Source organism: Semicossyphus pulcher, unplaced genomic scaffold, assembly GCF_022749685.1.
Source record: "Semicossyphus pulcher isolate SPU_LCO1_2020_fin unplaced genomic scaffold, fSemPul1.0.p SCAF_5, whole genome shotgun sequence".
Taxonomy (NCBI): domain Eukaryota; kingdom Metazoa; phylum Chordata; class Actinopteri; order Labriformes; family Labridae; genus Semicossyphus; species Semicossyphus pulcher.
This window is the reverse complement of record NW_027211726.1, coordinates 30,416,184-30,560,362: the sequence shown is the minus strand read 5'-3', so window position 1 is coordinate 30,560,362 and position 144,179 is coordinate 30,416,184. Positions and strand designations below refer to the sequence as shown.

Sequence of the window (144,179 nt, the reverse complement as noted above, 5' to 3'; positions counted from 1 at the left end):
AACTCTTTGTTTGTTGCACTAATAGAAATTATTATTGTATCATGCTTTACATTTAAGACTAATGCAGTAAGCTCCTCAATGTATTGCATATATAAGTAAAGATCTATTGTCCCTCAAATCCATGCTTTGAAGTAGGGTAGGTCAGTGCAGGTTCTGGTCGTGCTGCAGCAAACTGTATACAATATTTATATAGAGTCTATATGCTGCAGCATGCAGCCACACTGCTTTTCAAGGTTTATCTGTATGTCAGGATGGGAAGGACAGTATGGCGAATATAAACATCTGTGTTTAGCTTCAAGGTTGTCTTCGAGGACAAGATTCAATAAGAATGAAGATAATCTTTTTTGCATCCATATCCTGACATCCAGCAGCATATTTTTCCCTTATTCTGGGGATCTCAGCCAATTTGCTCCACTTATTTTTGCTGTTTTTCCTCAGTGTTGGGTAACGTTACTTGCAGAGTAAAGAGATGTAGAGATGTGCTTTGGAGTTTTTTGTATGATTAAGAATCTGCTTGTTTTTACCTAAGAATGATTTGCATTGTAGTTCTTATTTATTAACCAAACAGTTAAAAAAAACAACACAAGGCCATTTTAGGCCATATTGGACTTTTTTCCTACTTTGATTGATCAATCACCTCTCAAGTGAGCACTGTTGGATAATATTACTTTTAAAAGTAACTCGTTACGTTACTGCGTTACCTCCTGAGAAAAGTATGGTGTTAGATTACTTTTGTGTTACCCAAAATGAAACCCACTTTGCGGCTCGATACACGTGTGTGTTACGAAGTGAGGTGCAGGGAAGCATAGGGAGACTTCAGGAAGACAAAAAAAAAACATCACTATGGCAGGGAGTTATGCTTTGAAAAATTAAGCAGACTTTTATTTTCAGTCTCTACAAAACTAATAGAGAAAAAAAACATGAACCAAAAAAAACTTAGCTTCAATGATTTACATTCATTATCCAGCTCAAACAGTTCTGGTGCAGCTCTTCTTAAAAACCAGCCTCCACTCTCTCATTGCACTCACATATATAGCATGTGAGCCCGCCTTGCCAGTTCAAACTGGCCTATTAGGTCAGGACTGTAGAAAATCAAATTGACGGTTGAACACAAATATACATTGTTTTTCTTAGGTTGCTCACACTAACAAACCTCATTTCATTCTTCACCATATAGTCATTTCAAAATCATTCAGTATATACCTTAATTGGCTCTCAATTTCACCACTCATCCATTGTCCTATCAAATCAGAGAACCCACCTACTCACCCATCACATAAAAGGGCTGTAGTTGAGGCATGCTTCCTCTTTAAGCACCAGCACGAGATGGCCTCCACAAAGGACTCAAACTCCAAAAGGTTATTGTTTTTCTACTGTATGTCTTCCTTATACTTGTAACAAAAACTTGCTTAAAATTATACTAATGCAGAGTACAGCTATTTGTATCAATTAAACCATTTCACATAAATTAAAGAAAACAAAGAAAATTCTGTGTGAGAATCTGTCCACTTTTCTTGTGAAAAAGGAGTTTTAGCAAACAGCTAATGATGAGTTGGTGCTTCCTCACAGTGTGTTATATTGTCAGGACAGCGTGTAGCCTGCTGTACGTCTACCTTTGAAAGTATCGACTCTACCGTCATTGCATCGCCTCGTTTACGGCCCATTATCTGTAATTCTGCAGCCTAATAACAGGAATGACAGACGCAGTATAACCTTTACAGCTCTTATGCTAACAGTCTGACAGTGAACTGGGCAGAGGGATACAGTATTAGGTACAGCTTCTTCCATAACAACAATACAACACAGGCTCTTAGTCCCACCAGTGTTGTGGAGCTGTGTTTAGCTGCAGATGCGTCTTCACATTTGAAGTCGAGCTCTTCACAGCTGATGAGCACTTATCCTCCAGACACAGCTTACATTTCACCACCATGTTGTTCTCGTCCCTTTCACCCAAACATTCAAAATAATGTGAATATTTACACAAAGTAAGCGCTGTCCTCTGTGACAGCTCGCTAGCTGAATAAGCTAGCTACAAACGTGCACTGACACAGCTGTAGGTTTGCCTACTGCTGGTATGCAGCTACCTGAAAGGGAAAGGGATTTATTTTTCACTAACAGATTACTGTTTATGAAGAGTAACTAAATAACAGATTACTTGCAGAATTAACACGTTACATTACTCTTTACAACAAAAAAAATAATCCAAGTGCTCTAACAGATTACTACACTGGATTTTCTGCATGTGAGACAGCAGTGATGTCCACTCTATATTGGTCTATTAGAATTCATACTGACTGTGGGTTCTTCCTGTCCAGGGGAAGAAGAAACCATATTCAAACGGCCTCTAAGTTCCAGTGACATCACGCTCATGGTGAGAAGTTTCAGTGCTACTCATCAAAGGATGATGTATTGCTGCTGTATTTCAGGTTGCAAGTCGTGTAAACAAAGGGAATCTGAAAAAATGTCATCATTTTAACGAATCCAGATTCAACAGCAACTTAGAAGGCAACATGTGCAGATCTGGTGGGACATTGTGCCGCATTTCAAGTTAAAAGTACGTACTGCTAGTATAGTATGGCATTTTGAACACAGTAATAGTGTCACCCTTAGACTGTATAAAAAGATGGACGACATGACAGCTCCCTAAAAGTGAAGCCAAACCCTCTCTATCGCCCCCTGCTGACTGGTTGCAGTATAGGTCATAAAGCCCGCCTCCTCCATGTTAACAGATGGGACATGAGTCAAACTATAAAATCAAAATACACGTCAAATACATTTTTCTCAAACATGGCTTCTGACATTATAGTTAGTTCTTATCATGCTGATTTATTTAAGTGTTCATTTTTCTGACAAGTTTACTTTTAATTAGTTAATGCTGTAAAAAGGGGGCGTGACCTCATGATTGACAGCTCTGTTGACAAATGGGGCTCCTGCAGCGTTCTGTTCCCGAGAAGCAGAGTAGAGAGGCGAGAGGAGACGTAACTAACACCAACATTACAGTCATTGAATTTTCCATAAATGTGCTTCAGACCAACACAAGAAGCTATTCTGTTGTTCAATACGCCGGCGTGCAGGATCTTTGCAGGGGTTTTTTCTGGTACTTTAAGTGTGTGTTTTGGTTAGTGGAAGTGGCTATGGTTGCTCCACCCGCCGATGATCTCTGATTCGCAGCTCTGGCTCCAAGTGACATCACTGGCGCAAGATGGCTGTCTACAGTCATTGGTGTCACCCAATGTGACAGAAAAGGTGTAAATTCCTAGCTGACGGTTATGTTTGTAACTGTACCTAATAGATTATCCAATATGTTGTTATGACTAAAATGGGAGACTAGCAGATGTTGCATCATGTTACATCAGCGGAGGTATAATGGATGGCCCATGGCTTATTGAGAGTCCATTGCTATGTGAGGTCATTACGCTCTTCCACACACTTGTATGACTTATAAGGGTCAGTGTGCTTGAGATCGACTCTACATCTTAGTGACAGATGTGAACAATCAAAGGCTTACGAGGCTGTCAAGAGCCAGAAAGCTGCTTGTATTCAATATTCATGTTTGCTTAGTTGCAGTGAAATTCAATAACAAGCAGAGGCAGCTGTCTCAATCAAATGAGCAGCCGTCACTGGAAAAAATAGACTGCAAACTTCTAAAAGAAAATGTGAAAAAGTTTTTCTTTGGGAGGATAACACAAAAATTATTCTTTCATTTCATTTCCATTTCTTACTTTCAGACTAGTCAGGGAGTCGCATGAAGATAAATCGATCCCAGAGGTACAGCAGGAAATGAGTAGTGACTGTTCTTGTGAAATATCCAGTTACTTCCTCGGCCTCCTATAAAATTATATTGTGAAGTGCAATTAAAAAAGATAGAAGAGCCTATTCTGTTTCCCCTGATGATGCAAAAGAAAATTAAAAACAGGTTACAATTTCTCCTGAGAGGCAAGTGCACGCTCTTATCTTGTTGGCTGAGGAGGGAAGTTTATGTGCTCAATTTCAGAGGAAAGTAGATGTTACGTGAGGAGTTGACATTGGGCACTCACTTTTATACTTTTTAAATTTAAAACTGCAGAAAAATCAGGTTGTACTTGTTATATGTAATGACACAACACACAGTTTAATGTGAGTGAAGGTTGCCATTTAAAACACCCAAATACCAAACTGAACACCCTTTGTTCCAGTGATTGAGCTTTTGTTTTGTTCTACAGCAATCTGAGGGCGAATTTTAGACATTCCTTTTCATTTTATTGGAGCGGTCTCTTTGGCTACAGGAATTTATTGTTTTTAAATTGGAGTCAAGTCATGGACAAAGAAGCATTGAATAAAAACCTCTTTTCTTCTGCCTTAATACCAGTTAAATTAAATAGCAGTTTGTTAAATAGCCTGTTATCCAAGAAGCCTCAAACTTTTTTCTTTATTAAACATTAGTTGATAACAACTTGACTGTTACATATATTACAAAAATCTATATAATCTATAAAAATATATATATATATAAGAATAGACGGTATATAAGAAGTGGATGAAGCCACAGTTTTGTCACCCGTTGGTTTGTGGACAGTCGTTTTGAATCCTTGAGTTTGGCCTTTTGGCTCTCACCATCTTGTTTTGGGGACCATACTACCACAAGAGGGTGGGGGCGGGGCTGAAGAGGAGCGAGGGGCTAGCAGATGCCAAGTTATCAGCCTATGCTACTGCTAGCTTATTTAGCAAGGTGGAGCCACAATTCATGGTAACTGTGGTATTAACTGGGATACTTATTTTGGCTAGTGAAAACCAGGTTTTAAAGAGAAACAGAACAACCGACTCCTCAGAGTGACTAACTTAAACTAAGTGCTGCTCAAAGATTTGTAGCAACTTATGGCAGCGGCCCTAAAACATACCCTGCTTCATTGTCAGATTTACTTGATAATTTACAAAATGAACATCATGCTATAATAAAGAAGACTTACAACTAGCAATTGAAACCATAAACTCATTAGGAAAATGTTTACTGAGACAATAAACTAAGGCTCATTTTCTCATAGACTTCTAAACAAACAAACAGAGTAGATCCCCCCTGCTTGCTGTTAGAAATAACACCACTTCTGAGAGACCCGGAGGTTACGTCCTTCTTTCGTACAGTCTGTGCTTTAAAACTATATTGTAATTTATTTTTGAATATTAGTTGTAAACATCCTATTAATCCAAATAGATGCAGTTTCTTTCATTCAGCTTGTCTGGGCTGTTGGATATAAAAAAAAAAGTGTTGTTCCTTACATCCTCATCGGTCAGTTTGATTACTTTGCATTTCTATGCCAAAAAACAATATCAAAAACGTAGTAAGTATTTTAAGTGATAATGGTATGGTAACTACTGTGGATATAGCTTTAAAAAAAATAAAGGAATCATGTCTAACTCGTTTCATGTCCTTGTGAACACTGAAACAAAAGTTTTCAAGGAAAAGGGATTCACAAAAGAATAGAAACATGATCTCTGAACAATTAATTATCATTACCAGTCAAATCTGAATAGATCTGGCTGCAGGTTAGACCGTCACATAAGGATCATCTTTGATAAGGGTCCTCTGTCTTCACACATTGTCTTTATTAAAGTGCAGCACGTTTTAGTGCTATCTCCATCATCACATTTTATTCATGATGTGAAACTTTACATGTGTGAAAAACAGTCTCATTACTCAAAGAAAAATATATGCCTACAAGGAAAATTAACATATATACATTAAATACATCTACATTATTGCCAGAGTGCTATGACAGTGGCTTCTATTTATGGATACAAGCATGTTTTCTTTCTCAACCACATCCTTTAACAGGGCTGGGCAGGTTAGCTTTCTGAGAATGGTGTTTCAAGAACTGCAAAGGGTTAACATCCACATGTTCCAAGATGTTGTACTTTTTGTCCTTGCTAGCCAAAAATATATAGATATTTACAACCTTTAAAAGTTTTGAAAATGTTGGCAGAATGGTAGGGACACCTGATGTAGAAGATGTTAGTATTCCACAATGGCATTATTCCAATGATAGTTGACCCCACTGCTAGTCCTGTTGTCAAAACATTTAAAGTCCAACTGATATCACATTTAATCACATTTTGTGGACATAAATAATGTCAAAGGGCTTTTGAATGTATTTAAATGTTGTTAAACACAAGCTGCCAATATTCAACCATCAGATCAGAAAACTAATCATTGTCTTGTCTGGGCTCATAACATCATCCAGAGACGGCTCGGTTAATTTCCCCTCCTTTTTCCAGGAACTGTCTGGATGAACTCACCTGCTGCTTCCAGCTACCTGAGGCTGACCAGTGCCCAGTGTGATGAGCTGTTAGCTTGGATCAGTACCAGGATCTCTCCGCCATATTAACCCTTGATTAAAACAATGTGATTTCATTGTAATAAATGACCTATGAAGCTGAAATATTTACTTAGTTACTATGATAAATAAAAATCTGTAAAACAGCTTTGCATGCAAACAAGAAGCATGCAAACTACACATTTCTGATGCAGCCTCAGAACATTCTGGAGAATCTGAAATCAAAGAGGCTTATGGAACAATGCGTCACAGACCTTTCTCGATTTAATTGAGACATTTCTAGTTGTGTCGGTTGGTGATGCAAAATCAGGTTTTCTCCTGATTTGTCTGAACACATAGTACATCGTTGGGACACAAGACACAAAGTAAGAGTGTTGGAGATATTGAATTGTAAGGATTACAACAGCATACAACTGTAGCCGAACGGTTTCGTGCTGCAGCTGAACAGCTAAGTAGCAGACATACTGATGTTGACAGTGCACTTTTCACCCCCCAGAAGTTCAGTGTATCCTTCATTAAAATAATGTGCAGGACAAGCTGTGTTCATGTTGGTAAGTTGGATGAGTGCTAATATGGTGTTTTGTTTAAGGCAGACTGTCTACACTTATTTACAGTAATCAGACCTAAAATGTTTGTCCAGACATAACTGATCTACCTGTATGGGTTACCTTGGAAAAAGAAGCCGGCGTCTGGGATACAATCAGAGACCCTTCATCTTACCCTCCCAACAATAGTTTGTGTAAATGGAGGAGTTTTGCGCCACAACTTGACAGTGCGATTGTTATGAGGGGAGAAGGTTGACTGGTAAACATGTCGCACCTCTGTCACTCTTGTTCTGGTTCATTGTTGTTGTGTGTCCCCTTGTGAGTGACACTTAAGGCACCTTAATGGTCACCAGAACCAGAGCAAGTTGAGCATGCAGCAGAACCCTGCTTAGAGTCACAGTGAGCGAGGAGCGTTACTCCTGGACTTACCTGCTAATCTATATTCTATCTCTCGGCATATAAATGCAGGATCTGTAGGTAATTCTAAGCTTAATCCAACAGGCAACTGGACTTGGTTGAAGTTCTTGAAGACGTTTCACCTCAGTTTTAACTGACTGGTGGACGGAGCTAGAAATATAAGCCTCTGTAGGTCATTAGTGTGCTAATAGATGTGTGCACATCTATTAGCACACTAATGACAACTACACCTTGAGGTGGACGGCCAGTCCATGCCTTTGCAGAAAAAAGTTAGTAAACCTTTCAAGTAAACAGCTCGTCAATCAGATCTATTTGTCTTTTTAATATAGTATATATGTATAGTATAGTATTATAATAGATGAGTGCACATCTATTATCATACTAATGACCTACAGAGGCTTATATTTCTAGCTCCGTCCACCAGTCAGTTAAAACTGCAGAAGCCTTTCAGATGAGAGGTGAAGCATCTTCAAGAACCTCACCCAAGTCCAGTTGTCTTTTGGACTAAGCTTAGAATAACCATGACCTGAATGAGTGAGAAGCTTCACAGACGATCTGTAGGTAAGTGACACGATTTCTGGTTTCCGCTTGCCGTCAGAGTAGTATGGTTCACAAGGGTTTCAGTAGGCTTTTGTTGCATGCAGGAAAACGAGCATGTTGAGCACAATCCTGCACCCAACAGCTTTCATCCGCAGCTAACAATCCACTCTTAGATGTCGACTCTCATCTCTAACTGTATCGTCGCTTCGCACTTTGCTAGTTGGACTGTAAACGATCATCATCGCACAGAAAGGGAAGTCATGGTCGTAAGTCCTTTACTCTCAGAGGCTATATCGTCATCAGATAGCCAGAAGGGTTCCCGGATCGCTTACCAGCCTACCCATTGAAGAGAGTTCATTTTATTGTACCTCCTGAAAGTTGAGCCTTGTCTTTAAACTAAAAGCACCTAAAAAATTCATCCCTTGAGAACAAAGGGGTTACAGACAGTTCATATCTCCTGCGAAAACATTGTGTGACACCGCTCATTCCAAAAAAGCTGCCACAGTACTGTAATGTACGACTCATTCATTGCCCAAAGCTGTGAATCAACAGAGAAAGCAAACTATACTATAAACCAATGCATACCTTCTTTATTTCAGTTTCTGTATGTCATGCCATTACAACACAACCACAATAGTCAGTGCCAACATTTTTCATTCTAAGCTGTGTGAGTTGCTCTATCACACCCTGTCTGTGCATGGAAAACTGTAGTACAGTATAATTCAGTTGAACAGCTCTTTACATCAGCATGATTGATATAGTTTTTTTTCCCTAACTTGCAAGAAAAAACCTAAATTGACATATCCACTAAACTAAGAGAGGCTTATGTGTTTGGAACAATGACCAGACGTGGAGAAAGAAGACATGAGTCAAAAAAATAAAGTGATGAGAGAAGTATTCAGGCACTTAGAAATACTCTCGGGTCCTTGGCTACACTGTGCTTCATTACATTGTACATGCATTTTATACCCTATCCTGATCCGGTGGTGAGGAGAATGAGGTTACCTTTACAAGACAAGGCTAAGGGGTGAAGCACATTTAGAAACTAATTAAAGGGATTTCAAGTATTTCACAAAACATCAACGTTCCTATTTACAAGATATCCTAGTGTTCTCTACCTAAATGTTCTCATTGCATATCCCCTAAGACGTTATTTTAACAACCATTATTGTACAAATTCTGTGACAAACAATTAAACATGATATTTCACAAGATATCAGCAAAACCCAGTATCTAACATATCTCCAATTATGTGCAGGATTCCTTCAGATTAATATGTGAAGTAGGTAGTAGTTATCAAAATGAGCTTTTTGGTGAAAATCTAATTTCCTGTACCTCATCATCTCGATCTTGTCTTTCATGTAGCTTTCTTTGGCTCTCCCTGGTCCTATGATTGAGTGAACTCCTGCGGCGATGATGTCAGGAAAGCCATTTGAGAAAATGACAGCATCAATTTTCTTTTCACCCGCTGCCGGGAACATTACTGTACACAGCGTTATTAAAGGGAAATGATGCATGCATTGGCAGCTTGATTTGAATAGGAATGTTTGTGTTGATTTGTCATGCCGTGTTGATACGATAGTGCAGTCTGCCATCACCATGTTTGAGAAATCTGTCCTCCCCTTGAAAGGGCTGGATTTGAATAAAATTGAGTGAAGGCAAAAGGTTCAATTTACCAGGAACAGCACTGACTCTGGAGGACTGGAGTGTCCACAAAACAACAACAACAACAAGAGTCTACCGAAACTGACATTAAGTCTTGTGCTTTCTTCTCATCAGTACAAATATACAAAGACTGACTGACAACAACAAACTAAAGACAACAGGAGCAAACGTAGACTTCACAAACTGAAGGAAGAAATGTACACAACAACACAACAACAACCTGTCCACAGATGTAAAACCTTTACCACAAACCTTAGGTTCCATAACATTATGTAAGACATTCATAGACACAAGTTCTTCCACAAAATAATCCCAACTCAAGGTCTGCTTACTAGCTTTTTTCCCAGAGCTTTCATCAACATCTCATGGTGGTCATCTGCAGAGGGAGTTTGCTCCACTGTCAGATAGTTCTGTCTGATAAACCTTGGAAAACGTTCAGGTACATGTTTGTTTTATGGGTTCTTCCTGCTTGTTAAAAGTGACATTCTTATGTTGGTGGTCATGGCAGATAAACTTCAGTGATGGTTACTAAAAACTTGTGATACACTTGGATACACAATCTGTGAGCCAGATTTTTGGTGTTGGAAGCATTCGTTTTTTTTGCTTGTAGTTTCAAGTACTGTTCAAAATGCATCTTTGCGCAGGCTTCTGTTGTATGCAGGACAACAGTCCTCATGGAGAGCAAAAGATGTGGAACGCATTGGCCAAAATGTTATATCAGAACTCATCTTTGAGGTACATTTCGTTCTTCCATTAGCCATCCATTAGCTATACCACTTATCCTTATAGGGTGAGATTTGGCAAGAGGCGGGGTTCCCCCATGACAAGTCTCCAGTCAATAACAGTGCTAACAAATTTCCATTGATACTTAGATTTATGATAAAGTTTAGAGTCACCAGTGAGCTTAAAAATGAACCTAAATTGGTTGTTTTGTCTGTGGGAGGTTGCTGTGCCTGGAGAAACCCCTTGCAGGTTGGCCCAAACCAAGGCCTTTTAGTCTAGGGTCCTTTCAGTTTCATTAATGTGGTCTTTCTTACAACTACTGCAATGTCTTAGTGCAATGTTCTCACATTCTACACTATTAGAGCATGGCAGTAACACAGGGTTAAGGTTTAGGAAGGTTTGCAGTTTGCAGAGTTTAGTGAAAGAGTTATTACTGCAACAACACGCTTTGCGACTTCTGACCTCTACAACATGAAGCTTTGTCTTGCTACCTAAAGCGCACACTACTTTGCACTTAACGTTGACAAAGGACGTTAAGCATAAGAGGCAAAATTGTCCAATTTGGGAATAATATGTAAGGTAACGGGATGTTTCAAAAATGTTTTTTGCTTTTGATGTGAATGTTCTCTTAGACCTTTCTTTGGCCATTTACTGACTTATGGTTTGCGTACTTTGACACCTCCCAAGTGAAGCCGGCTTGTTTCCTGGTAATTCCGTTTTTGGGCAGGGGTCCATGCTGTTTCACAACTGTAGTGTTCCTTACAACTGTTGCGTGGGATGTTGTACATGGTTGGTCCTGTTTTTATGGTGCATAAGCAGAGATCTCAAGGTGCTGAATGGTTTGTGAGAAGTGCTGCCACCCTGTAATTTGAATACTCTTGATGTTCTGGCAGCCCAGATGTTCCCATTAGAATGCTTCTGACTGTCCCTATAATTTATCAGTGTCCACCCTGGTCTTATCATTATACTCTCCCTGTAAGTACCAATACGACCCCCTGGTTCCACAGACTAGAAGATACTAGGTCGTGTGAGAACAACTAAGCTAACTCCATTGGCTTAAAGGGACTCGAGACTGTTCAAAAGCTCTGGAAAAAGCTAATAGGACCGTGAAATTACATTATTTGTAGAATTGCTACTTCCAAGGTCAAGAAGTAATTGTTCTGCTCATTGTTTAAATTTGGGAAGTGTGAAAACAATGCACAGCCTCCAACCAACCAGGATCACAAAATCAATTCCTGCAAAAGAAAAATACATATACTCATAGCAAGTTAAAAGTATGAGACAAGTTTTTCATCACGCATGTAATGGTGACATAGCTGCCTGACAAGCTAGCTAAACCTAGGTTAAATTGACTTTGTGTCTTCTAGTCTTAGCATCTCAATATTGTGACTGTATATTTCTTTTTTTTTTTCAAACTTTCAAGTGAAGAATTATTAGATACCAAATTTGGAGTGTGTATTTTTAATCATTCCTAAACCACCATTGATTTACTTTCTCAACAGAAATGGGCACCCCATGAATCCCATTGTTCTACACAGCCATAATGTGAAATATCTTACTAAATGTTTCAGTCAAATACTTCATACCCAACACTATCTGTCTCTTCATTGTGACAGCTCAAGGCTACCTTACCCAACATGTCTATATACCTAAACTCCAAAGCTTTACATTGGATCAAACAGACTCCATAAACAAGCCACGGATTCATGCATGCTTTGATTTTTTTTCGCATTAAATTTTAAGGGGTATAAAAGATGCAGTTTGTTTAGCAAGTGGTTGCAAAACTTAATGTGCATTTCATCGTGGGCTTGGGAAATTAATTTTAAGCTATTACAAATATATTAGTTTTTATAAGATATTCCAAATTTTCATCTAAAAAAAGCCATTGTTGTGTCAATATTTTAACCTGAGATTTAAATTTTCAAAACTTCATAGTTTATTTTTATACAAAGACAATGTAAGTGTTAAACTCTTGTCTCCCTTTTCATCTCATCTCAGACCCGCCATGAACAAACCCTGGTAAGGAACAACGACAACATTTCCAAAGTACAAAGACATCTCAGCAGATTTGATGCTCACATTACCTAAAGGTTTGTATTAGTAAACTATAAATATGGGTCCTGTTACATACACATTTTGGTGTTCATAACATTGTTTTTAGACTGTCACTTTGTCACTGCTGTCAGACAACAGTGCTGATGTCGTCAGCCTCGTCAGGTTTCTTGGGCTTGCTGGGGAGAGACTTGAGGTACTCCAGGTGGCGTCTGGCATCCTCCTGGTTCTGACGGACATAATACACCACATATGAAATGACCATGGCAAACCAACCAAACATGGTCACCAGCATAGCATAGTCTGTTGTCCTTTTAGCCAGGTTACAGAGGTCAGTGTCCACAGCCAAGAAAGGTCGTCCCTCCTGGTCACGGAGCTCTGAGCTCCTGCACAGGACCCGGGCAGCAGCCTCGTGGTTGTGCGCCATTCCACCGATGGCCTGCTGGAGAGCACAGTCACAGTGCCAGGGGTTATCGTCCACAATGACGCGGGCCTTTAGTCGAGCAAACGCATCCTTGTGTACGCTAGTGATGCGGTTGTGGGAGAGGTCCAGTACCTGTAACGTTGCCTCTATGCCACTGAAAGCACCTTCCCCTAAAGTCTCCACTGCATTGTAAGACAGGTTGAGCTCCCTCAAAAGCCTGAGTCCATGGAAGGCTTGATCGGGCACGGCGCCTATCTGGTTGTGGTCCAGCCTCAGCAGGACAGTATCGACCGGGAGGCTGGGGGGTATCTCTTTCAGGCGGGACTGACTGCAGGTAACATTCAGACCGTGGAGGTGGGGGTCGCGATGGCAGATGCAGCCCTTTGGACACATGCTGGCCGAGGGGAAGCACAGGGCCATGAGGACAAGGCTCTGAAGGAGCAGGCACATGGGGATGGAGCGCGACAGCCACAAGTCCAGCAGAGTCATACTGACCGGCCGTCAGCAGCATCCCGCCTGGGGCCGCAACACCCCCACTGGTCCCTTACACACATCGCATGGTGGCGACTTGTCCTCACGGTCTGCCCACTGGAGATAATGGAGTGTGAACAGGTGTTATCATGCTGCCTTTAAGCCTGAAACAAAAGAAAAAAGAAAGACCGGTTGAACAAATAATTCTGCATTTTATCCTTCCATCCATACACCCACCCACCCAGCCAGCCAGCCAGCCAGCCAGCCATCCATCCATCCATCCTCTTGCCCTTATCCAAGGTCTGACTTCAGTCCCAGCATTCTGAGCAAGGTATTCCAGACTTCGTATTTCTAGCACTGTATTCCATCTCCTCCTGGGGAATTTCAAGGCGTTCCCAGGCCAGATGAGATTCATAATCCCTTCAGTGAGTTGTGGGTCTACCCTAGTATCTCTGAGATCTCCTACCAGTTGGGAATCCCCTCGAGCCTCCCTATGAGGGAAAACATTCCCAGGGAGGTGGCCAGGTGCCCAAACCCTCTCAGCTGACTCTTTCGGACACTAAGGAGCTGTGGCTCTACTCTGAGTGCCATGTCACTTATACAGGCTGCTGATCATTTGTGAAAGCGTTTCTTTGACCCATTGACAAATAACAGTCAATAACATCTCATTTAATGATCCTATATTTATGTACAATGCATTAAATTGATACAGTTTGCAGCACAAATGTAGCATACAAAGACCTGCATTAAAAGCCACATAAATGTTAAACAGCTGAAGAGCTCTGCATGAAGCAATTATAACCTGCCTAACAGCTTTCCCAAGAGTTTTAGCGGCACACAGGTGGGGTTTCTTGTCACAAAATAAGTGACATCCAGCAGTTTCAGTTAATGAGTCTACCTGCAGAAACCTCTGAAAATAAGGTTTCTATTGCAGTTCTATTAGCTTTATTTAACAATGTACTGTGTGCACAGGCATCATGGGGACAGACCTTTAAAAACAGATCAGGTATTTGGAATTCATTCCTCACCTTTGGAGCCCCTCCAGCAGTTCTAACCCCAAGTGACCGTCTCACTGGCCCATGCTAAACACGTCGCTCTCCATGATTTATTCATACATTCTGCATACTAAATAAACACAATGGAAGCTGTCCATCTATGACACGTAAAAGAAAAAGCTGAGATTCAGTTTCATAACACCTGCAGATAGTATTTCAACACAAACATTCCTACACAGTTTCATTTGTAAGGCATGAAATGATTTATAAAGATTGTTAACGAAGGTGACTCATTCAGCTCACACTGATCTCAGACACATTGTATGAGTGAGTCACAGTCTTACAGCACATCACAAGACAGCATAGAGACACAACTCCACGAAAAGCTGTGGTGTTCACTTTCTCACATGTTCAACGCCACAAACAGAAGAATGTACTGTGTGTGTTAAACTATTCTTTTCTTGTATTACTGCAAACAACTTGCTCGATGATCTCTTTTCAGGGAAAAATGAAACGGTGCACCAAAACTGAGACAAACAGGTTTATCACCATGAAGGTTTCACATACAAGGAATTTTTCTTGGTGTTGTGGTACAGGCATCTTACAAACATTAAAGAAAGTAAGTGAAAAAAACAGGTACATTTACAATAACAATATGTCACGTACTGTATATAATCTAAAATGAGTTTTCACTGGTTGTGAAACAGACTGAAATTAATTCTGATTCCTCTATTTGACCTAAAAAAGCAAACCAATCAGCGACAAGACAGATTATTTCTATATTGTTATTTTTTATGCCTGTAACCGCTGGGGGTGTGGTGGTGGGGGGCTTTGTTTACATTTTCCAGGGCAAATATTTAAAGTGAGTGATACATATGACGCAGAAAGCAGGATGAGATTTTTTTGTTAAAACCAACAAACATGTACAAAACAAAATCAGCAAGGACATAAGAGGTACGGCTTTGTCCACAGGGGGCGCCAAAATCAACACAAACTAAAAGTTCCTCACAGCAGCTTTAAGTGTTTATCATAAAGAAAATTCATACAAATGTGCAAATGTTCACAGTGTAAAGAAAAAACTATTTAGTACTGAAAGGAAAAAACAATAGATTTGCAAGAATGTGCATTAAAATAACACATCTAATTGGATGTGGAGAATTTTGCTAACATGTTCTCAGTCTATTAAGTGGCTTCAAAATAAGATGTTCTAAGTACGCCTCTACAATCCTTTTTTCCAATGAAGAGTTCTGCATTGACGTTAGCAAAGTTAAAAATGCATTTGCTTAGACCTACAAAAATAAACCGGTCAATTTGGCAGAAATAAACAATGTATGGTTATAAAACTTGCATAGAAGCATTAAGCATTTTTTTGAGTTTTGAACGTCCAACAATATTAAATGTGTGGTTTAAGTTGCAAAAACAGTCACAGGCAACACAGGTTTAAGCAACAAAACAAGTTGGTTAGGTTTAGGAAAAAGATGATGAGTTTGGGTTTAAATAAGTACTTATGATGGTATCGGACATAAAGGAACATACTTTAGATAATCATTGTATGTTACATAACTAAATAAACAATCAAGTCAACATTGACTTTTGGTTTTACAACAAATCTCAGTCTCCTGGATTTAAATCCTGTGTTTGTTTAACCCATCCATCGCCTCTGACCATCCATCCCAACAGGACTTCAGTGCTCTTCATACAATGTGAAATGACTTCAACAGCACATCAAAGCATTAAGCTAGAGGACATGCAACCAGAAATTGCAGTAAAGGATGCCTCAAGTTTCATATTTTGAATCGTTAGGCCTCTGAACAAGTAACTGTATAAGATGAGTTCACATTAGGAGCGGGCTGTTGGATGATCTGTTTTTTTTAAGAACTGAGCTCAAGGCTTCACATAAATATCTCATCTTATAAACTGTAAGGCAGAAACAGGTTTGTTGAGACCTTGAAGAGAATAAAAAGACGTACATCACTGCTACATCCAGACTGCTGCTTCTTTCTCAACCACATCCCAGGAATGACACAGACTCTGAAAGCTGGTCTACCGCTCATACAGGCATCTTCCACTTCTCTGTCCTGGCACACGCCCGTGTGATTATGTCTAACAACAGAGAGGGATCATCTGTTTTCCCATATCAAGCTGTTTATCCAGCTGCTGCTCTGCCACGAGAGGCTAAACCTGTTGTAGTATGGAAACAGGCTTTGTGCTGGATCTGTTAAACCTGTCTTTATAGAAAACATATAGAATGGCCTGATCTTCTGACATAAGATCTTATTATTGCTGTTCATTAAAACCAACTCATAAATCACCTGGCAGCAGGTTTGTTCGTTCATCAACGAGAGATGCAGCACAATAGAAGAACAGACGCTGAAAGCAGATCCACAGGCCGTGACAGAAATATCTTTAATAATATCTAACAAAACAATTGAAATACAATAGTGAAGGTTATATAATGCTTTCTGCAAGCTAATTGAAGGCCATAGTTTGTTCTCTTCCCAGTTATGTCACTTATTGACTGACTTTGCTAAATACTGATGATTAAGAAGAATGATAAATAAAAGGATTAGTCTTGATAAAAGAATAAAAAGTGTTTAGAAATATTAAACCTACAGAGCAGATTCCTAATGTGACTGCAGAGGGAATGAACAATTTAGTTTTACAAGCAGGTAAAATATAACGACGTCCTGATGGCAACAGAGAAAATTCACTCACATAAACACGTTCAGAAGAAGCTAAAATACTTGCAGCTTTCTGGAGGATCAAACGTACTCACAGTACCGTGATGTTTAGCATATAACCGCTGACCTAAACCGGATGTATATATATATATATATATATATATATATATACAGTCCTGTGCAAAAGTTTCAGGCAGGTGTGAAAAAATGATGTAAACTAAGAATGCTTTAAAAAATGGAAGTGTTAATCGTTAATTTATATTTGTTTTATTTTGTTAGTTTATGTTTGTTTATATCAATTAACAAAATGCAGTGAATGAACATACTATAAGAATTGATGCTGGTTTGAAAGCAAAGGGTAGTAACACCAAATATTGATTTGATTTAGATTTTTTCTTTGGTTCGCTCACTTATCATTTTGTAAATTGATAAAAATGTTACAGTTTAGAGCATTTTTTCACACCTTCCTAAAACTTTTGCACAGTACTGTATATATAATGTATATACAGTATATATGTATATAATTCATACATATTTATTAGGGATGGGCATTTCAAGCAAACACCATTCACTGGGAAATATCCGACCATTATTCAAAAACAATTTTCTCCGGTTCTGAATCTCACCACGCCACACCCGTTGCACCTGGCACTGGCACTAATGCTTTCTTCTTCTGAAATTTAATCAAATCAAATCCCACCTTGGATGGTCTGCTTTGTCCACACGTAGACTAAAACACTGGCGTATTCTTATTTGCAAGTCTATCTTAGGTGTGCTTCCCTCATACCTTCTAAACATCAGTCAGAAGAGTACAGGAGCTTACAGTCTTCGGTCCCAGGACCTGTTCTTACTGTCTGTCCCAAAGGTCACAACTGACCTGGGGAAAAAGTAATTTAAGTTTGCTCCTCCCTATACTTGGAACGAATTACAAACAGACCTGGAACTTAAGGAATGTGTCTAATTGGATGCTTTTAAGGCACTTTTGAATAACTTGGAGGCAGACACACCTGGCTGTAGATGTTCTGCTTGAGATATTAATGATTGTGGTTGCTTTAGACAAACTTTGACTAGTTTCACTTGTTATTTCATGTCTTTTATTGTATTATAGTCAAGTATTCTGCATTATGTTTGTATGTATGGCTGCTCATTGTTTGTCTGAAACGTTGTTAATGTGCTGCTGCCAGTCTTGGCCAGCCCAGGACACTCTTGAAAAAGAGATTTTTTTCCCCTGGTTAAATAAAAAAAAAAATGGCGGCTAGCAAACAGCTTTAAGATGCTCTACAGCCGCTGTCTGGTGCTAGCACCACATTATAACATTACAACCAGGCGCCAGTAAAGACAATGGAATTTTTTTTAAATAGATAAAGTTGCATGAACTTTTCGATTTTCTATAAATTAATGACTAACATTCAAAATTCATGACCTTTCTAATATTTATATGTGTAGACCTGAAGTAGTAGTTTAATGTTTATGTTACCTGTGTCAAGCTAGTCATCCTGTGAGCGTACTATCTCTATTTCTGTGTTAACTGAGAGCAAAAAAAAAAAACACGGAATCATATTCCTAGTACATGTTAACATGGCTGATTAGTGAAGATGATTCTGGTTTAAATATTAGCCAGAAACACGTAATTCACAAACCAAACAACTGGACAAATTGAAATTTAACAGATGAAGGAGTTAATCAAAGTCAGAGAACACCTTATGTTATTACAATTTATGTTTGGAACATGAATGTTTGCACGTTTCATGACAATTAATCTGATATTCGTTGAGAAATGTCTTTCATACTACATGTCAACCGACTGGTGGAACCAGAAGAAAAACATACAAATAAATCCTCTCGAGTCGTGAATGTTGAAAGAAATTGTATCAATCCATCTGGGGAACATGTATGCCACTTCACAGAAAAAGTGAATATTTTGACCTCCTGGTGGCCCTACAGGAAGAGTCCGAGAGTCATTAGGTTTCATCTTCAGGTCACCATAGGTGTACAAGTTACAGGTAATCCATTCAGCAGTTATTGGACCGAAGTAATGGACTCCCCAGAGCCACACAAGCCGGCATGACCAAAAAAGGGGAGCTGTCAGGCTCAATTTGAAGCCATTAGCTTGAGGAGAAGAATATGTGTGGGAAGACTTATTTATGCTCACAGCGAGTGGATGGACCTTGTGCAAATATCTTTATTTTTTTGTTTGTTATTTTATTTTTTATCAGCTTGCATGTTGCAGAAATAGATTTGTTTAAAGGGAAAAACTACTCACAAGTATTATTTACCTATCACAGCCTGATATATCTTCCTCCTCTGTGCCAAAGAGCTCTGTTGTTTTCCAAAAACTATTAAACATCTTAATGAGCTAAACTGTTGCACTGTGTGACATGCTCCTCCATCACCGTGAACACACTCACACACACTGTAGTTTATTTTGAGTCAATCCCACACACACTCCTGCTGCAACACATATCTACCAGAGAAGCAAGTGCAATCAAAACAATTTATAAATTAAAATAGTCCCTAACCTATGATCTATTTCGTCCTGTTTGAGTAACATTTGAAAACTATCGTCCAGTGTCATTGCTATCTTCCACCTGGTGCAGTCGTCATTTTCACACCCAGCGCCCAAGTTTTGTAAATAGCAAGTGATCTTACGCCACCGTTAGCGCCCATGGGCGTGTTGGTTTTGAAATGAGGTGTGGTCAGGCAAACAGGTGGCGCGTTGCTATTTTAAGGGCGCAGTCTGTCTCTGCTATTTAGATGGCGCATTATGGACATACAGTACATTAGAGAGTTCACAGCACGAGTCACACACACAACGGCGCACAGCAGTGCTTTGACTCATAAGGAAAAAGCAGCGTGTTTGCAGATACAGTGTTAAAATATTGTTTAAGGGACAGACTGCCATCTCTTGCTTCCCTCGTCTCCTTAAATCATGATGCTGCTTTCGGTTTTTTACCGATCTGCTGAGAAGTGCAGGAAGACATGGACAAGCTCACCGCTGCCCCCACACACACCTGCTTCACCTCAGGGAGATTCCTGCTTGAGCCATGCACTGGCCAAAAACTACCAAGACCGACACAAAGCTCTCCCTACTGCGCGCTCATTCTGATGCAATACACACACAAAAACACACACACTCACACACACAACTGAGACGTAAATTTATTATAATCCTCAGACATAACTACCTGTGGCACCGACAATCATGCCCACAGATATTGAAACACTGTCCAGTCCAATTACGCACACAGGAGACAACACAGCCATGTGATCCAGCAGCAACAATAAGTAAATAAACATTTAAAGCGAATCTTTCTTTGATGGTCAGCACACAGAACTTTAATAAACATAAGATCCTGTCCGTCTGTGCGTCGGACACGTCCTAAATCACTTGCAAAACACTGTGCACCTTCTGCCGTGTAAATAGGGCCCAGGGTGTGGTGGGATGAGACAGACTAACAGTTTTCCTGTAACGACATTGATAACAGGAAAACTATAAGCATATTAATTATAGTTAATAGTTATAGTTCTAGTTCTAGTTATCTACAGCCAATTTTTAGTGGTGCTGTCTTGAGGTCTTTGTGACAAAATCTATTCAGAGGTTTTATTATTTAATCCTATATTATGCTCTGTTAGGGAATATTACTAAATAAAGAAGTGTAAATTGACACACTGAATACCTGGGGGCAGGTACTATTCCAACAAAGGAGTCCTGCTTGGTCTCTCAAATAATGACAATGCTGGCGGCACTGTACTTAATGGGAGCTTGCATGCGACAATAGACTGATTGCAGTATGAGGGATGGTGGTCAATTGGGCCCACCAGAATTGTTTAGCCCTGAGAACCCCCGAGTAGGTTAATCCAGTATATTAACCTGCAGTGTTCAGGGTAACGTGTTACAAAGTAATCGGTTAGAGTAATCTTTTGTTATTTTTTTGTTGTAAAGTGTAATGTAGTGTGTTGGTTCTGCAAGTCCAGTAATCTGTTATTTTGTTACTTTTTCATAAAAAGTTTTCTGTTACTGTGAAAAATGTGCTGCATTTCTCTTTTCCTTTTGTTGCCACAAAAACAAAAAATCCCAGAAGCACTGTTTCTGTTTCTCTTCTTCTTGGCAGGTAGCTGTGTGCCAGCAGAAGGTATACACAGCTGTGTCAGTGCGCGTGCGTAGCTAGCTAATTCAGCTAGCGATGTTGGCAGAGAGGACAGCATTTACGTAGAAATATTCACATTATTCTGAATGTTTGGGTGAAAGGGACGAGAACAACATGACGGTGAAATGTAAGCTGTGTCTGGAGGATAAGTGCTCGTCAGCTGTGAAGAGCTCAACTTCAAATATGAAGAAGCATCTGCAGCTAAACACAGCTCCACAGGACTGGTGGGACTAAGAGCCCGTGTTGTATTGTTATCATGGAAACAGCTGTGCCTACTACTGTATTGTACAGTATTGAGTGGTGTCATTCATGTTATGCCGAAAACACGCCTGAGTAATCCAGCCTTTTAAGCCAACCTCTTTGCGCCTCAGTTTTCACTCAGATCGTGCGCCGTCTAAATAGCAAAAGTGCGTCAGACACGTCCTAAATCACTTAGCACGCGATTTAGACTGTCCGCCCTCCGCCGTCTAAATAGTGCCCAATGTCTCTTATTAGCTCTCACCTTTACATGTAGATGGAGGTTCTTTTAAGCATGTGCTAACTAACAATAAAGACAATAAATATGAAGTATGAAATATGAGTTCTTCATTGAAAAATATATTTTAATAAACTTTGCTGCTGATTTGGCTGATAGAAAAGAGAAATAAAATTTCCAACATCAACTTTTCTTTGCAGAGTTGAGGGTGAAAAGCACCCAGACTTTACGACGTGATGGTGTTGCATCAGCTGCTGCCATTTTGCTATGATTTGTCTACCGGTCGCTTCCCATTCGTTGTTTTGCATGAACAACTCTCAGCAGAGATAGTAAGGATGTGAGATGGCTCACCCCTCAGCAACGAAATGTGGAGAACCAAGTTGATCTTCAAAATTGGTGTCAGGCATAAAACAAATTATTCAGAGTGGGAAGATTATTTTTTCTCAAGATGCAGGGAAATAAAAGTCTTCCTTTTCTGTTTTGGCTTTTGTTTTCATACCTGGCACAGATACAGAAAGTTTGACTTCATGCTCGACATTTGGACTTCATTCTTCAGATGCAAAATAAATCAAAAAACCTTCCTCCTCTCATTTCTTCCTCATGCTTGGCCCTAACACTCTTCAGTACAGGAGGGATTCAGCCGGGGAATCTTAAAATCCCAGCCCAGTGTGAAGGAGTGTGACCTCCACACCCCATTCCCTCGGTTCTCTCACTCTGCATTTGATATTAAACATTAAAAGGTAGCAGGGCTGTGCCTGCTGAGAAAGGTCTTTCTTAATTTGAGCGATAGAACGCTCTGTTCTCTTCTTTTCCTCCCAGAGAGACGCAAATCTACGCGACCTTCTGAACTTCAGTCTCACCGTGTCTTAGACTGTACTGTCTTAAAACTAAGCCATATTTCAGCGTCTGAAATCATCCATCCATTTGTTTAAACCCTTAATAAAATACAGGAGGGTTACCAGTGGATTCCTTGCACATAGGGATTTGTATTATACTCTCAAGTTTTCGGAAGGTAGGAAGAAAATGTTCCTACACAGAATATCAAGCAGTGTGTGCAGCAGAGATATCTCCGGTGTCAGGTCAGAGGTTCTCCAACAACGCCTTCTCAAGAGTTCAATTTTTCTTTCCACTATTTCGAGGATTCTCGAGCGAGGGTTATGAAGCCTGCAGCTATTATTCATTGATTATGTTCCAGTCAATTAAGGTGCCTAATGATTCAAAGCTGGCAGGGGAAAGGTAAGAAATGTCCCAATCACAGAGAGAGAGCAATTCTGCTGAGAGTAATTTAAAAAAGCAGCCAGAGCTCGTCTTCCTATTCAGGTAAAGATTTCCATTGTTTTTACTGAATAAGACGACTGCTAGAGATGGTACTGGCTGTTGGAGGTGTACAACATCCTGGGATTTCTATACACACTTACTATTTTTGAGGTAACAGCACTTTATGCATAGACAGGATGCAGATATTACATGCATGGTTGGAATAAAGACTCTTCGTTAGTTAGCGTAGTAATGGTCATTTGCAGGTAAAAAGATGACCTGACGTTTTGATTGAATAGTAATCAATAGGACTTTAAAACCTGAGCCCTATTTTTACATACGATATTTTGGGGTATAAACGACTAAAAGGTACACACAGCGAAAACAACCGTGAGGGAGAGATTGCACCCGACTTGGTCTAGAACATAAAGTTATTTATTTATTTTTACTGACACATATACTTATGGCCTGCAGGAGACTTGTGACTACGTTTTTCTTTCAAAGGAACTTAAGCAGGGACCGCAATAAGGAGCCTGTGAGTGACTTTATCGATCAAATCACCTCCTGGAAAAGTTCAAAATAAAGTAAAAAAAACAACAACAATGGCCCGGGAAACAGTTCAAAATAACATTTGTCCTGTCCAGAGAACCATCGGGCAGGGCTTTGAGGCTGAACTTGCCATTCAAAAGACCCTTTTCTTTATCCATTTCTGCTCACAGAGGTTTGTTTCTGCTCGTTATCGACAACATTACCGCTGCATCGCTTCCTGCACGTGTGCGTTAATCGCGCGTCATAATAAATAGTGGTGTTAAAGGGAATGTGCGTTAATTTGACAGCCCTAATAAAATCATATAAACATTCTTTAGAAATTCTAATGTGTTATTTATTGCTGCCTTTTGAAACAGAAATAACAGTAATCGAATAAATAAAATAAACAAACACAGTCCACAAATAATAAAGACAAACAAAAAGTCAAAAAAGCCCTTTAGACTTATAGTCCAGGTGAAATGAAAAATGTCATTTGAATCCTTTTAGACCACATCCCCGGTAATATTGTGCATCTATTTGACAATATAGGCCCAAAAAAATACAGAAAATCAATTTCTTCGTATTCTTATATCAAAATCCGATCATTTTTTCTTCCGGTAAAACTAAATTTCACGTGTGCTTACGCAAGTTAGCACCAAACGATTTCAACCAATTAATCTGCAACATTTAGCCGCAGAGCACCAAGAACGCTCCGTCAGTTAGCTAGCTACTGCGCTGTAGCGAACGTCTGTCTACGCCCACTTCTCACCAATCAAATCAAATCCCTCTAATGACATGTCCCGCCTGCACGTCCTGTTTCACTCGGAAATACGTCACGGTACGGAAGCTAGATACTCTAGAAATGCCGTTTCAGCTCAACTTTAAACTGTTGCTGCCCTTTGAAGAATAAATATTACTTAAACATTGATAATAAAAATGTGAACTTAAGTGTTATTGTAATCAAGTGTCACCCAGGCCTATCTTTAATAGTCTATTTAAAATGATAAAATAATCTAATGTTACATTTGGCCTGAGAAAATCCTGACAACAATTGTTGTTTGTTTGAAGTTTAACTTCAAATGAAAGAGAATATCCCTCATGTAGTTATTTTTATTAATAAATAAGTTGCAATGTATGAAATATCCCATGGTATAGAGCTGATGTTATGTCGTGTTAGTGTTTTACACCTGGGATATTAAGGGACTACAGATGCGAATTAGTTTAAGGCTATAATCTGGTACGGTGCATCATATGGTGACATTTATGTTTTAAGCTGTACATGGTCCCTTTTAAATAAAATATAAATTAACCTACAATGCCTCCCGTTTACTCCACACAGACGGTAAACGCTCACCGACTGAAGCCCTTGAGAGGATTATTTTTGTCTTCCGAGTACATGCCGCTTTACAGCTGTTTGTTTACGTTGCACTGAAGGCCCAACTTTCATCGCTACGCCATTGATTGTAAGTGACACTTTTGACACAACTTTTTTCCGGCAGGTTTTGCAGACGGGGGGATCCGTCGTCTTGAATAAGTTGATGAAATGCCCCCACACGGCCGACTTCATTCGTTACTTAGGTGGATACAAAGCTTCGCTGCTCAGTCCCTCTAACAGTAAAGCTAATGTAGCGTAGCCTCCACGTCTCTTCATATGCACGTTACATTGGGCTGGTGCGCCACAGGTGTCACTTTGTTTTCATTCTGTGCAGGTTGCGCCAAGAAAAACTTACCAGCCCTTTAACAGTGAGACCAGAAATAACCGGTGTAGCAGGGCCGTTACGATTAAATGAGCGTGACGTTTTTAAGCGAGGTTAATCGTGAAAACGATGAATCGCTGCATCCCTAATCGGAATTCATGCGACTTTTATGTCACTCTTGATGACCATCCGTCACAATTCTGCGTTGGCGGGAGTCAAACATATATAAACATGAATATAAACATGGAAGACGGCTACGATGGAGTTAGTCAGTGGAGGGATAGTGAGGTCTTAGAGCTCACGTCACGATCCCACCACTCTTGGCTCCGACTCCACGTCCACACACACACCTACATACTGAAGTAGCAGCTATTGCTCCAAAAATGTGTCTCTCTTTCTCCTCGTCCTCATTATCATCTGCTGTCAAATTTGCTGGCTTCCACGGCACATCAATTCATACATGAAACCGTAAAGGCTGACTTCCATGGCACCCATGTTTGTTTACATACAACAGCGTGCTCGGGTAGTCTTTGTTATTGTTCTTTTGCACATGCAGGTCAGTTCAGGACCTTGACCAGGACACACTACAGTCAGATATTAGCCACATTTAAAAAAAATAATGTGAACAGACAATGAAAACTGAGCACCAAGGCTTGCAGTGTGAACACAGACAAAGAGTCCTGTGTGTGAGGTCAAGTGCAAACTTTAACAGGTAAAACTAGCATATCATAAGTCTGCCCGATACCCCTTTCCCACTGATATTAGCATGTTGACGCAGGTTTTTCAGACACGGGAAGACCCGCTTATAGATGTCAATTGTCTCTGCTGTGTCACCGTCTGGCGTCACAAAGGCGCCCGAAACAGGGTTAGTAAACAGTGAAGATGTTATGGCGGTTAGATCTTTATTGTATCTATTACTCATTCAGTCTGTTTATTAATTACGCCGCTAACAAATCTGGAACGATGTTCAAGCGCTGCTCGGACAGAGACAGGTGGAATTTGTAGCTGAGATGAGAAGAAATCGCCGCAGTTACCAACGGACCGTAGCATCGCACCAGAAAGTGGGCGGAGATTAGCGTGTCGACAGGTTGTTTGTTCCCATCACTTGCCTATTTGTAGATTTGCCCCAAAGGATAAAGTTGCAGCCATTTCAGCCTGTTTTTTGGCCTGTGTGAAGCAAACCAAAACTTTTGGCGCTTGTTTGTCATTTAAACCCCAAAATATAAAAAAAATATGGGGCCCTGATTTAAATATATCAGAATTCCACTTAAACGTAGAAAGCTCTAAGTTAGCGAAAAAATAACAAAATAGATGAAAAAGAACAGTAGACTTGGGCCAAGACTACAACATTGATCTGACAATACTGTACCACAACATACTGATAAAATATGAACATTCTAAAAATGAGCCAATCTACAGGTCTGATTCATTTGTGCAATCTGTCTGGGTAATAACAGACTGGTACATCTCATCCTTATGGAGGGGGAATTCGAGGAAAATAGGATGTTTTCTTCTTGCATCTAAATTTCCTGCAATCAGACTGTTTGTTCTCTTCCTGAGAAGTGCAGAGCTCACAATCAGAGCATCATGAGCCTGCTGCTGAGAAGCACTCCCTGTCCCTCCGCTCTCAGCTGCATGAATAACAAGGCGAGGCTGGCTGGGCAGACATACTATAACCTGTAAAACCTCTTATCACAGGTTCATAATGAGAGGTCAGATCACCCTGCCTGTGAGAATGAGGGATTACATTGTGCTTAGCAGCTAACAGGCTACAATATGCAGGTGATATCTGTGAATCTACGTGGTTCAGACAAGCTTAGACCTCTGAACTCTGTAATTGTAATGTCGGGCAAGTACTCGCTGCTATTTTCTGTTATTGTCGTGTCATTTCTTGGAGTATCTTTAAATGCTTGATATCCCTCAAATCTCTATGAGCTACATTATATGTTATTTAAGTAATGCTGCAGCTATTGTGGTTTTATCATTTAACAGGATTGTGCAAACAACGATCCAGTTTACACCGCACATTACCCAAGGTAACACAATGACTTCATTAGCAAACATACATACAGTATGTGCTGACATGACACAAAGAAGTGTTAACTACCTGTTGTCAAAGATGAATGCTGTAGCTATTATGGCTTTAATTCAAGATGAATGTAGATAGGATTATGCACAGCCGTGTCCCAAGCCCTACACAGTAGATAACAGTATATGATGATGATATCATCAAACGTACAATGTGATAATGTAAAAGACTAAACTCTTAGTTTCCAGCTTAGGCCGGAGCTGTTAATGTTTTTATTTTTATTTTATGTCGATTGAGAAAGGATAGAACTGAGAAAATCCTAGAAAAATAAAAAAAAAATTTTTTTCAAATGTAATATAAATCATCACTTATGGGCCTCTATACATGTGTGTTGGTGAGTGTGTGTGCAGACCCTTGTGAGGCCCTTCCCTCTGCATCTGTTCTGTTGTTTTGCTTTGCACAGGACGTTTTCAGGAGGGGCGCTGTTGTGGTTCCCTGAGCCAATCGCAGCGTACAGGTGAGTGTGGGAGTGGTTCAAATTAGCAACAGGGCCCCATTCAGACCGGCGAACATGGCGAAAGAGTGACGCAGAGTTGGCCTTCTTTCTGTTGGACAGGTAGATACCTCAAACCGGGTAGGACAAGCTAACCGGTGGTAGGCATGCTCGCGCAAAGGTAATCGTGATGCTGTCGGTGTTAGCTCGGCGGGGTGGGCATGTTTTTGCATGATAAAGTGAGAGTGAGCTTCCGGTTACGAAGAGCCCAGGAGGAGGGGCCCAGTTTGAATGTGTTGTTGACAAAATGCAAGGAAAAATCCTACTTATTAAATCTTTAAATACTGCAGTTTTCTGAAGCACTACTGAGCTTATTAGCATCTTTTAGCATCCTGTTCTGGTTTTAAAACCATCTTTGTATCTGACCATAGAGCGTTTAAAAAAAATCTGCGCCGGTCCAATATTATCTGCATTTATTTAGCTTCAAAACAATTGATAGGCAGGCCTTAAAAATGAATATATGATACACCTAACTGTTGCACTTTCAACCTGCGGAGGAGTTGTGTGCATGAGACAGCAATCACTGTCACTGTAAACAAGGACTCCTGTCTACAGTTCAGTTCATGCACTTAACTTACTTTAACTGAAATTTATACAGCAGAACAACATGTTTCGTGCCTAAATAACCACTTTCTGCGCTACGTCCACGCAGGCCATATGCATGCGCACTCTCTCTCCCTGAAAGTATACCAATATTAGTTCATCTATATTAATCGGGATATATTTCACTGAAATTCCTGATGACGACCTCGCAGGCCGTGAAGAAATTCAAGCCTCCATAGCTGCAGAGAGCTGTCATCACAGCGATGGCATCTCGTGCACTTGTGACATCGATGAGAGGGGCTGGCTCAACGGTAATTTCTTTGCCAAAATTACCAATAATGGTTCAGATGTCTGGTTCAGCATATTCCTGAAGCACTGAGGGATTGAAAATGTTTTATTTTCAACGGACATTATGACCGGGGGATTTTAACCGTTTAACGGAAACCCCGATAAGAAGTGGACGTAGTTTTTAGGTCTGAAAATAAAGCCAGAGCAAAAGTGCCTTAAAACCTGCATTCTCTCTGATGTCCAGAAAGGGGCAACCCCACTGGTTGCAAAAAGAAGTGTGATTAGATAGAAGTCTATGAGAAAATTAATTTCTTCACAGTTTATTTATTACCTCAGTAAACATTTTCCTAATGAGTTTATGGTCTCAGTCTCCAGTTTCAAGTCTTCTTCAATACAGCATGATGTTCATTTAGTCAGTTATGCTTATGGTGTGCTTATGGTAATTAAGTCACTACCACCGTTTGGTTGTAAAAAACATTCTGAGAAGCTAGTTAAAGTTAAAACAGTTACAGTAAATTACACTAGTGCTAACCTAGCTAGCACTAGCGTTATGATGATTAGGCATTTGCTAACACCTCTCTTCTCTCCAGCTCTTCCCGATCAGTCAAAGATGGAGACTTCTGACACCAAAAAACAAAACTCCAGGCTTCTAAGCATTAGTCCACTATTTAATGGGTGATGTCACTTCGGCTACGTCAACTTCTTATATTCTTAAATGTCTATGGTTTAGTTTCTCCGGCAAGTGGCTGTTTTCTCTCATTAAACCCCTGCAAAGTGTCGGTTTAGCACCTAACTGTAGAGGGACAAAGTTAGCGTCTATCTGCTGAACATAGTGCAGCTTTTACAAGCTAAAGAGACACATTGTTTTCTCAGAGGACATTTGCCATAACAACTTTATCTGTGGATTATATCAGTGTTGTGTTTACAGTTTGTCTTTCTGACAAAAAGTGCAGAAAATCAATTACTACAGCTTTAAAATCAGCAGCACATCAGACGACAGGATTACTGGGTATAAATTGAGATCACTGAAAATAATCTGGAGAGATTCTGCTCTAATTAAAAGTATATTTCTGTCTCTCTTAAGATGTAAGATTTACCAAGGAAGAAGTGGATAAATTTGCCTCATCAGAAAAGCAGCAGGGGGTGGTCTGATTCGACAGAGTCACAGACCACAATATCTATAATTAGACCATTTTAGGCCTCTTTAAAGACATTCAGCCTGTAAATAGCCTCAGACTGCAGCTGACTGTGAAAGCGTTAATACAAGTAGGCTACTATCATTTTCAACAAGGAAAATGGGTTTCCTGTACAGGGGATCATATTGATCGACTTTTACATGAAGCAGCTTATAAAGAAGACTTTTGAATATGAATATGATCGTTTTCATGTGCGAACAGCAAGAATACCCACAGCACAAGGCATGGAGTCATCTAACACATGATGGGTATTTTACAGACTGATTCCAGCATGTTTATACTTGATTTACTTTCATATAAATACTTTTGGCATTTAAACAATACAAATGAATAAATACATTAAGGACCCAGGCTAGGGTATCAACAACAACAGCGACAATACGACATTTTATTTTGGGGAGTATAAATATACAAAGACCCTTTCTTTGTGCTGGTATGTAGCAAACCGCTTAATGAATCACTGTTGAATAAAATGCTCAGTTGAGATAAAACAATGGGAAAACTTTCAGAATCTAGAAATCTGATCAAAGAAAGAAAGCTGAATAAACGGACCAAGCCGAGTGATATCTGGCACATTAAAGCCCCCTTATTACAATCATTTCATGACAGTTCTGAAAAGGCTTTGAAATCTTTAAGCCCTTCATGTTGGGAAATTACATTAACAGAATATATATTTGAAGAATGAACTGATCAAATAAGAAGATAAATGTACATGAATCTTGGCTTTTGCTATATCTGCAAGCGGACACAAAATAATAAACATTTATGCATTTATGTGGAAGATTATCCATAATCAATTCAGCTGGAAATTGCAGCTATTTAAAGACCTGAATACCAATAGTTTCACGTCTGCAAGCAATCAATTTATCAATTCTGCACAAACTGGATAACACAGGTGTCCCACGTACAAACAGAAATCGCTGAAACTCTTTGGCCTTTGCATAAAATTAGTCCACAATACTTTGAGAATTGATCATTTTTCCCAGAAAGAACTAAACAAGCTCTAATTTCCAGCTTTTTCTCTAGATTGTACATACGGTGCATGTTAAACATATTTAAGTTTTGGACAGTATGTCAGAATAAACAGGACATCTGAAGACGTCAAATTGGACAGGAAATGTCTAAAGATCAAACAAGCAAATAATCAATTAGTACAAACACTTGGTAGTTGTCCGAGACCTAAGCTTCATAACCTGCAAATAAGCAATCATGTTACTGCACAAACTGTATAACTGAGCACCTGGGTCCATAAGAAAATCAAGCTATTTAAGAGTTATTGATGGTGTTTTTCGGTCTGAATACTCAGTGACTGTCTGCTAAACCAACCATCATTTCTGGGACGGATTTTTATTCAGTTTGTCTGTATGCAAATGAGCCAGGTCTCCATAACTGTGTCTGGGTTTTCCTCGTCTGTCAGGAGTCTGGTTGCATCCTTGAAATACCCGAAAATGAATAAACACAGCACCTTCTGACCGGCTGCACCTGAGCTCTGCGGGGACTCCAGCTGTTCCCCCATGTTTGGAAAATCCCTCCGTCTGTACACAGCTATTTAAATGCCGCATGCATTTGGTGCGTTCACAGCTCTGCTATCATATGACAGACATGCCTGTGCAAACACAGCCTGTCGTCTCTATGACCTGCGCAAACAACAGCAGATAACACAACAATCAGCTTCCCAAACAGACGTAATGTTATCAGCATTTCCAGACCATTAAACCAAACGCTGCCTCAACTGTGGCCCCGATACGCCTCGTAAATGAAGAACGTCACGCAAAACTCTATTTTAAAATCTGCTATTTAAAATGATCCATGACAAGTGGCAAGCAACAGTTGGAATTCTTTTTAAATAAGACTCCGAATCTGAATCTATATGAACGATTTGATATTTCGGCAAACACCAATCACTCACAGTGGCGACTATTGTTGTAGAAATATTACTTTTATAAACAGTTCGTACTGGTCGCTACCGCCCTCAGTGGCGCCTTTTCCTCGAAAATATAGTCAGAAACTGCAGCTGAATGAGGAATCAAGTTGGAATTTCGCATAAAATAAACAGCTGATTTTGTGATCTTTATAGGCCGAATTCAACTATGGTTCCAAACACTTTAAATGCATGTTTAGTTGGATTTAGTATGTTCTGTCATTTCGGTTAAAACCAGAGAAACATTAAATAGATTTTTTCAAAAGGCGTCTGGCAAGATTTTTCCGTGAAAACATCACGCATCTGCCTACCTGCTAATCAAAGCTTCATGGTGTCTGCTTGTGCGAAAAGCCAGAATACAAAAGGCAAAGCAGAAGTACACATTAAAAATCCTACAATATATATATCAAATAAATCACAAATAATTCCTCCGCGCAACACTTACTAAAGGCAGCGACCGTAGCAGACAGGCAGCGCAGACATATCACAGCAGAGACAGGCAGAGGCGCAACAGGCGACACAAGTCTCTCACCTGCACACAGTCATCCGCTGCTGAATGACACGTTCACATCACATGAAGCCGCTCAGACAGGCTGAGAGGGCAGAATGTCTGCCGGAGGATCCGCTCTGTGATGCACGAGGCGCACTGTGAATTCGCATCTTTACCTTTCAGTATAAAACACCGCACAGAAGTGAATGGGGATAAGGGAGGGGTTCTCTGTGTGAAGGCGCCGGGTTACAAAGACAACACCACTTCCGGTCTCTACTGCCAGAATAAAACCTTATTCATAACGTGTTTAGGTTTTGTTCTGGATGATGAATTGGACTGATTCTGGTCATATTTATCAAAACTATCAGTGATTTTTTGAAGTGTTTGTGTTTTTTTCCCCAGCTTTTATGGGACCAGAACTGAGACTCTTATTTTCGGAATTGAAAATATTACTGTACTAAAAACAAACTTTAAAATTAAACGTGGTATTGAAACACTTGGCACTGAAAAAGTTTAATCAAATTATAAACTTCCTAAAAAGTATTTTATTTAAGTATTTACACATTGTTGCATTTGGATTATCTGGATTTTCAATGTCTTTCTAACAGTTTTTTCTTGTGACAGTGAGGCTGAATCTAAATGTCTGGACTTCAGCACTCTTGCAGGCTGGCAGACTTTGTGGTCACGTCAGTAAGAAGGTTGTGAGTGCTGAGGGCCGTCAAAACCCCAAATTAACTTGTTCTAAAGCAGACTCACTGATTTAACTACCCATAATTCATTGCTTGACAGACGTAAGGTAGTATTTCTTTTAAATAACAACAATGAACAATTGCTTCATTTAAAAGATATTCCTCTCTTATCCTGAATTTGGATGGTCCCGGAGGCATGGTGATTTCATTCAAAATACAATCTATCGAACGCACTGAAAATGTTTTCAATTTCGAAACCACAGTACGTTGAAATCACGTAGGCCAGAAATGGTATTCAGCCAAGTCATGACACAGTATTATGTGGAAGTTCTAGGTTTAGCGATAATCAAATTTTAAGTTTTACATTATTTATTTTATTTTTATTTAATGTTTATTTGTACAGGGACAAGTATGAAGCAAGTAAACCGATGCCACACGCTACAGCATTTATAGCCTTGGCTAATTTGCAATGCCCATCCCAGATGGGCCTTTCAAATACTTAAAATCAATTACAAATGCACAAGAGACAAAACAGACTCAACCATAAAACAGATATAACAATACAGGATACAAAATATCCTACAATAAAACTAAAAACAGGAAGCACAAAATCATACATGACTACAAGACTGAGCTGTCTTTAAAAACTGGTTCAGTTTAAAGTGCTCCCAGTCCGGGTCCAGTTTGAGCTCTGCAGGCAAGGCATTCCACATATTGAGGCTCTCCGTCTTTTGGTTTCATTTGTACCCATTCCTTGACTTGAAATTGACAGCAACCTCAGCATGGCCGTCCTCCTCATCACTGGATTCCTCCTCATCAGTTTCTTGGTCTGGATTATATTCCGTGTCATCTTCAGTTTCTGACACTTCCACCTCAAATCCATCCTCACTGTCATTTTCCTGGCCTCTCCCCTCCTCACCAGTGTTGGGATCATCAAATATGAAATCAAGAACCTCACTTGCGGTATATCGACGACCTGCCATGGTGCGGCCACACAATGAACTGTGAGCAAAGCATCAAAAAGTCTTATATACCTAAGCTACGGGAAAAGTATAGTGTTATTGAAACAATGTTGCAATTTTCTTTGAGAACTGTCAACACAGGTGTTGTTCCCACGGCAGAGAGACTCTAGTGGGGAAGGTTCCCACAGTGGTTGCCGGGGGATCCAGGGTGTGTGTGTGTGCGCGTGTGCTCTCGTGTGTGCATGTATGCTTGTATGTATGTGCGTGTGTGCTTGTATGTGTGTGTGTGTGTGTGTGTCTGTGTGTGTCCATCTGACAAATAAGGATGTACCTGAGCTCAGTTTTTACACTAATTGTTGTCTCCCCCATTCATTTCTAATGACCGGTCATTTTTGACCTGGAACATTAAGAGTGTACAAAAGTTGAATAAAACTCACAAAATTGTATGCAAATCAATACAGTTTATTTTTTGTGTTGAATCCCTCTTTGTGGACAAAGTCATGGAATCTTAGGGCAATCTGAACAAATTAACTACAATTTTCAGAGATAAAACTTTTAAATCGGTCAAATTTGACCGGAACATAACACAAGGGATGACCGTATTCACTTTACTTACTTTGCGCTTTCTTTGTCTACAAAACTTTTTCGCTCCTGATGTGGACATTTTGCATCTCGGGAACATTTTGTTGTGAAAATGTTTGTCGACTTAATGATCAAACTTTTGTGTGCTACACTTAGTTCATACAGATCCGCATTGAAGAAATTAGTTCAGCTGCCCTGATATAGTCTCTCCTCAGAATGCCTCTCATGTTAAATTCCAGAACGACAACTTCGATGAAAGAATCGGAAATTTAACTCCATCAGAAGATTCCAAATGGTTTTATTCAACCTGGTTTCAAATGGAGGCTATAGGACACTATTAGAAAAGTGGATATTAGCGACATGTTTCTTACACTTCAGCTGTTTAAAGCAAGCTGCAACCTCAGAGGCCTGGGAAATGAATCCAGTTCTGAAATGCCAAAAGCTGCAGTTCCTCTCGTGTCCACTTGAGGCCGTCTCCAGCAGTGAGTCAGTCCCCATAGAGCCCCATGTTAAAACTTTACAGCAGAAATAAACATGTTTACAGCCTGGTACTAAAAACAGTTTGGGATTCTATAGCTCATTTCTCTCTTCATGACAAATGTACGGGAGAATCTTTATTTAACTCACTAAAAGTGAGTTAGTTAAGGCTTAAAGTGATGCATCATTAGGGTCGTGGTCTCTTTGAGTGACAGGTGGGAACTGCTAGCTGCCTGCTAGGTGTCAACTCAGCTAATTCAGTCACTGAACGTAACCTCTGTGTTGTGTTAGAGATAGTTTCATATAAATATCAAACAGATAGTCTGTCCTGCTGTGTGCTTTATTATTCTAACAGACTGTACAAAAGTAGTTTTAGTTTCAGGGAGTGAAAAGTTTTAAATTCCTTTGTATACTCTTGTGATTAGAATCCATACTAAAAGTGTACACAAGCACTAAACAAAAAAAAATGGCATGCACCAAAAAAGTCAGAGAGTAGAGAATGTTATCTTTATAAATAATATGTGCCCACCTGGATCAGTGTCCTATTCCGCCCTCTAGTTTAGCAGTCAATGCAAAGCACCTCACCTATCAACACCCTCATTGAGGCTCCTTTCTGCGTGTACACAGCAGTTGAACAGTAAATGAGACCCATGAGGCTTGTTAGCTCATTCAGTGTTTGTCATACATTGATTCTTTTTGTGGCAACTCATTTATTGGGAGTCAGGTTTTTGTTGGCCTTTTCGGTCCTTTACAGCAGAACGTAATGATGACAAGACCTGTTCTTTAAGTTACCTGGTTATCCACCTCCAAGGAGAAGTTTGCGACGTTCCTCATGCTCTCTTAGTTCCTTTAATTCTTATAAATAAACAACTCCTGTCAGCTTAAACCACAAATTGAACCCCATTCTGTGGGAAACACTGTGGTTAACTAGCTAGTTAGCCAACTAGTACATTCCCTATGGGCAAATACTGTTTAACTTGCTGTGTTTGCCGACCCCTCGCTCCTCTTCAGCTCCATCTCCTTGTCCAACCACAACGCCAAAAATGGTAAAACAGTTGTCAACAAACCAATGATAATGTCGCTGTGGCCGATCCACCCCTTAACAGTAGATAAGTTGATCTATAAGATAGCTAACCGTTCTGTCTGCCCCTCATAGTGGAACATTGTCTTCTTTTATTTTGAAAGGAGACTCACAGTGTTTCCTGTCATTGTTGAGGCTACCTGCAGTAGCTTGATGCAGCTGTGTTATTCACCATGGAGAAGGCAGATTACATGAATGAATGAAAAGTCATGATTTGGCAGACAGGTAAAAATGGCTCTTACAGTCGTGTGTGTGTGCGCGTGTGTGTGTCTGTCAGTGACGTGAAGTTACAAATTTATACCATTATGGTTGTTGTTGTTCTGCTGCTGTGTCCTGTGCCCTTTCACACACATACCAGGGATTACAGACACATATTTTATACCTATATCTTTACAGTCTCATAAACAGAATGTATCGTATATGTTTGCAGCTCTGCTCCTGTAGCTGAATGTGAAGCCCTGGTTGTGAAAGTAATGACAGGTATTTCCTCATAAAGTTGTCCCGGTGTTTCCACATGTCACAGCAACCAAAAGGGACCCAGGTCACACATTCCTACCAATCCAGGCCAGGGCCATCTGCCCGGCAGCCAATCATTGTTCACCCTCAGTCAGAACAAGAATGAAAGACACGCTCATACAGTAACTCAGATGAGTGTTACTCACCTCTGATATGATAAATGATACAGGACAGTTTGACTGCTGACATTTTTACCTCCGGCAGCAGCAGAGGTATGAGTCCGCTTCCATCTGGCCCTCCGTCTGTTTGTACATCTGTTCTCCCAACACGTCTTCAAAACTGAAATGAAGACTGCGCCGGCCTTCTCCCCTAATGTATTAAGCCTGATGTGATCCTGACAGAAACTCGTAATTTCCTTTTTTTAAAGGCTACAGATGCTGCAAAAAGTCTAAAATACTGGCCATGATCATCTTTAATTGAGTAAATAATCATTTTAAAAACATTTTCCCATGGCTGGTGTAAACAGCTCAGGGGGCCCGGGGGCCGGTTTCACAAAGATATAACCAATAATCAGACTTCAGATAGACGTCTAAATGCATCCGTTTCACAAAGCAGTTTAGTTCTTGATTGTTTTAAGCAGGACTATGATGCATTGAATTCTGGGTAAATTAAGACTTTTTTTCAATACAAAAAAAATGTCTGACCGAGTAACCGCATCTAACCGCTCAAGTCTGTTAGCCCCAGCAGAAAATGTCTGTCTATTGGAGGTTATAAGGGCATTTTACTTGGAAAATTCAGCCAAGAGTGTAACAACAACAACAACAAAAACAACAACAACAACAAAAAACCTGAAATTGAAAAAAAATTATAACAGTAAACAGTGTTAATCCGACCGCTGAAAGGACCATCAAAGATTTTCAAAATTTGGTGCTACTGGTCCGCAGGTGTCACTGATTGTTACCATGGTAACATGGGTCTTAGAGCTGAGTTAGACTGGCAGTAAGGCGTCACATTTTTTGGCTTAAAATTAGTCAGTCTTTAATTTTGTGAAACGGTCTAACTTGCATTAGACTAATCTTTGAACAAAATTAAGATTATAGACCGGTCTAAAACATCTTTGTGAAACCGGCCCCAGGGCAGAGATGAGCTGCTGGGTCTCCAAATGTTCCTGGGAATGGTATTCCTGTGCCTGAATACAGAATAGTTCCAGGTTTGTTAATGTAATTTAAATAAATATGACTTAAATCGCATCATATATACAGTATAATAAATGTACAGAACTGAAAAAAATATCTATTTCTAACCGGAACAAGCGAGCAAACATCACATAGTGATGTCCAAACCTCCTCTTTATGTCAGTGAACGGGCTGAGAGATGTGACTGAAGACCAGTCAGGGTGTCCATGCTGACTGCTGTTGAAGATTGAAGTTTTGCACACTTTTATTTGCAGGAGACGCCATATAACATCTCATCCCTTTGTTCCCTTGTGGCATCTCTCATAATAAATCCAGACAATATTTTGTGCTACAGTTCGCTCACTCGCGTAATGTTAGGAAAATGTGGAATCTGTGTCAAGACAAAATACAGATACACCAATCAGCCATAACATTATGAGCACTGACAGGTCGAGTGAATAACATTGATTATCTTGTTACAATGGCCCCTGTCAGCTGGTGGGATATGTTCGGCAGTTGGCAGCAGGAAAAATGGGCAAGTGTAAAGACGTCAGCGACTTTGACAAGGGCCAAAATGTGATGGCGGAAGACTAGGTCAGAGCATCTCCAGGTCAGTACCTACCAAAAGAGGTCTAAGGAAGGAAAACGTATGAACTGGCGACAGGGTCTTGGGCGGCCAAGCCTCACTGATGGCTGTGGGGAGTGAAGGCTGGCCCATGTGATCCGATCCAACAGAAGAGCTACTGGAGCTCAAACTGCTGAAAAAGTTAAAGCTGGTTCTGATAGAAAGGTGTCAGATGCAGTGTGATGCTTTGGGCAGTGTTCTGCTGGGAAACCTTGGGTCCTGCCATTCATGTGGATGTTACTTTGACACGTACCACCTACCTAAACATTGTTGCAGACCAATTGCACCCCTTCATGGAAACAGTATTCCCTAATGGCAGTGGCCTCTTTCAGCAGGATAATGCGCCCTGCCACACTGCAGACATGGTTCAGGAACGGTTTGAGGAACACGACAACGTGTTCAAGGTGTTGACTTGGCCTCCAAAGTATTTTCCATCTCTGGTACAATCTTAGGAGGTCAGGAGAATCTCACGGCTGATATTGTTTTGCAAACAGGGTCATGCAAATTTGTGTAATTCACATCGATTGATTCTGCATCATTTTCATCACCTGGTGCAAATTTGTGTCTGTTTACATCTTTGACTTTGTAATTGTGCCATTTGAAAACTCTGCTTCGTTTTCGGTCTAAACCACTTTAGAAACATCTGATCATCTTTAACGTGACACAAAAAACAATAAAGCAGGACTCCCTTCACTTCAGAACTTCACTTAACTGCATTTCCTTTTGCACCAATAAGCTGCATCATTTAATTTTAGTAATGCAGTTTTATTTGCTAATTTTACTGGTGCTTGGCAGGAAAAGACAATCATATCATAACAGCAACATTAAAGGGATTTTAATCAACGTTACTTTCAGCTTGCTGCAGAAATAAGAAGAGGATTACTGTTATCAAATCTGAGGCTGACTATTATAGGAATATTAGTGTATAATTGATATCTGGCAGTCCTCCTGGCGCTGCTCCTCTGAAGCTAAACCCACACAATGAAAGTATTTTAGTGAACAAGTGAGTGGATGCAGCTTCTGAATGAATGATTTCAGAGCTCTGCAGTGGAGAGGACAGACAGTCGCAATAATAACAAGAGAGCGAGAATGTCTGAGTGAGCAGCTCTCAAGCAGCCACAGTTTGGGAAAGACAGGAGGAATTACAAAGGAGAGACGGTCATTACCTAGAGCAGAGTGACACGGGCACTGTGTGAGTGTGTGTCTGGTAACAGTCTACAAGTACGCAGTGCCTTTTCCTTCATCCCCAAGAAAAGATCAGTGTGCTCTGATCTTTTAACTGCCTACAGTTACAATTACATTTATGCTGTAACTGTATGCAGCAAAAATAGATAAGCATTAGAAGCCTTTGAACATCTGTAAACATGGAGGAGTCGAGCTTTATGACCTGTACTGCAGCCAGTCAGCAGGGGGCGCTAGAGAGGTTTTGGCTTCACTTTTAAGGCCTGATCAGACAGGACGCGTTTTAGCAGCTTTTTTGTAGTTGTTTCCAATGAGTGTGAAGCTGTTTGCGTGCTGTAGCGCCTCGAGTTGAAAAAATTCAACTCAAAGCAGAAAAGTGCCCGACCTCATGGTCGTTTTTCTCATCGTCCAATCAGATGAATGGAGAGGCGGGCCTTCTGTCAGTTTACAAAATAACAGTTAGGTTAATGAAAGCTAATGATCGGTGGTTGCCTTAACAACAGAAAAAAGGCTGTAGGCCTCAACAAAAAAAAGGCAGTGTCATGTGCCTCGCCTATTTACAGCCTGCAAAATGCTTTCTGTCTGATGGGGGCCTTAGGAGTGTCATGTCATCCATCTTTTTATACAGTCTGTGTGGTTCATTCCGTTTTTTCATTCAACTTCATTTACTGACCACTCAGACAGAGCCATGTTGATTGCGTGGTCCTAACAGGAAGAGCTCAGGCTAAAGGAAAACCAAGACGAAAAATAAAGAGATACAGACAAATAAATGACATATTTATATATTTTTTAAGATTATTTTTTGGCTTTTTATGCCTTTATTTTAGAGAGAGGACAGTGGATAGTGGCGGAAATGGGGGAAGAGAGAGTGGGGGTGACAAGTGGCAGGGGGCCGAGGGCGGGAGTGGAACCCAGGGCCCCCGTATCGAGGACTATGGCCTCATATGACTGCCAATTTAACCGCTGAGATAAACCGGCGCCATAAATGACATAATACTGACATTAATAAGTTAAAAAAAAACCCAGAAATTTACATAGAATTTACAATAACATACATGACAAAAAATGTCTTAAAAATCGAATAATCAAATGCATCATTTAAATAAATGTACATTTTTAGAATATCTCAATAAGTATATTAAGAAATAGTTGAAACGATTAACAAATAATCTAATAATTTTTATTCTATATATTTTGATATTTGTATTATTCTTTTATATTCTTTTTAATGTCATTTTTATAACTCCATAAAGCCTGAACCCAAACTACCATCTCTCTCTATCTATTGACCCATCGGACATTCTCTGCACTTGTTCCCTACAAATAAACTGATAAACTACACTTTCAAATGTGTAAATAATCGTTCTTCTGGTTGTGATTAGAGCAGAAACATCGATATTTTAGTTAACTGTGCTTCAGACTTTGTTAGAAACAGAAGGATGAGTCAGCAGACTGCTTCTGATGGTGACTCGTTTTGTCTTTGAAATTCCTTGGCAACTCTGTTGTCACGAGGAAGCGACTCGGCTGAGCTGCACTGCTCATTTATTAAGACAAGTACATCTCCAAGAGGTTCATTAGCAGCAGATGAGGAGAGCGAGGGGCCAACACCCGCTCAGGTCTCCTTCAAAGTGTCTCCTGGATGAAACACAGATTACTTTCTTGAAAGTTACAGGAAATAAGATCAGGACTTGTTCTCGTCTCTTCTGAGTGCTCCCTCTTCCTGCAGACAGGAGATAATTATATCTGTGCATATGGATCCAGAGGAAAGAGAAGCTTTTATCTGCTCGATACACAGCTCATTATGCCGTTCACCTGGTGTGAGCATAAACAATGCTTCCTGTTCAAATGTCACGGCATGACTCATATGGTTTCATTTACAAACTCAGCCCCTGAGTCCACACATACACGGCGCACGCACACACGCACGTACAGCAGTCTGACAGAAGAAATGCTTTTTTATACAGAGCAAGAATCTGAATTGTATTTCTTTATCCTCCCAGGACTATAAACTGCTCATACATTATTCATGAATCTTTATGGTATTGGATGTGGACAATAAAACGGTCCCTCGCTGTTTCTTTGAACATCAACATGACCATCAAATAACGTTTTATCGATCCGTGAAGCGCTCATGGAAAGGTCAGCCGCTCCGATGCAGCGGGTTAGTGGAGTCATCATAGTCGATACATGCAGGCTGATGGAGGAGTGTTGGAGAGCGGAGCACAGATGGAGGGATCTCTTTAACTGGCGCTGATCAGAGACAGCATGTCTGTCTGTTAAAGCAGATAAAAAAGGAATGGAGATTCATTTATGACTCATGTTCATTTATAGATTCATCTTATTCGGCCCCAATTATCGTCCATTTCTCTATTGATTCATCCATCTGTCTACTGTTGTCAATGATTCTCTGCACTTGTTCCTCACTAATTAACTTAACAATGCTCTGATCCAGAGCAAGATACTTTCACAATGACTTTCTAATATTCATGACATCTCTAACTGATGGTCAAAGTCCCCAGAGCATGATTCCTAATGTGTTTGGAGTCAGCTGATCAAGATCCTCCAGGGTGCCTCCCTTCAAAACTTACGTTGCAGCTCCAAAACATCTTGAATACAAGAGGAAGGAGGAGAGGGGAGTCTTGAACACCTTGCTTTGTCTGCTGTCACTGCCACGCGTCTCAGATAAGAGGAAGAGAATGGATGGAGCGATTGTTAAAGAAAGGCTCCGATGTTTATGCAGACCTATGAAGATCAATATTTGGTAATGTACATGGGAAATAGGTTAACTGTTCAAATTTGAGGAAAAGTTGTGGGGGTTGGCCGAAATTGCAAGGTGGCAAAAAAGTTTTGTGGATCTGCTTTGTGAATTCGCTGAGTGGCAACTTCCTGGAGGGACGGCTTTTAAGTTTACTTTTTAACTTTTTATGAGCCGACTCGCAGCTTAAAGTGACAATCTCGAAGTTCTCAGTTTCGTTCTATTTTAAGGCAACTTGTGGCAATAAAAGGCAATTATGGGCGCATACGTCCCAGATACCTAGACGTCTACTGTTGGCTCCGGTTGTAACTCTTGATTTTCCTCGCTGACGGTCGCTTTCCTTTTCAGACTGTTTGCTTCATCTGAGCGTCGAGTTTGTTTCTTTTTCTTTGGATGTTCACTTATTGTTGAAGTTGTATCTGTAGTCATCCATCTTTTCTTTGTTTGTTCAGCCATAGTAGATTACTGTTTACTCGCAACACTTGCAGAGAGCGGAAAAGCAGCCGCTTAGCTCCGCCTACCCTCTCTGGCAGACCAACCACTGCTGGCTGATGGAAAACGCGTCACTAACTGGGCGCCGCTTGTGATTTTTTCACAAGGCTTTCATCAGTGGTCCACAGGCTCAGTCACCATTGTGTTACCTCATTCGGCGATAGATAGTGACTTAACAGACATTTATGTACATGAAAATCTTCAAGACTATCACTTTAAGATCTTCTGACGAGGCCCTTTACTTCCACAGTCCAGGCTCTGTGCCTTCTCTGTTACGGTGTCTGTACATGTGGATCATTTATAAATGTAATGTATATGTATATCATCTTTTAGTTTCCTTCACCCTGATCTTATGTAACATTTTAGCCAACACTTGTTTTTATCTTTGACTGTTGATGTGACTTTAGTTTTTTTTTTTTGTCTTTATCACTGTTGTATATTAAAAAGACTGCTATACAAATCAAGATATTCTTATTAATGTTTCAGGGAAACATTTTGTGCAAACATCAAGACCAAAATATTTTCTTGCACTCTGAGATATTAAAATCAAATGCACGGATTGCCATGAAATTACAGAGCACATTCATGCTCCAGTGACGATGAACCCTTTAGTAAACTAATTAAACAGATATCTGCAATATGAAAACAGACTTTGAATGTGACAGAGCAGTTTTGGTGTCCGAAGCATTTCGTTTCTGTTTGTTTTGAAGGAATACATGGACCGAAATGTAATCCCAGAACCAAAAGGCATCGCCTGGTGAGAATTCAGCTTCCCTGAAATGTATATAAACAGATATATGCATCTGAATGTGGACAACGATCTGGCCGGAGACAGTTATTTGATGACAGTATGGGGTTTTGGTAAGGAGAATGTAATGAATACAACAGTACAAAAATTAGAGCAAACTAACGCAGGGTTCACACTACAAGATAATCAGGCTGATTTCGGGCCTGATTCCTCCTTCAGACTAAAGTAAGCAAAGTCCTGATTTGATGGCTCTATAGATGATCTCTCCAGACGTTCCTGTGGTGTGAGGGATGTTCAGAGTGACTGTACGTCCCCCGATCTGCTCAGAAGAACGTTGCAGATCTTAAACATGTTCAATATTTACGATCTGATATCCTGTTGTGTTGGGGGGAACCCCGAGGATGCTCTCTGTGGATCGTCACGTGGAACGATAGCCAATCAGGAAGCAAGCTGACTGAAGAAGGAAGCACAACAACTGCAGCCATGGCGACAAAAGCAAACGTGCAGCATAAAGTAACATGTACAGCCCGTGTTCACGCCGTCTCCACCACTTCATCGCCAATTCTTCCTGCCTGTCGTCCGCCATGTTTGTTTACTCTAATGTCTCGTTTGACCGTGAGAGATTTAGTGAGATTTCCAGCTGTGAGAGTCGGACTCTGGTTGTTGGTGAATGAACCTGTTAGTGTGTGATGTGCTGTTTGGGTCGTATCGTTGCTCTCCACACACTACAGGAACAAAACGATCTATCATTATCTGTCGTCATGTGTGGGCTCTCTCACATTTTACACATCTGTTCAGATCTTTTAGTGAGAACCAGCCTAAACTGGTACAGGCAGTGGCTGACCAGTAAAAGGCCTGTCTCTGTAGGGATCCTTTCTGTAATGTGTATTTATTTAGGAGGAAACAATCATGAGTCTATTGTTCTCACTGTACGCCCTTCTGTCCTTTTATGGGTGTAATGAGTCTTTCAGCAGGTGCACGTTTGCTGCCAGTGGGGCTTTAAAGTTTACATATCATTCTAGTTTTTTGCAGAATTGAAGCTGTTATAATTGTCTCATATGTAGAAACCTAACCTTAAGTTATTTTTGTAAAACTTTCATATGGTACAATCATCCCAGCTTCTGAATAAGCATAATGTGATTGTTGGAAAAAGAGGGTCGCTGTGAAAAAAAAGCCAAGGGCAACAAACACAACGTCTGAGCGGCGCCGTGAGCGTCATAACAAACACTGTTGATTAATGAATGGTGGCACCACACAGTGAAGGCATGTACACACATGCACCACAGCTGAACTCACCCTGCTGATGAAGGGGCTAAAAATGTCCTGCCTTCATACAGCAATTAAATATGAAGAGGGCATGATTATCCAACCGTTTCAGCCTCATCTCGTCCCTGCGGGGAGATTCTCACATTCATCCTCAGCCGTACTTCAGTGTGAAAGAAAGAGGAACACCTTCTCTGTCATTTGCAGTTCATTAACACGTCGTATAAACAGTCCAATCTCTGGGTCTGCAGGAAAAACTAAAATAGACTTCTGGGGGAAACTGTTCAGTCTATATTTAGAGGCAGCTCTTAATGCCTTTGTTTGAAGACTTAATGCACATGATGGATGATAACTGCCTGAAACTGTGCAGAAGGGAAAAGACAAAAATTCTGCAGACAGTCAAATTACTTTATATGCAAATTCATGTTTGTTTTAACCCAGATATTTAAGGATGAAAAGAAACCAGCAGTGTCGTGCAGCCGTGAAACTCTTCTTAAGCCGATAACAAGTTGGTTCAGTGAAAACATCAGAAGAAGGATTAAACATATAAACACAAGCTCAACGTTAGCGTCTTTCTTGGCTCACTGGTTTAATTTGTGCTTTGCAACATTTAATACGCTCACTGAGGTCTGCGAGGGAAGTTTAAGAGGTGTAAGCTTTCAGTAACCTTAGACCTCCTCTGAGTATGCTTATGTTTTTTGGACATGGTTCCAGAATCGACAAAACTACACAATTTTACACTTTAGTGTACTCTACATCCATGATTGTCAACTGGTGGGTCAGGACCAATGACTGTATATATAGATGGACGGCGCGTCTCCATCTGCTCTCATTGTACGAAAGTGATGCCAAAATAGCCCCCGTGATAGGCGCTGCCATCTTGCGATAGTGACGTCATATGGAGCCAGCATCTGCGCAGTAGAGCTCGGCGGGTGGCGCCGCCGTAGCTACTTCTGCTAACCAAAACGCACATTTAACTTACCAAAGGATCCCGCTCGTCGGCGTGTTTAACAGCAGAACAGCTTCTTTGTGTTGGTCTGAGGTTAACGTTCACAGGTATGTAAACGAAATAACTGTAGTGATTCTTTTTGTTACGTCTCCTCTCACCGTTCGTCCTCAACAACATCATTTTTACAGCATCAAATAACTAATTAAAAGTAAACTTGTCAGAAAACACTTGGACGTAAATCAGCATGATAAGAACTAACCATAATGACAGAAACCATGTTTGAGAAAAATGTATTTGTTGACTCATGTCCCATCTGTTAACATGGAGGAGGCAGGCTTTATGACCTATACTGCAGCCAGCTAGCAGGGGGCGATAGAGAGGGTTTGGCTTCACTTTTAGGGAGCTGACATGTCGGCCATCTTTTTATGCAGTCTATGGTTGGGACCCAAAAGTGGGTCCCTGAGCTGTTTTCAGCGGGTTGTGGAAGTGTGCTTGAAAAAAGAGAAAGTTGTGGCCAAAAGTCTATGCTGTGCTTTTATTTTGAAGGACATAGTGTATGACATGTGTGCAGTAGTAGTGTAGTTTATTCACATTCCATGTATCCACTGACTGGGTAATCCAGTTATATTTACAGTCTTGAAACTTGATGAGCCCGACAGTAGTTGCATTAATGTTGCAGTTTTTTAGTTTATTTCTGTTGAAAAAAAACAAGGAAAGGAATGTTGAAAAAAGGAATGAATTGTAGAGGGAGTAAGTTCTTCTTTTGCACGTCACCTGCTTGTCATTTTGGTTGACTAATTACACTGTTGTGTTTTGTCATGTTGACATACTGCGATGTTTGGTTCCACCTCAGGTCCAAAGTGCACGTGTGAAGAACCACTGGTCTACCTCATTGAAAAATGAAAAGTTAATTCATTCGATAACAAAAGTTCTTCTTAAAAGCAGCACTCTCGACGTTCTCACTTTTGTTGTCTTTGGCAGCATCTGTGGCGATATGTGATGTGGCCTTAGTAGTTTAACTACATTTCTCTGTGGCTCGGAGCATCACTTTTTTCTGAATCAAATGGCTTCTCAGTAGCTTGGCTCTTTTATTTATTCAGCAGTGCAGTAGCATCTGCACAAGTTAAAGTGTCCTATTACAAAGTTGCAGCAAACGGAGCTCTCTGCTGCGGTCAGAAATATAACTGTTAAGGATCAGTAAATGACTCCTAGTCATTGGATTAGGGGAGAGTGGGGCAAGGTGAGCCACAGGGTAAGTTGACCCACCTTCTGTTTAAGGGCGGCTGTGCAAACTTTTTGTAATTCAAGCTTACTGCCAGGAAGCTCCCATCATTTCGTTCTGGCAATGAAGGAGAGAAACACACAGGAGAAGGGCTGAGAAGTATTTAGGTCTACACACATTTTTTTTTGTTTTGCAAACAAAGATTTTCGTAAATCAGTTAAATGACAAGTATGTAACAACAAACTATCTGGGTCAAAAATTGGTCGGTGCTTTGCCAACGTTTAAAATCATTTAGACAGAGGTTAACTAGAATTGCAACCTTTTTTTTTTTTTCCAAAATGGCTCATTTTAGTGCCCGTTCATCAGTTTGTTCATCCGCCTGAGTCTCAGTGCGGGTTCACACCAGCCTTGTTAAGTCTGATTGAACCGAACTGTGGAGCGTTTGTCCCCTCGGTGCGGTTCGTTTAGGTGGTGTGAACGCCGTAATGCGGACCAAACAACCGGACCGTGGTCCAATCCGTTTCCAAACGAACCACGGTCAGTTTTGATTCTGGTGAGAACGTAAACGGACTTAAAGTAGGACCAAATACAGGAAACAAACCATAAAACTGTGCACTGTAGTGTTTACGGGTGCTGACATTTGCAGGGACACACAGCGAGATTGGTAGAGGACAGACGTTGGGAAGCAATGAGGAAATAAATATATATCAGCTGACCAAACACAAATTGTCACAGTTTCAATTTAAACAAAAAGGTGAGAACCCAGAAGCAGACTTATAAGGATTTAATTAAATAAAAGGCAAAAATGCACAAACAAAACAGAGCAAAAAACTTACAAACAAAACCAGGAAAAAGGTAATCCAAGGGAACATGAGGAGGTATCAGGGGAGGCATGAAGATAATCCAGAATAAGGTCAGGGACATAGACTCACACACGATGGATGACAATGAACAGGCCACGAGACAGAGATGCAGAAAGACTAAATAAACTAAGGAGGTGAGGCTAATCAGACACAGGTGAGACAATCAAGGGGCGGGTGAAAACAATCAAACAAGCGGGAAACACAAACGCAGGAAGTGGACCAACACGAGAGACGATCTAACCAAAGAGACACAAGTGAAATACTTCACTAAACAAGACTAAATACTGACAAGAACACAGAATAAACTAAATACAAAACTAGACGATGAAAACTCATGACAAGGGACAAAGTGACAAGGTAAAACAAGATATAATAACTGAACACCGAATTACAAGACAAAACCAGAACTAAACTAGAATGACTCATGACACAAATGCTCGTGGAAACGCACAAGAACACGGAGGACAAGAGCATTAAAGTCCGCGATCATGTTGAGTGTGATTGATCAGTGTGCTCTCTCTCTTTGTTTACTTCAGGGAGTTTTCCCACTTGGAAATTCTGAAATGCGAATTTGTTGCTCGAGTTTGCAAATTTCACGAATTCAAACTTTTGTCATTTCGATGCAAAAACAAATCTACTGGCTTTTGGACCGAACACACCGAAGCATGTTTCTTTGGATTTCCACTTGTTTTTGAAGTTTCATTGTTGTTTGGTCATAGTTACAGTTAACCCACAACTCAGCAGCGACCAGAGAATTCACCACACCACTTCAAATCCCACTAATGGACCGACCACTGTTCGACTCTGCTTGTGTTTTCCCTGGAAATGATGACGTCCAGTTCATAACTTTATGTTCAAATTTAGGGGTCAAAGGCTCAATCATCGATGTGTCATCTAATTCTGCAAAAGATGTTTACAAAACAGACATTTATTTAACTGAAACCTTCAAGATAATTTAAAGATGATTATGTTACTTAACTGCATCAATAGTTACAAACAGAAGGTAAACTTTGGCCTGCAGGTGGCGCTCTTTCCTCTGGGAGCCTGAGCACCGCGGAGCACAGCAGGTCAAGGTCTATACAAACAAACAGAAGGAGGGGATAATATAATAAAGCAGGCCTAATTGACCCATTAGCTAAAATGAAGTAAAAAAAAACAGACTGTATTTAATTGGACAGTCCGTCATGACTTTTCCCAGAATCCTTCAGTGTTCGGGGTCGAACAGGGTCACTACAGCGGGCGTGTGGATCCTCTCGGCTCTGTCAGACTGACAGATTCTCAGCGCGAGCCGGGCAGGCTGTTTCCCCTGATATTCGGCGTAATAACCTCGACATGGCCCGCGCTGACAGCCGCAGCTGTGGTCTTCTTTCTGCCTTCACCAGTCCGACAGTAATAACACTTGACATGCTCGCACACCACGAGCAACACAGTGAAACACCCCACGGAGAGGTCGCCACGCTGTCAAATGGCAGCTTATGCGAGGACTTAACTTGACAAAATACTGAGCTCAGTGAAAGATTTTTAAGGCTAAAAGCAGAAACACTGAGTTTCATGCAAAGAACTAGATTTCTGCGAGCACTACAATATTTACTCTTTTTAACTTTTAAGCATTTTTTATCCGCCACTTCAAGGAAACGAAACATTATTACGTTAAACACAAGAGGTACTTTATAATTATGACAAGAGAAGTTACATCTAAACTACAATCATATATTTTTTTCTTCCACTGCTCTCAGTGGCACGTTTCTCTCCCTAGCAACGTTTTCCAGCTCCTCCTGGAGGATCCCAAGGCGTTCCCAGGCCAGGTGGGATATATAATCCCTCAAGCGAGCTGTCGTCTACCCGGGGGTCTCCTCCCAGTTGGACGTGCCCGAAAAACCTCCAAATGGAGGTGCCCTGGAGGAATCCTGATCAGATGCCCACACCACCTCAACTGGCTCCTTTCGATGTGAAGGACTAGCGGCTCTACTCGGAGCTGGAGGAGCTCAAAAATGAATTCACAGTTAGGCGGAGAACAGAGAGTGGACCCAAATGCAGAAGACCCAAACGAAGGTCTTGGTGGCATAAAACTTTTGATCACACAATGGCAGGAAGTGATCCTTCAAGAAGAAGAGTAAAGGTGATGAACAAAATAAAACAGGAAACAGAATATATGAACGAAGAGACCTGACAAACATACTTTTTCTTTTAACCAATTATTCAGATGCAACTAAATACTTAAGTTACTTGATTGTACTTAAAGCTGGAGTTAGCAACCTATTTGAATACCATGAGCCGAGGTGTACCTAAATAAATGGCCTCGACTGTATTTAAGGGTGGAAAATAATTATATTTCTGTCACAATAAATTGATAATAATTAATTATTACTAATTAATTACTTATTAATATTCTTAGTAAGATTTTTGGTTACCTGCAATAACAGGATCTTTCTGGGGTTTTTTGCGGAAACACGTGTTACACACAAAATTGACATGTTATCACTGAGCAACATCAGCACTTATTTAAAGTTGAGCTTCTCTAATGCTGGAGATATTCTTGCTTTTTAACCGCGTTCACATACACAACCGTCTGCGTCATAAATTGTTCACACACTTGTCTCTGCACTACGTCTGTTACTGGAGTATACCTCTAGAGGGCACACCACAGAGCTCAGGCTGTATGCAACTACTGTATGTGCGGGATGTAAACAACAGACATGGTGACACTCAAGGAGGTTACTGGCAGAAACCATCCACATTCGGTCTCTCCAACAGTCCCAGACTTGTTTCCATTTAGTTTTCAGGTTTCCACGTCGACTTCTAAAACAGAACTTATCTGTCTGCAGCTGTTTGACAGGCATGTTTGTCTCTGTGCAGCGGCAACTACACATCGTACAGATGTGGATCATTGTGGACTCGGTCTATCAGCTTGTCTTCAGAACTTTCTGCCATTGTTGTCCCTGCTGCTGTGTTGACCCTGTCACATCCCCTCTACTGCCCCTACTGTTCATGTGCAGACTGCAGCTTGTGTCCACGTAGTGTGTATTAGGACGTGCACAGCTGACGTTCCAAACAGACACAGGGCATGTGGCAGCCATCATGCTCATGCCAACGCGTAGTTCAAAGCAAGTCTATCTCTGGCCTAAGTCCAGTGTTCACTCATCTTTTAGCTGTCATGTTTTGGTCTTCAACTTTTCTTATAAATACCCTTCGCTGCCAGACGTGCCTCTTTATTTACCAGATGACTGTTTACTATTGTTTAGGGCTGGGCAGCCAGTGCATGGGCTTCACCAGAGCTTTTATTGCTGAAGACAGCTGCCTACTGCTGCTGGAGATATCACTGAGGAGATTCAGTTTGTGTGGCAAAATCAAAACAGTCAAAGGGGCTAAAAAGCTTAACAGAGCTGAAGGGATTTCTAATTTGGACTCCCTTTTGTCCTCTTCTTTTTCTTTCAGTTGCTGCAAATATCTAGAAGGCTAACCTGGGATGTTACTATCTACCTGCAAAAGCTTCTGAAACAACTGGAATAAAAGCAGTTTCCACTGAGAGCCAGCATTATGGAAATTATGAGCTGTCAAAAATCTCATCGGGATCAATAATGATGATTTTAATCATATTAACTCGTGGAAATACGGAGGTAATTATAGTGATTTCATTATTACATCTACAGTATAAGAAACATCAATCTTCTATCCACTTCTCACTCACTGATCCATCATTGAACATTTCTAAATTAAAAGCTCTCGACTGAACCGAGCGTGTGTCGTTCTTTCAGTTTCAACTGAAGAGTTTGATTGAGCAAAGGTCCCGAATGAGACACTTAAGAGACAGATGAAGACTGTTGGACAGTTTTGGGACCCTCCATCTTCGCAGCGCCCACGTTACTCTGATATTCATGCTTTATGTTTCTGTATGACTTCATGTTCGACTTTAACTTTAGTTAACGGCAGGTCTGCTGTACTGAAACACTGCAGGAGCATGAGATGAAATGTGAAACCATGTGAAGAGATAAAATGCAAACTGAGATGTGATAGAAATGTGAATCGGCACATTCTTATTCCTTCTGCCGTCTTACCCTGAACTCCGAGGTGAATAAACTCACTCTGATCTAGTGTGTGTGTGTGTGTGTGTGTGTGTGTGTGTGTGTACAGGAGAGAGGCTTCAGTTAATCCTTTCTGTCACAGAGGGTGGCAGCAGTGAACTAATTACATTATTGATGGCAGCATCTCATTTCCATTCATCTTCAGTGGAAGATGAAGATGTGAAGTCGGAGTTTAAATCATGTAGTCACTCATCAGGCTCAATCTAAACAGATGTGTTTGGCAACATATGTTCCACGTACAAACTTAAAACTGGACCTGATGATCTTCACAAAAAAAACCTTAAACTTTAAATGAAGTACTTTTACATCGCCTTCTTGGCACGTTTACTTCAATGTGTTGCATTTTTAAACACAGGAGGCAGCTGAGTATTTACTGTTTCCAACATACAGGCAGAGTTAGTTCCTTTTAACCATCAACACAACTGGTCTCTGATCAGATTATTACTAAGTGCATGAGAGTCAGGATTGTTGTTGGCTTTTCCCCGCAGGAGATGTGTGCGAACAAGCGGCGAGTCCACTTCATGCCACCAGCTCTTTCAGCTTCTTTAGGGCCCATGTCCGCTAATGCCGTTTTTTGCGCTGGCAGTGCCCCCGACTTCAGAGCACTTCTCACCGGCGCTCACTGTTGCTAAGTTACGGAAGTTGAAGCACTTCGTGAAAAACATTGGAAAGGAATCGTGTCCTGGCATTAGCAGCCAGACCTGGAAATTGTCCCCTTGAAAAACCGAGTCTGGGTACATGAGATAAACCATGACAGGAAAAGACTGGGAGTATATCATTGACTGGTACAAGAGTTGCGTCTGGATGAAGCCCATGCCAAGGCTCATTTTAGACTCAACAGGGTCCAACTTGTGTCATTTTGAAAAAGACCCATTGCACAAATGCAGTCCAGTTTTAGGAAGATCAGTAGCCGCCAGGATTAATGTCTCCTCTGCCATTATTTTTGACAAAGTTGATATCAGAACTACAACCCCTTGAATTTGATTGGTGTTCCCAATTGTGAATTATTTTCAGCCAAGAGTGCTTTGAGTGCAGCGACAAAAAAAGCTGACACATTTTGACAGACATTTTTGCGCTTGGGACGCTGAGCGCTGCACGCTGAACTGCATGGGATTTGTATATATAATAGGCACTGCCTGTGCAAAACACGGCGTTAGTGTACACAGGCCCGTAGTCTTATAAATAAACCACTGTGGTCAACTATAACCTCAAAAAGAATCTGATTCTGTGGGAAACACTAACCTCTAACTCCAAAAAACAAGATGGCATTGACCACCATGCCAAACTCACTTCATGGTGGGTACGTCGACTCTATACAGTCTGTCATTAAAACTAAAAAATGATCTTTTCCTATATGTTACCCACAAGTTTTGTGGCTAAAACTTCTGTCGTCACATCATAAAACTGATTTATGTGCCAACAGTGATACGTAAAGATTTATGTCAGACAGAGACAAACGATTTCTTCCTGCTAATAGAGGCGTCAGATCGATGTGTTGTTCCAGGAGCCCGTTACAAATGATGTACATCGTCAAGTAATTTAGTTGAAACACTTTCTATGAGCATTGGAAACATAAAGTTTCTACATGACAGCAATACAAGTGTGAAGTCTTGTGTTGATTTTTTCTGAATAAATAAATGCACCACAGCCTCCCTGCACTGATTTACTTGCAGGATGTATCCAGGATTAGATGACGAGGACAGACTGCGGTATCATCAGCGCTGAAGTGTATGAGAGCTTACCGGGATTCCTCGTCAGTCTTTTTATAGAAGCTGATGAAGCATATAAAGTCTCTGCAATAACCCTGCTCCAATATTTAAAGAGAAAGAACAATAAAGTCCATAATATAAAGAATGAGCGTAAATAAAGATGGTTCATTGAGTGTAACAACCCAGCTCGTAACACCTTCCCTAGTCCATGGCTCACTTAGGTCATCAGAGAGCAAAGGGCAGGGCTCAGGGCAGCAGAGAGAAAATGGCCTAAATCCAGAGAGTCCACTGAACTCAGTGATTATCTTGCATTCTCTTGCATCTTTTTCCGCCAGTTTAAAAACAGCTAAGACTCCTTATTATCAAAACAAGATGTGTGGTGCCACTGATGCATGAAAAGTGCTTTCTGTTTTTAACTCACTCCTCTATCCACCGCCTCCCCCATCCTCCACTCTGCTCACTCCAGACATGCTCGCCACATTCTTTACAAATAAGATTTCTACCATCAGAAATCAGTTCTCTGAGCCCGACTAACTCAGCCTGCAGCCACCAGCTAATAGCACCTCATTTACCTCATTCTCCTCACGCTTCTGCAAGACTCTTGGCCCACTACCTGTCCACTGGACCCAATACCATCAAACCTCCGACAGACCATTTCCCCTACACTTAACCCTGCAGTCACGCACATTTTCAACTCTTCACTGTCAACGGGTGTGTTCCCCACTGCATTCAAGCAAGGTCAGGTCACCCCACTGCTCAAAAAACACACCCTCAACCCAAACCAGGTACTTGAGCGTACAGTTTTTAATCAAGTATCTGACTTCCTGTCCAAGAACAATCTGTTTGCTTCAGTCTGGCTTTGAGTGGGGCCACTCTACCGAAACGGCACTACTGTCGGTAACAGACACTGCGTCTGGCTAAAGCTGCTGGACAGTCCTCGGCTCTATTGCTACTAGATCTGTCAGCTGCCTTTGACACAGTGAACCACCAAATCCTCCTCTCCACTCTTTCTGAGCTTGCCATCTCAGGATCTGCCCTCAACTGGTTCATGTCCTACCTCTCGGGGAGATCTTTAACAGTATCTCTAAGGAAAAGTGTCCAAACGCCACAGCTTATCCACGGGGGTGCCTCAAGGGTCAGTGCTTGGTCCCCTTATTTTTCAATATGTACCACCTCACTTGGTGCAATCATTCGCTCCCATGGTCAGATCCCAGTCATTCCAGAGGACACTACACCCTCAGCACGGATCTCGTCATGCCTTGCCAATATCTCTAAATGGATGAAAGAACGCTACCTTCAGCTCAACCTATCCAAAACTGAGCTCCTTGTCATCCCAGCCAGTCCCTCTATGCAACCACAGATCAATATCCAGCTTGGACAAACTGAACTCATACCCACCAAGTCTGCCCGGAACCTGGGCGTCATAATTGACGACCAACTGACCTTTAAGTTTTACGTGGCCTCGATTGCTTGGTTTTTTTGAGTTGCCCTGTACAACATCAGGAAGATCAGACCCCATCTTTCAGAGCATGCAACTGCTGGTACAGGCTGTCGTGTTGTCATGCATTGACTACTGCAACTCCCTCCTGGCAGGCTTTCCTGCATGCACATTCAAACCTCTGCAGATGATCCAGAACGCAGCAGCGCGACTGGTCTTCAATCAACCCAAAACGGCTCATATCTCTCCACTGTTCATATCCTTCTATTGCTCATATCCCTCCACTGCTCATATCCCTCCACTGGCTCCCAGATGCCGCTCACATCAAATTCAAACCCTGTTACTAGCTTACTAAACAGCAACAAAAACGGCTCCTGCCAACTCCTCATCGCATCCTGCATCCATGCTTCCTTCACCACCACCAACAGTATCTAGACTCCATCAGGGGGTATACTACCCTGCTCTCAGCCTCACTACCCTTTTTCAAATACATAAAGACGTCACGATGGGGTCTAATCGCCAAAGACATTACACATTCTCATTCTTTAACTTATGTTTACTTATAATGAAGTCTGTCCCGATTGAACTGTTTTACGAGCTAGTTGCTAACCATATACCTGCTGTTTGGGGCTCGGCAGGAAGTGTCCTGTGCATTTATCAGAGCTTTTCCAATGTGAACAGCTCCCTGCTGCTGCTGCAAACCAGGTTAATGAGGATGGAGAAAGATAATATTATGGGCTGTGGCATTCAGAACGGCAGCATTTTAGCTACAATCAGCATTTTTATTCAGACCCGGAGGCTACGTCCACTTCTTAAATATATGGCTGACACATACGGCCTCCGGACATTTGTACCTTTATAATGAGCTGCTGCCTACACACAGGCACAGGTGTCTCATTTATGATAATACAGATTGCATATCTGTGATCCTTCCTATAATTAATTTGTTCTTTTCAACAGAAGTTTTATGATGAATTAAATGTGCATGTCTCTTCTGACCCAGGAGATCGAGGTCAAAATGATGTCCAGAAACAATGTTCGTCTCTCTGCTCTGTGTTCACTCGTCTGTATAACCAGTCAGGTCTTGTGCAGATGTATTCAAGACACAATGTCAGGAACAATGTCAAGCACACAATGTGATTCCTGAAGTGCAGATGAGAGATGGATGATGGACAACGCAGATAGATTCGTTACCGGGGTAACGCATTACATAGATGGATGGAAACAACCTTGCATGCATTTATCCTGTACGTGTATCCTGTCATATACTGGACCTTACATGCAGTCTTAATAACATCAGTCAACCTTGTCCTCCCTTAATTCTCCTTTCATTTGCTTGAATACAATTAGAAAGAAAACTACATTATTTAAACCCAAGATATTTGTTCTTAAAAAGACTTGGACGACACATATCTTCAAATCCCTCATAATTTAGGATCCTCTCTTGGCTTTGCAGCGCTTTTTTCTTCTCTTTTCCACAATAAACAGGCTGACGTTAAATTTACAGGATTTCTGGATTGAAATGATGGAGTTAGTCCTCCACCAAACTCGGAACCCATCGGCTATTGTTCGACAACAACATATTCCTTCTCCATGCGCTGCTTTGTTTCCAGTCCAGTTTGAGAAGCGACCGTGTGTTCAGATCAAAGTGAAGTGAAATTCTCCCTCCAGATATTTCTGCAAATAAACACAGTCATTTCTTGGTTTATCCCATCCCCCGGAGGAGCGCGTTTGTGCTGAGTCTCAGTTTCACTGTAAACAGTAAGTTACACAGAGGCTGCACACTTACTTCAGCGGGATGAAGCCAAAACAGAAACAGATTTTCTTGTGATCGACTTTAATTTACGGCTCTTCAGTTTGCTGAAATAACAACATCATGATGCAGATTAGGAACAACGTGAAGCTTTGTCAGGTCTGTCCTCAAGAGGAGAAGAGAACTACTTTAAAATGTGAAGTTAGTTGAACGGAGGGCGGAGCCATCATTTATGATGCATTCAAGGATGTCAGGAAATCTAAACGCTATACGGCTTTAATGACAGCATCAAGCAGTTCAGCTAGTTTTCTCTGCATTCGCCACAGCCTGCTGCCTGCTGATACACCATTTGTCAATATTACTACCACAAACTGTGGCTCAGTGGTAGAGTCGGTCGTCTTTCAATCGGAAGGTTGGAGGTTCGATCCCCAGCTCCCTCAGTCTACATGTCGAAGTGTCCTTGGGCAAGACACTGAACCCCAAATTGCTCCCGGTGGCATACTGATTGACAGTTGGGCACTTTACATAGCAGCCTCTGCCATCATGTGCGCCATGTGTGAATGGGTGAATGTGATGTGTAGTGTAAAAGTCGCAAAGACTAGAAAAGTGCTATATAAGTACAGTCCAGTCCGGTTTAGCTCTGCGTTAAAATCATTGGCCATACACAGAGGCCTCAGCCCTTTGCCGCGTGTTTCCAACACTATCCACTGTCCTCTCTCAATAAAGTCAAAAAGGCCAAAAAAATTATCTTCAAAAAATTAAAAAATAAATTAAAAAATACCACTTAGACTACAATCGTACTACAATTTCCATTATGATAAACAGGAGGCAAATTAATAACAGTAAAAAGTCCGAAACAAATCAGTCCAACAATGAAAGGCATGCTTAAAGAAGTAGAAACAAATGCGTTAACAGCAAATACGCTGGAAATCAATAAATCAATCAAGTTTTATTTGTGTAGCACCAGATCATAAACAAAGTTATCTCAAGACACTTTAAAAAAAGAGCAGGTCTAGACCGTACTCTTTGTTATGTCAGTTAGAGAGAGACCCAACATGAATTCACCATGGGCAGAACTTTGCAATTTGCATCAGCAATACAGGAACGATGCAAATTCAAAAACACACAAACCCAGAAAGCACATGCAAAAGAAAAGCGCTGCAAATCCAGTCATCACAACGGAAGTGCTCCACGCCTGCGGGGGGCGCTGAGTGAAACAGCTGTGTAACTGTTGGGAGAGAGAGGGGGACTTTTTATTTAATTAATTCAGTGAAACCCTCGATTCTTTTGTATTCCTGGAACTAACTGTTTTCAAAAAACTCACATTTCCCCTCTAAGCTACTCTCCTGTAGAGGTCCTCAAACTTCCCCCTCTTTCCGTGTCTACCGCTCTGGATCGTCTGTTCCTTACTAGGTCATGTTGCTCTGTTTTTGCTCTTGAGTCAGATCAGTTACCTGTACCTGTTTCCTAGAACCACTGTAGCCTGTAGGTGTGGGAGGGGTGCTGAGGGCGTTGTAGCACCCCCTAAAATCAGGCACAATTTAAACCATCAACTAAGAAAAACATTTAAACTTATGTTTGCCTGTTTTACAGCAATATATATGAAATGGAACAGTAAGTTTGTTTGTTTCCTCTCAATAGTCTGTAAATAGTTAATAAAACTTCCTGCAGACTGATGTGACTCGCTGCAGCAGGGAGCTTTTTCACGGCTCAAAGTAACCAGGGAGTTCAATCCAGGGATAGCTGCACTGAGTTCACTGTAATACTGCAGCTGTACAGGGACACTGAGAGGTGTGTGATGTGGTAAAAGGGTTTTTCTTCGTTCATAGACACATTTTCAGATCGAGTTTATACATTGTAGTGCTGCACTTCTCATCTCCTGCTACTCTCTCCTCTCACTTCATTTCTCTCCCTGCTCTCTCTTTCCTCTCTCTCTACATCATGCTGCTGTCTCTCTCTCTCGTCCTTTCTCTGTTATACAGTATGCTGCTGTCTTGCTCTCTGTTTGTCTGCCTGCCTGACATGAAACACTGTGGGATTAGACAAGGAGTGCAAGCTAATTAAACAAAACTTAGTCTACAACATATGTATCATAACGTAGCCTAATCAACAGTTATTGAGAAGGTACTCCAGAGGCCAACTTCTTACCCTCCCCTCTATTAAAAGATGGAGTTCCCCCTGGACCTGAATGCTGGGGCATCTCTCCTCTCCTCTCTCTTTGGAGGTGCGCAGCGAGTGAGTGGTCGAACAAGTAGCTAAGAGAGAGAGAGAGAGCGGCAGAGTGACGGAGCAGAGAGAAAAGTTCACACTATGACTGACCTGCCTGTACCTGCAGCAGCTCTGATCCTTATTTGTGGTTAATAATTCATTGATCTGCACCATCTATAGGTGTCTGCATTCAGGTCCCGTCCTCGTCCTGCTAACGCCAGCTGAGACAAAATGTAAAGAAATCTTAAAGCATGTTTACCTGATGTTGTTTTCTAAAGCTTACAGGGTCAATAGAGGCCTGAGGTACGCAAGAAGGTATTGTTAGATAATAAACATTGATGAGTATTGGACATAGACACTCTAGATTATTAACAATAATGACTTTATATAGCACCTTTCAAGAGGTCGCTTACATGCAACAACATGAGTGAAGAGTTGTTTTGTTGCGTATCTCAGTAGGGAGAGAATTCCAGAAGGTGGGGGCTGCCACACTGAAGGCTCTCTCCCCAAAAGTCTGCAGGCGGGTGTGGGGAACGGTGAGCAGGCCCGTGTCTGAGGACCGCAGATTCCGAGATGGGGTACAGGAGTGGAGGAGGTCAGAAAGGATCCATTGGGCCAGGGCATGGAGGGAGTTTAGAGGGCATATGGGACCTGACCAGGTGCCAGTGAAGGTGGATGAGGGTGGGGTTGATGTGTGGCCAGGGTCTTGGTGTTATCAGGACACTGGAAGCACAGTGTATACTGGAGCCTGAGATAATTTGTTGTTTTCGTTTTTATTTTAACATCAGATTTTGTTTCTCCTCATGTTAAGGTTCTTATTACTGAATACATGTGTTCAATTATGGAACTTTTATAAACTCATAAAAATAGACCAAAATAATCAAATAAAGATGTTTATTAATAACAGTAATTTTTTTAATGAAATCTTACCGTCTCCTACTTTCTGTCGGCACGCACACAGCCTCACGCTGTGTGTGCGCTGCAGGTCTAGCCGTTAAAAGTAAACTGTGAAAGGTCCGTTTATGTCGCCACAGCTTTAACGTGCACACACTTAGCCACCTCGCGTAACTGCCTGTCTGCCTCAATCATCTCGCAGGTGCAGCAGGAGCGCCATGCGCATGACCCCCACAGCAGGGGAAACGTGTGAGGTTATCCCGGTAATGACAGTATTGCAAAATCCATGTTGTGGCAGAACGTGACGCCGGTGATGTTATTGAAACCGGTATACCACCCACCCCTATCTTTTCCTCTTATTGTCATAGTCCAGTGCACTCTGCTTTTTTCCCCCAACAGTTGCCCTTTTTCCTGGCATTTGACCAGGAGTTGGGGCTTTTAAAACATTTTTTTACTAGTTCGCAGTAGCTTGCTAATGTCAATTAGCATGTTCTAAAATGACAGTTGCTCTGTCACGAGGGCAGCGACTAGCGTGTTGTTGACAGCCTGCAGTGATGTTGACATCAGATGGAGATTACTGCGGGATTCTGCGTAGAAAGTAATCAGTCCCGTCCATCAGGACTGTGGATCTCGGGAGGGCGACTATATTCTTTACATTGTGGGCATTTGGATCCTACTGGCACACCGGGCCAGTTAAATGCTTTATCTACTGGCCCGGGAGGTTACAAACATGCCGCCGGGCCAGTGTTCATGTCGAGCTCTGCATTAAGGAGAAAAAGCAAAAGCCCTCGCTGTGAGTTGAATGAAGACATGGTTCCTGTTGGTCATTTTGGCTCTTGGTTCAGTGTTTTGAGAAATATTTCCATCTGTGCTGTGAGAAAAGCATCTGCTGAATTCCTGACAGCTCATAGAGGAAGTCTCCACACTCACACTACAACAGAGCTGCCGTAACACTGTCTTCACTGAATATCAACACTCAGGCTATTGTCATTCTCACCAGTCCATTTAAAAGAAAGGGGACGGACCACATCTTGCTTTTGTGATTCAAACGTGATGAAAAACAGTTTTTCTGAAGTTTTATTGGAATACAAAGAAAGAGACAGGCGCTGCAGACAGATGGCCGAGACTTAACAATGCTGCATCGTCTCATGAGAAAACTTACAGGATGAAAAGCAGATGGTTGAGGCGTCTCATCCTTTCTACTCTTCACAAGCTCAGGACGATGTTTTTGGTTAATATCCCAAAGAGAGCGTGCATCAGCTGATCAGCGCTCTCACGATCTGCAGGATAAAAGCTTGTTCGGGTTAATCAGTTAGTGTTTACAGAGCAATGCTGTTCATAAATAGAATTTACTCTGCAGCAGGTTGGTGGTGTTTCACCAGTGTTATGTAATGAAAAGACAAACAGGTATTCCCTGAGTAAAAGGCTGAATAAATACGTGAATCCATGAGGACGACTCCTCCACAGCTGCTTTCACACACACAGATGGTGATCTGTAGTTTTACTTTACCTCAGTGGTGTGGTTCAAACATAAATCTGACACATGGAAGAATCTGCTCACTACCATCTGTTCCCATCAGGAATTAATTACACTTTTAAAGCTGTTTTTTTACTATTTATTAAACATTACCAAGGTCACTGTGCCCTTTTCATAATGAACTAAACATAAACAAACATGTCAGCCATGTGATTGACTGGCTCCAGCCCCCGCGACCCTGGACTGGATAAGCGGTATAGATAATGGATGGATAAACAAGCCTTCTCCAGTATTTACACTGGAATTTATATGCTGTTAAGCTCATACACTAGCCCTTCTTACACTGCCAGTTCAAGGCGGGATTATTACGCCTCTGTTACGTTCCATCTTCTATGTAGAAAGCACGGAGGCGAAACAGTGGGGCTAAGTCATTCCGCCTCTGAGCCGGCATCGGAGGTAACAGAGGCGTAACAGAGGGGGAACGCCGTCTGTGTAAACAGCGGATCCGGCAGGGTTTTTTTGTTTTTTCTAGCTAAGTCATTATGTTCAGTGCAGCAGCAGCAGCAATAGCAACAACCACAACAATAGCAGGATCACCTACAATAGACAACCCTGCAGGATGTACGCCCCAGAGGTGCCTCAGGAAGTCCCCCAGGGTCACCAAGGACTCATGACACCCACACAACAGCCTGTTCTCACTGCTACCCTCAGGTCGGAGGTACAGGTACAAGCACACACCTGAGGACTGAGGAACAGCGTTTACCACGAGGCAATAAGACTTTTAAATAAATAAACTTCATAAAGTGCAATCCAACCCCTGTGCAATACTGATTTTAAATGTATATATTTTGCCTTGATGTATGTATTTATCTCAAACATCCTTATTTTTTGTACTGCTTCCTTTATTTTGTTATCTATGAAGTCGGGAATCTGAACGCTGAATGGCTTTCGTGACAGCGTCAAAGGGTTCCGCCTGCTGTTGCCCTCCTCATGGACTGTTTTTGTTGCATACGCCGCAGCCTGCTGATACGTGATTGGTCAATATTACTCGGAATACAAGCGTAGCTCAAATGGAAACAGAACACTTGCCGTCCCGAAAATCCACGTCCCTGCCTACAGATTCTACATTTCTATGTAGAACCTTTAAATAGAGATTAGCTGGAGTTGGCAAAGTACACATTCATTACTCACATTACACGGTACATAGCACTTCACGACAGATCAAAGACTGCATATGTAGATGAATGATGTGTCTCCATCCTCTCTCATTGTACAAAGTTGAAGCAAAAATACCCCTGTGATGGGCGCTGCCATCTTGTGATGGTGACGTCATTTGGAGCTGTGCAGTAGAGATCGGCGGGTGGAGCCACCGTAGCCACTTCCACTTACCGAAACACACACTTAAATTATCGAAAAAACCAGCAAAGATCCCGCACACCGGCGTGTTTAACAGCAGAACAGCTTCTTGTGTTGATCTGAAGCACATTTATGGAAAGTTCAATGACTGTAGTGTTAGTGTTAGTTACGTCTCCTCTCGCCGTTCCTCCTCTACTCTGCTACTCGGGAACAGAACGCTGCAGGAGCCCCATTTGTCAACAGAGCTGTCAATCATGAGGTCCCACCCCCTTTTTACAGCATCAAATAACTAATTAAAAGTAAACTTGTCAGAAAAATGAACACTTGGACATAAATCAGCATGAACTATAATGACAGAAACCATGTTTGAGAAAAATGTATTTTGATTTTATAGTTTGACTCATGTCCCATCTGTTAACATGGATGAGGCGGGCTTTATGAGCTATACTGCAGCCAGCAAGCAGGGGGCGATAGAGAGGGTTTGGCTTCACTTTAAGGGAGCTGTTATGTCGGCCATCTTTTTATTCAGTCTGTGACACATTTACTTGTATAAAAAGAGGCTCTGATAAAAGTTGAAGTACTGATTCAGCCTCTCTGCTGAAGTAACAGTGTAAAGTCCACACTCTAACATGTCCTCACAGTAGAAAGTAAGAAGTGTCCCTCTGAAGGATGTTTCTACCGGCTGTTTCTGTGCTAAGCTAACTGAACCTTGTAATGGTAAAATTCATGTGAGCTTGTTTAATCGTTGTACAAGTGTGCACATTATTCCCCTTTAATTGCACAGATTTATAGCTTTTATAATTGGGTGTTAATGAAAGACTGACTTCAGGCAGAAATAATTAGCGAAAGTACCTCGAGAAGAGTTTGATGAGCGTTCTGTATTTTTAAAACTCTCTGTTCTTTTCTGGTATGCAAGCGATACTCACCTCATCACTGCTTCACTAAAGGTCAAAGAAGAAACTGTTAGCATGCTTGATAAATGACTCATGTTACACCCTGTTTTTTTGTCAGACTCTTTCAGGCTCCACTCAGTGTAAGTGGCTCTGTACATCCTCTGTCCTTTCAGCTGAAGTACTCTGAAGAATAAATTAAGTGTCTTTCTTGAAAAGTTCGCCCCCACAAACGTCAACTCATATTTAGAGATCATTAATCCTAACCCTCAGATTCCACAGGATCAGCCTCCGTGTGCGCGTCCATTCAAGTCAATGCTGGTGATTCCACAGCACGCCCTGCGGTACGTCTCCAGCACGTCCCAGAAGCACCTCGGCTCCGCTAAAGATACGCGCTGGGCCTATTTTTGACGGAGACTGCTTCAAGCGTGCGTCAAACTGAACAGAGCAGATCGTTCCAAACCGGAAGTCAGACACGACAGCAGCATACAGCATCCGGTCATTTCAAAATAAAATACCATGGCCTGACCGGTACAGTTTTTTCCGTCTTCATAACAACAACACACTGAAATCTTGAAAAAAAGAACACTTTTAACTGAAAGAGACTATACTGATGTACTAAAGTACATGTGAAAGAGAATGTTTCGTTGTCGTAGTAGGCGGATATATTGTTATGGTTGGAGTCAGTCAGACTGTACTGTGCAGGCTTGCCGGGTCAACTGACTAATAGAGAAGTTATTTTTGAAGTTCGCATTGGTCTCTAAGTTAGCAGGGATCTACCAGGAATGGCTCCTTCTACTCCTAGGTTTAGGGAAACTGAAGTGGTTGGATCCATCAGACCAGACCAAAGGCCCAGTAGAATGTTTAGAGAGCCATGGGCAATATTTTTTGTTATTTTTGTAGGAAATGTTAACTGAAAAAATATACAGTTCAACAGGGTGAGGTAGGAAGGGCTGAAGAGTCAAGAGGAAGGAGCTGAATGAGGGATGGAGGGAGGAATGGGAGGGATGGAAGGAGGAGGGTTAGAAAGAAAGAGGGGAAAGGCTGAGAAGTCAGGAGGTTCAACGTTTTTGCATTGCATTTAACAGTATTAGAATATGTTCAAATATGTGAACACATTAGTTAAACAACATTAAAACATGAAGCATTTCATAGTGTTCACATAATGTGTCATTTTATTCATTGTTTTGTTAAAAACATATTTCAGCAGTTGAAAGCTCAAACGCATGTTGTCCACCCTAGTGGACATGTCAAAAACTCCTTGAAAAATGTATGTTTAAAAAAAATGAAGTTCAAATTTTTTTTTTTCATGCCTAAAGAGTAATAAAAACACTTAGGAAAAAAATCCTGACTGAGGTTCTCATAATTCATGCATGAAAGGGTTAAGTAGTTTCCTCAGCCATGGTAGAAGCACAAAAATCACGGAATGATCTCCAAATGAGGATGTTAAACTGAACTGTTGTTTGTGTGTTGCTCTGTTTAACATCGATGTTATCGCGTGTTTTTGCAGATCTTGCGAATCCAGCTGCTTGGGCAAGCGCTCAGCTGCGCTGTAGATCAGACACGCTTCCTGTGGGCGAGGGCTCGCGCCGTCTGACAGACCAGAACTGCGGCACAGACTTAACGTGCCGGACACGGATCCTGTGGGATCAAGGCGTAAATCATTCTAACTTGAAATCATGGAACAATACAGGGAAAATAGCTAAATAGATTGGAACATTAACTTTGCTCCAATATGTAGTTCTGTTGGATGGGGAATGTCTTGCTGCTGGTCGTCGGCCATGTTGGCTTCTTCACTTTCATCCATGTGTTTAAGTTCACCCTGTCGCTCACAGCTATCACTGAGCTCAATGGGTATTTTATGTTGTTACCGTAACGTTACATCTGTCGTGTATGATATGCACTGAGGAATATGCCAGTGAATCATCTCATACACAGTATGTGTTATCATCTCATACATGTAGGTTGAAATCAGTCTTGATGTTGGGAGGGCAACACGCACTGATGTCAAATAAAAATGGTCGATAATTCCTCTCAAATTAATTCAAGATATGGTAATGAGCCTGTTATAAAAATGTGAAGAGTAGAAGTATTTAAGTTCCCTCCTCTGCTGCTACACAAAACTGTAGTGTCCTTTATTTAGGAGTTACCATATAGCCAACTTCTGTGTTAGAATATGTGTGAAAGCTGTGTTGGTTTACATCACAAATAGAAATAGGTATCGTTAGGATTTTATCGATACTCTCCATTATTTGGTGCAAAAAATAAAGATGTGTCTTTATTAGGGTGTCTGATAATATGCCTCTGGAAGGGGGGTTTAAGTGGGGTAAAAGGCTATGGTCTTCTCCCTACAGTAACAAGAGTGAACATTAAGAGTAAATGTCGTAACTGTCACAATCATAAGCAACAAGTTTTCTGGCTGCCATGGCAACTCAAAATTCACAGCTAGCAATTACTAGCATGCCTAAACCGACTGGGCTCCACTGTAGTGAAGTAAATCTTTTACAGTAACCATAGTGACAGCTCTGTGACATTCTGCGGTTGGTTCTTGTGTCAGTTTCCCTCGTTTAGCGATGAACAGGTTTAACTTGGTGTCTGACTTCTGCTAACGTTTCCCACTGCAGATGAAGCTTGGGCTGCTGCTTGACTGAAGCCGTCTATGGATTAAACTGGAACATAACTTAGAAGTGCTGACAACCAAAGCTAGCTAACAACAGTGACTGAATAACTACAGGCTGATTTAGAAGAACCATGCGTTTTAACTGCTTGGTAAAGTGAGCCCAAACTATTGAACGCTTTGCGCTGTCCGTCATATTGACCGACTAGACTTTCTCTAGCATGAGACCACAAAAATTAACGTTAATTACCGATAGGAGCACCATTTCTCCATGAGCTTATCGGTACTTTCGGAACTGACCAATCATGTACCGGTACCAGAAATACCAGTTCTCAATACCCATCCCTCGTCACAAAACAACATCAGCAGAGATGAAGGAGCTTGAGGCTGCAGCAGGACGTGACAGTAGTGACAGCGATTATTGAAAAATACATGATTGAATGAGTGCTTTCATTTCCTGTTATTGACACCAAGCTATCACAAATGCTACAAAAAGAACCTGCACAGCTGATTACATGCAAGATTCCCGTGATAGTAAAAGTGGAACTCTCTGTGCTCCTTTGACGGCTTGATTTCTCTCCATGAGGCTGCAGAGCCTCATCACATTATGCAGACACGTCGCTGCAGTCCTCCACTATAATTGTGCTCAGCAGAATCTCCTCTTTTGGAAGATAATTACAAAGAGTAGAGCAGAATGCAGCACAGTACTAAACACTTTTTAATCATCTTATTACTATACATAGGGTTCATTATAATGACGGATAATCACCGTTATGATTGCAGTTTGCAAACAGCTCATGTGAATGTCGTTAGGGTTGTAATTGAAGTTGTGATGATACAGCAGCTGCTGAGGTAGAAGCACACGCTTTGTAAGCAGAGAATGACAAAAGACTCCTGAAAGCAAAAAGCCTTTTTAGTTTGAGACATTCCTGCTTTTTGTCAGATGTTCTTAGTGAAAATCCTCCTTATGCACATAGCTCTAATCTCAGAGGGGGAACAGCTCATTCACATTTGGTAATGGTATTCCAGCCATTCTGTCATTCTGGGGATCAAAGACAGTCCCGGTCAGATTTAAGATCATGAACAAGACAGAAATATCAGCACATAAAACCTTGTCATAACCACATCACTGGCTTCTTTTTGGACTTTTGTGTTTATTATGTGTCCTTTGTTGTATTTTGGCAGGTTGTGTCTCCACACTGTCTGCTTTTTGTCACATGTTCAGCCTTTTACCAGATAAATGGAGCTAACAGCTTATTCTGCACTTAGAATTAACAAGGAGGTTTCTTCCTTGGAGCAGATTTTCCAACCATCACTTTCTGAATTTGTGCAAACATGTTTTTCTTGTCAAACCCCTTGTGTGTGCATATATCTCTCTGATAATGTTGTCTGAAACCTGTTTATTTTGTTATCACACACATGGCCAGCCCTGCTTCTCTATGTCCCGGTCCTGCACCTGGTTTGTGTCCTTTGTCTGCTCCCCTTGGATCTGTGTCCACACCATCATACCAGAAGTCTTTGAAACTGCAACACTCCATCCACCAAGCTCAAAAGTAATGCCTCCAGGTTTCCTTTAAATTCAGTGTCTTGTCTCCCTCTCTCTCTCTCGTCAATTTTAAAGTTGTTCCACCTAGCGCCCCCTACAGGCCTGGAGCACTCACGGTTTGATGATTTGATTTGCAGCGTTTCCTGGGTTTGTGTGTTTTTGCATCGTTGTATTATCAGCACGTTTGATGTTAACGTATTTGTTTCGGCTTTTTGCAGCACGTTTTATTCATTTGCAGGTTTTTCCTTCGTTGCATTTGTTTGGGACTTTTGCATGTGTTTCTGAATTTGCAGCCAGTTTCTCGCATGTTTTTAGCAGGAAAGTCCTGTTTAGTATGTTTAGTTTCAAGTAAGTTGAAGTATTTTGCAGGAATAACTATGAACATCGAGTGAGATCAGCCCTGCTATTGTCAAGAATTAGGCCAAGTACGCTGAATTTGGCATTGTAAACACACAGCTCAGCAAGATCCAGGTCCTCCAGTCCAGCCCCTTACCACAAAGAAGGAAGCAGCTGAGCTGGTCTTTTTCTTACAGATGGAGTAGCAGTGGGTAGAGGAGGCAGAGGCCTCATTCAAAACATCACACAGTAATAAACATGTTTTGTTTGGTAGATTTTATTAGTTGAGTCAAACTGGGTCCAAGAGGGTCTTTGGGTTAACCCTGCAGAGACCACAAGACAACCAGCATCCCGTGGCTTACACGAGCCGTAAGCTGTTCCCCACAGAGGTCCATTACTCCATGCTGGGAATAAAGCACTTGCGTTTAAGTGGGCCTTTTACTCTCTCAGATACTTTCTCGTCAAGAGGAAATTCACTGTGGAGACGATGAAGTCCTTCACTGGTTGGAAAGAGTAAAGACAGTAATGGAAGAATCAATCTCTGAGAGCTGCTCTTAAGGTTCATCATTCATCACATCCTGTTCACAGACATAAATATATAAATGAGCCGACACAGTGTGATTTTGTTCTTTTGTGCGAGATGGAGTGTGCACATTTAGTTGATCTTGTATCCTAAACATTGAATTCTTGTTATCTAATGTAACATTAATATTTTCTTCCTTTTACAGCAGCCTGATGGCTTTTCCACATGCACTGACTGACACAAGTTACAGTCCACGTCTCCGGTAAGCTCATTTCCTAAACGTCATGTAAATGAGAGGTCTGGTCTTTTGTAACTCAGGTAGGAGATTAGATATATCTGATTTCCCCAGCCAGATTTCTCTGCCATGTCTCTGGGCCGGGTAATCAGCTTTTTTCCAGCATGCATGTGCATAACAAACAGTGCAGACAGGGAAACAGCAGAGAGGTGGATGAAGAGCAATCCATCCTCAGTTAAAAATAATTTCAGTCAGAGGCAGACTGAAATGATCACAAAGTAACCTGTAGCCGACTAAATAAGTAAAAAGCCATTTCCACTCCAGAACATGTAACTTTAATAACACTTTTGCTCTTTTTAGGCTCTCTTCCTGCTCTCACACACTTACAATAAAAAAAGTCGGGATGTCAGGACCAGCTGTGGTTAAAATCGTAAGCTATGTGCCCAAAAAAAAAAGGTTGAGTAGAGGACAAGTCTGATTCATGAAAAGTTCAATGTCAGGTTGCCACTGTTGGGGTTAACATGCTCCAAAGTAATCTGTGAGAGTACTCAGATTACTTTTTGTCGTAACGAGTAACGTAACATGTAACGTATTTACACCCCTTTCCCACGAAATCTAGTGCGTTGACGCAGGTTTTTCAGACCCAGGAAGACCTGCTTATTGCCGATTGTCTCTTTTCCCATTGCCAGTGAAGTATCCTCCTGTTGGTCTCTTTTCTGCTGCGTCACCTTGTGACGTCATAAATGCGCCCGAAACAGGGTTAGCAAACAGTGAAGACGTTACGGTGGTTAGGTCTTTATTGTATCTATTACTCATTCAGTCTGTTTATCAAACTCGGCGCAGACAAAATTTGGAACGATGTTCAAGCGCTGCTCGGACAGAGATGGGCGGAATTTGTAGCTGTGATGACAAGGAGTCACAGAAGTTACTGCCGAGCATAGCATCACGCCGGAGAGGGGGTGGAGCTTAGTGTGTCGACACAGGTTTTGTGTTCCCATCAATGCCGATCAGAGCCGAGGCAATAATTACCCAGGTCTACTGCAGAGTCATTCGATGTGGGTCTGAGTGCCGATTGTAACCTTTCCCTTTTAAGCAAAAAGCCGGGTGTTAGTGGGTTTTTTGACCAGTGGGAAAATGGCTTTAGTTACTTTTTCATTAAAATAATCCGTTACTGGAAAATAAATTGCTCTATTTCTCTTTTTCTTTTGGTTGCCACAAAAACAGAAACTCCCTGAAGCTCTGTTTCTGTTTCTCTCCTCCTTCTTGGCAGGTAGCTGCGTACCAGCAGAAGGTAAACACAGCTATACGAGTGCGCATGCGTAGCTAGCTAATTAAGCCAGCGAGATGTCAGAGAGGACAGCGCTTACTTTGTGTAAATATTCACATTACTCTGAATGTTTGGGTGAAAGGGACGAGAACAACATGACGGTGAAATGTAAGCTGTGTCTGGAGGATAAGTGCTCGTCAGCTGTGAAGAGCTCGACTTCAAATGTGAAGACGCATCTGCAGCTAAACACAGCTCCACAACACTGGTGGGACTAAGAGCCTGTGTTGTATTGTTGTCATGGAAACAGCTGTGCCTAATACTGTATGCCTCTGCCCAGTTCACTGTCACACCGTTAGCGTCGTAAAGAGCTGTAAAGGTTATACTGCATCTGTCATTCCTGTCATCAGGCTGCAGAGTTACAGATTATGGGCTGTAAACAAGGCTATGCAAAACAGGTAGAGTCGATACATTCAAAGATAGACGTACAGCAGGCTACACACCGTCCTGACATTATAACACACAGGTGTAACGACTTGCAAAGAGGGTTTAATTTTTGGTAACACAAAAGTAATATCGCCTTTTCTCAGGAGGTAACACATTAATGTAACAAGTTACTTTTAAAAGTAACATTACCCAACACTGCTTATACCTACATTAAGTATTGCACTGTAACATGTAAATAACCCTCATAAATGTGTGCCAATTTGGACCCGTTAGCAGCCATGTTAGATGCTCAGAGCACCTGCTAATGCCGTCCAGTATGTTGGAAGTCCTCTATAGATCTAATTTCCTAAACAGTACAGTAGTATTCCCATAGACTATATTAATAAAGAACGCAGCCACTGTGACCACACAAACTGCTTCGTCGAGTGTTTTGAAGCCTCGAGTTTGGAGAACTGGCCGTTGCTATGACGGTTCTCTGCAGCCAGAAGTGACCATATTTGGACTAGAGGGTGATGCTGAAGAGGAGCAAGGGTTTAGCACATGCAGTTATCAAAACTAAACAGTCCACACCTGTGCCTGATTCATTAGCTGGTGAATGAGTTACTTAACCGTCATGTTGCTGAGATTCTGTTTGGGGTGGCGGTGTTACGGACTTAGGTTAGACCCAAACGGAGGACACAGACAGTGGGGTTTTGGAAATGAAAAGAGTTTAATAATGCTGGGAACAGAATGAGTGGCCTGATGGCTGGGAAGGGAATCCGGGGGCAGCAGGAGGGGGTGAGGCGAGTGGTGAGGCTGAGGTGTCCTGAGGGAGAGCAGGGCTGGCAGAACAGGCGTAGATGATCCTGGGGCAGAAGAAAAAACAAGTTAGGAACTTGGCAAAAAATAAGGCACCAACCACTGTTGGTTGAACAACAATCTGGCGATGAGTGACTGAAGAACCAGGGTTGAAACACTGCAGGCTTGATGAATTGATGAGAGGAAGGTGTGTAGACTGGGAGGAGTGATGAGCCGATTGAGAGCAGGTGTGCAGGAGAAGCAGAGCTGGGAGTCAGGGAAGTGAGGAAGCCACGGCCATGCCACACAACCAGACACAGAGACAACGAGGGACGGACAGGGGAACACTGGGAACACAAGGAGAGGGAAAACACAGAGAAACACAATGAGATAAGCTGCCACAGCTAATATTGAGTTTGTCTCAACATGTTTGTCTCGTAATAATTTGTAGGATCTTTGTGTTTTGTCCAGGCCTCATATGCTCAGATGGTTCGGCCTGGCACTATAAAAGTTCCTCTAATGCTGTACTCAGTCTGGTTAAAGTGCATATTATTCTTTTCCTATCCGTTTTAAAGACCATGTTACAATGTCCGATTTTGGTTTTAAATGTGGCCTAGGTTTTAAATAAATATATAAACTTATGTAAAAGTAATCCCTGAGGCTTCAAAATCTCAGGTTTCAGACAGTTTCTGCTACTTTCTCGACTTGCTGATGTCAGCTTGTCATGGATTTCTTGATATCTGCTCGAGGCACAGCAGCCCGTCAGGTGCAGAGCGATCAGACAGCTGCAGGAAAGTCTCTCATTTTCATCCAGCTGTGTCAGTCCTTCAAACTGTTCACTGGATTATAACATTTTTAAAGGAAGTAGGGACAAATGATCACCAGCAGCAGAAGTGAATCTAAATAAAGCAACACATTCTCACTACTGTGCACAAGGAAAGTTAACCTTTTGAAAACAAACCGTTTAAATGTATCCTAAATATAAACTCTTTGTCCATTCAAGAGATTTAACTTTTTGTTTTGTGTGTTCTCGTTGTACGTTCACTGATGACCGGATTAATACGTTAAAAAAAGATGTAGTCATTATCTGAACTACTTCGCTGTCGGCTAATAACAATAAACATATCGCAAAAACTAAAACATTTAAAAATTTCAAATAGGGCTGCACAATTAATCGAATATTAATCCTGATCACGATTTTGACTTCCCAGGATTAAATAAGTGATTGACAGCAACATAGATGTTTAAAATGCTCCGCCTGTAGAAAACTGTGGTACATATCAAATCAAGCGCTCCCTAAACTAACAGCCGCTCCCCCAGGGGGCAATGGAGAGGTTCTGGCTTCCCTTTTAGGGGAGCTGGCATGTCATGTGATGAGTGCCTACCTTGCAGCGGGAGTTTAGAGTGGAAGAGTAAACAACAGAGACCGGTGTTCTGGTTCAAGGAGAGACAATGTTATCTGGAGACTTTCAGCTGAATGCGTCTGTGGTTGTCATGGTTACAGCAGTTGTTGAAAACGGGAAGAGAACACGTAGCTGTCCTCGTGAATGCCTCTTTGTTATTTTTCATTAAAGACACCCTCCAGTGACAATCAAGTGTTTAACCTTGTAAACATCTCCATGTGGTGTTCTTCATGTGCTAACAGACATATCAGGGAAACATGAGCATCATCTCCATGGCTGGGCCTGCCTGCTTTTAAACTGCAGTGTACCAAGGACAGGCTGAGCAACACCTTTTCAGATTGGCAGGTTTGAGACGTCACAAACCTAAGGAGCCAATCCCGTTAAAGGACAGGGTGACGCTATGCGTATCATTATATGTAACCTATGGCAACAACTTCAGCGATGCGCGAGCCAGCTGTAACTGTCATCGTAATTTTTGCAAACTTACTACTGACTGCTAACATTAACGTAACTACTACTAATTACATTTCAAGCTAGCTAAGTTTCAACAAGCTGCCACTAAACGATGGCAGAGACGTGTTTTGATTTGCGGTTGTAAATGTGCACAGTGGGCGGGGCCTATGCAGATTCAGGAATTTGTAATGAGGGAGAAGGAGGAGATGCGTTGGGAGGATTTTTACAAGGTGATTAACAAATTTAGCAAAAGATGTCAGACACAATTTATAATTTCAAGCAGAGCATTTTATATGTCCTAAAACATGACTGGAGCTGGTGTTTAAGATCTGAAAATATACTTATCTTTGAGGTCTTTGAAGTGTTGTTTGTGCAAACGTGTCATGAAGGCTTATAACGCTCAGTCAGCAACCTGTGTCTGCGCTGCAAAGCAACACTAAGTGAAAAAACAGCATGAAGGCCAAGAGGAAGAACGAGCTGCTCTCCGTCTTTGTCCAGCAACAAGTCAGACATCCAGAACAGAGGCGCTGTACAGAGACACCCCATCCACCCAACTCCTAAAGACACACTGAAATTACCCATGATGCTCCACATTCAGGTGAAGAACCTGATTTAAAGTCTTAGTTTGATGCAAAATGGATTCGTCACAGCTTCAGTCGGTATAATAGGTTCTTGTTTGTCATCTTTAAGTTTTATTTTTAAGATGTTTTCATCGTCCATGGTATCTGATTTGTGATGTCGTGTGCCGTTGTGTTTTTCTGGAGGCAGGAGGTTTTCCTGCTCTCCTGAGGTTGGCCCAGAGATCTGTGAGTGTTTTTGATTCTATAATCACTTTTTAAAAAAATGTTTCATTCATTTCCCCCCCCCCACCCCTTTTTATATTTGATTGTTTTGAGTTTATTGTCGTTTTTTCCCTTTGCTATTTTTTTCTGATTTTTCTTTTACCCAGAACAACCTGTTGGTGTGTTGGTGAGTGAGGCATTGAGGTCAATAGATTCATCTTGTTCAGATTATGGAGTACAGCATCTTTTTTTCAAGAAAAATATAAAAATGATATTTAAACAAACAAAATGCAAAATTGATGCAAAATTTGTACATGAGCCAGAATGCAGCACAAAATGGAGCTGAAAGTGTTGCTTTGTTTATTTAAATATGACAGTAAAAAATGTCCCTAAAATTAATGAATAATCCTGATTCATAATCGTGATCTCAGTATTGATCAAAAATATAATTTTAGCCATAAATCCCGCAGCCCCAGATTCAATCAAGTAACTTCTAAAGTTTTGTTTTTTTGTGTTTCTTTATGTAAAATTGTTGTTGATTTAATTGTTGTGTTTGTATTTTTAAAATTTACTGAAAAACTTAAATAAAGTTTTTATGCAATTTCAACACTTTTATCAATTATTATTCTACATAACCTTTTAGCTTAGTTTGTTCAGATTCTAGGGAAATGAAGCATTTGAAGAAACAAGAAAAAACATCACCATAAGCAAAAGTACCCATGTAGTGAAACGAACAGATTCTGAAAACGTCCTTATTATTAACACATTAAGATCTAGTATGAATGTTTTTCAAGTTGACAATACTCTGTATGTTCACCACCACATGCGACAACTTTCAAACTGTTATTCTTAAACCACCACACACATTTCTGGTCCATTATTTTCTGACTGCTCCTTGACATATTGTTAGCGAGTTAACAGCACCGTGTTGAAGTACTTAGAGAGACAGAGACATCTGATTTTCACTCGTATTTATTCATAAAAGCAGAAATAAAAGACTAAAAACACGGCACTGTAAGTATTGTTGCTTTTTTCAGCACCGTGTGAAGCTTTTTGCGTTCGACTGTGAAATCAGACTTTTCATCTGAGTAGTTTTCACACGCACTCAAAGCCTGAGAGCCTAAAGGAACACAGTTACTGAAGCCTTTAATATTTCAAAATAACTCATTCTGAATTTAAATTAATGTAAATTTATATTCTGTGTAGTTGCTGTTCCTGTCTGTTGATTCTTCTCCAGTGTTTGGAGATTGGCTTGAATTAAAAAAAGCTATTATTACAGACTGGACTTTGTGCAGAGATCAGCATTAACACTCTTATTTGTTAGCTGAAGAGCAGATATCATGAGAACTAATGATACCAGAGCAGGAAACTGAGCTGGTTCTTCTTCTGGTACTTCTTCGAAGGGATGCAACAAGTGTGGAATGACCGGCATGTTTGCTCCCTCCTTGACCTCTCCTGTTTGCACTGACCTAATGTTTACAGTAATAGAGCTTCACTATACGATTCTTCACTTCTCTCTATAGCTCCATTTAAAATGCAAACAGTTATAATGGCTGCTCTCTGGAGAATGTGGCCTTCCATTTGTGTACAAGTCACATGACCGCAACATCAATGTCTGGTATGTGTTTTACTGCTGTGGTGTCGACATATGAATACATAAAAACATGCTTTAGATGCTCGTACGTGCCAATAAAACGCTCTCTTCCCATCTAACCTTGAGTCCTCAGGTGTACTTTTAGTTAACTAGTTTGAGCATTGAAGTAATAAACAGTTTGTTGTGAGCCTTTAAAACGATACAAACCCAACTCGTGAGCCCTGCTCAGAGGTTAGACTTGTCAGCACTTCTAGCCGAGAGTGAAATGAATCATTTTTAGAACCCTGAAGTAAATATAACAGTTGGAAAGTCACAACCCACAGGTTAGGTACCCCTACTTTAAGTGCGTTTAAATTCACTTGCATGTGTTTACCGCGCAGCAACCTCCAGGGCTGGAAAATGAAGTCAAAAGGTGTGTCCGAAACCGCATACTATCATACTAATCATACTAACCGTGACGTAAAATTGAGTATGTCATGCGTTCCCATCTCATAGTATGCAATTTTGTGTATGCGAGAGATGCCCGGATGTATACTAGATCGGCCCGGATGTTTGAGTATGAGAAGGGAGCTAACTGGTTGTACTCAACTGCCCCAAAATGCATTACGGCTATTCAGCTTCTACTATGGCGGAGATTGACCGGAGATCAGACCGGACACACGTAAACGATTAAGTCACGTGATACGGAGAGGACGGCTCTGAGTATGATGCCAACGGCATCCTAATAGTCAGGTTAGTAGGCAGTATGCAGTACATACTGTTTGAGTATGTAGTAGGCAGTACGTTAGTATGCGGTTTCGGACACAGCAAATGTAAAAGTACCAAAACCTGCAGTTCCTCCACTGTCCACTTGAGGCTGACTCCAAAAGTGAGTCAGTCCCCATAGAGCCCCATGTTTTGGTCTCTGAAGGCTCATTTCTCTATTCATCTATTTATTTATGTCGGCCCGTGTTTAGAGTTAGGATTATTGTTGGTTCTTCTCTGCAGAGAAAAGCCATCAACAATCGAATTAAGTTAACTGAATTTGGTTGTTCAGCTTGGCTCCATAAATGATGGCCTAATTCGAGGTTTTAAAACCACAGTCAACAAACCTCTGGGTGATGTCTCGGTGGCCACAACCATTATTAATACTGTCTGTGTTGCTTACACAGATATCAGTATCCTGGTTATGATCGGCCCTTGAAGCATCCTCTTTCTATATTTGTCTGTAAACATTCTGACTTCATAAACCTGGATAAGCTTACATTCACGCTTTGAGAAATCTTGATATAATAGCTGGAAAACAAGGTAATGATGTACGGATCAGCCATAACATTACGACCACCTGCCTAATATTGTGTAGCTCCCCTTTTGCTGCCAAAACAGCCCTGACCCATCGAGGCATGGACTCCATTAAACCTCTGAAGGTGTGCTGAGGTATCTGGCACCAAGAAGTGAGCAGCAGATCCTTTAAGTCCTGTAAGTTGCGAGGTGGGGCCTCCATGGATCGGACTTGTTTGTCCAGCACATCCCACAGACGCTCGACTGGATTGAGATCTGGGGAATTTGGAGGCCAAGTCAACACCTTGAACTCGTCGTCGTGTTCCTCAAACCATTCCTGAACCATGTCTGCAGTGTGGCAGGGCGCGTTAGCCTGCTGAAAGAGGCCACTGCCATTAGGGAATACTGTTTCCATGAAGGGGTGTAATTGGTCTGCAACATGTTTAGGTACATGGTACATGTCAAAGTAAGAATGGGTCGCCTTCTTCCCATAGTGCATCCTGGTGCCATGTCTTCCTCAGGTAAGTGACGCACACGGCCATCCACATGATGTAAATGAAAACGTAATTCATCAGACCAGGCCATTTAGCGGTGGAGAAGGGTCAGCATGGGCACCCTGACCGGTCTGCAGCTACGCAGCTCCGTACACAACAAATTGCGATGCACTATGTCTTTTGACACCAAGTTTTTCTGCAGTCTGAGCTACAGTAGCTCTTCTTTTGGATTGGACGACACGAGCCAGCCTTCGCTCCCCACGGACATCAATGAGCCATGGCCGCCCATGACCCTGTCCCTGCTTTTCCTTCCTTGGACCACGTTTGGTCGGTCATGACCCCTGCAGACCGGGAACACCCCACAAGAGCTGCAGTTTTGGAGATGCTCTGACCCAGTCATCTTGTCAAAGTCGCTGACGTCTTTATACTTGCCCATTTTCCTGCCTCAACACATCAACTTCGAGGACAAAATGGTCACTTGCTGCCTAACATATTTCACCCACAGCCAGGGGCCATTGTAACGAGATAACCAATGTGTTTCACCTATCAGGGGTCATAATTATTGCTGTGTGTATGTGTGTGTGTGTGTGTGTACTCAAGTTTCAGACCACTTCTGAATACCTTTGCAAAGAGTAGTTTAAGTGTAATGTACTTGTGCTGAGCTGTTCAAGGCTGTGGTAAGGTCGCTCGTGTAAGTCCGGCCATGGAATATACCTAAGAGACATTTCTAAGTTCTTAAAAAATCGAGCCAAAAGAAGCGTAACATTGAACTTGTACAAAATTTTAGTCGACATGTTTGATCACCATCAACTGGCCTGTTATAAGCCAAAACAGTAGGTAGTATTTTTCATGCATAAATGCTCTGCTCCATGTAAACACCAATATCCCAAATATGATCTTGTGAACACAGCCTCTAAAAACATCAATCTAATCCAGGCTATAAGACTTCCAGACGTCCATAAATGAAAGAAAAGCCAACACTTGATCTGAATACCGGTCAGAGCAGAGGAATGAAGGCCATCCAGCGTTTGCCACTGAGAGACTGGAGGGCTAATTTTAGAAACTGGTGATAAGCTGCTCCATGTGGGACAGGGTGATATCAAAGGGAACGCATGCTGCCATGGCAATCATAATTCTGCTTGGATGTCTCCTAATTAGCAGGCAGGGTTGTAAAAAAGGAAGAAGAAAAGGAAATACATGAGCCATTACAGTAACAGAGATCAATAGTTCCTGCCCAGTAAAGGCTCCATAGATATGGAGAGGTGGAATGATACACTTAGCTCTCAGAGTGCACAGAGTCACGATGCTGCGCTAATGGACAGTTCTTGTTCTCCAGTCTGTACATTTAATGCTGTAACAGATTTCATATTGGAAGTGGAATATGGTTGTGAGTCCTTTTCCTTCACAAAAGATGCTTAAATATCCTCAATCATTTTATGTTTGGTTTCTCTTCAGAACCAGAATTTGTTTCTGTGTTTGTTTCCTTCAGCTTCCTTCAAAACGTTTGTGTTAATCAAGGTGCAAAGTTTGAAAGAAAATCCCTGTCATAAAAATGCATTTATTAAAAAAGAGAGTCAGATTTGGAGCCCCTTGCTCTCACGCAGGGAGCTCATAAACCTGTCCGGACTCTACCCAGAGGATCTGCCAGAGGAGCCACCATTAAATGGACTTTCTCCTGCCAGCCCCCTAATACAAAGTCAGTGTGATGTCAGACTGAGCTGATGTGTGAACAGAGCAGGTTGATAGTGTTGATAGTGTTATGTTACACAGAGTTTGCAGATCGTACTCTTTACGTACGAAGAGCACGGCCTAGACTTACTTTTGTTAGCACTTAGCGCTATATAAATAAAAATGTATTTATTCTTCTTGACTAGATATTGTTTTTCACTCTGACTGTTTGTGTTGGGGACACCTTCGAATCCATGTTGTTGTTATATCAGTGCAAACAGCTGCACACTCTACTCAGGTGCACCCTCTCGCCTTAAGCCGGGGATATACTTGCTTTTAACTGCTTGCCGTGATGGCTGCCCCGCGTTCCCTGCGTCTGTTTGGAGCGTCGGCTGTGCACGTCCCCCAAAAATTAAGGCTAAGTGTAAGTGAGATGCAGTCTGCACATCGGCAGTAGGGGCAGTGTAGAGGCATTGGGGATGTGACAGGGTTCTGAAGACAAGCTGATAGACCAAGTTCACAATTATCCACATTTGTACGATGTGTCGTTGCCACTGCACAGAGACAAACATGCCTGTCAAACAGTTGCAGACAGATAAGTTCTGTTTTAGAAGTCGACGTGGAAACCTGCAAAACTAAATGGAAACAAGTCCAGGACAGTTACGTCCGTGCACAGAGGAACATGGAGGGAGGGAGTGGGGATGTCGGTGTCTTCTGTCCACCTAACACAAAAGCTGTCCCTTGAGTGTTGTCTGTTGTTTACACACGGTAGTTGCATACGGCCTGAGCTCTCTGGTGAGCCCTCTAGAGGTCTCCTCCAGTAACACGTGTGGTGCATAGTGCAAGTATGTGAACAATTACATTCATGTCACAGGCTGCTGTGCACACAAACACAAGGTTAAAAAGTAAGTATATTTCCAGCCTTAACCAAAGAGTATTTCCAGTCATTGAGAATGAATCTGACAACCTCCCCCTCTACATGTGAGAAAGAACAAGTCATGACAATGAGGAGTCTTATTCCTACTAAATTTAGCTAAATTTAATGCTTTTGTTCAGCTTGTTGTTTCCTGTAATCCTGAATGTTAGAAACTCCCTGGTCAGACAGAATTTATTTTAGCAATGTTGAGCCTCTAATAATGCTTTGAATGTGCCTCTGTCTCAACTGTTTGGTAAATAAAAACTAAATTGCAACCGAAAGATTTAGTCTTGAAAAGTCTCTAAAACTATGTAAAGGTAGAGAGGTCTGTCCATGTAACAGGTCAGTGGTGATTATTTAAAACTTGAAATACCACAAAATAATGGAGCCTGTGAGCTCTTGCTGCAATGCTGCAAACTTAGGAGTAATAAACTACTAAAACACAAACTCTGATACCATGCATCAGGGAACAAAAGCAGAGTTGGACAGAGAGTGATGTATACGTCCTGAGGCTGAAATATTCCCCATGCAGATGCCGGGCTTTCCTTTCTAACCACTAAAAAAAGCTTGTTGCAACCCATTCATCCCTGTCAGATTATTTCAAATTAAAAAATGGATGAATAATTGATTTATTCATTAGCAGGATGTGACATCCAGAGGAGTTAATAATACGTAATCTCTAAAAATGGGTCGGACAGAAATTCCCCAGTACAGTAATTCATCATGTGGGTCAGGCTTTACATCATGCTGTTTAATTCAGTCAGGACAGAACAATTATTCATCAAGTGAAATATGGAGCAAGAGGTCCAGGCTTAACATATACACGGTAGGAGACCAGGTTTAAGAGGCTTAGTGCACCGTTTATAAGGCATCAAAGAAGGGAGGCATTGTAAAAACATGATAAAGGTTACGTTTATGTTTCTAAAGTTATTTTGTCTTCACGTGTTGTGGTCAGGTCCAACTAAGCTGAGACCAAGACATGACTAAACCCCAGTGCACACAGGCTGAGTCAAGGCTTAGAGAGCAGCTCCAGTCATGTTTTAAGACATAAAATGCTCTGCTTGAAATAATAAATTGTGTCTGACATGTTTTTACTGCAAAATATGTTTAAAAATCCTCCCAACGCATCTCCTCCTTCTCCCTAATTAAAAATTCCTGAATGTGCATAGTCCCCCGCCCACTGTGCACATTTACAACCGCCAATCAAAAAACGTCTCTGCCATCACTTAGTGGCAGCTTGTTAAACTTAGCTAGCTTGAAATGTAGTAATTAGTAGTCGCAACGTTAATGTTAGCAGTCATTATTGAGTTTGCAAAAGTTACGATGACGGTTACAGCTAGCTTGCGCTTCGCTGAAGTGGTTGCCATAGGTTACACATGATGATATGCATAGCGTCACCCCGTCCATTAACGGGATTGGCTCCTTAGGTTTGTGACATCTCAAACCTGCCAATCTGAAAACGTGTTGCTCAGCCTGTCCTTGGTACACTGCAGTTTAAAAGCAGGCAGGCCCAGCCGTGGAGCTGACTGCTTATGTTTCCCTGATGTGTCTGTTAGCACATGAAGAACACCACATGGAGATGTTTACAAGGTTAAACACTGGATTTTCACTGGATGGGCTTTAAGGCCAGACCAGTTGAGTGCCATACTATATGACACTCTTGTAAGAAAACATGGAGCATGTAAACCATAGGCACTCCTCAAACTAATCTAAATGATCCTTATTCCCATAGAAAGATTCCTCTTCACTCACCGATGACACTGCCATATCGAATCATTGCACAGGTGAATTTCATGGGTGAAAATGTATAGAACTGCAGACACACTGGCCAAAATGCAATCTTAGAACCCGTTAAATGTGGTCTGATAACAATTTTAGACCTTGTCTCTCCAACTGAACTCTTAATTCTCAAGTTTCTTGTCGGACTGTAAAGAATGGACAACCCAAGGAAAAGGAAGTCTCAGCCCGGGTATCTGTTAACAAATATTTGGATATCCACTTGTTAGACCATGTCAGACTCCAGGTGATTTGTTCTGACACAGCAACTCTCAAAACCTAGAAGCAAGTTGACCCAGATGTCCCTCTCCCTAGCAACATTTTCCAGCTCCTCCTTGGGGAGATGGCATATACAGTCCCTCCAGTGAACTCTGGGTCTTCCCCGGTGCTCCTCCCCGCAAGGGAGGCGCCCAGGAGGCATCCTAATCAGGTGTCTGAACCACCATAACTGGCTTCTTGTGATGCGACAAAACCTACCATCATGTAAAAATGTACACAGTGCACAAAATAAGGAGGAACAGGGTTACTTTGAATGTTTTCCATTAAGGACACTCCATGAGTTTTTCTCTGGTGTCCATTCTTTGGACAAACATAAACTTCCTCTCTTTTATACAAGTAAACTTGTAAAACAGCACTGTATAAAAAAGGCAAGGGGGTGATGCTGGTCAGAATATGAAATAAGATGATGTAACATGGTTATAATGGTAATCATATGGCAAATTAATGCAGAGTGGTTACGATGAGACAACATTTTACAGTTTCGTTCTCTTTGGCGGCTCCTATAGCGATAAATGGTAATTGCAGGAGCACACTTCCCAGATATCCAGACAGTGTCGCATGTGTGACGTCCACGCTTGGCTCTGGTTGTAACTCTTGATTTTCCTGGCTGACGGTCGCTTTCCTTTTCAGACTGTTTGCTTCATCTGAGCGTCGAGTTTGTTTCTTTTTCTTTGGATTTTCACTTATTGTTGAAGTTGTATCTGTAGTCATCCATCTTTTCTTTGTTTGTTCAGCCATAGTAGATTACTGTTTACTCGCAACACTTGCTGAGAGCGGAAAAGCAGCCGCTTAGCTCCGCCTACCCTCTCTGGCAGACCAACCACTGCTGGCTGATGGAAAACGCGTCACTAACTGGGAGCCGCTCGTGATTTTATCCACAAAGGTCGCCACAGACAGCCAGTCTGTAACTGCAAATGCAAAGGCTTTCATCAGTGGGCCACAGACTCAATGTGAGTGACTTAACAGACATTTATTTACATGAAAATCTTCAAGATTATTACATTAACATCACTGCTTTTACACTTCACGTCATATTCACCTTTCTAATTTACGGCAGAGGCTGCAACTGTCATCACATCTTGTCCAAGGACACCTTCCACATGCAGACTGAAGGAGTTTGGGATCGAACCACCAACCTTCCGATTCAGAGACGACTCTACCACAGTCGCCCCAGCTGTGAATGTATTGCTTTAATGATTGTGAGATTATTAGTAAAACAATTTTACTTGATTGGACAAAGCAGGGCGTTGCTAGGAGACGTCCCGTTGTGTTAAAAGGTTAAAGAGTGTTAATACTTCACTCAAACAAGAAGCCGACAGTTTCAATTTAACCAACAGTAAATTGTACCTTAAAATAGACTTGACCTTGCTGTTACGACCGTGATAAAGGACCCAGAAGCAGAACACGAACTTGAGGTATTAGGCTTGTAATGTGGGGAGCCATACCCACACACACAAGAGACCTCAAAACAGAAGCTGAGGGGTGCCTGAAATAGACCCTGCCCTGTGTGTGGAAAGGGGGGTGGGGGGGTGGTAAAGGGTACGTGAAACAGACAAGCAAACGCCAGAAAAACAGTAACCTGGAAATGCCAATAACTTGGATATTTTTAGTACTACAGATGTAAAAATATGCATGACTTTTCCAAAGATATGAATGAGGATACAATGTTGTTTCCTCTTGTCTGTCGCCAATCATTCTAGTTGCTGCAGGAGTTTATCCAAAGTAAAAAGGATGGAGCCAGGGAGACAAAAAGGTCGAGCCATTTACATTTAAGTTCAAGGCAGCCATCTTGGAGTCCGTGCTGCATGTCATTCCTCTGCATTGCAGTTGTTGCTGTTGTAATATTTAGATCAAAACAAGAAGACACAGAAAATAAGATGCCCTGTGAGGTATTCCACATTATCTGCCTTCTGGCTCCAGCTCCATACTTAACATGCAGACGAGAGATGGTATTGATGTTTTTATTGAACTCTCAGGTAGAGGGATAATACTTGCATCTCCCAAAAAGTCAAGCTATTCCTCACAGACTTAAAGATCAACAAAAAGCTCTGTACAGTTTGCTGTTTATTCCGCCTACTTTTGTACTGTGGAGTGTAATGGACGATCCAGTCTATGAGCTCCAAGTTAACGTAGCTACAGTGACGGCACCCACTGGTTTGTGGACTTCTGTTTTGCAGCTTTAAAGGAGCAGTTCGCCCCTGGAAAAAGCCCTTGTCAGTCAAAGCTGGTGTTCTCTGTAACCGATAGAAGCAATAATATTTGAAATTGGCGCCATAGCCGTGGAGAAAGTTGTACAAACAGCTCGTAGTTACGCCCATTCTACATTCCTACAACACCCAGCGTGCATTGTGCCCCTCCCGCTGAAAGGAACGGCCCAGAGAGAGACACTGGAGTGAAACACTACTGTTTTCACTGCAGGCAATGAGTCAGAGCGGGACAGAATGTGAAATACGGTGAGAACATACCGGTGGATCGTCTAAAAAATCTTCAGGTCTGCAGTCTACATTTCAAACCTGACGATTTTGAACGAGACATGACATCAGAGGCGGGCGTCCTAGATTGAAGAAGTGTAGTTTAGCGAGCTCCCTGGCCTCAGCCAGTTAACGCGTTTTACATAGTCTGGTGGAGGTTTTCCAGGGCCCATTGGAGAAGTGGAAAGCGTCCTCCAAAGGCACAGAGTGAAATTGCATTTTTTTCCCCAGTATAATGGCATTAGCTCCCCATAATAGCATGATAGGACTCAGGTTGAAAATAAGCGAAATGGCCCTTTAAGTTTGATATTTTGGCCCTTTCTATCTTTTTTTTGGAAACAGACGTGACCATATTTGGACAAGAGGATAGATACACATGGTTACATCTCTATCCTGGTTGAAATCACAGAGTGAGCAACTTATAAGAAGTAGTGAGACTTCTTTATAATCTGACTTCTCTAGTCGCCCCCTGCTGGACATTAGAAAGAATGCAGGTTTAAGACAGTTACACATTGGCTTTACTTTTGAAATCAATAAGTTAAGCCCACTTCTTACATCCATCATCTATACCACTTAACCTGTTCTGGGTCGCGGAGGGGCTGGAGCCTATCTTAGCTGTCATTGGGCGAGAGGTGGGGACAGATCGCCAGTCAATCACAGGGACACATAAACACAGACAAGGTTCCTGCTCACACCCACACCTATGGGCAATTTAGAGTCACTATTAATTGAACCACCAATTAATCAAGCATGTCTTTGGACTGTGGGAGGAAGCCGGAGTACCCTGAGGGAACCCATGCATGCATGGGGAGAACATACAAATTCCACACAGAAAGGCCCACTACGTCTGAACCGGGACTCGAACGAGGAACCTTCAAGCTGTGAGTGAACACTGCTAACCACTGCACCACCTTGCAGCCCTCACCTCTTTGGCTTTTTTATCATTGTTTTCAATGAGAGGGAAACTTTTGTGTGCTGCTTTTGCGTTGCAGAGCGCCTCACATTTTTTCACTCTGAGCGCCTCGAGTTGAAAAAACTTAAACTCAAAGCAGAAAAGCGCCCAACGTCATGGCCGTTTTTTCTGATTGTCCAATCGGATGAAAGTAGAGGCAGGCCTTCTCTCAGTTTACAATATAACGGTGAAGTTAATAACAGCCAATGATTTGGTGGTTGCCTTAACAACAGTAGGAAAAAAAGGTGCAGTGAGCTGCTCTTTTTTTAACCGTAGGCTTCAACAAAAAAGGTAGTGCGGTGCGCCTCGTGTTTTACAGCCTGCAAAACGCGGCCTGTCTGATCGGGCCTTAAGAAGCAGAATTATTGTCACTCAAACCTTAAAGATAGGTAACATTTAAAAAAAACTGCCTTTGTGTTTCCCTCAGGGGATTATTTACCCCCTTACTTTCCTTTGAACCCTGACATAACGGTCATGTGTCCCAGATTAACCTCGCTTACTCACCCTCTGTGCTCTGATCTTCCCTTGTTGTTGTCTTAACAATGATGTGAAGGCCAAAGCAGGCTGAATCAACACAGAGTCAGGCCTGTGTTTGGAGAGTGCTTTCAGAAGTGATCACATAAAAGCCGGTTCATTCTTCTATAAGGTAACAGCGAGTCCTCTTCTTACACCTATAGAACCACTTATCTGTTCCTCACTAATAAACTCGCTAAACTGTCTTGTTTAAAGAAATCCGGAGTTTGATATAAGAGCTAACAGCAGGCAATTAGTGATAATTATCTTATTAATATAATTACTCATATCGACCTCTCCTACTGAATGATTTCCTCTTAGTGTGCTCTAATGGATGTAAAAGCCTTCTGTATCTCTGCCTTGCTGTCTCTCTTACAAACACATGTATATTTCACAGCTGCTCTGAGGTCAGGGGGAGGGTTAATATGAATAGCATTGGGCTCGACCTTTGACCTCAGTCAGTTCTGATGCTTATTAATGTGGTGATGTTTCTGTTTCTGTTGCACTAAGGTGTCTTGTGAATGTCTTCAAGGTAAACTGAAGTGGAAATGTACTTCAAGGCAACATGCATGACTTGCTGTGAGCTAACGCCACCTGCTGGAAAACAAGTGAATTGCTAAAGTAGTTTTCAATAGCTATAAGGACTCGATCTCAGATATCCTTACTTGTAGAGCACTTTTGCTATTTTTAAATCGAGACCCTTTTTTAGCATGTTCTGGGGCCTAAATGACGAATAGGTGCAACATTTCTGGAACTGCTCCGGTAGAGTTAAAGTTGTTTTTGCCAACAAGTGTTTGACAACATTACAGAACTATGGAAGCCCTATGCAGACATGCATCCATACATTTTATTTACTCTGTTTTCCCGTGATAACGAGTCATTTCCTGTTGTTTTCTCAAGATCTGGACTTATTTATCTCGTTACCTCGAGATAACAAAGCTTGTTTTCTCGTGATAACCGGATAATTTTCTGTCGATCTAGAAAACAACAGGCTGCTCACTGTGATATTACAGAGCAGGACATGCCATGCTGCCATTGCCCACACCAATGAGGTAAGTTAAGCCTGTTTCTATGTTTGTTTTGTGCTTCTGCAGCTCTGAGGATACGAGTTTTGATCATTGTTATCACAAATAAATAAAATGTATGGATGCATGTCCGCTAAGGGCTTCCGTACAGCACGGATCTGTCTCACAGAAATGCTTTCTTCAAAGCCACCAGACTCCGTTGACAAAAAAAGCAGCTTAACCTTTCTGAACATGCGACTTGCTGGTCTATTGCTGCCTCTATCAGTTGTGTTATTGTGTGCTGGATCTGAATGTACCATTTAAAAACAACAAAGACACATAAAAACACAAACTAATTAACCGGTCAATGCAACAGTAGACTAGCACTTCTTAGTTCTGCCAGGTAGAATTATTGTTTGTGACAGTGGATATTGGTGACTTTGAAGAAAGCGATGTAATGGCTGTTCAATTCAAAACCTTTCTTTACATTTAGAGTTTAGTCTTTAGACATCAAAATATGTCAAAAATAGGGCACAGGTTAAAATATTACTCTTACTTTTCATCCAGTTTAAACCCTACAATCATAAATTTGCATATTAACATTAAAGTCGGTGAGCAAAGCAACACACGAGCCAGATCCTCCAAAAAGTGCTTCTGCTTCTCCAAAAAGAGACCGTAATAGACTTCATTCTGTCAAAAGTCCTGGAAAGAATTCTGCTGGACAGTTTAAACAGTTTATTAACTCCACAGATAACCAGTTTGGTTTTAAAGCTAATCATGGCACAGGTTTGTGTATAGATGCCCTAAAGGAGGTGTAAATTGGTGTAGAGGACAAAACTTGTCAAAGCTTCTGATCATGTTTATCACATCACATGTTGTTTGTGAAATTGAGTCAAAGAGGAGCCAAAACACATTGTGAGAATTCTAAACATGGGGCAATAATGTGTCAGCCCCAGTGTTGGTTAGTAACGTTGTCAGACGGGGGGGGGGACTCTGTCCCCAGTTCTTTTTAATCTTTATATTGATGATCTGTACAAGCAGTTGAAAGCCAGTAACACTGGGTGTGTGATTGGTAACAGTTGAGTGAATCATCTGATGTTTGCAGATGATCTTGTTGTCTTTTGTCCAAGCAGTGCTGGGGGGAACACTACGAAGCAGGATTTGCGGTTATCGAGGTAACTTCAGGGTTAACTCCGAGTTTTCAGTACTACGAAGGTGGTTCACTTCTTGCCGGGGTAGATCACCATGGTAACTTCTGCTGAACGCCTAACCTGCTCCGGAGCAGGTTATGTCTGAGATAAGAGATCAACCTGAACTACACAACACCCACTGACCAATCAGAAACTCTGGAGTTGATAACCAGCGTCGTATGACCGCTTAGCTCGATCTCCTTTGTCAGGTTAAGGGAAGCCAGATCAGGAAGACGCCCTGGGTATGTTGAACTCGCTTTGTAGTTTAGGCTCCCAGTCTACTCTAATAATCTTGGCGTCTATAATAGGCTGACATATCTTACACATTTTTATAACAGAACAAATGACAGATGATAAAGATATTTACAGGCAATGCTGCGAGATGTATGTACAAGCATTCTCTCACAAAGGTTTAGTCTGTGTCAGTAAAGATGTCTCTGTTCAGAGCGTATTGTACACTTCTGTATACTGCACACCTGTAGACAATCTACATACAGAGACCACAAGTAGCTCATGATGATGTTATGAGAATACTCCTGAAGCGACCTAGATGGTGTAGTGCACGTGAAATGTTTGTCTCTACACGAGTCAATCATTTACAAGCGGTTTTAAGAAATCTTATGTTTAAATTTATTTGCTGGCTCGATGTCCCAAAGAATAAAATCATGTCAAACATCAGGTTTACTACTATGTGCTGCCAATCCTAGCTCTGGAGAAACTGGTCCTCTTTGTAAGTCTTTTATATATTTTACATTTTGAACAATTAATTCTTATTGTTCTTTAGTATATAAATGATTCTGTGTATAGTCTTGTCTTTTATTTTGACCTTACGTCTGTCATAAAGTTTTAAATTGAATTTATTCTAAAATTCAGTAGTCATACATTTCAAAAGTTGTGAGTACAAATACAAACTTTACAAAAAACCACCAAGAACAAAAAAGGATTTCCTCGGAATTTTTAATATATTAAATATATTTTAATATATTAAATAGTCAGTCAGTGAAACTCATTCACACTAAACGTTTCACATTCACACTGCTATCAGATGCTGGCCAGACATAGTGAAGCGTTAGTGCCTCCAAATCCAAACGAGTTAGTGAGGGCGACCCGTCGGCCGTGAGTCTGCCATGTCTGCGCTGTGCAGGGAACATAGTTCAGGTCGAACTCTGGCTCGGTGCGGTCCAGGTTAAGGGTCGGGGGCAGGATCCCGTGGTAGCAAGCTAAAGCCGTGAACGCTGCCTCCAGGGCCCCCGCGGCCCCCAGCAGATGTCCTGTTGCTCCCTTTGTGGAGGAGACAGCCAGGCTCTTAAGGTTTTCATGGAAGAGCCTCTTGATGGCGGCGTTTTCAGCTGCATCACCCAAAGGCGTGGAGGTGGCGTGAGCGTTCACGTATGTCACATCTGCTGGTGAGACGCCGGCATCTCTGAGGGCTGCAGACATACATCTGTAAAGACAGTCCAGCTTTTTACAGTTTGATCTCACTTTCACTGTTAAAACAACTTTACTACATTAAAGACTGAGTGAGGGCCAAACAATCAGATGATTATTGAGATGTAATCAAGCCAATAGTTCATCCACATTATCAAAAACCTTTAATGTTAAGGGTCAAACTGAAAATAAAAGCACCTAAAATATCTGTCATAGTTCTCCTTTACAGAGAAACTCTTTGTGCTAAACTAGAGTAAGTATGTTAGCTTTAGTGTTTATAACAGATTGGTACATACTTTTACCTTTGACTCTTTTGTTTTCTTCCATTTGAGTAGTTTTCAAATGTATCTTTTAACAGTCCGATAACTGTCTCTCTCTCTCTCCAGACTATGGACCATCCATAGATAAGATATGTAAGATAATCTTTTATTGATCCCCAGGGGGATATTCGGGAAATTGTGTGTCTGATGTTGCCTTTTTGGAAAGAGATGTTAAAAAACTCAAAGACTGGCTAAAATCACTTCTACTAAAATCCCTGCAAATGTATGGGATGTTAGGGGATACATCTCTCCTGCCTCTATTCTAAGGCTTACTAAAACGTAGAGTAGAATGAACTGTAGCAGCCAAGCTTATTTTATGTAACTTGAATAGCCCACGTAGACTACAGTCTGAAGAGTGGCTTAAAATCAATCTGGAGATGGCTTATTTTGAAAACTTGATTTACACAGTTAAGAAATAATCTTGAAGATAATCTTGTTAAGTCACTATCTATCGCAGAATGAGGTAACACAATGGTGACTGAGCCTATGGCCCACTGATGAAAGCCTTTGCATTTGCAGTATTACAGACTGGGACGTCACACATGCGACACTGTCTGGATATCTGGGAAGTGTGCTCCTGCAATTACCGTTTATCACCATAGGTGCCGCCAAAGAGAACGAAACTGAGATCTTCAAGATTAGCACTTTAATTATGTCCAAAGTAAAACCAGCCACATCTGCCGTGCAATATTGTAGCTAGGGTGTACTGGTTAGCAGAACATAAAGGAAGGAACTGGGGCGCTGGGGTTAGAATGCCCTTTTTCTTTGTATAGATATCTACTGCTGTGTTTCTTTACTTTAGTTACCCTAATTTAATTTACCATTGTCCAGTTTAATACACTTTGGGCCTATCTGTATCTTTGTCCAATCTTAAAGTGTTCTATAAAATTAAAACTTAAATAACAGAAAACAAATGTTAGGAGGCAACATTGACTAAATAAATCTGCTGAAATGTGTGAGGCTTGTGTGTGGAGATATGATTTGAGTGCTTTTCTGGACTATGAACAATCTTGAGAGGGTTTGTAATAACTGACGACAAAATGATTAAATGTAACATATAAGTGTCACACGCTTATAAAAAACAAAATAAGTCACCTGAATGCTCCATCTCCATCTGCAGTGGGTGCTGTGATGTGGCTGGCGTCCCCTGAGAGTCCATATCCCAGGACCTCTGCATAGATCCTGGCGCCTCTTTTCACTGCGTGCTCCAGCTCTTCCAGGAGAAGCACTGCGGCTCCTTCGCCCATCACAAAGCCCTCTCTCTCCGGGTGAAAGGGTCTTGATGCCTGCGTAGGGTTGTTGTTCGATTTGGTGGCGAGGGCTCGTGCTCTGGCAAAACCGGCTATCGACAGAGGCCCCACACATGATTCTGTACCCCCTGCAACCATGGCAACTGCATCCCCATGGGCGATGAACCTGGCTGCATCACCTAAGGCGTGTGCTCCTGTGGTGCAAGCTGTAGACACAGCATGGTTGGGACCCTTCAGTTTGTGCTTGATGCTGATGTGACCAGCGGCCATGTTGACCAGGATGCGAGGCACAAAGAAAGGACTGACTCTGTTGTAGCCCTTTTCTTTAAAAGCAGCTGATGTGCGAGCGATTTCATCCAGCGACACCATGCCCATGCCTACAGCCACCCCAGCATTGAGCTGCTCCTCTGGGGTTTCGGGGTACCAACCTGAGTCCTCCAGAGCCAGCTGAGCAGCTCCGAGGGCCATCACAGTGGCTGGTGACATGCTGTTGATCTCCCCACGAGAAGCAAACCTGTCCTCCTTGAACTGACCCAGTTCATCCCCTCTTGGAACCAGTGCTGCCACTTTACAGGGAACTGTCTTATACTCCTCTGAGTCCAGAGCCACAATCCCAGTCTGACCTTTAATCAGCCGGTCCCAGGGCAGTGCAGTCCCTGTGCCCAGAGGACACACTAACCCTATCCCAGTAATAACAACCCTCCTTCTGTGCTGTCCAGAGCTGTGGTGTCTTGTAGAGTCTTGGTTTGGAAAGACACCGAGACTCTTTTGAAGAAGTTTCCTTATATTCTGTGTTCTTAGCTGGGGTTTAGTCCATAAGGATAGTGATAAAGCAGACATGCTGTCAAGTTTGACACAGCTAGCTCGAAGCATTGGTGAACACCCCAAAGTCAGTTTATCAATGTTAAAAAAAAAAAAGTAGAATATCATTCAGATGCAGCTGTACTTAGTTTTGTAACTTACTAGGGCGAGCACCATAATAAAGTTAGCTGTCAAACATCCACGCAACGAGAAACCGTCACCATCATTGAATCTGCCTGTAGCAATTTTTAGGTACGTTTGTCAAACGCCAGATTTTATTAGCATTTAAATCAAACATTTTAAATAAAGTGATTAAATCATAAAAGATAGAAAATCGATAAATTCTCAGTTATGAAACATGATTTATGCTTGAAATGCTAGCGAACGGTACATAAAATATTTTTGGGCAGCAAACAAGAATTCAGGCGTTGGCGGGGCGGCTACACGCAGGACCCAAAACATGTATTAGCAGAAAATGCACTACTAGCATTAGCTATCATACTTTAAACTGAGAGGATTTTTAGTTTGTGCATGAAATACAATTATGGCTGAATCACCAGCAGTCACAACATTGTGTGAGAATTCAAATGAAGAATTTCTTGACGCCTCAAAGTTGTTACTTACATACGCGGACAACATCTTAAGGTAAGGTTATGAACTTAACGCATTTACCAGTGGGGGGAGATATAATCTGTTAGCTAAACTATGATTGTGTAATAGTTAAATCCAGACATTTTCTGCGCATTTACCAATAAATACAATTGTAGCTAACAGAATTTATCAGCGTAAGCTAACCAAATTACCCTTGTGCCCAGATAAATGTTGTAGTTGCTGTTTACAGACAGGTTGGGACCAAAGCTCTGTTAAAGAAAATGGGATATTTAACTATCCTCGTGTATCAGCACAAACCTCAACGTGGAAATTCCTAACATAACTGTAATATCAATCTCCAGGGTGTTCTGGTTAATTCGGCATACGAGTGAACCACCGGGAAGTTGTTTTGAATAATAAAAATGTCTCTATTAATCCGTACCTTAAATAACATTGTCTTTAAAATAGATGGGATCTTACTGCCACGTGTTCAATGAAATCCATCACTAGTTTAACTATTGACACCGATTTATTATAGGTAAATAATCTGTGTATATTTCTAATTAATTTGTTCATACTCATTTGTGTCTTTGCCACAGAGGAACAAAAAATATATTTTTGTAAAGCCTCTTTACTTCCTCGTTTGACATCACCTCCACATAGGTATCCCAATGAGGAAAAGTACAGATCAATCCGCATAGGCAATCCGACTTTCTCCACCAAGCTGCTGCCCATCAAAGGTGCTGTGGAGTGCCTGTTTGAGATGGGATTTGAAGAGGTAATTGATAAGTAACTATGATGTGGCTACTGTAATAAGTTAAAGCCGGTCCTTGCTCTTACATTGCCAAGGGCTGATTTGGTCATCTGTCATTGACTGTGAGTAAATATTATAACCTCTTGCTCCTCCTTCCAGGCTGAGACCCACCTGGTATTTCCTAAGTCTGCATCGGTGGATCAGCTGAGGCTAATCAGGGAATCCATCGCAGCAGAGAGGGATCAGAGGCTACGTGGAGGACAGCCTGTCCAACCCCCTGCACAGGCTGCCGCGGCCTCCCCCTTAGCATCAGCACCAGGGAGCTCTGCTGCTGCCTCCAGCCAGCCAGTTACACCACCTACAGCACAACCATCATCCTTGGTAAAGATTTGCTCAGCCCTGTTTTAAATTGTGATTGAACATATATTAAGTTTATAGCAGTAATATCATTGTAGCAGGGTGAACGCAGCTTACTTTGTTCACTTATGGCTGACATCATTCTTCCGTGAAACAATCTACAAATTGTAAAGGTGGCACTGGGTACTTACATTTTTTACTTCAACATTTTTGGATTTTTCTGTTCTAATTTCAAATCACAAGGGGAGCGTTTTTTTTTTTTGGGTCAGCACCTGTTACTCACTGCATTTTTGAGCTACGGCTCTCAAACTTTCATACAAAGTACCCAAATTAGTTTACTGCAAATGACACCAATTCAAACCTCTGCAAGAATATCACAAAACTTGTGTGTTGATGTCAAATGCATGGTGTTCCTTTGCTACAACCTACCCAGCACCAGAATCAGAATCTTACACATCCAAGGAAGTTGTTTCGGTGTGGAAAAAATTATAACAAGTAACAAGACTTAAATTGAACAAGATAAAAAAAGGGCAAGAAGAATAAAAATATAAACAATACGTATAATACAAAATATGTACACCAGGTGTAATTCAGAATAGTACAGATGTGCAGGATATTGTTGAGTGCAAAAAACTTACAATATGAAATTAAATGTAGGGACCTACAAAATATGTTGTTGTTTTTGTTTCTCGATATGGATTCAACAAAACTACATTTAAAACAATTCTGTGTTTTGATGAGAGTTGTAACTTCCTGCTTACTAATGTTTTGTCATTTTGTTTGAGTGATGAAATCGTAGCCAATCAGAGATTACTTTGTTTTGGGAAGAAACAAGAACACAAAACTGAAACCTGCTCATGTTGGAGAAGGCTAGCGTTGTGTGCAGTCAAGCGGCAGGAAACTGTGTGTCACTTTGAAGATGAAAATATTTGTTGACTGATACACTTTTAAAGTATTGGCACAATTATTATTAAGAAGTTAGAAGTGTGTGTAATTTGCAGTCTGAAGACTCGTTCTTCTGCAGTCTGAAGTGTAAGTACATCCAGGTTACCTACTTTTCATTAAGCTTGGAAAAGTGTAAAGGTTGGACTCTAAAACACGGACGTTTAAGCTAATATCATTGTGAGGGACATTCAGCTACAGAGTCCGATTTAGAGTCTGAACATTTGTGTAATGTTAAGAAAAAATAACAGATTTATCATGCAATATGCTTCAAAAAGAGGTATATTGAAATTAAAGGCCACTCACTACTCTACTGTATCCAATATCACCCATTCACTATAAAATTGTAGGAGAAGTTATTTGTTACTTTGTAAGGAGGAACAATCCAGAACAATGTCTCTCTCTGTGTGACTGACCAAAAGTAAAATCCACTTTGTGTGTGTGTGTGTGTGTGTGTGTGTGTGTGTGTGTGTGTGTGTGTGTGTGTGTGTGTGTGTGTGTGTGTGTGTGTGTGTGTGTGTGTGTGTGTGTGTGTGTGTGTGTGTGTGTGTGTGTGTGTGTGTGAAAGTATGAGTGTGTGTGTGAGAATTAGTCTACTCGAAAGAACTTCCTTAACACTATGTATGCTTAATGAACACCCTACTACAATTAACCTCTTTAAAGAACATGTAGGTCTTATAAAAAATATATATCCGTGTGTGCGTGTGTGTGTGAGAGAGAATAAGTCTCCTTGAACAAACTTCCTTGATTTGTGATTTGCAGTGACTGACTTGCCCTTAACGTGACCTCTTCAGATGCTTCCTTTAAAACCTTGACAGACACACCTCTGTAGTCTCTCTTTGCCACTGCCTAGGCATTATGTAAAATAATTAAAATCAAGAAAGTGTCCTTAGTTGTTTGTAAGGGGATGGTTTTACAATGCCAGCCATTGTTCAGCTAGCTGTATTAGCATAGTGGATTGAAATAAGCAGGGTAAAAATGTATCACATTTTGCCTGTGAAACTATAATTTAATCTAATACAAGTCATGTGATCTGCAATAGTACAAGTACGGTACAAAATATAGTCTTGGTCAAAAAGTTAACTTTCTTACCTCAAAGTCCTTTTTCCCGAAAGAATCTGCATGTGTCTGCTTCCAGCCTTACGTGATCAACCCCCATACATGATCAGGGAGGAAGTGAGTAAAGATGGAAACAATCATATGACTTCTATCTTATCCCTGATTGGTGCAACTGATGGTGTTACAGCTCTCCCCATGTTGCAACTGTCTGTTTAGGTGAAATGTGGAAAGGAGTAGCCAGAATGACTTTCACTTTTTATATGAAAAACATGAAGTAAAATATTGTTGATGTTATTAAAGTGTGAGGAGGTGAAATGTCAATCAAATCAATCCAATTTTATGTATTTATTTTATTTATATTTTATTTTTATGAAGTTATCTCAATATACTATAGAAAACAACAGGCCTAGATGGTCCTCTCTATGTTGTTTAGAGAGAGAACATGAATCCACCGTCAGTAGCACTTAGCAACATTTGGCACAAAAAATGACACCTTTAACAGGCAGAAACCTGGAGCAGAACCAGACTCGTTTTGAACAGACATCTGCCTCGACTGGATGGGCCGGTGGGATAGAGATGCATGATAGTGACAGGCAAAGAAGTCAGTTTGAAGTCAACAGGTCTATTATTAGCATTAGCAACAATAATAATGATATTAGTTGTTGCAGTCTGAGTCGAGCAGGTCCACAGCAGCAGGTGGTCTGCAGCAATGATCCCCAGGAACCTATGAGACAAGGGAGCTTAAAAACTTCTGGGAAGATATATGGTTAGAAACGTGGGACAAGAAGATACATGGTTAATAAGATGTAAATGCATATTGTATAATGTATTTTCCTTTTCTCTGAAGAGTAAGTCCGTCATTTTTCTGTTTGTTTGTTTGTAACGTCGATGCTTGCTGTCTGTCTTTCAGGAGAGCAGTATGAGCTTCTTTGTGACCCTCCAGTCAAACTTCCAGCACGTGATGATGTATGAAAGCCCGGAGCTGCAGCAGAAAGCCAGGAGCCACATCCCTCACCAGCAGCTGTCCTCTGCTGCTGAACGCAAGCTGAAGGAGGCAAAAGAGGCTGATCCAGGTGAAGACCTCTCACTCAACAGAATCAGTTCTTTATCGAGCAAACAATGTATGCATGTTCCTTTAAATGGTTCAGGAAGGGAGCAACTCCACTGTAGAGAGTAGCCCCTTTTGCACTGCCAGTTCAAGACAGGATTATTACCCCTCTGTTACGTTCCGACTTCTTTGTTAAACGCACATAGGTTGAATGGTGGAGTGAAGTCGGTCCACCTCTACTCCGGCATTGGAGGTAGTAACAGAGGCAAAACGTGCGTGAGGTGTAAACAGCGGAGCAGGGAAGAGCAGAGCCGTGTGTGTATTTAAATCATGCACTGTTTGTTTACACCTCGATTTAAAAACACACTCTGGGGCGGCTTTATGCCAGTGCTTGTTCCAATGTAAAATGGCAAAGGCTGCATGACCGTGGAGTGGTGTTACAGTGCTGAGACAGAACCGCAGTGTAATAAGGGCTTGTGAAAAGGTCACAGAGGCAGAATGGTGGGGCAAAGTCATTCCCCTGCTGAGCCGGCAGCGGAAGTAGGAAGAGAGGCGTAACAGAGGAGACATAGGAGAGCCGTCAGGAAGGAACAATGCCCTGTATATGTTTCCTTACATGTTGCACCCCTTTTGTTTCTGCAACACTCTAACGCTGCGTAAAACTACACACTGGGACACCAATGTTACGCCGTTGTGTGGTTCAGTGTGAAAGTATAGAGGCAGCGTAACGGTGGAGCTTTGTTATGGCACTGTTGCATTTGTGATTCAGAGGGACTAACTGACTTTCTCTCCTGGCTTTAGAGTCCAAACTTGGAATAGAAGACTTCCTGATCCTGGAGTTGCTCAGCTGGTTTAAAAAGGACTTCTTCTCCTGGGTAAACTCTCTGCCCTGCAGCCGCTGCGGAGGCCAGACCCAGAACTCCAGCTCACTTAGTCCCACCACTGATGACCTCCGCTGGGGGGCCCAGCGAGTGGAGAACCACTACTGCCAGAGCTGCCAGCTCTCCACAAGATTCCCCAGGTCTGTGTTTGTATATTATTTTAGCTGGTTCTGAGTACTTAAATGAGTTGTGTTTTTATGGACGATTAATCCGATCTGGATTAATTTGCAGAAAAAGTATTGCCACGTTATATATCCCTCTTCACTGCTCATACGTGTAATTGTTAACTCTTGTATTTTGTAATATTTACTGTTAAAAACATTTTTCCTTCAAACAGTCACAAAAAGTATGTGGATGAGTCAGTTTCATTGATGTACATTTTGTTTGCTTGTTTTTCTGTATTGTTAACATCAGGTACAACAATCCAGAAAAGCTTCTTGAGACCAGGAGGGGGCGCTGTGGGGAGTGGGCTAACTGTTTTACATTGTGCTGCAGAGCCATGGGCCTTGAGGCCAGATATATCTGGGACAGCACAGGTGTGTACATCACTGACAGTTGTGGCTTCTGCATGCTGATTTGATTCTTTGTTGGTTCAGTTAAAGTTTAAGTAAAGAAAGGTTGTCAACGAGTGATGATCCATTTTTTCATCATATTGTAACACAATGTGAGTTTTTGTTATTACTTAGCAGAAATTGCTGCTATTTGTGTCAGAGCCTTCAAATAATCACAACGCAATGTTTGAGTACGAGAAAACAATTTTATTAAATCACAACATAGATATTTCATCCCTCTAAAAGGTGGCGGGGCTAAAACAAGTAGGGGTAACCAGCCACACAGGAATAATCAAGGTTTCTGTAAAGTTGAACAACCACTACACACAGGGCTAGACTCTAGCTGAAGGCACAGCACATAGTACACGGCATGCTAACACCCTCTGAACAGGAGGCACTGCAATTTCATGTGAAGCACCACAACCGTTAAAGAGAAACCGTATGGATGTCCTGCCTACGGCTTACATTCACATACCCCTCTCTCGCTTATTGCTCCCTCCCTGCACTATTTAAAATCACACATGGGCTCGCGCATTCATATCACACAAAATGCAAGAAATTGATTTTAAAAGCGTGTACTGAACTCGCCCGCGGTCTGAGCTTGAGACGCCGTCCAACTCCCCCGGGGATGGTTTCTCTGGACGGCGTGGACAAAGTTCAGTCGGCTCCATCAGGCAGTGGAAATAGTGTCGAGCTGCAGCTCTCTTCAGTGTCCTCTGTCCAGTCTTTTATCTTTAATGCAATTTCGGATCCCATCGGCTATAGTCTATGACGATAGAGTCACTGGGGACAGCGGTGAACGCGCCGGGCGGTAAGCGATAAACGACTTCCTATCAAGACTTCCTTTTCCGCGTGCTGCATTGTTACAGAGAGAGACCGTTTTCTTGTGATTGACTTATAAACAGGTACTCCTTTGCCCAAATGTCAACATCATGATGCAGATTTGTAAGAAATAAAAATTCAAGCTTTGTCAAGTCTGTCCTCAAGAGGAGAAGGAAACTTCTAAAATTTCAATTTGTTGACCGGAGGTCGGATTGATCTGATGCATTCGAGGAAGTCGGAAAATCTGAACGCTGTACGGCTTTTTTGACAGTGTCAAGGGAATTCATCTCAAGTTAAATTTTAGCTCTAGAACAGATTGTTAGCTGTTAGCTGTTAGCATGCAGATGTTTGATTATAGAGATTAATAAGAAGCTAAATCGTCGTCAGATCACGCTGATGGGAGCCGGGATGGCATTACACCGGATAAAGTTCCGTCTGCTTTTGCTCTCCTCATGGACTATTTTTCCTGCATGCGCCGCAGCCTGCTGATACATGATTGGTCAATATTACTCGGACTACAAGCGTAGTTCAAACAGAAACCAGAACACTTGCCTTCCTGGAAATCCACGACCCTGCCTATTTACATAGAGTACATTACCTTTCATGAGTGTCTCTCTCACTTGCAGTCAGTCACACCTGTACTCAATTACCCCGGTGTTCCTGATGTGAATTACATCACCGACTCCCACAGCTTACACCCACAGCTGATTGACACAATATTTTGTGTTATTTGAGTTTAAAATAAACACAATTTCCTGCTTCAAGGTTCCAAAAGTTTACTGTTTTCTAGTACTCAGTCTTTTGTGATTGTAAATATTGCTATATTTTGTTCTGACAAAAACTGAATCTGATGTCTGAGTATAAGATCCGGTAAAATATAATGCCCATTTTTTCCCTATGTTCTGATATTTGATAGACAAAACAATTAATAAGGAGGTTAATCGCTAATAATAATGATTGTTACTCACAGCCCAAATTCCCACCTAAAACTGAGAAACTATCTGCCATGACAGACTGCATCATGTGATCAAAAGGTCTGAAAGCTCTAAATGAAGAGGAAGTTGTGATTTTTTTCTTCTGCGATCAATCAGGTGTGAGAGCTGTACTCATCTGTTGAGGATGGTTCTTTGCTTATTCTTGTCATTCACAACACAAGATGTTTTTTTTTTTAATGCAATGAAACATCACTCAGAGTCAAATGATTTCTTTCTTTTGTCATAATTAATTCTTATTAAAACTCAGTTTTTCTTCTTTTCTATAAATGTAGTTCTTAGCAGATGATGGAGTCTGCATAAAGATTAATTAAACACTGAAGCATTTAAAAGTATTCTGCCATTAAATCTGAACGTATTTTTCACATTTTGACAGCAAAAAATGTTTTATACTCACTGTTCAAGCTACGTATTAAGTTTTCAAAGGCTCAGTGAATTTCAGTCTCGTTCTCTCTTTGTTGTTTCAGACCACGTGTGGACAGAGATCTTCTCGGCCTCTCAGCACCGCTGGCTGCACTGTGACTCCTGTGAGAACGCCTGTGATAAACCTCTGCTGTACGAGGTCGGCTGGGGGAAGAAACTGGCCTACGTTCTGGCTTTCTCAAAGGACCAGGTCAGACAAAAGGACATCTCATATTAAAGACTGCTGCAATTACTTCTATTATCAGTTGTTAGAGGCAAGACAAGGCAGGTTTATTTATATAGCACATTTCAGCCACAAGACAATTCAAAGTGCTTTACACAAGACAACACAAGCAAAGAAACGCATCATAACACAAGAAAATAAAGTGAAGATAAAATATAAACAGCAAAAACAGAAGCTAAAATAAAATAAGACAGTTATAAAATACAGGACAGTGGTAAATAAAATAGTTACTAAAGGCAGCTGTGAACAGGTAGACCTGCATGTTTCTGGGAGTTTGTTTCAGATATACGGAGCATAAAAACTGAACGCTGCTTCTCCATGTTTGGTTCTGATTCTGGGGACAGAAAGCAGACCTGTCCAGTGGTCCGGATGGTTCGTACTGTGTCAGCGCTTTGTAAACCAGCAGTAGTATTTTGAAGTCTATTCTCTGACAGACAGGGAGCCAGTGTAAAGACCTCAGAACTGGAGTGATGTTATCTACTGTCTTGGTCTTAGTGAGGACTAGAGAGACCTGTCAAGACATGGTTACAGTAATCGAGTCCACAGAAGATAAATGCATGGACCAGTTTTTCTGGATCCTGCTGAGATAAAGAACATTGGTGACATTACCTTTAAAAGAGCCCCAACGTAACCTTCACAGATAAACATGTACTGCACTACACCTCTGAACTTATGTGGCCACAGATTCATGCTGAATAATTACTATAATAATAATAATAATAATAATATGCTTTATTTATAGAGCACTTCCATCCATGTTACAAAGTGCTTTACAAAGGCAGCAAAGCAAAACAGACAGATCATAAAATCATAAGCAAAGGCAAATATTAGAAATAACAAATATATCAAATTAATTTTAAAGAACTCGTAAAGACTTTTAAGCCCTCACAGCAAACGCTCCGTCCCCTTTAGTCTTGAGTCTGGCATTTGAAACACACAGAAGACCTCTGCCCGAGGATCTCAGCGTACGTGTCGGCTTGTACAGTACTTACAGGTCTGAGATATAGCTGGGAGAAATGCTGTGGAGAGACTTAAGAGTAATCAGTAATCAGTAAAATCTTACAATCACTTCTAAAATAACTGGGAGCCAGTGTGAAGACGCTAAAGCAGGAGTGATGTAATCGTATTTCTTGGTTCTAGTTAAATCCTGGCAGCTGAGTTCTCTACAGTCTGGAGTCGATCAATAGATTTTTGACTACGGCTGAAACTTGGTGATGATCAGGTGATGCTTTGCTGTCAAGCGTATGTGCCGAGTTGGAAACATATTTTAACTTGAGACTGCATAGATTTTGCACATTATGGTACTTTTCATACAGAAAGACAATAATCAAATTATCTAATTGTTGAATTTACAAAGCGTATTTATTTATTTATTTTTTAATAAAAAAATAAATACATAACTTTTTATACATGTCATAGGCCTACATCGAAATATGTGTACATTTTCAACATACCTGAATATAATCCTGATGAACAGGAATTCACTACCTTGAAAACTTCTCAAATATTATTCTGTGTTTGTATGAGGGTGTTTTGAGTGAGGGTGAGATTGTACATGAAACGCTGCAGATGTACTGATGCTTAATGTGAGCACACAGGGTGGTTTTCTTATGTTATATGTGAACCCTTCATTGTAGCTCCATCAATAACCTCTTCCTGGTTCAACAGACAGTTCATGTGCTTCAGTATGTGTGTTTGTGTGTGTAATGCAGGTAGTTGATGTGACCTGGAGGTATTCCTGCAAACATCCAGAGGTTTTGACAAGAAGAACCAGGGTTCAGGAGGCCTGGCTGCTGCACACAATTAACGGGCTCAATGCATCGGTGAGTCTTTTAAAAATCAGTATGTAAAATAAGAGTGCTGTGTATTACATCTAATGTTTACCACCTCGTGTCTGCTCTGATACTGCAGAGGCAGCAGGCCCTGAGTCCAGACAGGAAGAAGGAGCTGACGGAGAGGCTGCTGGTCGAGCTGGTCGAGTTTATCTCCCCAAAGAAACCAAAAGCAGGAGAGCTCGGGGGACGTAACTCTGGCTCTCTGGCCTGGAGGTTAGCTCGAGGGGAGACCAGAGGGACTGATGCAGAGGCCACCACAGATGTACAGTATTTCATCTATTGTATATTGGAGCTTACTCCACAATTTTATTTGGCAAGGGAATGATGTTTTTGATCGTAAATAGAGACAGATAAAGGAAAACCGCAGTTAATAACAACATTCCTATTATTCTGGTCGTTCAGTGTGCTTATCTTTTTGTGTGTTTTTCCCAGGCTGCAGGTTTTGTGTTTACCCCCGCTGAGAAAGAGAAGAGTGACAGGATACTGCATGTGCGCTACAGTGCCTCCAAAGACCAGTACTGTCGAGTGTCCAACGACTGTGAGGTCATTCAGAGCTGGGATCAGTGCGTGTGGAGGAAGGAGTCAGTGTTCAGAAACCTAGAGAGCGACTGGAAGATGGTACGTTTATTATCGTTTTATTAACCAACCCATATTTATAGAGAGATTTCACATGTTTTTTTGTCATTATTCAATGGCTAAAGAAAATAAACATAGTGCCGATTATGAAAATTACAGTGACAACTTAAAATTCAAACACTCACATAAGTAAAGTTCTCAGAATTTCTGGTACTACGATACTTTTTGATACCAGGTGTTACCGTTAGTACAATGTCCGTCTTTTTTACGTTCGATAGTACCAAAAGGTACTGAAGCTTTGAAAAAAACCCCCACATCAACAGGATGCTGTCGCACTGATCGCAGGTTCAACTTCCGGTCTGCTGATCATTTGGTGCATGTCATCCCCCACTCACTACTCCCCACACTTATATAGGACTGCTGTCTCTCTTCAGCTGTCCTATAAAATAAAGGCAAAAGCCAAAAAAAACAAAACATATCAACAAGCAGTTTTCAACACAAATCTGCTATGGGGGAAGAGAGCGAGCGCAGTAAATGAAAACAAAGTGGTGAAACAGAAAATTAAGATGTAATTTCTGAATGTTTCACAAGTTCTGCTCTAAACAACAAACTATTCACTTACACCTCGGTCCGACACCGCAGGAAGGTACAGGGTTTTGTTTGTCTCCTGCTGAAGTCTCACTTCATCCTGCCGACTGTGTGTGTCTGCTCCGCCCTCCGTCACCTGTAGCTTTTATTCTGCTGACACTCACAAGTCGGCAAAAAACTAAAAAACTATTCCCGTACAAGTTGACTATGCAGTTTAAAAACTTACATGTGAACATGACTAAGCTTACTAAGGCCAGGTTGTGTCTCTTTCCTCAGGTGTACATCGCTCGAACAGAAGGCTCCTCTCAGGGACAAATCAGCTGGAAGTTTGACTTTGCTCCAGCTGGAATGAAGATAAGGTCTCTCTCGATCATGGCCAGTAGCCAGACCTTCCACTCTGGGAAAGTCTGTTGGCACTTGCAGGCCGGCCAGATTACTACAGACTTCTCTGGAGGTGATGTTATGTAACAGATATTCTGATGAAATACTCCAAATGTGATTGTGTGACTTGCTCTCTCCTAATCATTTCCTCTTTTGCGTTTGAACCTTTTTAGATGGGAAGTTACAGTCGTTCCAGAGTGTCTCCGGCTCCTCAGAGTTTGTTGTTGTAGCAGAACTCAGTGGGGGAGAAGGGGAGGCGTCATGGCAGCACTCTCAGCTCTTCAGACAAAGCCTGGAGGAGACGGAGGAGCCCTCATTTGAAATCCTCGTTCACTTGGAAGATGCTTAACGTTTATTTTACTCAGCAAAAGTGGACACACTAATTCTTTTTTTCTGTTGGGTTGGGACAGTAGTTTTGTTTGATTACAAATCAGTGCAATATTTTAAGTTGAGTCAGTTCTCCAGGATGAGTTGTGGGGAATTCTGGTATTGTTGGACTTTTTAAAGGTTATTTGGATCATACACAATATTTGTGTAACTCATAAAAACATTAACTGAAACACACTAACTAACTGATTGAGGCAGTCTGGTAGCTTTGAAGAGAATGATGTATTGGCTGTTTGTGGCTTCAAAAAATTATCTTCATCTTTGACAAAAATGTCTGTCTCTGCTGGGATTCTGGTTGTAAAGTTGTCAGACATTGAGAATAACAATCTGAGCATATCGTTGGCAAACATTTTTTAACCAATTCCAAAATTTATTGAACCTACTATTTATTTACACACAAAAACAAGTAAAATAGGGCAGATGTTCAAATATACTGCAATTCCCCTTTAAATATGCATGGCCTAAGGATACATGCATACATGCACGCATCAGAGTACAGATCTCAGTCAGGAATGTTTTTTATTTTGTGGTTTGACTAAGGGCCAAATAACCTATGAGACATGCAGTATAGCTGTAAAGAGTTTTAACCGTAAAGCCATAGTTTTTGTAACACTTGCCTCCACTGTGAATGTGTCTGTAATTTGTGATGCATGGAGACTTTCCACACAGCTAACAGGGTTGATGCCCCAGTCAGCTCAGGTTGCTCCAGTTCTCCTGCCTGTAATAAAATTGTAAATATTGATTTGTGTGTCATTTGGCTGGGATATTTTTTATATCTTGTTATGCCGTGGTACATGGTAATTTATTGTTAGCGTTGGGATCGTTAAGAAAAAACATGGAGATATAATAAAGATATATTTGTAGTCTTGTGGTCGAGTCTAGCGTAAAGCCAGGGCTGGGTATTTATTAAATTACACACTGTCTGGTCTATGAGTGATAAGTTCCAGTGGGTTTTTGCCGCCATCTAGTGTTGAAAAAAGAGCATAACTAACTGTAGTCTCTTTTTATTGGTCGAAATACCGGTTCCTTTGAAAAGCAGCCTCCTGATTGGTCGGTTCGTCCGCGAGACGATTCGCCGTCTATCTTGCAGATGGAGGAGCCGGACAGCGGATGCTACTGCTAGCCGATACTCGTTTTTATTTCTAAATGAAAAGTATTTAAGTAATTCGTTTCAGGAGACTTTCTGTTAAACTCCTATTTTATTCAGCAGAGTTTTCACATGAAATTGTAAGCCTATTTAACGCGTGCGTTTTGTACAGTATTTATTTAGCAGTAAGTAGCCCGGCTAGCATCTTTGTTGGAAGTTTGGGCCTGCTGCGCTCACCGTTTGTCGATTTTAACAATAGCCGCCGATACACTCCCCTCCTCTGCTTGTTTTGATACACTCAAAGGATACCTTTAAGAAAACCAAGAAGGAACATGGGAGATAAACAGGCCTGGGTACCTTTCAGAAACTAGGACATTTGTTATGCATACGGACTTTTAATTCACTGGAGCTGAAGACATTTTGCGAGCTGCATTACAGAAAACAGGATCACAAAGGAAGATGTCCAACGGCGCAGCAGGAAGCGGGGGTCTCGCTTGGATGGTAAGTTACTTTGTGATACAACTTCTTGTTTTATACTCTAAATTCGGCTCCTGTTACACATTATGTTCTCTTAGCACTGTTAAGCTTTTACTAGCATTTAAACCTCTTAGCATGCCCGTAGTGTGGACTCTCCCATCCCGACTCCGCTTGCACGAGACCAGGCAGCTGTGGTCTCCATTTAAATACTGTCCGGGTCAGGATTTAAACGGTATCCCTGGTGCAGGACCGTTTTTTTGTTGCAGAAATATCAAAAACTAATAAGAGGCTGCACAACATCTTGCCTTAGCAATGCAGAGACTTTATAGTTTACATTTTCAAAATAAAGACGAAGAACTTAGCCACCAATTGAAAGTTGCCTTCTTCATTCGTAATTACGTTCTCAATATGCAATACAAACGTACTGTCTGGACACTGCAATGCATGCAACAGTCTGTGCATGCATTCCGTCGTTTATTACTGTATAATTACAATGAATGGGATAAGTCTCCTATCTTGTTTATAACCACTGCACTGGTTTCATGTAGCTCACAGTTTTCTCCTGTGTTGATGAGCAGTGGGAGTGTTGTAGCAAATACTACCACATGTTTAACTTGTGCAAGTATTAAATATGCCTCGGGAGGTGCGTACTACTGCCAACGAGTAGCAATTTTCACTTGTGTGGGGGTAGACACTTAATACGAGATTAATAACCCATAGGGTGAAACAGATGACCCCCACCCCCTCACACAGACACACATTTATCCCAAAGGGAGATCCGGTCCACTCGAAGTTTGTGCCATATGTTTAGTTATTGATTAAACCGCATTTACTCAGTACATACTAGTCTGATAAGCAATAAGTTATCAGCATATTCATTAACACGGTAACACAAGTTTAGTTTGATAAGAAATTTGTTTATCTATCTTTAAATAAGGTGACTGAAACTATACCAATATCTTAATGTACAGTAATGCAAGAAGGCAGTGATAGGCACCCTTCATACAGCGCTTCTGTGGTGCACTAAACCTGCATCGCACAAATTGCTATAATGCTTTTGGCACAGGTTATGATTTATGTTCTTCAGTATGTTGTTGGTACATTAACTTTAACCCCACTCAGGCTCTGAAATTAAGTGTTTCTCTCAACTGCTACTAAATTAAAATGTTCTATCACACACTCATTTTTTTCTTTGCCACTTCTAAATCTATGCAGAAGATGTAGGAAACGTAAACAATGATACCGTACCGTGTAAATATGGAATATATCCCTTGATATTATTTTAAATTTAAAATTGCCTTATAAAAATTATATTTACGAATAAGAAAAACCTATCCGCTGTGGTGGTAGATAACTTTAAAATCTTTACCTGCCACAGCCCACATTTACCCTGTATTTGGCAGTGTACAGGTGCTCATTTCATACCCTGAACCCACAGCTATATGATGTGTTTCAAAGACAATATAAAGACTAAAAACTTTGTGAAATGTTTTATGTGTGTTTATTTTTGCAATTATTTTACCTTATTTAGTAAAAAAATAACTTAACTCAACTTAACTTAAGGGTTTTTGTCTTGTAAATTAAAATTTTAATTCTAATACAAGTTTATAAATTTTTTATGATTCTTACTTTAATTAATCTGCCTTTGAATATTAAAAAAATCTTGCATCTTGTGTTCAACTAGTTGTTTAACCTTCACAAATATGTATATAGTTTGTAATAGAAGATAGGAGAGTTAAGGCTCACTTAAGTATTAAGACTATATTAGCCATTCTTACATACAGTATCAGCATAATGGCCAGTATTTGCTTCTGTTGACTATCTGTCACCAAAATCACACAGCCACAGAGAGGACAAGGTTGTTCCCCCTGTGGTGGTGAGCCTTGATAATCTGCTAACAACAGCACCGCTCAGCAGAGTCATTTTGTAGAAGGTCCAGGGGGTTTAAAAGAGTAATGTGTGTATTCATAACAAAAACAACTCTGCCAAACAGGAGGCTGCGAACGGCAGAGGGGATGGCGGCAAGATGGAGGGGGGCAAGAAAGACAAGGCCAGCTCCAAGTTGTCTGTGGAGCGAGTGTACCAGAAGAAGACCCAGCTAGAGCACATTCTGCTCCGTCCAGACACATACATCGGCAGTGTGGAGCCCATGACCCAGGTGAGTCCACAGCAGTCTGCCTGCATGGATGGACTCAGCCGTCCCTGTCAGACACGCACTGTTATTTACAATCACTGCTAACTGTACACGCTGGCATTAGATGTTGTTCTGGCTATCTGCTTCCTGAGGTCATTTTAGTAACAGTTTTTGCACATCCCAGTTTTAGTATAAAATATCCATATAATACATATATAAGCTGTGCAGGAGGGTTCATGTATTTACAAGACCAGATATGGAGCTATATCTTAAAGAAGGGTTGTAGTAGTCAGCAGACAGAGCTGGCTGATAGCTGGAGGAAAATGCTGTGTAGTTCTGTTTATACACAAATGAATTACAAAGTTATTCAAATGTGTATATCAAACATGTATAATTCACTTTTTAAAGAGGTATTTGTTGTGTTTTGAGGTAGAATAGCATCCAGATATCGTGAAGACAGACAGAGCAGGCAGGCAGCTCTAAGGATGTGCTGGTGTGACCAACTAAGGCAACGTCAGCACACTGATGTTTTAATTTTAAAACTAAAACGTTCTCGCCCTTTTGCACCGTTTTAAAACTAATCTCCATCTACACTGACAAACCTGAAAACCAATATTACATCGCTTGTTCTTTCAAGAGTATCAGTGGTGCTCCAGAAAGTGCTGTTAACACTGCTAGACATGCAACTAATTATAACAGCTTGTCCCCTGCTCATGTAGGCAGTAGTAGCATTATTTATCTACACAACAGCAGCTAGCACTGACACCCACTATAACATGACGGCACTGCAAACAAGTAGACAAACAGACTTTTTCTGATAGTCATATGTAGATTTGTTTGCAAAAAAACCTTGAATGAGGTCACAGAGATCCTAATATATTAAGAGATGTAATAAGTTCTCTGATTTTGGAGTGGCAGAGTTTGTAAAAATGCCGAGGTATTGATCTGATGCTGAAAGTAGAGATCTACTCTGCGTCCTCGATAAAGAGGAGATAACACTGCTCAGCAGCACGCTGTAGTAAACAAACTCAAGCTGTATGTTACTTCCTGTATTGCTTAGTTTCACATTGTATGTTTAGTGTGAGCATTGCAACTGTAACTGCTGTAACCGTTCTGCCATATGTGAACAAACACCACACAGAACTACTTCAGTTCAGACTTCAGAGTTGGCTTTTCGGTCATCTGATGATAAACAAGGGTTTTTTTTCAGTTTGAGTTAAGTTTACTATTTACTTTTTTGCCATTTCAGTGTGCAATTTTATATATATTTTTTTGTTTAAAGGAAGTAAAGTATCACACCAAATCCCAACCTCTTCAGCTGGCTGTCAGCTTGTATAAACGGCTAACTGTAAAGGATTTGGAGTAGTCTGTTCCTGCCATAAAGTCAAGGGTCCTAAAATCTATATTTTTTTAATGTAATCATGTGATTACTCAGTAAAAATGTCTTTAGTTTATTGATATATAAGTCGGCATTCTCTGTCTAATTACTCATAAAGAAGTGTATTGTATGTTGGTCACATTTTCAGAAAGATTAAAAAAAAAAATGCATTTTTAATCACTCATTAAATAATTGATAGATGCACCAAGTGTTCAGACTTATACAGGCCTCATTGTTAATAAAAGAACATCTATATCAGCCTTTAAACTTGTTAATCTGTTGCTGCAAATAAGAGGAGACTTTTGTTAATCCATCTGCCCTTTGCAAAGCTTAAGTTAAAGTCACTGTGTTTTCCACTCGTAATTTTTTTTTTTTTTTTTTTTTTTTTAAGCAAATGTGGGTTTTTGATGAAGACATCGGGATGAACCAGAGGGAAATCACCTACGTCCCTGGACTCTACAAAATCTTTGATGAAATTCTTGGTGAGTAAAAACACTGTTCACTAATCTGCAGAGTTTAATATAAGTTATAATTTTAAAGATCATTTGTCATTTGATATTGTCTCTATTCTGGAAGCCGGATATTGAAGGCTTATTATCACTGTATAAATGTCATTCAGTGAATCACAGCCTGCTGTTGGCGCAGCTCTGCAGCATTGATCTAGCACTGTATGTGGAGATTAGTTTCCCTCTGTGAGCTCGTCTTTGTGTTGACTGTTTGCAGCCTGAATAGAGACATTTGTAAGAAAAGAGAAATTTTCAGCAATTTTTGTGGCAGCTCAAAGATGCGGTCGTCGACAAATCAAACCATATTTGTTTGTTTTTTAGCTTTTTTATTGAACACAGGGCAATGCAGGAGCAACAGCATGGCAGGCTGTAACCATAACAAAGTGAGAGTCAATATGAACCTTCAGTGTACATCGTTCATGAGCTAAAATATCCTCCTCTTTAAAACTGTGATTCTTTAACTGTTGGGGGGACACAGGATGTCAGGAGGGCTGTGAGATGAGCTGCAACAAACTCATTGTTAGGTGTTCAGAAGGGGTGGGAATCACAGGCTCTGTGTGGTTTCAAAAAGACTATTGTTACATTAGATAACAGACCACTCATCGTCAACTTACAGCCAGGTGAAGTAATCAAGCATGGTGACGTCAAAGGTGTTCAGAATGAGGGAATGCCAATTTACAGGGATCCTTATCAAAAGGGACAACTTATCATTCAGTTCCAGGTGGAATTCCCAGAGAAACACTGGCTCCCTGAGCATCTCATGTACCAGCTGGGAAGACTGCTTCCTCCCAGGGATGATGTGACAATTACTGTTGACATGGAGGAAGTGGAACTCTGTGGGGTGGACGTTGAGTCTCAGCAGAGAAACTACAGTAGGGAAGCTTACGAGGAAGATGATGAGGGTCCCAGAGGCGGAGTGCAATATCAGACACAGTGATCATAGTCTGTTAATTTTGACTTCTGATACGATTCGTGGCCCCCAATAGTGATATATTGCAAAACAATCGTAAAATGGTACATACGATATCTGATTAACTTCCTCTTCGGCCAATTCATTTTCTGTTCACGTTACCCTCATTCGTGTCATAAGTTCCGCTGCGAGGAGTCTGGTGTGTGTCTAGTGTTCAGCATTCAAAATGTTGTTACTGGGAGCTGAATTATCCACAGAGGTCTCCTCCTCTTCCAAATAAACAGACCTGGTAATTCAAACTGGTAAAAACACAGAATAAAGCAGCTTCAATGTTAAAAATATGTGTTCTTAGGTAGGGCTTCTGTGGGCTGAGAACCAAGCTAACTTCAGCTCACTTAAATCTCATTCCTGGTTAAACGATAAAGTTAAAACAACATGAACGGTAAGAAAGTAGTTAGCTGGAACTGTGAAATGTTGCCAGAGCCTATGGGAAATTTGGATTTAGGTGTGTCTTACAGGTAAAACGTGTGACTCGCCAAGGCTGATTTAACAGTTTGGTGTGCTGCTGAACAGAAAAAAAGGAAAAATTGTTCATCAAATCTTCATGTTGAACAGAAAAATCCAATTAGATGGAGTCGGGTATCGCCTTATGTTCCCCGGTTTAGTGCAGGCATGCTCAGTCTTCCTTCCTCAGCTTAATAAAGGTTAATAAAGCAGTTTAACAGTCTATCTGTTAGTTTTAATGAGTCATTAAAATGTGGGAGTAATGCTGTGCCTGATACCTCTGCTTGTAATGAACACCAGTGTAATCAGGTTTTAAATGATGCTGCTCGCCACGAGAGTGTCGTTCATGATTGCGCTCCTCTCTGCACACTCGGCTCTTTCAGCTGTATGTTTTTATAAAGGTGTTTGATTAATGATGCTTTAACATTGTGTGGATTGTACTGCTGTGTATGTGTAATTAGGCACAGGGCAGGAGCAGATATTCAGGACAGCTTATCTCCCGAGTCGCTGCAAACAACAAACATTGTACAGATACAGCTCACTTGCCGTGTTACAGTTTCTTCTGTTATCGTCACGTCTAAGTGTCCGTACAGCTCGCCTAACCTGTCATCCCTCTTAGAGTTAAACAAACGTTTAAATCTCTTTACATGAAAAGTGTTCCCTTAATATGAAAACCATTCATGGGCCAACTAGGGCGTGATTAACATGATGGTTATTTTTAGTCTTTTAAGTGTAATGTTGTTATACAGAAAAAAGCCCATCACAAGGTACTGCTTTGTACAACTGAAAAGATATTCAATTTGTTGATATGATAAAAAATAAGGTTTATGATAAATTTTCAGTTCACCAGCGTATCAATTAACAAATCTTTTAGACTTGCGGTTTTCCGATATATCGTAAAAAAGTCGTATCAGTGCTAAATCCACATATAAAAGGTCTCATCCAAGCTATGTCAGTAATCTGTGAATTTTTATATACATATTCATACAAACTATAAATATGTAGATAGACACATAGAAATTAGGGCTGCACGATTATGACCAAAATTATTATTTTTTAATTATTTATTGATTTTTGGGAGACTTGCTTAACATCACTTGCCCTAAACCCCAAATACCTCCAAACAACTGATGACGAGCCGTTTCGGGGGACCTGGGGGGTACACTACAAGCAGGGTTTACAGTTAACGAGGTAACTTCAGAGTTATGCTGAAGAGGTCAACCTGAACTAAACACCACCTACTGACCAATCAGGTCTCTTGATTCAGGAGCTCTGTGAGCAGATTCATGAAAGATATTCATCGAGCTTTAGTGATATAGGCCTACATCTACAACAGAGAATGATCACAGCACTGAAGCCTTGAACTTTTTGTACTTTTAAGATATAAAAGCTTTAAATTGTGGTTTTATATTTATTTTTATTTGCTCACAAAACCTGCGTTGACACGCTAATCTCCTACCCCTCTCTGGTGCGATGCTATGCTCCGTTGGTAACTTCTGCGACTCCTTGTCATCTCAGCCACAAATTCCTCCCGTCTCCGTTTCAAGCAGCGCTCGCTCCAGAGTTTAATAAACAGACTGAATGAGTAATAGATACAATAAAGACCTAACAACCGTACCATCTTCACTGTTTACTAACCCTGTTTTGGGCGCGTTTGTGACATCAGACGGTGGGAAAGGTGGGAAAGGTCTAAAAGTCTAAATCTGTCATAAACGCCACAAAAATACATGTGTGCAATGTATTAGTTTAATGTAATAACGAGTATTGTTATAGTCAGTGGTGCTTTAATGATGGAGCAGTGATATTATAGACTTATTGTGCACATTTACACAATCTGTCATTTTCAGTTGTCCTTCCTGCATTCAGCAGCTGCAGCTGAGTGGACTTCAGTCTGGATTCACTTCTTCATATCTTTCTAATATCATAGTTTGCTCTTAGAAATATGCAGATCAGCTGACGGCAAACTTGTCTCTATGTGGGATCGGCCGTACGCTGCAGACTCCGCCCCTTATATGTGATCGTGCCCAAAGAAACCCTGGATTGACTTTGAGGTGATAACCAGCGTCGTGCGACTGTTTAGCGCAATGTCCTTTGTTAGGCTGAGTGAAGCCAGATCAGGAAAAGATACCCTATGTTGAAATGCTTCATAGTGTTGGCCCCAGCGGAGCCCTTCTTGTTTTTTCTGTCCCAGACATTTGACTTTTGTTTCTCCTGACCGTCTTTGTCGTTTACTCTTCCACTCTTAACTGCCGCTGCATAGTAGGCGCTCATCACATGACATGCCAGCTCCCCCAAAAGTAAAGCAAAAACCTCTCCATCGCCCCCTGGAGGAGGGGCTGTCAGTTTAGGGAGCGCTTTGTTTGTGTTTGTTTATATGCAGCAGAGTTTTCTATGGATGGAATATCACATATCAAATGTCAATGGTGTTTATTTAATCACGGGAAGACAAAATCATGATCAGGATTAATATTATACATGTACTCTCTTGATTCCAAACTTGGAAATAATTGAATTTATGATGGTGAATATCCTATGATCAAGTGAAAAGTGTTTTCTAACATATTGCAGACTAAGCCATCAATCAAAAATATGCTTGACGATGTTTTTTCATTATTGCTTTAATCTTCAATTAATCCGTAAGTAATTGTTATGATTGATAAATGATGAAAAAAAAACACTAACTACATTCCAAAGTATATTTTCTATGGATCCATCATGCTGAATGCTTATGCGTGTTTAACTGTTTATTTATCCTTTTGTTTTCCCTCGACAGTCAATGCTGCAGACAACAAACAAAGAGACAAGAACATGACCGGCATTAAGATCACCATCGATCCGTAAGTACAGTGTTTCAGAGTGCTAACGAGTGTGTACAACTGTTGACCAGAATGTAAATATGTAACGACCTCAGGACACCCTAAAAACTGACCAGCCGCTCCTTTTTGAGGGGAAAATGTTTTGTTTTGTGTCTGAATGTGGTTTTGTTTTCTTTCAGTAGTCTGTCTTTAAGCCCTGCTTGTGTTCAGGCTGCATCCTTCATGCTGTGCATATAACCACAGATTGGCGAATACCTGCAGCAGATGGAGGGCATTTCAGACATGAATCCAGGCAGAACTAGAGAATAATGAGCCTGTGCTGAAATGCAATGAGCTCTTCTTTATATGCCGTACACCTCCAGCCTGCCAACTGCATCCACATCAGACTGCTTAAACAGCCGCGCGTCCTTCAGCCGAGCTGCTGCTGTCTCTGCAGTAATGACCGCTGCTGTATAAATGACACCATTAGCTCTGCTGCACTCAGGTCGCTGCTGCTAATGTGGTTTTATAGACATGTTAATGCTTCTCCCTACAGCTCCCCGAGCCTGTTTGTGGGTGAGCTTATTAAGCACTGGTGTCACCACAAACCCAGCTGCATCATATCATATCAGCGGCGGGGGCACCGACGGATGTCAGAGATTTTAAAGCACGGTGTCAGTAACAGCCCTAGCTGGAGGGATTGTGTTTTTAGCGTCGTCCTTGGTAAAAGGTGGTCAAAATATCTGTGATATCTGGAATGTTTATTTCAAAGGTCTATTATGACAGACTTTCAAAGGAATGTCCAGTTGGATGAATTGACAAAAGACATTTTTAACCCATAATTCTCCCCTTTTACACTGCCAGTTCAAGGTGGGATTATTCAGCCTTGTCTTTTATGTAAAACGCACAAAGACGGCATGGTTGGGCGAAGTTGTTCTGCTTCACAGCCGCTATCGACGTTAGTAACAGAGGTGTAAAAGAGGCGAAACAGTGTCTGTGTAAACGTCCGAGCAGGCAGGGCGCGAAACAGTGCCGTGAGTGTAAGTGAAGCACGAGCTGTATGTTTATACCCTGTGCATAATTTCTAACGCTTGACGGCTGAAAAACAGACACTGGTTGCATGGTTCAGTGTAAAAACGCAAAGGAGCCTCATTGTGCTGCTGTGACGGGATTGCAATGTGAAACGTGGCTGGTGACATCATAATGTCCAGAAAAAACACTATTTCTTTTTACTCCTTTCTGTCCCATTCGTCAACACAACATCTTAAGATTACAGATATTTGCAGAATAAAAAACTCTTAATTCAGAGTTTAAGTAAACAACACTGAAACAAAGTTAATAAGCTCTGTTGTGACCAAGATACATTTCAGTGAGCACCCAGAAAGTGTTGACGTTTAGTACCTGGTTAGTGTCTGTAACTCATCCCTGCCTTTTATTCTGCCTCCTCCAGTGAGTCCAACACCATTTCTATCTGGAACAACGGCAAAGGAATTCCTGTGGTGGAGCACAAGGACGAGAAGATGTACGTCCCGGCTCTCATTTTCGGTCACCTGCTCACCTCCAGCAACTACGATGACGATGAGAAAAAGGTCACAGGTGAGAGGAGCTTTGGTAACGTCTGTTTTAGTCAGGGTCCCTACAGAGAAAAGACAAGTACGAAATTTGAGTTTAGTAATTTCCAGGTCTTGTTTCAGACTATTGTGCACTTTCTCTTTTCTAATATATCAAATGCAAATCTCTAAAAATAAGTGAATCTGGCAGGCTTCCAGTGCATCCTCCATATTTTCCACTTTGTGAGACGTGTGAGCCATATCAAAGCAAGAAGTGGTGTGAGACCAAACGCACACTCCTACAAAGAGCAGCCTCTCCAGATCACAGTCCTGCAAAACAACTCTGCCCCAAGAGCCTTTTTAAGTGCACCACATCATGATATCAGCTACCAAATTACTTTGCAGGAAAATGCTGCAGTGCCTTTTAACTGCATAAATACAGAGCCTCACAAACCAAAAGTTAAGCTTGTCTGAGTTATGTAGTTTAAAAAGACGTCTTTTGTTTATGGCTGCTTTCATTGTTGTCTTCATGGACACAGTGAATAAACAAAGCTGCACTGACGAGTAAAAATGTAATTCTTCAATTTCATAATTCAGTTCCTTTTTATAAAAAGAAAAAAAAATATATATTAATGTTTCATTCAATTTGTGATGGTAATATTTGTTACGCGACCTATGGCCCAAAAATGTCCATGTGAAACGCCTTAAAACACTCAGATACATGGGATTTATTGAAGGACAATTAAACAACCAAATCATTAACTGAAGAGCAACAACACAAAACCCCTGCAGAAAGGCAGAACCACAGCAGACTGGGGTTTGTAAGCATCTAAGACCAGGGGGCTATTTCACAAAAGCAGAATTCAGAAATCCAGGAGAAAAAGAGAGGATTGACCTAGCCTAGTTAGTGCACCCTGGTTTAATCTGTTTCACGTAGGCCAAGCCAGGCTGAACAGGTGCAGCTAGGTCAAACCAGGTTCAAGTTATTCTCATAAATGCGCGTTCACGGTTTTCTTCAAAAGACCACGGGGCCGATCACAGATTTCCTGATGCTGTAATGGAGAAGATGCGTGCAGCATACTTCACACCCATCAAGCAAGAGCTACTAATGGAAGTTTATGAAGAGGTGAAACACATCATATGTATTTTTTTTGGAAAAGGAAACGCTGCTGCTATAATAAAACAACGAGAAAACACATGGCAGACTATTGCGGACCGACTGATGGCGTAAGTAGCCTTAATAGCCGATACATTCACCATCGTCTCTTAATTAAAAACGTCATAGTTATAAAATGCAGGAATTACATGTCATTTGCCTTTAAAATGAGTGAAAGTAAATGTTACCATCAAGATAAACCACTCATCCACAATGCTAGAATATATTACGACCATGTAGCTATAAATGTATATAATGCGCAATTTACCATTTTAGCAATGAAAGGGTGATGAAAGTGATCATTGTAGCGGCGTTTCTCCAAAATCGTTTGCAGAGCTGGGTGTAATCCGGTCTACACCAAGACATCATTTCAACGCATTTTAATTTTATTTAAAAAAATCATAAATACGGTGCTTTATGGGCTGTGTGATGTTATCAAGAAGTACAGAGGCGGTAGGTAGAAGAAGGTAAAGGAAGGTAGAAAATAAAGGCAACAGTTTGGGACATTTTTCACAGAAGAAAAAACTTCGGCTGTGCAGCTCTTACTGTAACAACCCCTGGATGCTGACGTACTTCATTAATACCCTTTTAAACATCTTTTCAACGGAAAAATGCTCGCTGGGGTTACTACAATTTTCCTGCTCACGTACGTACTAGTCTCCTATCACAGTGACTGCTGACTGAACTGATAACTGGCTGTTAGCCTGGTCTGGAGCCATTTAGCTGCACAGAATAAATCTATAAGGTAACTTATGTATCACCGCTTTCTTGAAACCGAGTCACGACTAAATTCAGCCAGGGTAGGTGGAAAATCCCATCTTAATCTGCTATCTAGGTTTAGTGAAATAGCCCTCAGGGGCACCTTGTTGACCAATCACCTGGGAAGGGCTGGAAAGACACAACAGAGGGGACAACAGGGACAAACAGAACAGGGAAACGTACAGTCGTAACAGTACCTATTGTGTTCCCTTAACAAATGAAATACAAAATAGTATCTTAATGTTGGTTTACTTCCTCTTTGGGCAGAGATGTGTCACAGTGAAATGTTTCCCAACTTGCTGTACAGACTGAATGTGCCATTATAAATACATGTTACAAGCTGGATTACATTTGATCCAGGGAATTGAATATTGTAAACATAACTAACTATTTGTTTGGCCCCAGGTGGAAGGAATGGGTTCGGTGCTAAACTCTGCAACATCTTCAGTACCAAGTTCACAGTGGAAACTGCCTGCAAGGAGTACAGACACAGTTTCAAGCAGGTGAGGACTTCTGTTAATATAAAAGTGGTCAGACATGTAAGGATGGGAGGATAAGTAAACCCCAAGGTTTTTCAATGGTTTGACAATATACCGGGGTGCCAGTTAGGTTTACAAAACTAACAACACTGAAAGTATCTTTTTTATTAGAAAAAGTCAACCATACAAAGGTCCCAAGAAATCATAAAACCTTTCTAGGAGCCAAAAATAGACACAACCAAAAAGCAGTGTAGACACTCAACAAACAATAAAGCATCACAAACTGAGTAAATTCAACTTACTATTTTCAATGGGTTATTATTTCAAAAGGGAAAAATCAAGTCCGGGATTTCTTTCAACCAGACCACAAACAACAACGCAAAAGTTCGAGGTCAGTCGTTCAGTTGAGTTCATTTTTAAACAAACACGCTGACTTAAAGTAATAATCTTGAAGATTTTCATGTAAATAAATGTCTGTTAAGTCACTATCTGTCAGCTGAATGACTAAAAAGCCTTTACAGTTGGAGGTGTGTCGTGACGTGTACGGGTGTGTGAGAAGTGAGCCAATAGTATCCATCTATTGCGGTAGGGATGTAGTAGTGATGTGAGATCGCTACAGTGCTAGACTTAAACATTTGACTCTCCATCAAAGGATAGTTTGGAGGTTCAACATGATCATGCTGTCAATAAATACATTATAATTGTTTACAAAACATTTTTCTCTTCATGGTCAGTATATGTTTTTAATAAAGTCAAAAATTCCAATTTATTGTTCAAAAGTGTTTCCACTCTTGTCATTCCTCTACTAAAACTAAAAGGTTTAATAATTGGCTGTAATGGTGAATAAGTTTTCATCATAATTATTTTGTAGTATATTTCATATCTTCTGCTTTTTTACTGTCAATGTAAAGTTATTCAAGTATGAAATATTTCTTATGCGCTCTACAACAACTCGACAGACACTTGAATATGATGGTTTTGTTTGTTTACAGGCAGTTATAACTGATCTGATCTGATTGTTGCAAATTTAAATGTAAAGTTTCACCAGTGACACTTAACAATTACCGTGATGCTATTTTCATAGGGTTTTGACATGTGGTCATGTCCGAGGTAAGCTTGTGCATATTATCACCTTTTGTGGTTGCACCTGTCAGGGTTCATGTGGTCACCATGATTAAGTCACTGGGTGTTTTATATCAGTTGTTTTCCCTGGATACAGTAAGGGTGGTGAGAGTTTGTAAAATTGATTGCTCATATGATTGTGTGGTCAGTTTTAGATGTGGATATGACACAACATGTTTCTTTCTTCCATTCTCAGACGTGGCAGAACAACATGAGCAAGACCTCTGACCCGAAGATCAAGTTCTTCGATGGGGAAGATTTCACCTGCGTGACGTTCCAGCCTGACCTGTCCAAGTTCAAGATGGAGAAACTGGACAAGGACATTGTAGCGCTTCTTACCCGCAGAGCATATGATGTAGCCGGCTCCTGCAAGGGGGTCAAAGTCTCGTTGAACGGGAAAAAACTACCTGTGAGTTTCTTTCTCCATCTTTATCTCTATTATTTCTATCTTTGTGCTTTAAAGTTTGATATTTCAGCTGAAAGGCAGCTTTTATTTTTTCTTTCTTCTAACTTAAAATGGTGCTGCACAGGTCAATATTATTCAGTGAACCTAATTTATATCTGTCTCTGAAGATAACTGGGTTCCGCAGCTATGTGGATATGTACGTGAAGGACAAACTGGACGAGACGGGCGTGGCCCTGAAGGTGGTGAACGAGACTGTGAACGATCGGTGGGAGGTTTGCCTCACCATGAGCGAGAAAGGATTCCAACAAATCAGCTTTGTTAACAGCATCGCCACTACCAAGGTACTAAAACATTGATAGTGAGAAAGAATCACGTTTTTTTATCAACTATTTTATTACTGAATCCATTTTCTTATAGAACTAGTTCCTGACCAGGTTAGCTTTGCAGAGTAAGTTACCATGGTGATCTAGCCAGAGTAGAAGAGCCAGCTTCCTGACATGGGAAGGTCTGTGTTTAGGCTCAGCAGACCCTCTAATCTCGCTTCGTAGTACAACCCTCTGGACTCCTCTCCTAAAAACAAGCTGAACACAGATAAACAAGACGAGCCGCTTAAAAAGCATCAGACAATCACAAATTGTTTTATTCAATTGTTTAATTCAGTGTTTCACCAGCTTGAATTATCTTCACTTATAATAATAATAAAAACACAGCTCTAAAAATTTGTGATATATATTATGATTCAGCAGCAGCAGCAGCCATCCCGCCTGCTGCAACAAAACTAAGTAAGTCAGACTGTATTGTTATAAGATATATCACTCATGACAAACAGCTTCCAGAAGTGTATGATTTAACTTTTTCCAAAATTGTAGTGTTAAAAAAGAAAACAAAAATCATACTACTGAATTGCAATAATTTTAGACTTGGCACCCATTAATATAATGGTATTAAATAGGGCTGCACGATTATGGCCAAAATGATAATCAGGATTATTTTGATCAGTATTGAGATCAGGATTATTCATCATAATTTAAGTGTGTCGTAGGGACTTAGGTGGATTGGGTGTCTCTCTGCACAGCGTCTCTGTTCTGGATGTCTGATTTGACCCTGGACAACGACGGTAGTTAGCTCGTTCTTCCCCTCGGCCTTCACACACTCATCATGCTGCACTTTGTGCTGTTTTTTGAGCTTCTTCAACAAGTTAGTTGTTTTGCTTTGCGGCGCAGACGCAGGTTTAATGACCTCTTTGCTGATTATTGTTTCTTCTTAACATAACTGGCCCTACACTTGAAATACCTCCAAACAATCAATGACGAGACATTTTGGGGGACCGCTGTTTCGGTTTAATGAGTGATCTTCTCTCTTCCCGTTTAAGCGTAACAACAAGCAGCGTTCAAAACGGAACAGAGCGTTAGCAGCCTTCATGACACGTTTGCACAAACAACACTTCAAAGATGTAACAGAGACATACATTTTGAGCTCGTAATGAAAAACAACTAAGAGGCATATTATCTTCCAGTTTTCAACAACTGCTGTAACCACGGCAACCACAGACACATTTGGCTGAAAGTCTCCAGTTAACGTGGTCACTCATCTAACACCAAAAGTGAAGCCCAGACCGCTCCATCGCCCCCTGGGGGAGTGGCAGTTTACGGAGTTTTCTACAGATGGAGCATTTGAAACGTTAATATCACCGTCAATGAATTATTTGATCTTGAGAAGCCCGAAATCGTGATAGGGATTAATATTTGATTAATTGTGCAGCTCTAGTATGAAATCCGGAGGTTAGCATATTGTCTCAGCCCTAGTATCATATTACTGCTAACACTGAGTGTGTATGTTTGTGTCAGGGTGGCAGACACGTTGACTATGTGGTGGACCAGATAGTTTCCAAACTTATTGAAGTGGTGAAGAAGAAGAACAAGGCAGGAGTGTCTGTCAAACCCTTCCAGGTATGATTACAAATGATTTTATGCAACATTTTTACCCCTAAGGTGGCTGTGGTGGTTTCATTTTGATGAAAACTGATTTGACCCTTATCTGTGCCTCAGGTGAAGAACCACATCTGGGTGTTTGTGAACGCTCTGATCGAGAACCCCTCCTTTGACTCCCAGACCAAGGAGAACATGACACTCCAGACAAAGAGCTTCGGGTCCAAGTGCCTTCTGTCCGACAAGTTTGTCAGAGCTGTAAGGACACGTCACTTTCAACTCCTCTCTGTTTTTGGTTTCTCTATTTTTGTACAAAAGCAGTGCATCAGTTTTGAAAGCAATTTTCTCTTTGTCACCCACAGGCTACCAACTGTGGGATCGTCGAGAGTATCCTCAACTGGGTGAAGTTCAAAGCTCAGACGCAGCTGAATAAGAAGTGCTCGTCTGTGAAGCACAGCAAGATCAAAGGCATCCCCAAGCTAGACGACGCCAATGATGCTGGTGTGTGAGCCGTGTGATTAATTTTGAATGTGTCTGACGAATGTGTTACTTTGAATGTCAACCAATGAGCCCCTTAAACTAAGTCATAGATGTGGATGTGGAGAGCGGAGAGGTAGAGTTTTACAGATCAAAAAGTGTTGCTCAATGGCTCCAGAGCATTATTTGCACATCATAGGTATTACTTTTATGGTGATACATGTGATATAAGCTAAATTAACACTGCAGGTTGAATTTGGAGTTACTGAAAATAACATAGATTCTCTAATAATAGTTTTTTACTTTAATTGGAAAGTATGTCCACTAAAAGTTTTGCATTTGGATTCCTTTTTAGAAATAGAAAACAAAGATACAGTGATAAAATGATCAATCTTTTCCGTCTCCATGTCCCAGGTGGCAAACACTCCTCTGACTGCACCTTGATCCTCACTGAGGGAGACTCAGCCAAGTCTCTGGCTGTCTCTGGTTTGGGAGTCATCGGGCGCGATCGCTACGGAGTGTTCCCGCTGAGAGGAAAGATCCTGAATGTGCGAGAGGCAACACACAAGCAGGTAAGAGACCGGATAATTGTGACATTTCTCCTCTAAAAATATATCAGGCCTATGTAACCTCATGACTGTGGACAGACTTAATAAAAAACACAATAACACTACAAAACAATAATATGAACCATGCTAAAAAACAAACAACAGAAGAAACACCTAACCAGCAAACCATCAGCAATCCCAACACCATTAACAACACAATTAATAATTTAACAAAGTTTTGTAAGAATGGACACTTTATTGTGGGGGTGGACGGTTCACCGGTGTCACGCTCTGCCATGACATGAATTTTGCAATACAATCAATACCGTGATAAACACAAACGTTTTGGTTTTCGTACGTTTTCCATCACTTATCTAGAGGAAAACTCCGTCTGATGTCACATCTCTTCCGCAGAGCACACCGAGACCTGACGCTCTGCATGCAGGGTGTGTGTGTGTGTCTCCCTCATATATAATGTCAGCTGGATGATTGAGTCAGGGCTTACAGTATAAAATAAAAAATAGTTTTGATTGCGTCAGGCGCGCATTATTAGTGGAACCTTGCCCCGGTGCTGTTTAACGCAGTGGCTGCATGAACGGACCGTTCACGGAGCAGAGGTGTTGCGGAGTGGCTTCACCTGCTGCGCACATGCAGCATGAGGTTGTGCGTTTGGCGACAGGAAGTAGGGTGCGTGAGTTTCGTTTCCAAAGGTTACCGTCAGGGGGCTGCTCATGCTGATTAAACGTACATTTGACCACAATAGAAACAGCAGATGCCTAGTAACCCAGCTGCAACCCACAGGTATGTTTGTAGTTGCTAAAACAAATGAGGTAAAAGTAGGAGGATTTTTGTTTCATAAAATAGAAAATAGACTTTAAAGTCCCAAATAATATTAAGTATAATTGTTAATTGTTTATATATACATGAAAACACATTGATTTGTTCCCTTACATTAACAATAGAGCGAAAAGAGCTACAATCATGTTTTAAGTAGAGTACCTGTTCATTTTGTAAAACCGCAATCTAATACAGACATTAATAGATAGAGATTTTAGGTCATATCACACACCCCTACTATAAATCTATATAAAAGACCCAGACATGAAAAAAATAAATACAGTGAAACCACCAGAATATTAAACAGAACTGTGATAGAGATTTTTAGTCATACCGCACAGCACTACTTTATCTTCCCAAATGTTCTCAACTGCAATTAAGTACAACTGCCCCCTCTGGAGGAAGCTTTTCTTACCCTTGAGCTTACTCCTCCCCGTAAACAGTTTGAGAGTAGTCTCTCATTTATTGTCATTGGGAACAATAAGTTTACTTTTTAAATACTTTATATGTTCACAATTAATATAAAATGGTTGATTACTCGAGCTTTATTGTGTTCTGCTTACATGTGCTATTACCTTTTCTCAACAGATCATGGAGAATGCTGAGATTAACAACATCATCAAAATCGTCGGCCTCCAGTACAAGAAGAGCTACGACGACGCAGAGTCACTGAGGAGCCTGCGCTACGGCAAGATCATGATCATGACGGATCAGGTGACTCATGGACACTCACACAGCTGTTGTAAAACTGATAACTACCATAAAATCCGGAATATAAGTCGCACCGGAACATAAGACGCAGTCTGTTTTTGGGGGTATCCTAGAGGGGAAAAGGTTTTCTATAGCTATTTATAAATAAAAACGTCTTATCACGTTAATTCAACACTATTTTATACTGGTGTGTTGGTCGTACTGGTGTATAGAAAGCCCACTATTTTACATGAAAAAAAAAAGAATTAAAACGACGTATTATACACCGAATTTTAGGGTATTCAACCAATGGTTGTAACTTTTCTCATCCTGTCCCAGGATCAAGATGGCTCACACATCAAAGGTCTGCTCATCAACTTCTTCCACCACAACTGGCCGTCCCTACTGAAACACACATTCCTGGAGGAGTTCATCACACCCATTGTCAAAGTAAGACCGACACACACTCACGCACACTGTATATCACCGTCTCTTTCATATCATTTCCAAACCACATAGATGAAGGGATAATTAACGGTCCAATTGTATTTTGTGTAACCTTAGTGCTACGATTATAGCGCTTAGGAATAAGAATGCGGAGAATTAAACAATATAAGATGAAGTCCTGCTGAATTTATTTTGGTCCCTTTTTCCAGACAGTCCATCATTAGTCCAGTTGGGTGAATTTCTTATTGCAGCAACCTGTTAACAAGTTTTCATCCTATTGAATAAATAATTTATGTAAACTAACCAGTGATGCAGAGAATTTAACACCACTGTACAGTTCAGTTGTTAAGACTTCAATGATGTTAATTTGTTGTTTCAGGCGACCAAGAACAAGCAGGAGCTGGCCTTCTACAGCATTCCAGAGTTTGACGAGTGGAAGAAGCAGACAGAGAACTATAAAACCTGGCATATAAAGTACTACAAAGGTTTGCTTTTCAAGAATTTAAATACATCTTTAATTACTTAATTTCAACAACCTATAGCTCACATTCATACCAACACATAGTTGTTTAATCCACACAAAAATTAAGTTCCATTCTTTAAATCCAAAATGAACATAAAACCGAAAAGATCAGGATAAACTCACTGTTAACACGCTGACATGGTCAAAGACTGGCTGCAATCAGCTGGAGCTTGGCTTTATGCTCAATCTAAACCAAGGCTCAGACAGTTGTTTTGTGCCAGATTACAACCATTTATATATATACACACACAACAGTTACTGAGTGGCTCTTAAAGGATAGAATAAAACAAATAGAAACCCTGTTTTGTCTCCAACAAGATCAGTACAGACTTTGCATATTGAAAGCTGTATAAATACTTACCGTAAATTCAGGAATATAAGACACAGTCTGTTTTTGGGGGGTATCCCAGAATTTTATAAATATATAATTAAATATTTTCATTTGAATCACATTAAAAACACACCATTTATAGCCTACCATCTTTTCACCATGTCGAGTGTGCAATCCTGCTAGCTACCGGTGCGGTAGTTGAACTCGAAGCGTACAGTAACGTTGATTGTTGTGAGGGTGGCGGCTACACTGGTGATCATAACAACGCATGTCCATGATGAAGCTTTAGCTAGATTATAGCGCCATCGTCTGGGTAAAATACAATAAAATACCTCTGTCTGCATTTTATACAGGTATATTGGTCGCACTGGTGTATAGAACGCAGCCTTTATAGATAACAAAAAATGCATCTTATAAACCGAACTTTGCGGTAAGTCCCTGGGGTTCATTGTTTGAAAAGAAAAGTGTTTGATAGAATTTGTTTAATGTTTATTTCCAGGTTTGGGAACAAGTACAAGCAAAGAGGCGAAGGAATACTTTGCTGAAATGGAGAAACATCGCATCACATTCAGATACAGCGGTGCAGAGGACGACGCCGCCATCACTCTGGTGAGTAATGCACTGTGAAAAGTAATATAACGCACAGTAAAACATGACCACGCAGCTTCTTTATACCCACCAAACACTAGTATGCTTTGGAAAACACCTTCTCACATCTAAAGATGTCAGACTTACAAGATTGTACACACTGGGTATCGTGCAGGATCACTATTTACAAGACTACAACTAGATTCCTATTAAGATGAATCTTCCCGCTACTGGAGGAAATTAACAAGAAAGAACAACAATGGGGTAGAAACAGAAGGAGCTTCTGACCACAGCTGACATTTTATGTAGTTGGGTAAAAAAAGACAAAACAAGTAAAATTCTGCAGAACAATATGTGGCAATGATACTCTATTGAATGTCCATTGTGTATAAGAACGCTGCTTTAATATAATACAATGTCCATACAGAAACAGCCTAAATAAGTAATTGTATGCTGAGCTGCAGGTTTGTGGTTGTTCTGCTTCAGGCCTTCAGTAAGAAGAAGACGGACGACAGGAAGGAGTGGCTGACCAACTTCATGGAGGACAGACGCCAGAGGAGGATGCACGGCCTGCCAGAGGTTTGTGGCTTTGCTGAAAGTTGTTTGAGGCAGTGATGAGAGAAAGAAATTTGCTGTGTGATGTGTGCTGCTTCTGTGTTCTGATCCTCAAAAACTCGGCATAGTTAATGTGGTTTTCATCAGATACTGTTAAACTGTCCCTAAAAGACCAGTTATTGTAGATAATTTCCAAATCTTTGAGAAGGCTTATTCCTTTGCTAAAACTCATCTGAAACCAGTGATCAATAGAGTGTGTGTGTTTAATATTTAAACTCTTTTTTTCCCCAGCAATACCTGTATGGGAATCAGGCCAGACACCTCTCCTACAACGACTTCATCAACAAAGAGCTGATTCTGTTCTCCAACTCTGACAACGAGAGATCCATTCCCTCCTTGGTTGACGGTACGTAAACTCAGTCCATCTCCGTGAACTGCTGTTGTTCTGTTTGCTACTTTTCTGTTTCCCTTTCTGTGACACATTTTAATCTGTAATCTTTTATGTTAATGTAAGAATTTGTGTATAAACTGTGTTTAAAATACAGATGAGATAGTATATTGCTTTTATATGTTAAAATACCCAATGAAAAATCATATGCTGTTATTCAGGCTGTTTTAAAAAATGGACGTTGAATCTGAGAGAATACGATTTTCCATGATGCTATCGACTACATCGCTATATAATGCATCCTATTAATTAGGGCTGCAAGATATTGGAAAAGAACTTGCAATAATTTGCGATACCTTTTTGTTCTGCAATTTTTATTCCGATATTAAAAAATACAGGAAATTATACCAGATAAACACGGAATATTTCCATGTTCAGATAAACAATTAACACTCCCTCCTACTTTTATCACTCTTGGTTCAGACTGACACCCGCATGAAAAAATGGAGAGAGTTTAGGTGGAGCGACGGTCATCTATCGGTGTTCTAATGTATGTTTAATCAGCGTGATCAACCCGGTGACGGTAACTCCTACTTCCTGTCGGCACACACAACCTCACGCCGTGTGTGCTGCAGGTGTAGCCGCTAAAAGTAAACACTACACAGTACTTGAGCTCCCGTTTGTTTATTTGGCCACAGCGTTAACGAGCACCGGGGCGAGATGCCATTGAAACCGGGAATACACTCGCTTATAAGCCACCTCGTGTAACGGAGCATCTGCCTCCATCATCCCGACGTGATCTGTGACGGCAGGATAGTTGCGTGTTATTTACATGAAGGTGACACACAGACTCTGCTGCACAGCTACTTTGATATCAGACAGACTTTTCCTCATTTCCATGACTACCATGTCATGGAAACGAGAAACTGGTGAGTTTCGTTTTGCTCCAAGCAACAATAAAGTAGCAGCCTGATGTATTTCACTTAATTTGACTATTGCACATCGCAGTTGTGATTGTTCAACGATGTATCGTGCAGCTCTCTTATTAATTATGTTCAATAATATAAAAATAAGAATAATTAACAAATAATAAAGTATTATAACAAATAGCTAAAGATCCGTGAGGGCATTTAGATTAGATATCCAACATTACAATATGTTTGGAACATGATTAGTGAATTTCTAACACTTAATCAAAGAACACGACCAAAACTAGAAAACATTACTTTCTCAATCCATTCTGGTTAAACATTAACATCTGACTCAGGAAGAATATGAATGTGTTGATAATGTTGGATGTTTGTGTTGTTTCCAGGTTTGAAGCCAGGCCAGAGGAAGGTGCTGTTCACCTGCATGAAGAGGAACGACAAGAGGGAAGTGAAGGTAGCACAGCTGGCCGGCTCAGTGGCAGAGATGTCGGCCTACCATCACGGAGAGGTACAGTCAGATCAATGTCTTTCAAACGCGTGAGCTAGCATCAGAAATATTTAAGTGATTCTCTTTTTGTTGTTACTTTCTGACCATCCATTTTTTATTTGTCCTTGCAGCAAGCTCTCATGATGACCATTGTAAACTTGGCCCAGAACTTTGTGGGCAGCAACAACGTGAACATCCTGCAGCCGCTGGGTCAGTTTGGTACTCGCATCAATGGAGGCAAAGACGCTGCCAGCCCTCGTTACATCTTCACCATGCTCAGGTAATGCAACAACGGGCTGAATCGTTTCTTTTATTTTCACTTCATCATACCACTATTTATTTTTTCACTTTTTTTCCTTTTGCATTTTTTATGACCAATGGCAAAATTCATACCTTAAATACTATCTCATTCAAGATTAATTTGAGTACATAAATCTCATGGTGGTCCAATTTTCCAACAGTCCTCTGGCCAAGCTTTTGTTCCCGGCTGTGGATTCAAACCTGCTCAAGTTCCTGTACGACGACAACCAGAAGGTGGAGCCCGAGTGGTACATTCCCATCATTCCAATGGTGCTGGTGAACGGAGCTGAGGGCATCGGGACAGGCTGGGCGTGTAAGATCCCAAACTACGACACGCGAGAGATCGTCAACAACATCAACCGCCTGCTCAACCACCAGGACCCCCTGCCAATGGTAAACAGTCTTAGGACCTGTAAAATATATGGTTCACCTGTGTCCAACATGACTACATCCACATTAATAGATTTTCTTTTTATAACAGAGAACATTTACTCTGTTTGAGCTTAACATCCACACTACCCCAGTGCTTTACAGACCTAAAACGGAGACTGTTGTAAACACTGTTGACTTGCAGTGGTTGTATTTTAGTGTGTAGTGGTAGAAACAGAGACTTTTGGGTAAACAAAGACTGACACCCACGTTCACTTGCTGATTCTTATCAGTTACGATGTGTTTTTTCTGATTAGTCACGTCCCTATCCTATGACCCTCTTCAGGAAGAAAACAAATGCAATGCTGTTGAATTGTAAGTAGCCCAAGTGACACAAGACCATCACTCATTCAGTAATCTCTATTTACAGATTCAACATAGAAGTGTAGAATCTGTAGGCAGGGACGTGGATATTAGGGATAGCAAATGTTCTGGTTTCCGTTACTACGCTTTTTGTCCGAGTAGTATTGACCAATCGCATATCAGTAGGTTGCGGGTTATACAAAAAACAGTCCGTGTGGAGAGCAAAAGCAGGCGGAACGTAATCCGCCGTAACGACATCCCTGCTCCCATCAGCGTCATCTTACAACGATTTAGCTTTTTATAAATCTCCATCAACAGACACCTGCATGTAAGTTCAGCTAACAGTCTGTTCTAGATCTGAAATAAAATTTGAGACAAATTTGACGTGGTGTCATGAAAGCCGTGAAGTGTTTAGATTTCCCGACTTCCCTCGATTGCATCAGAAATGATGGTTCCGCCCTCCTTTCAACAAACTGTTTTTTTCTGTAAACAAAGCAGCACGCAGAAAAGGAAGTCTTGACTGGAAGCCGTTTATCGCTAACCGCTGGCTACACACCCGACATGTTCACCGTTGTGCCCAGAGGCTATGTCATCGTCAGACCATAGCCGATTGGGATCGGAGATTGCTCATTCAGTAACACAGCCAACACTTGAGGCTGCGCAAAGCCAACAGAAGTATTATGAAGTGACCCCAGATTGATTATTGGGCCCAATAACTAATACTGGATCTAATATTCCTGAAGACCTTCAAAGAAATCGTGTAAAAAATTCTGAATAAATGTAGCCAATCTTTGCCTATGTATATAATAAATTGTTGTAGAAACAAAACAAACAGAGCCGAGCACAGATTGGCTTGTGGACCTCCATGGTTTGTTGGTTATGGTGTGGATGCAGACAATGGGTTAACGACTGAAACATGCTCTGTTTTTTCTCCCTGTGTAATTTTTGTCTCCAAACAGCTTCCCAGCTACAAAAACTTCAAAGGGTTAATCCATGAACTGGGTCAGAACCAGTATCTGGTCAGTGGAGAGATCTCGGTCATCGACAGGAACACCGTCGAGATCACAGAGCTTCCTGTTCGGACATGGACACAGGTACAGATCAGCCTTCTTTCTCTAAGACAGTATGTAATTTTGGATTTTCTTAACATAATTGTAAGACATAATGTTGTAAGTAACTGTGTTTTTTCCCACTTGTGTGCAGGCCTATAAGGAGTCTGTGCTGGAGCCCATGCTGCAGGGCACTGACAAAACACCAGCTCTCATCAATGACTATAAAGAATACCACACAGACACAACAGTCAAGTTTGTTGTCCGCATGTCTGAGGAGAAACTGGCGCAGGCCGAAGCAGCTGGCCTCCACAAAGTCTTCAAGCTGCAGTCCAGCCTGACCTGCAACTCCATGGTAAACTTTCACTTCAGCTCAGGGTGTTTTCTGTCTTTAAATTTGATCAACCTGGTCTGTCCATTTGCCTTAGTGATATAGACGACAAAATGTGTAAGAAATGGGACCCAGGTGTAAAAAGAATCAGAAATCCCCTTTCAGCTGTTGGTGTGTCATTAACTGATTTAAAACAACTTTATCCTCAGGTGCTATTTGACCATATGGGTTGTATGAAGAGGTACGATTCAGTCCAGGACATCCTCAAGGAGTTCTTCGAGCTCCGCCTGCACTACTACAAACTGAGGAAGGACTGGTCGCTGGGCAGCCTGGGAGCCGAGGCCTCCAAACTGTCCAACCAGGCTCGCTTTGTCCTGGAGAAGATCGAAGGGAAGATTACAATCGGTAAGAACACTGACAGTCACATTTTTATGTAGCAGTAAGTGGTTGGATATGAGTTGTTTTCTAAACCAAATGTGTTTGTGCTAACAGAGAACAAATCCAAGCGAGAGCTGATCCGCATGCTGGTGCAGAAAGGCTACGAGTCCGATCCTGTAGCTGCCTGGACCAAGGCTCAGGAAAAGGTACTGTCACGAAGGCTTGGACGTACATCTACACATTTATGCAGCATGACATCACCAGAAGAAAAAAATCATGGCCTATAAATAATGGTGTGTCGCAATAATAAGAAATGGCCTTAGTTGTAGATCTGATGCAATACTATAAAGAAGCACAAGAGGGAGCTGCTCTTGCATTGTAAACAATCATGGCAGAGGGGGAAAAAGTCAACTTGAGTTTTATTTCTGATAAAATGTTTTTCTCCTTCAGGCTCTGGAGGAAGATTACCGTGAAGGAGATGACAGCGACAGCTCGGTGGACTCCGGCTCCTCGTCAGGACCAAACTTCAACTACATCCTCAACATGCCCCTGTGGTGCCTGACTAAAGAGAAGGTGGAGGAGCTGCTCAAACAGAGGGACCACAAGGTATTATTTACCATTGTTTTATTTATTTACATCTTAACATTTAAGTGTTTGTATTTATCTCAGTCGTTTGTGTCTGTTTCAGGACCACAGCTCAGATTAAGTGTATGAACTTGTGTAGTTGTTAGGGTGGGTGATATCACCTAAATCACACCTTGCGGTAACGGTATTATGTAGCGCTATTACAAAATGAAAAGAGGTACTTTACTCAAAACATGATTCTAGCTCTTTTTGCTCTATTGTCAATGTAAGGGAACACGTCTTAGCAGAGAGAAGCTAATGTGTCATTGGTGCAAAATAGGAATGAAAATAAGTTGTGGTGTGGGAGGAGTAGCCTTCTCTGTTTCGAGCAGTAACCTGGGTCTGAGCAGTGAAGAATATTTGAGGAAGTAATCTAAGACTTTCTTCTTAATATCCTCCCTCAGCCCTGTTTTGTCCTCTTCTTGCTCTAAGATATCTGAATGTAGTAGTTGGAGGACCGGCTTCACACAGGAGATGCTGATATGTTTCTCCTCTGATAGGGCCCCGTTTTCACAGCAGCAGGTGCTCCGCGCGTGAAGGAGGCTCGTCGTTAAAGACGACGTGGTTATAAATATCGCCGTAACTACACAGCTGCACTGAACACACAAGAACACAAGTCCTCTCTGGAGACGCTGCTCACAGCAGGGGCAGCGCGAGACGAGGATTTTCAATAATCATTCAATCATGGACGAAGATCTTGGACAGATAAGAGAAGAAACGTGACAGAATTACTGTAAAATCCGGAATATAAGTCGCAGTCTGTTTTTGGTAGTATCCCAGAGAGAAAAGGGTTTACTAAAGCGAACACAAACACAAAACACACACGTGTATACAAGTTATTTTAACACTATTTCAATCTGCAATGCTGATCATGACGGTGCACGTCTGTGACGAAGTGTTAGCAACAATCAAGTTAGTCTTCCTCGCTTAAACCAGCGAGGAAAACACAAAACAACAAACAGCACATATTGTAAATAGGAGACGTTGTAGCAGCTTGTGTGGTGTTTAACGTCTCCACATAATAACCGACAACTTTAGCTAGGCTATAGCGCCATCGTCTAGGTAAAATATAGTAACACAATAAAATACCTCTCTGCATTTTATACTGGTATATTGGTCGCACTGGTATATAGGACACAGCCCACTTTTTAGATGAAAAAAAAAATGTATTAAAAGTGCTTGTTATACACCGAATTTTACGGTAGTCGCCAAATACAGTATGCCTGGGCGGAATTATTACACCTGGGAGACACTACTGTGAGTGTTGCGTAGGTCGTCCGTGTTGGGGGACGTACATCTCCCGTGTGTGCACTAAAACCTCGTGTGTGTTTATCCCAGTAATGACGGTATTGAAACCGGCATACCACCCACCCCCAGTAATTATCAAGTGTTGAGTAACAAATTCAATGTGTGCTATTGTGCAGAAAGGAGAGCTGAATGATCTCCAGAAGAAAAATTCAGAGGATCTGTGGAAGGAGGACTTGGCCGTGTTCATCGAGGAGCTGGACGTAAGTTCTTTATTTTTTTATTGTTTTTTATTGTTCTTTATTGTTTATTGTAAAGTTTCCACATCAATCATTCCATCAGAGCAACAGATTGATGTGGTGTCACTGCTATGTTCTCTAGCTGAAATGCAGTTCTGATTGATTCTTCTTTGCTACTTTACCTCATGGATCCATTTTAATAGGAACAGTGTCAGGTGTTAGGTTTTATCAAATTTTTAAATACGCAGCTATTGGTAGGAGGGAAACAGTCTCTTTGCAAAGGTGACAAAATCCCCCTGCATGCACTTCCAAAGCTAACATATTAAATATTCTATGTGTGTAAAATTGTCTCAAAAATATAAAATGTGTTGGACAGAGCCCGGCCAACTGTTTCCCTTTTGTTTCCAGTGTTTGTAGTCAGTTAAATTAAATGGTTATAGCTTCATATGAAATGGACATGTATGAGACTAATATTAATGTTCTCAGAAGGCTATGGCAGGAATTTAAGATAAGATACTTTCAACTTAATGCAACACCTACTGCACTAATATATCACATTAAAAGCCTTCCAACATTTTGCCGGGAGCCGAATTATCTGCAGAGTTGTCGCCCTCCCCAAAACAAACAGACTCAGTGATTAAAACCTGTTAGAACACAGAATGAAGCAGTTTGACATAAATTCTGTCTCCCTCCAGGGGTCTTCTGTGGGCCTTTGGGTGCTGCAAGCTGTCCTGACTTTGCCTCACTAGCTGACTAAAATTCTTTATCCGGTTAAATGATAATGAGTCGGATACAGCTTCATCTTCAGGAAGTGTTCACAAAGAGCCCAAGAGTGCTAAAATAAGTAGATATTTAATTAGATGTATAAATGAAAACAGTGTCTCTGTTCAAACAGAAGCTGGGAGTAGTGCCGAATGGCTTGACTCTGCTGTACAGATAGAAGAAGTGTACATTTATACATGTATGTAACTAAAGAACTGTTGTGTTGTCAGAAATTGGAGGCCGTGGAGCGAGAGGAGCAGAGTTTAGGAAAGGCCATCAAAATGGTGAAGGGGAAGGTGGGCAAACCTAAAGCGAAGAAGATGAACCTGGAGGAGACGCTGCCCTCACCGTTTGGTCGCAGAGTGGAGCCTCCGACTCAGCCAATCAAATCTGACGCAGCCAAGAAACTGACCAAAAAGAAGAAGGTAAGACCTGCCATGTGATGCTGGAATTCGAGGAGTGTTGTCAGGTTTACAGGGAGGTAACAGATTGTGGTGTTTTCACAGAGTGACGCAGACGCAGTTGCGAAGTTGGACTTTGATGACGATGGTTTGGGTGGTGAAGGAGGAACGGGAGAAAACTCTGTGACCAAGCCAAAGACTCCACGTGTCAAGAAGGAGAAGAAAGAACCCGGTCAGTACTAAACTGAAAACGATTTCATTCTTCACCTGAAGTTTCAAGGATTTAGCAACTTACTAATAGTACAAAAAAGGGCTTTACTCCAGTGCAGTGCTAAAGACAGCAGCTGTGAAACAGGCTGTAATGGCTGCAATGTAATCCTTGCAGGCAAATACAGTCTTTCCACTTAAACTGTTTCATTTTGCCATTTACAGGCTCAGATTGTTGCTCTAAGTGTCTGACAACATTACAGAAGAGATCCCTACACAGATGGACCTTTTTGATAAAGTGTAAGATGCAGTTGAAAACCGAAACAGCCGTTGCATCGCTCTTTACAAAAGCTGCTAGGCTCAACAGTAATATTAGCACACAATAGAAATCACTTGCTAACGCAGCTGCAATACATCGTTAAATATATTTTTTTCTTGTGCGTTACACAAATAGTGTGTTGGATCTGAACTAACCATGTAAAGCATTAAAGTGACACAAGAGACGGCAGTAGAGCAGCAACTTTATGTTTTGTGTGGTAAAATGACTGTTTTTGTCAATGGAGTCTGGATGCTTTGTCTTCAACCTTTACAGAAAGGTCTGTTTCTGAGGTGATCCTTACTGTCATGTTGTCAGACACTTAGAATAACAATCTGAGCCTGTCATATGATAGTCCCCTTCATGTGTAACGGCTCCAGACCAGCTCCACACATGGACAAAGTAGGCCTCACACAGCCCCGACCGATTGGTCTCCTGATTATAATAATAATGTCAATTGTTTGACAGATTGTTTTTACAGACAAATACATTTTTTGATCACACAAAAGGTGGAATTGTTGTTAAGATCACTCTAAAGTGGTGTAGAGTGTGACAGCCCTTATGATACTGCAGATACCACCAGCTCTCTGCAGACAGTAATATTTGCACTCTAACTGCGCGGTGCTGTTAGTGCTGCCATTTGTGAATAAGGTGATTTTTACCACAAGGCTCATTTGCATAGAAAGGGGACAAATTTGCCCCGAATGTCTGCATTATGACTCACAAAGGGCACCGGAGCACAGAGACGCTGTTCACTCTGCAGTGCACTTTGGCGTGTTCAACCCTCTGTGTGTGCTTCAAGAATTAGGCAGAGTCTTTTTCTGTCGTTTGCACAGGTTTAGCAGGCGCAAAAGCTGCGCAATCCTTCAGTGAATTAAGCATTTAGTGTCCATTCTTTGTTTCAGCCCAAGAGATTACGTTAGTCATTACCGCCTGTTTCACTGCTGCCAGCTGATAGATCTATAGAGCTCAAGTTTAAAAATACAAAGATCAGCTTTTAAAAATCCCAAAGGAAAAATGTTTTTCAGATTAAAACTTTTTTAAAGGAAGTTTGAGGTCAGGTTTGTTAGAAATGATAAAATTGCTGTATCAGAGGATAAATGATTTATCAGCACAGACAGATATTTGTCAACAATCACTGTCCAGAGATGACACAGCGTTCTTTCTGAGAGGAAAACTGTGTTGGACTGATTTGAAAGCACTTATATCCCCGAGCCTCTTTGATGCTTTGCAGTGCAGTGAGAAAACTGTAATCCATTATTGAACATCCCTGAGCTCCTCAGAGTTTAGTGAGAAAACCGACAGTCAACAAACAGTCTGGTAATCTTGTTTACTGTGTTGCAGGAACTCCCCGAGTGAGAAAAACTCCAGGACCCAAAGGTACTCCTGCGAAGAAGGTGAAGAAGAGAAACCCCTGGTCTGAAGACGAGTCCAAGTCAGACAGTGACCTGGAGAACAATGAGCTCGTCATCCCCAGAGAGAACAAGTCACAGAGGGCATCAGGTAAAGCCATCGGCTTCCTAAATCTGAATCTTAAAGCGTAAATTTGGCTACAATTTTAATTTTTCCTCCTCTGATAAAAAGACTCACACCAACGATAATGGACTAAAGAGCTAGAGAATGAAATGTCAAGCAGAATTTAGTCGATTTAAAACACCACTCTGTGATAGACGGGTGTCTCGGAGACAGCTTGGACCGCTCAAAACTTCTTCTTTCCCTATTCCATTTAATAAGACAAGATAAACCTTTATTGATCCCAGAACAGGGACATTTTCGGTTTAAACAGCTGCACAGAAAACAGCAGAGATATATTTATTTAAATATAGACATGCCTTTTTAAAGATCAACATAGTCTTCCTGCACCTGCAAAATAAACAACTAAAATAATGAGGTTAAATAGAACGGACGTCCAGCGCTCTGAGCGAGCTGTGCTGTGACATATATATATGTATATTCATGTAAAAACATGTCTTTAAAAAAACCTGTCTGTCTGCCATCATTACCACACACCACACAGTTGTTGCATTAGCTCGTTTCAGCGAGACCAAAGTTAATTATTAACTATAAAGTGACGTGTGCATTCAAAGATGCTCCGTAACCAAGAGAGTGCATTTAGAATATTTGTTGACATCCCTAGTGCACAATACGTATAATCAAAGAAGTAGAGTAAAAAAACAGTGTACACAGAGATGGAAAAAGAGTGCACAGAAAACTGATATTGTTCAGAAAAGTTAACATGGTATTGCAATGTTTAAGTTTGTTTAAGTGCAGGTTTTTTGCCTGTTTAATCCCAGTGTTTCACTAAAACAAGTTTCCCTCTGACCTATTGCAAGGTCAAGGTCACTCTGGGCTTAGCGCCCCTCAAGACAGCTGTGATTGGTTTAAAGTAATACAAAAAACTCAAAGCATTTAATGTGGAACTGTCAGACCTTTCTGCAGGAAGTTGCGTTCCCACGAATTCAAGAAAATTCAGCCAATTGCTGCAACTTTTTCTCGACCTTGCAATTTTGGCTAAATGCTGCAACTTTCCGACCAAATCTGACCAATAATCTGATTTCATCTCACCAAGTCAACTCCCTGAGGTCTCTAATGTTGAATAAACATCTAAAGGCATCTTTAACTGTATTACTTACTGTTCCTAATGTCTGTGGGATAGTAATTAATCTTAACCTTATTAATGGTTTTCTGCTGCTGCAGCAGCTGAAACATAACAAGTAGAACAGCAAAAATGTATTAAACAACGTGCAGATTCTCCCTTGTGCATATGGATAGCACTGAATGTGCACATGCAGTGAGAAATGAGCATTTCATGCCTATTAAATTCAGTGTCATTCAGTTTTTCTATTTTTTTAACCTTATTTTAAGCTCTTCTTTTACTTTATTTTTGTATTATTATTTTTTTTTATTGGTGAATTAACTTGAAAATAAATAAGATTGAAGAGAAATAAAAGACAGAAATCGACTGGAAGTGATGTCTGAAGACAAACAGCTCTCTCAGCCAATAGATGGCTTTATTGGAGCGTCACTCGCTCACAGTGGATGTGTAACGTGTTAAACCGAAAAAAAAGCCTGAGAACTTTGCAACCTTCATTGCAACTTTTTAAGAAAGCTGCCTGGAAATCATTTTCAGCCGCAACAATCACAGAACACGCCCGAGAAATCCTGGAAGGACTGTTGAGGGTTGGCAGAGTGAGGAGAGAGGTCTGTCTATACCAGAGTCTTGTTGCTCTGCAGCTTTCTTTGCTTATGTTTTAAGCAGCGCTCAGTTCTTTTAGTATAATTAGTTTTGTTTTGAAAAGGGTCATTGTACACAAATTAACAAACAGATGTAAATGAACCCTATTATCAGCGGTGGCATTTGCCTCATATTGTTTGGCCTCCTAAAATAATAGAAGTAAAACAAACATCAAAACAAAGTGAAACAAGAACAAGAGCAAAGAGTCCAAATTGTAGATGATACTAATACATTTATTTTAATGGTAAAAGGAGATAACATCAGTGGACATTGTTGTTTCTCATTCAGTCCAAACTCCTCCATCTTTAAAGATAATAAGACATTGATAATGATGACTTTTCAATTGTAGATTTTATGGGCGAATGTTGTAATAAGACCCTTAAAATACAAACTCTTCCCCTAAAAGAAAGGGACTGAACACACGTATTGAACTATATCAACAATAAGGGAGTTTTTACACTGTTTGAACAAATGAAAGACGCATTAATTAACAAGCCATTTGAGATTTTAATCATAGTGTTTAATCTTGTTAAACTATTTTGACATCCTTTATGTATCTTTCAGCTTTTGTCTCAGTTTAAATACGTACAAATTGTTTGATGTGCGGCTCCGTCAGCACCAGGCAGCTGGTTACACACAGGCTGGTAGCGTTTCATTTCAATCCACTTGAAGCAGCCTGGGGCCAAAAATAACTTGTGAACTGTGTCTGCGTTTCCTCAGTCTGATTATTCTCTGTCGGCTTCGGGCGTCTGAGGGCGCAGACTGATGCAACCCAGCCGCAACACTCATAATTATTATACAAGAGAATCCAAAGCAATCAGAATAATGTGGTTTGACACAGACTCTGCTGCTCTCTTTCAGCTTCGAAACCAAAATACACGTTTGACTTCTCTGAGGAGGAGGCAGACGAAGAGGAGAACGGGGACGACGATGTGGCTCCTTCTCCTGTGAGGTCTTTCAAAGACGACTTCACTTCCTCTGCGACAAAGGAGAGCTACAACGACCACAACAATGACGACGACGACAACGACGAAGACTCCTTCTCTCCCTCAAAACAAAAGACCACGTAAGAATGAAACCACAGTCAGGAGCTCGTCTGAACATGTTGAAGTACAATGTTCAATTGCAGCCATATTTACTAACATACTGGAGCGTCTTTATGAGTCTATAATGCTAACAATGTAACCACCACTCCCTGTGTTGCACGCCTTTCCTCTGTCTCCCCCTCATCTCATGTCATCTCTCATTCGTCTGCATTCTAATAAAGGCAAAAATGCCCCAGAATAAAAAGAAAAGATGAACATAAGTTGTTTCTGCTTCTCTGAAGGTCTACACCTGTAGCTAAAAAGAAAGAGACAACCAGCATCTTCTCCTCGTCCAAATCAGCCTTCTCTGAAAAGAGCAATGACAGTGGTGAGTACAAATCAGTGTTGGTGTGCTGTCACGTCTGTCTACAAGTGTCCCCTGAGATGTTCTGTGGTGAAAGGTTTGGCGTTTTTTATCCTGCTCAGGGCGCGTCTCCATCTGCGCTCATTGTACGAAAATTGAGGCCAAAACAGCCCCCGTGATAGGCGCTGCCATCTTGCACTGGTGACGTCATTTGGAGCCGGAGTTGCACAGTAGAGATCTGCAGGTGGAGCCGCGGGTGGAGCCGCCGCTAACCAAAACACACGCTTAAGTTAAACAGCAAAGATCACGCACGCGGCTGTATTTATCAGCTGAACAGCTTCTTTGTTTTGGTCTGAAGCAGACGTTCACAGATATGTAAAGTTCAATGACTGTAGTGTTAGTGTTAGTTACGTCTCCTCTCGCCGTTCCTCCTCTACTCTGCTACTCGGGAACAGAACGCTGCAGGAGCAGGATTTGTCAACAGAGCTGTCAATCATGAGGTCACACCCCCTTTTTATAGCATCAAATAACTAATTAAAAGTAAACTTGTCACTTGGACATAAATCGCCATGATAAGAACTAACTATAATGACAGAAACCATGTTTGAGAAAAATGTATTTGACGTGTATTTTGATTTTATAGTTTGACTCATGTCCCATCTGTTAACATGGAGGAGGCGGGCTTTATGAGCTATACTGCAGCCAGTCAGCAGGGGGCGATAGAGAGGGTTTGGCTTTACCTAAAGGCAGGTGTCATATCGGCCATCTTTTTGTAGTCTGTGGTCTAGACCGTTCTGTCTGGTTATGCTGTCTTTATTTAATTCAATTAAATTGTATTTGTATAGCACATTTCATACAAATGTAAACTCAATGTGCTTTACAGAAGATAAAAAGAAAATAAAATGCAAATAAACAAATGAATCCAGAAACACAAATATAGAATTCAAAACACATTAAGAAAACGACCACGTACTAACCCATACATGACACGTATACTCAACGTACAGGTCTTATGCTCCCTGACCCATTAGAGCGCACACACAGGTTTCCATCAGGCACACACAAGGCAATCCACACAAGTCCCTGTGCTTCTCGTGTGGTGTCTTTCTCTTTAACACCTTATAAAGTTGGCAATCTTGCTAATCAAAGAGCAGAACTGATTCACTGGATTAACCAAGAACACTCTCTTCCATCACTGGTTATCATATCTATAAAGGGTGTCTATTAGAATTGGGACATCATACTTTTTAGGCATATTTTCTCCACTTAAATTACACGTTTGCCTTCATATGATTCATTTAAAAACAACAAACAACTTTAGGAAAGGGTGGGGGGGGGGGGGGGGGTGGCATTTGTATTGATAGTAAAGGGGTTAAATGGTGGTATAACTTATATCCATAAACGCATTCTCGATCTGATCTAATCTAGCAAAGCTTTCTTGGCTCCATTCGTACCTGCAGGCTGTCCTTTGATTAATTCACTGCTTGTAGGTTGACTGTGTATTGCTGTCAGTGTGCTACACATCCTACTTTACTTCTTCCATAACAGAACTTTGCACCAACTAATTAAGATGTGTCCTTTTTAGTTCTGTTTAATTCTTAAGAGTCTTAAAATTGTCATTTTCCCATTAAAGCCAGAGCGTCAAATCAGTTTGTACAGAAAGACACAGTCACTGTCGAACTAAGACAAAATTAACTTGTCCTTCTTTAATATAAAATACAAAAGATGTGCTTCAGATTTAAAGAATCTGCAACCTCACAAGGAAATGTGCAATGGACATATTCTACAATGTCTACTAGTCAACAATGTGCAGATGCACAGAAGGTGCAGCAGGTAATCGTGGGCCTGTGCTTGTTTTGCAGATGGGTCCAAGTCAGAGAGCGACGAGGACCGCGGCATCTTCTCCACTTACAGCTCGTTTAGCAAACTATCGCCAGCAAAGAAAGGTAATGACTCACTGTGTCCACCAGAGGGAGCTCTAATGCAGAAACACAGCTAACACCACGACCGAAGGGAGAGGAATTACTGACTAATTTGGCCCATTAAAGGGCAGTTCTGGTGTTTTTAAACCTGGTCCCTTTTTTGTTGGTCCCAAAGTGATTGATTGTAGCAGTTATATCAACATGTGTAAGCAGTTTTTAATGCTCATGTTTTTCTATATGATCCGCAGCAGCTAAGAAGCCGTCTGAAGCAACTCCCAAACCCAAGAAATCACCAGCAGCAAAAGCAAAGAAACCAGACAAATCCATCTGGGACTCTGACTCAGACACCGGCTCCAAGAAGCCAGCACCAGCATCAGCTCTCAAAGGTTTCTAATCAAACATTAATAATACAATAAATCACATAAATGATCCTGCTGGTGAATGTTTTGGTCATTTTGTTCTGCTGTTCTCTGTGCAGGTAAAGGCCGGGGGAGGAAGAGGAAGGGCTCCGGCTCAGAGGAGGATTACAGTCCAATGAAGAAAGCTGCAAAACCAGCCGGCAGAGTGAGTAACTTCCTGTTTTAAAGTCATGAAGTGTTGGTGTTTGAAATGTAAAAACGCTGTGAATTTAAAGTAAGGTGATGGGAAAGAGGTTGTGGCCTAATTACTTTATATTGTATACAACATTCCCACTGGCTGGACAAAACGTCCAGTGAAGTCTTAGTAGGTTGATAGAAACATCAAAAATCACGTTTAATCAGCCAGGAGTCGCTCAGCGACATTTATTGCACAATTGATGATAAATATTTATATATATATCCCTAAGGGCTTACTTCTGTGTTGGCGTTGGGCTTGTAAGACTCAGAGTTGATTAAAAACAATAAAATGTTGATTTTATATTTGGCAAATTAGGTAAGAAATGTTGATTTATAACAGCAGGATTAAAGTGTTTTATCACATTAAAGTTAGATCAGCTTAAAACAAATGTACGTGTAAGTGTACGTTACCTCTTAAAGACCGTAACCATTTCTATTGGTTCTTAGAGAAGAAACTGTAATCATCAGAAACCTTATTATATAATGGCTAAACTTTTGCTACTCCTGGATCACCTTCCACTGAAGCATATTCTTTTAGTTTGCTAAAGAGAAGGCAATTTTTCTCCTTTTGAAAAGAAATACTCCCTCAAGAGTCAGAATACAAGGTCCTTCAAAAAAAGTATGAAGTTCTCACCTTGTCCACTGCACATTTTTATGTAGGTATGAAGTGTCTTGCGATAGTGAAAGAACAATTTGCTAATAATATTTGCACATTTACTGGTTGATAAAATTGTGTCTTTCACAAACATGACAACAAATACCATGATGTAACACCAGAGTGACACAGCAAGTGGTGCACCTTACTGTAGCTCAAGCATGGGTTAGCAAACGGTTCCCACAGTTGCTGCTGCAGAGCGAACATGCAGAGAGGAATCTCATTACAGCTCTCCTGCTACTCTGGCTATAATCACAACAACAACAATATATCTTAGCAAACTAGAGGGTATGTCTGTGGGTCACTATTGTGTGGCTCGCTATAACCCTTTTTACACGGTGGTTCTGCCTCAGCGCCGTAACGAAGCTCCACCGTCATGCAGCCTTTGTCATTTTACATTGGACCAAGCAACGCCGGCGTAAAGCCGCCACAGTGTGTGTTTTTACAGGGCTCTGGCGTTGCAGAAGAAAAACGCGCGCCACGTGTAAACAAATAGCGCATGCTTCAAACATACACACACAGTGCTGTTCCACCCTGCCAGCCTCGCTGTTAACACAGACGCCGTTTCACCTCTGTTACTACCTCCGATGTCGGCTCAGATGTCAGAACGACTTCGCCCCACCGTTCCGCCTCTGTGCGTTCTACATAGCAGACGGAACGTAACAGAGGCGTAATAATCCCGCCTTGAACTGGCAGTGTAAAAAGGGCTTCTCAGACAACTTCTCCATAAAGAGGGACAATCAGTGTCTGAACAACAACCACCTTATACGTAACTGAAAAACCTTCATGAGCTGTGCTGGCTTTGTGCAACTGTTGGCTAATTTCTCCTCCCCCCAAAAAAGCAAGAAGCCCTAGAGTCCAGGTATTTTTAGGGCCTGTTTTTACTTAGTTGTCCTCAGTTTTTCTCACTGTTTTCAGCTTTCAACGTTTCAACCACAAATCAATTATTCTTGATTTTCATCTGTCATTCAATTTTGAAACCATCTCTGTGCCAATGCAGCAAAAGCAGTCACGTTGAAGTTAATGTTCATTGCCACGTTGTTTATAAGTTTATGGCAACAAAAATAGGAATGTTAAATGTAGACGGTTTATGAAACTCACATTTACACTTTAATACCTTTCTTTGGTGTATTTTTTCAGAGCTTATGTTTGACTAATATTTGTTAAATTAACTTAATAAAAAATCTGAAGTCTTCCCCCGTGTGCTCCAGGGGAGCTCTGACCCCATACGAGAAGTTTCAGACAACAACCTGTTTTTTAGCTTCAGAACAGCAACACTCTTCATGGTAGCTGTACTAAAGTGTTTGATTGTGTTCCTCTGCAGAAACCTCAGAAAGCTCCTTCTGACGACGAGGACGACGACAACAACAGCCTGAGCGTGATGAACACTTCGTCCCGCGACCGACCGGGCCGAGCCAAGAAGGACGTGAAATACTATGTTGAGTCGGACAACGAGGAAGGAGTCGACGATGACGACATGTTCGATTAAAGCACCCTCTGGTCCCATTCAAACACACTCCTCCTGTGCTCCCACAGACTTTTGTACATTTCCTGTTTCTTTTTGTTTTCATTAATGGTGACGTTCAATGATTTCTAATGTGTAGGTGTTTTACACTTTTTATTATACATATACAGGTTTCTTTTTTTATGCTCATTGAATTGTTCTGTATTTGTCCGAAAGCGGCTTTTAGAAGTTTAGAACGCTGTGCTTTAGCACATTTTAATTGTTAAAATAATATGTAACTTTTTGAACATGAAGTTGAAAGTAAACAATGAAATGTCCATTTTGCTGCTGGCCTGATTCTTTCACGTCTGACCTTCTGT

General features: G+C 41.1%; 4 protein-coding genes across 5 annotated transcripts; 2 read left to right on the top strand and 2 right to left on the bottom strand.

Annotated features, from left to right (window-relative positions):
- Positions 1–8,395: 8,395 nt before the first annotated feature.
- Positions 8,396–13,163, bottom strand: lrrc3b (leucine rich repeat containing 3B). The gene has a single exon (XM_069681445.1). It carries the CDS (start codon positions 13,161–13,163, stop codon positions 12,381–12,383), a length of 783 nt encoding a protein of 260 aa, XP_069537546.1. The 3' UTR covers positions 8,396–12,380.
- A 75,163-nt stretch (positions 13,164–88,326) lies between these two features.
- On the bottom strand, positions 88,327–91,861 carry oxsm (3-oxoacyl-ACP synthase, mitochondrial). Its single transcript, XM_069681825.1, has 2 exons — positions 90,618–91,861; positions 88,327–89,218 (listed from the first exon to the last, which is right to left on the bottom strand). Exons 1-2 carry the CDS (start codon positions 91,700–91,702, stop codon positions 88,816–88,818), a joined length of 1,488 nt encoding a protein of 495 aa, XP_069537926.1. The 5' UTR covers positions 91,703–91,861; the 3' UTR covers positions 88,327–88,815.
- A 170-nt stretch (positions 91,862–92,031) lies between these two features.
- ngly1 (N-glycanase 1) lies at positions 92,032–104,698 on the top strand. The gene is made up of 12 exons (XM_069681515.1): positions 92,032–92,218; positions 92,828–92,942; positions 93,078–93,299; positions 96,187–96,349; positions 97,126–97,345; positions 97,620–97,741; positions 100,038–100,183; positions 101,929–102,039; positions 102,128–102,313; positions 102,484–102,669; positions 103,492–103,669; positions 103,770–104,698. Exons 1-12 carry the CDS (start codon positions 92,118–92,120, stop codon positions 103,943–103,945), a joined length of 1,926 nt encoding a protein of 641 aa, XP_069537616.1. The 5' UTR covers positions 92,032–92,117; the 3' UTR covers positions 103,946–104,698.
- A 388-nt stretch (positions 104,699–105,086) lies between these two features.
- top2b (DNA topoisomerase II beta) lies at positions 105,087–143,873 on the top strand. Of its 2 annotated transcripts, none has more exons than XM_069681436.1 (36): positions 105,087–105,571; positions 107,541–107,705; positions 109,451–109,541; positions 113,753–113,816; positions 115,225–115,370; positions 117,645–117,742; positions 119,037–119,249; positions 119,414–119,587; positions 121,094–121,195; positions 121,295–121,432; positions 121,537–121,675; positions 122,066–122,223; positions 123,625–123,750; positions 124,066–124,176; positions 124,553–124,658; positions 125,527–125,636; positions 126,102–126,194; positions 126,462–126,576; positions 127,874–127,995; positions 128,106–128,254; positions 128,436–128,667; positions 129,966–130,100; positions 130,210–130,410; positions 130,596–130,791; positions 130,879–130,970; positions 131,215–131,370; positions 132,813–132,896; positions 133,865–134,059; positions 134,141–134,267; positions 135,903–136,061; positions 138,655–138,859; positions 139,121–139,206; positions 141,045–141,128; positions 141,356–141,490; positions 141,583–141,668; positions 143,680–143,873. In XM_069681436.1, exons 1-36 carry the CDS (start codon positions 105,530–105,532, stop codon positions 143,842–143,844), a joined length of 4,800 nt encoding a protein of 1,599 aa, XP_069537537.1. In that variant the 5' UTR covers positions 105,087–105,529; the 3' UTR covers positions 143,845–143,873. The 2 variants fall into 2 exon arrangements, with proteins under 2 accessions (XP_069537537.1, XP_069537536.1); XM_069681435.1 differs by having other exon boundaries at positions 141,353–141,490.
- Positions 143,874–144,179: the final 306 nt, after the last annotated feature.

Excerpts from the sequence above, each read along its gene's own strand:
- lrrc3b (XM_069681445.1), bottom strand. The coding sequence starts at position 13,163 with ATGACTCTGCTGGACTTGTGGCTGTCGCGCTCCATCCCCATGTGCCTG.
- oxsm (XM_069681825.1), bottom strand. The coding sequence starts at position 91,702 with ATGATATTCTACTTTTTTTTTTTTAACATTGATAAACTGACTTTGGGG. Across the intron at positions 89,219-90,617 it reads GATGGAGATGGAGCATTCAG|ATGTATGTCTGCAGCCCTCA; the intron begins GTGACTTATTTT and ends CTGTCTTTACAG.
- ngly1 (XM_069681515.1), top strand. The coding sequence starts at position 92,118 with ATGGCTGAATCACCAGCAGTCACAACATTGTGTGAGAATTCAAATGAA. Across the intron at positions 96,350-97,125 it reads GGCAAAAGAGGCTGATCCAG|AGTCCAAACTTGGAATAGAA; the intron begins GTGAAGACCTCT and ends TCCTGGCTTTAG. Across the intron at positions 97,742-100,037 it reads ATATATCTGGGACAGCACAG|ACCACGTGTGGACAGAGATC; the intron begins GTGTGTACATCA and ends TTGTTGTTTCAG.
- top2b (XM_069681435.1), top strand. The coding sequence starts at position 105,530 with ATGTCCAACGGCGCAGCAGGAAGCGGGGGTCTCGCTTGGATG. Across the intron at positions 139,207-141,044 it reads TGAAAAGAGCAATGACAGTG|ATGGGTCCAAGTCAGAGAGC; the intron begins GTGAGTACAAAT and ends CTTGTTTTGCAG. Across the intron at positions 141,669-143,679 it reads CTGCAAAACCAGCCGGCAGA|AAACCTCAGAAAGCTCCTTC; the intron begins GTGAGTAACTTC and ends GTTCCTCTGCAG.